General features: G+C 45.1%; 2 protein-coding genes across 8 annotated transcripts; both read right to left on the bottom strand.

The window, feature by feature from the left end:
- Window positions 1-1,166: 1,166 nt before the first annotated feature.
- PLCXD1 (phosphatidylinositol specific phospholipase C X domain containing 1) lies at window positions 1,167-68,526 on the bottom strand. 6 transcript variants are annotated; one of them, XM_066579559.1, is made up of 8 exons: window positions 68,406-68,423; window positions 68,213-68,299; window positions 59,967-60,097; window positions 55,362-55,498; window positions 52,787-52,912; window positions 49,917-50,072; window positions 48,201-48,381; window positions 1,167-1,466 (listed from the first exon to the last, which is right to left on the bottom strand). In XM_066579559.1, exons 2-8 carry the CDS (start codon window positions 68,215-68,217, stop codon window positions 1,204-1,206), a joined length of 999 nt encoding a protein of 332 aa, XP_066435656.1. In that variant the 5' UTR covers window positions 68,218-68,299; window positions 68,406-68,423; the 3' UTR covers window positions 1,167-1,203. The 6 variants fall into 6 exon arrangements, with proteins under 6 accessions (XP_066435656.1, XP_066435697.1, XP_066435647.1 ...); XM_066579600.1 differs by lacking the exon at window positions 1,167-1,466 and adding an exon at window positions 18,112-18,459; XM_066579550.1 differs by lacking the exon at window positions 1,167-1,466 and adding an exon at window positions 39,890-41,216.
- A 29,435-nt stretch (window positions 68,527-97,961) lies between these two features.
- On the bottom strand, window positions 97,962-112,513 carry LOC136579171 (regucalcin-like). Of its 2 annotated transcripts, none has more exons than XM_066579528.1 (7): window positions 112,380-112,513; window positions 112,104-112,270; window positions 111,059-111,241; window positions 109,325-109,540; window positions 107,086-107,217; window positions 102,117-102,268; window positions 97,962-98,162 (listed from the first exon to the last, which is right to left on the bottom strand). In XM_066579528.1, exons 2-7 carry the CDS (start codon window positions 112,264-112,266, stop codon window positions 98,112-98,114), a joined length of 897 nt encoding a protein of 298 aa, XP_066435625.1. In that variant the 5' UTR covers window positions 112,267-112,270; window positions 112,380-112,513; the 3' UTR covers window positions 97,962-98,111. The 2 variants fall into 2 exon arrangements, with proteins under 2 accessions (XP_066435625.1, XP_066435634.1); XM_066579537.1 differs by having other exon boundaries at window positions 112,334-112,490.
- Between the last annotated feature and the right edge of the window lie 9,383 nt (window positions 112,514-121,896).

Below are 121,896 nucleotides of genomic sequence, written 5' to 3'. Positions count from 1 at the left end.
GCTCCTATGGATGCCTCAGCTACAGTGGAAACATGTCAAATAAAAAAAACAAAAACATGTGAATGTCCCCCAGAGGTCTCATATGACGTCATGGGGGACATAGATAGTAAAAAGAATAGTTACATAAATAAAACAAAATTACGGAACAATATACTGTATATACTCAAGTATTAGCCGACCCAAGTATAAACCGAGTCAATAAGTTTTAGCACAAAATAATGGTAAAACTTATTGACTAGAGTACAAACTAGGTAAGAAAACCCCTGTAATACTCACCTCCCAGCCAGCGTCTGTGTCCCCGTCACAATGGTCTTCCCGGCGGTGCGGCAAGTGGCTTGAGAATTCTCCTCGCTGTCATCTCCCTGCTCGGCTTTGAATTCCCCCACCGTCAGCACTGTGATTGGATCGAGCGCCAGCAAATCACAGCTGAAGCTCAATAAACCAATGACAGCCATTCAGTGATGTCATTCACTGAATAGCTGTGAATGATCGAGCGCTGGCTATAATTGGCTGGCGCTCAGTCCAATCACAGCGCTGATGGCGGGGGAATTCAAAGCAGAGCAGGGAGATGACAACTGGGAAAATTCTCAAGCAGCACCTGCACCGCCAGGGAGACCATCATGCTGGGGACACAGACCCGGCTGGGAGGTGAGTATTGCAGGTTTTTTTTTTTTTACCTCACTCAAGTATAAGCCGAGGGGAGCTTTTTCAGCATAAAAAACTCGGCTTATACTTGAGTATATACAGTATAGATAAAAAAGAAAATAACCCAAAGCCGACGCCAACCAAAACCATCGCTACATGCGCCCTGTAATCAAAAACCATCCATATTATATATCAAATTGTCCAAAAAAAATGAGGAATTCGTTCCCATACTTTATTTTAGCGTAAATATACTAATTAAAAAATAAATAAATAACTAGAAATGTTAAAACAATAATTTTTTTTAGCTTTTTACCCTCAATAAAACTAAAAAACGGAAAAAAAAGTCAGTGAAAAAGATTAAAGAAAAAGAGAATCGCTCTATGTGTCACAGAAAAAAAATTCTGCAAAAATAACTTTGGTAGCTTAAGGTCTCGTTCTTAAGCTACAAAACAGCCTGGTCCTTAAGGGGTGAAATAGGTGTTATTGCTATTCACATTATGTAACAAATCTCAAAAGTGTATTTCTAGAAAGTTTTGGAGTACAAAGTAATACACTATTTCAAGTCTCTTTCAAAAGTGCATCAGATCTGTGCAACAGTTTCATGTTTAGCTTAATCACAGCTGAAACAAAGTGATCCGACCCAATCAGATCTTCTGCAATAATGTTGATGGCATCTTTGCTTCCTCCTGGATATTGCCTCTGTACCCACTCGTACAAAGATGGAAGTTTAGGTAAAGTTAGTCTTTTCATAGAACCAAATGGATGTTTTAGGATGTAAGACATGTTCTCCGTAAAATTAAGTCCAGCCACAAAAAATCCATCTATTAAAGAAAAAAAAGACATAAATTTTAGAATCTTGCTTTGCTCTAAGTAAGGGCAAGTTCAGTTGGCGGAATGCATTGGGGAGTTCCATCTTTAAAAACAGTCACAATCCACATCTTTCTGATGTGTTTTTTGGCACAAATTCAGCCCAGTCAATGGGTAACGTTTTTGACGTGGAAAAGCATGCATCAAGTGGTAACATGTCACTTCCTGACGCTGAAACACAATTTTCTGCGTACAAATTCTGCACACATTTTGCCTGTTGACAGACAAAACACAGTTTTTAGAGTCTGAATTCATGCTAAAGAAAACTGCGATAAATTCTACTGTCTGAACATAGACATATGGCTTTTGATACGGATATGTTCCACATAAAACATTGAGGCGCATGTATAAGCACCCTTACGCCAACAGCAGATTTGCAATAACGCCTTCACCATTGTGATTCCGCCCTTAAAATCCACATAGGAATCAGGGGCGTAACTAAAGGCTCAAGGGCCCAAGTGCAAAAATTCTGCTGCCCCACCACCCCCACCCGTCTCTATCTGTACCTATACCCAGAGGCGTAACTTGAGGATTTGGGGCCCCAATGCAAAATCTGTAACAGGGCCCCTCAACTATAATACTTTACTCATACTACTAGGCTCCCTATATGGAGAAGACAGGTCTAATTAGCCCCCTAAGGGTCCTGGGCTCAGGTGCAACTGCATCCCCTATAGTTACACCCCTGATAGGAACATATCCACATCAAAGTCTGCATATCTATTGTGGATTTTTTTGAACATTACATTTTTATTAAAATGCAGTTTTCCATGTACAAGTACAAAAATACTTTTATAACAGAAAATAAAATGCGTCTTTTACATATTCTTGAAACTTGACATACAAATACTTTTGTATTAGTCTTATTTTTTTTAAGCGAGGTTCATCTTGTGGATAGGAAAAGGGAAGGCTCGGGGAAGTGGGGGTGGAACCAGGAATGTTGTTCAAGAGAAGTACAAGACTGAGGGTATGGGGGAGGGGACCAGGATAAAAATAAAATCAAATAAAGATTCCCAACTTGGTTTCCTCTGTTTAGCTTGTACCATTTTAAGTTACTTTGCTTTGTTGTGGAGTAAGCTTGATATTTCAGTTTTCAAATTTTGCACATTTAGGAGTGTGACCCGCTGGTTACTTAGGGCCATTGTGGGAACAGGGCATTCCAACCTCTCCATAAGTCCTCATGGTTACTTAGTAGAGATGAGCGAGCACCAAAATGCTCAGGTGCTCGTTGCTCGAGTTGAACTCTTCGCGATGCTCGAGCGTTTGTTTCGAGTAACGAACCCCATTGAAGTCAATGGGCGACTCGAGCATTTTTGTATATTGCCGATGCTCGCTAAGGTTTTCATTTGTGCAAATCTACAAAACCTATGAAAGTGATGAAAACGACACAGATACGGATAGGGCAGGCGAGGGGCAACATGCTGGGCTGCATCTCAGGTTCCCAGGTCCCACTATTAAGCCACAATAGCGGCATGAGTGTGCCCCCCCCCTAACAATTTTTACTTCGGACAAACCCTCATTAGCAAGGCACACCTTACCTAAGCACCACACTACCTCCAACCAAGCACAAGCACTGCCTGCGGGACACACCGCTGCCTCTTCTCCTGGGTTACATGCTGCCCAACCCCCGCACGACCCTGCGTCCGCAGCACACACAAAAGTGTCCCTGCGCAGCCTTCAGCTGCCCTCATGCCACACGCTCAATTCATAGCCACACCACCCTCATGTCTATTTATAAGTGCGTCTGCCATGAGGAGGAATTGGAGGCACACAATGCAGAGGGTTGGCAGGGCCAGGTAGCGACCCTCTTTAAAAGGGGGGGGGGCGATAGCCCACAATGCTGTAGAGAATCAATGAGAAATTGACGTTCGATCTTCATTCCAGACTTGCACCGCGCTGACGACATAGGCCTCGGCCCACAGCTTCAGCAATCGTAGGCATGAAGCGGACTTTGATGCTAGTTCATCTGCGACGGGCTCATTAAATCAGTTAGCTTTCCTTTCACCGCTCCAATGACTGGATTAGCAGGAAAAAGCTCCACAGCCCCAACCTGGCGTACTTGCACTTCCCCCGGGACATAAGCCTCGGCCAACAGCTTCAGCAATCGTAGGCAGGAAGCGGACTTTCACTGCACCCAGGACATAGGCCTCTGCACAAACCCTCAGCAATCGCGGGCCTAGAGCGGACTCCAATGCTAGCGTAGCTGTGCACGGCTCATTAGCGTTGTATCGCTCCTCTTGTTTGTCCCAATGCAGTGCCCCGGATACCTGAGCTAACATGAGATAAAGTGCAAGTTGGCTTCAGCCAACACTGGATGCCCTAGTCAGGCTGGGATTTTTTTAATAGTCACAGGCAGGTACAACTGCGCTCTGGGAAGTCTGTGTGCACCCACAGCATGGGTGGCTCCCTGGAACCCACCGACGGTACATAAATAAATTCTACTGCAGTGCCCCGGATAGCTGAGCTAACGTCAGATAAAATACAGGTTGGCTTTGGCCCACACTGCATGCCCTAGTCAGTCTGGCCTTTTTTCATAGTCACAGGCAGGTACAACTCCGCTATGGGAAATCTGTGTGCACCCACAGCATGGGTGGCCCCCTGGAACCCACCGACGGTACATAAATAAATCCCATTGCAGCATTGCAGTCAATGGAAGCCGTCCGTCACGCTATCTTCCGCTGTAGCACAGCGGAAGATAGTATGAAACCGCTTCCCAGCCTACCGCCAGCCGCGTCATATGACGTGTCCGTCGCGTCATGTGACGCTGTGGGCGTGTCATATGACGCTCTATTGTGCATCCGTGCCGAAGCGTTGTGCGGGACATAGGATGCCGGATCCGCAGGTAAGTATTGGGGTCTCTGGGGAGCACTGTGACGGGCTCCGCCGCGGAATTCCGCGGCGGAGCCCGTCACAGCCGTGTGAAGCCGGCCTTATAATGATATTAATGATGAACCAGAATATGATCACATTATGGATGTTATATACTGAATTTGTTTTGTATTTCTGCATTATCTATTGTAATCATGTAATATTTCTTATACACTACTAGCCATGAATTCCACCAGAATATTCTAACCACATATATTATGTCAGCCGGGGGACTTCCAGAGGTTTTCTTAACCGGACTAATATTTCACTATTTGGAGTGATGCATGCAGAATAAATATGGAGGAAATTAGACCATTCTGTTGTAGAAATTTGCAGTAAATCCACAAAGTGCACCTGGCCTTAAAGAAAAGAACTAGCTGCTTCTTGTAGGTGACAATCCCATCAAGAACTGGGCTGGCCGCCCACTGATCTTGTCTTGAAACATCTACTTGGGTGACAACAGCCCATATTTCATGATTTGGAGAAAAACGTATAATTAAACCATTCACACGTCAGTTTTTTAAACTGTTTAAGGAACAAACAGTTTGGAAGCAGAGAGCCATTAATGGTGATAACACTGAACGGTTTCATAAGAATAAGCTATCGACACGTCTGGTTTTAGAAAAAATCATTTTTATTCAAGTAGTTAGCAGATGTTTAATGATTTTAATAGCTATTCTATCCTACAAATTCCCACCCCCTCCTTCCCTATTCCACAAACTCCGATCACCTCCCTCCCTATTCTACAAACCGCCACCACCTCCCTCCCAAATCCAAAAACCCTGCCCCTTCCCCATATACCCTCTCAAAATTAACTTTCGAATTATTTAATACTACATTTCCTATAATGCTAAATTTCTATAACATTGTTGTGTTCGGAATTGCCTGTTCAGCAACTGCACTACCACAGCCAGACTTTGCGCTGGCTACTCTGAGTAGCAGAGACTAGGGACCGCAGGTTTTCACCCTTTAAACCCTATACAGGGATCTGGACTTCGCTGCTACGAATCCCTAGGTTGCATCTCCAGAGTAGTCGCTGACTGGTGGAGTAAACAGGCAACAAAGAAAACAACAAGCCCTAGAGTCAGTACTGGGTAATCAGTATAGCTAGGCAACAAGCTAAATCTGAATCTACAAAGAAAATCGGGATCAGTGAGTAAAACTACTTGCTATGATTGTTGCTCAAGGGCACGAAGGGGGAGCACTATCATTAGGCCAATAAGTGAGTGCACCATTACTATTGGGGTCACTATTGTTTGTGCACTATTATTTTTGGGGACATTATTACCATTGGGGCCACTATTTCGGGGTACTATTGCTATTGGGGCCATTAAAGGGGGGCACTATTGCTATTCGGGCTATTAAGGGAGTGCACTATTGGTTTTAGGGTCAATAAGGGGGTGCATTATTGCTATTGGGGTCATTAAGGGGGCGCATTATTGCTAGTGGGGTCATTAAGGGGGCGCATTATTGTTATTGGGGCCATTAAGGAGGCGCTATATTGGTATTGGGACCATTAAGGAGGCGCATTATTGTTATTGGGGCCATTAAGGAGGCGCATTATTGCTATTGGGGCCATTAAGGGGGTGCACTATTGCTGTTAGGGCTATTAAGGGAGTGCACTCTTGCTATTGAGGCTATTAAAAGGGGCGCACTATTGCTATTGGGGCCATTAAGGGGGCGCACTATTGCTATTGGGGCCATTAAGAGAGCGCACTATTGCTATTGGGGCCATTAGAAGGGTACACTACTGCTTTTGGGGCCATTAAGGGGATGCACTATTGCTATATTTTGGAGACATTATTACCATTGGGGCCACTATTTAGGGTACGATTGCTATTGGGGCCATTAGGGAGGTGCACTATTGCTATTATGGCCATTAAGGGGGCATACTATTGTTATTGGGGCCATTAAATGGATACACTATTGGTATTGGGGCCATTAAAGGGATGCGCTCTTGCCATTGGGGCCATTAAGGGGGTGCACTATTACCATTGGGGCCATTAAGAGTATTGCTATTGGGGCTATAAAGGAGGCACACTATTGTTACTGGGGCCATTAAGGGGATGCACAATTCCTACTGGGGCAATTAAGGGGGTGCACTATTGCTATTCGGGCTATTAAGGGAGTGCACTATTGGTTTTAGGGTCAATAAGGGGGTGCATTATTGCTATTGGGGTCATTAAGGGGGCGCATTATAGCTAGTGAGGTCATTAAGGGGGCGCATTATTGTTATTGGGGCCATTAAGGAGGCGCTATATTGGTATTGGGACCATTAAGGAGGCGCATTATTGTTATTGGGGCCATTAAGGAGGCGCATTATTGCTATTGGGGCCATTAAGGGGGTGCACTATTGCTGTTAGGGCTATTAAGGGAGTGCACTCTTGCTATCGAGGCCATTAAAAGGGGCGCACTATTGCTATTGGGGCCATTAAGGGGGCGCACTATTGCTATTGGGGCCATTAAGAGAGCGCACTATTGCTATTGGGGCTATTAGGAGGGTGCACTACTGCTTTTGGGGCCATTAAGGGGATGCAGTATTGCTATATTTTGGAGACATTATTACCATTGGGGCCATATTTAGGGTACGATTGCTATTGGGGCCATTAGGGTGGTGCACTATTGCTATTATGGCCATTAAGGGGGCATACTATTGTTATTGGGGCCATAAAGTGGACACACTATTGGTATTGGGGCCATTAAAGGGATGCGCTCTTGCCATTGGGGCCATTAAGGGGGTGCACTATTACCATTGGGGCCATTAAGAGTATTGCTATTGGGGCTATTAAGGAGGCACACTATTGTTACTGGGGCCATTAAGGGGATGCACAATTCCTACTGGGGTAATTAAGGGGGCGCACTATTGCTATTGGGGCTATTAACGGGGCGCACTATTGCTTTTGGTGCCATTATGGGGGCACACTATTACTATTGGGGCGATTAGGGGCTAACCTGTTGGAAACGGAATACCCCTTTAAAACATTACCAAACGTAAAATATAAATGTTCCATACACTCCCTCCCTATTACACAAAACCCCACTACGTCCCACCCCCTCCCTCCGTATCACAAAAACCCTACCACCTCCCTCAGTACCCTACAAATCACCACCTCGCCCTTCCCTATACCAGAAACCCCCACCACCTCCCTCCCTAACCCACAAACCGCCTCCACGTCCCTCCCTAACTTAACTTTCGAATTATTTAATACCACATATTTCTATAATGCTAAATTCTTGTAACATTGTTGTGTTCGGAATTGCCTGTTCAGCAACTGCGCTACCACAGCCAGACTTGGCGCTGTCTACTCTGGGTAGCAGGAGCTAGGGACCACTGGTTTTCACCCTGCAACCCCTGTACAGAGATCTGGACTTCGCTACTACGATTTCCTAGGTTGCATCTACAGAGTAGTCGCTGACTGGTGGAGCAAACAGGCAACAAAGAAAACAACAAGCCCTGGAGTCAGTACTGGGTAATCAGTATAGCTAGGCAATGGGCCAAATCTGAATCAACAAACAGAATCAGGATCAGTGAGTAAAACTACTTGCTATGATTGTTGCTCAAGGGTAAGAAGGGGAAACACTATTACTATTGGGGATGCACTATTATTGAGGCCAATAAGTAAGTGCACCATTACTATTGGGGTCACTATTGTTGGTGCACTATTCTTTTGGAGACATTATTACCATTGGGGCCACTTTTTGGAGTAGTATTGCTATTGCGGCCATTAAGGGGGTGCACTATTGCTATTGGGGCTATTAAGGGAGTGCACTATTGGTTTTTGGGTCATTAAGGAGGCACACTATTGCTATTGGGGCCATTAAAGGGTGCACTATTGCTATTGGGGCAATTAAGAGGGCGCATTATTGCTATTGGGGTGATTAAGGGGCGCATTATTTTTATTGGGGCTATTAAGGAGGCACATTATTGCTATTGGGGCCATTTAGGAGGCGCATTATTGCTATTAGGGCCATTAAGAGGGCGCACTATTGCTATTGGGGCCAATTAAGGGAGTGCACTCTCACTATTGGGGCCATTAAGGAGGTGCACTATTGCTATTGGGGCCATTAAAGTGGCGCACTATTGCTTTTGGGGCTATTAAGGAGGCGCACTATTGCTATTGGGGCCATTAAGAGGGCCCACTATTGCTATTGGGGTCGTTAAGGGGGCGCATTATTGCTATTGGGGTAATTAAAGGGGCGCACAATTGCTATTTGGGCCATTGAGAGGGCTCACTGTTGCTATTGAGGCCCTTAAGGGATTGCACTCTTGCTTTTGGGGCCATTTATGGGGCGCACTATTGCTATTAAGAAGGTGCATTATTGCTATTGGGACATTTAGGGGTGCACTATTGCTATTGGGGACATTAAAGGTGTGCACTATTGATATTGGGGCCATTAAGGGGGCACACTATTGCTACTGGGGCCATTAAGAGGGCATACTATTGCTATTGGGGTTGTTAAGGAAGCGCACTTTTGCTATTGTGGCCATTAAGGGGCGCACTATTGCTATTGGGGCCCTTAAGGGGGTGCAGTATTGTTATTGGGTGCACTCTTGCTTTTGCGGTCATTAAGGGGGCGCACTATTGCTGTTGAGGCTATTAAGAAGGTGCACTATTGCTATTGGGACATTATGGGGGCGCACTATTGCTATTGGGGCCATTAAGGGGTACACTATTGCCATTGGGGCCATTAGGGAGGTGCACTGTTGCTATTGGGACCATAAAGGGGGCACACTATTGGTATTGGGGCCATTAAGGGGGCACACTATTGCTATTGGGGCCATTAAGGGGGCACACTATTGCTATTGGGGCCATTAAGGGGGTACACCATTACTGTTGGGGCTATTTAGGAGGTGCACTATTGCTGCTGGGGCCAAAGGTGGCAACCCTAACTACTAATGACTTATCCAGCAGGAAGTAGCGGCAGGATTACATCTTCATCTTTAAATCGAGCTCCATTTGTTGGCTGCTACGTTGTGGCTTCCAGGTGTTGTATGTTTCTGTAGCAAATGGAAGACCCCCTAAGAAGAAATGTAGAAATTTCATGAGAAAATATGCTGTTAGAGGATTCTGAATGCCTGATCTATGAAACACAACACACGAGCCGCCTGTATGCAGGTGACCCTTTATAGCCGGGGAAGGCCATAGATTGTAAGCTCTTCTGGGCAGGGATCTCTTGGTACTATTGTATTGTCCTTTTGTACAGCGCTGTGTAGTATGTTCGCACTTGATAATTACAGAATAATAGTAATTATATCGCCCCTTTGTGTTTCTCTTCTGTTCCCGCTGGTTTATGGGATTTGTACTAATCATTTGACGACTTATAAAACTGATCTCTCAGGCGCTTATCCATACTGACAATGGGAGATTTATGGCCTCATCTAAAGTAGGTTGTCTTTGTTGCCCATAACAACCAATCACAACGCAGCTTTCACTGATTACGCCGCAGTTTTATCTCTATTATATAGGGACATTTTTGCTATCTGCTGTGAGTCCCTACTGAGGACCCGTTACTGTGGCTGACGGAGGAGGCTGTTACTTAGATTATGTGTAATGTACGGCATTGCGGTCTGTAGTTGCCCCCATTATACAATGTACAGGGCAGGGTGGTCGTTACATACACAATCAGAATTGTATCATTCTCTCATATTTCTACTATTTCCAGATCTTTCAGTAATTTGCATTAATCACATTTTAGTTACTTCATATAATAAATCTCCTCGCCCTCCAGTTAGCGTGTTTTATTTTATTTTTCCAACTTCTGACTTATCGTCTCTCTGTTTACATTCAGGTCTACATACCCTCTCCCTCTAACTGACTGTACCAAAATGGCTGCTGCGACCATGGAAACAATGCCTGTACTGGCTCTCTGACTGTCCTCTGGATAGAGAACATTTTGTGGCGGGGTATGGCTGCCGTTAACTTTGATGGCCTAATTTATCAAATCTGTCCTTGTTGCTCGTAGTAACCAATCACAGCTCGGCTCTTATTCCTTATACTGCTGAGGTAAAATGAAAGCTGTGCTGTGATTGGTTGCTAGGGGCAACAAAGATTTCCGTGTACTCTTTGGAATGGGTGTAGCAAGGGGCTTCCATGGATGTACAGAGTGCCCCCAATATTGGATACCAGGAGGGGCACCAACAGACCCCAGCCGGGGTATTTACACCTGAGATGGGGCAGGGAATTAAATCTTTGGCCTTGGTGACAGAAATCCTAGCTACAGCTAGATGTTAGTATGACCTTCACTGCACCTTCATCTTGGCGGGAGTTCGTTCTTCATCTTCATATTTTATGGCAACAGATGACTGGCGGACGATCTGTTCTCCTCGGGTGGCAGATGGAAATGATGCGCAATGGAATCTTAACGGCTAGTAGAACACGCAGGAGGCGGGGCTTATCCATTGTGACAATGGGAGATTTATGACACGTTTTAAAAGAACAATTGTCTTTGTTGCCCCTAGCAACCAATCACAATGCAGCTGTCATTGCATATTCTGCTATTGACAACTGAAAGCTGCTTGTTCTTTCAGACGGTTTTCATAAATCTCAATAATGTTTTACAAGCAGATTTTGCTGCAGAATTCCTGTGTATTTGCTTAAGCCAAAATCCACAACAATTCTACGGGCATGCGGATTTGGGTGCAGGTTTTTTTGTCTCCTATGAAAGCACCCTCACATTGTAGAACAAGTCAGATTTGCCACTGATGAGTCTAGGAATGCTTGTCGACAATCTCTCTTGAAGCTGTAACTCTTGCCATATTATTTGTCATCCCAATGTCCCAAGCGGAGCGACACATGATTGCTGAAACTGCAATGGAGAAATATGTTACAATACTGTGGACACGAAAAAAATCAATGACTGCAATAACATTATTTTGTGTTTTAGTGCCAATTCACATGGCCGTATATTCAGGCCATGTGCTCTCCATGTATTCCATGGACTGCACACAATCCCATAACAGCTTATCAGGCTGCCCCAATTTTCACATAGACCAATGTAGTTACATGCTCTGTGTCTTGCTACAACCTGCACTGTATTCCCCTGGGATAATTTATCAATCATACCGTGTTTCCCCCAAAATAAGACCTACACTGAGAATAATCCCTGCCCTGATTTTTGGCAATTTTTTGGTGAGGATTCAAATACAAGCACTACCCCGTAAATAACCCTTCACAGAATAGACTTATAAAATAAAAAATCAATTATTATTTAATATCAGACAGCAGGAGTTTAGCTGGATAGAACTCTGAACCACTAGCTTTTCAATGTGGAACAGCATGTGTCAAGATGGCTTCTAAATTCTTGGATGAATGATGTATTTTTATGACAGGTTAGAGACTGAAGATTTGTCGGATCGATGCGTATTTATTAGAGATGAGCGAGTATACTCACTAAAGGCAATTGCTCGAGCGAGCATTGCCTTTAGCGAGTATCTCACCGCTTGATACTGAAGGTTCGGGTGCCGGTGCGGGGGAGCGGTGAGTAGCGGCAGTCAGCAGGAGGGAGCGAGGGGGAGAGAGAGATTTCCCCTCCGTTCCGCCCGCTCTCCCCCGCAGCTCCCTGCCCGCTGCCGGCACCCGAACCTTCAGTCTCGAGCGGGGAGATACTCGCTAAAGGCAATGCTCGCTCGATCAATTGCCTTTAGCGAGTATACTCGCTCATCTCTAGTATTTATCCAACCAACTCTGTAGTAAATAAGGCTCGGAACTGGACCCTAGCAAACTAATAGAAACATTTATACTCAAGCTCCAAGTCTAACGCCTCAGACTCTCAATAGCATTTAGTTAAGTCCACACAAATCAGTCTCACATGAGTACGAGACCGATAGAGTATAGATTAGACCATTATCTCCAGCTAGTACTGGTTTCCGGGAATAAAGATGTGTATTCTCCTAGGTGATACCAGTAAACAGTTCAGGATTAGTTGGTACTACTGTGTTTCCCCAATAATTAGACCTACCCCGGGGTAGGTGCCCCGAGGCTGTCGGGCTGCATTGGCAGCACCATGTATTTTCAGGTAAGGGGGAGCGATGTAGCTACTAAAATTAGCTGTGGATACCTACGGTGTGGATTTTGATGCTGGTTTATGCTTGTATGCAGAAATGCTGCAGAATTTGCTGCTGAATTTTCATGATTGTGCTATGGATAGTAAATCAATCAGTGTTGCAGATTTGAGAGTGGATTTCACCATTTGCAATGCAACACAGATGGATATGGATTTTGTAACTGCAGATTTGCGGTGGATTTTCCAATGCCTAAAATTTGCAGCAGATACAGCCTGTGTGCACATACTCTTGCACATACATATACACACTATAGGAGTGCAGTCCCGAAAGTGTCCAGTAGTACGGCACTTCAGTGCAGGCTGTTTGGAAAACTGTTCCCTGTCTAGTCTGATAAGACTGTGCAACAATTTTTTTTAAAGTTTTCGTCACAGAAAGTAATTGATATGTTTCTGTAAAATTAAAGCATGCTGATTACACTGGTAAAACTGAATAATAGCAGCAAGGCTCATTTTCTAGTTATTTAACCTCTTAGTAACCAAGCATTTTTCACGTAAAAAAAACCCCGTAATTCCGTTATTTATCCATCAACATAGCTGTATGAGGGCTTGTCTTTTGCGGGACGAGTTGTGTTTTTCAATGGCGCTATTTAATGTACCATGTAAGGTACTGAAAAACGTTTAAAAAATTCTAAGTGGAGTAAATAAAAAAATAAAAAATTCCGCCATCTTTCGGTGCATCTTGTTTCAATGGCCCACAAACTGCAACAAAAATGACATGATAACTTTATTCTATGGCTCAGTACAATTACTACAATACCAATTTTTTTTTGCTGCTATCTTCTGCGTGCAATAACTTTTAACATTTTTCCGTCCACATAGTTGTGCAAGGGCTCATTTCTTGCGAGATGTCCCGTGGTTTGCGTTAGTACCATCTTGGAATACATATGACTTTCTGATCACTTTTTATTGTATTTTTTCTTGGAGATAGATTGACCAAAAAAGCGCATTTCTGGCGTTCTTAATTTTTTTTAATGACGTTCATTGTGCGGGGTAAATAATGCATTACTTTAATAGATCGGACTTTTACGGACGCCGTGATACCAAACATGTATTTTTGTTTTATGACTTTGATTCTTTTATTTAGTCAAACCAATGGCCTGTAAAACACAGTTCATTAATTACAACTTACTGGTGGAGGATCCGCAGTGTTTCCACCACGTGGAACCATACCCTATATGTTACATAAACCTACCCTTATAGTGCTCAGTCAGCACGCGGTGTGTAACAGTGATTGTGAAATAATTGCGCAATCACTTTTATTATTCTTTTTATTAAGCAAGGTTTATGGCGAGCCACTGGATTAATTGTATAGGCAGATTTCCAAAAAATACAATACAATGGCAATTGGATTACATTATTCCCCATAATTGGAAAACCTTACGTGGCAGAAAAAAACGGATATCATATTTGAATTCAGCGCACTAAAGTTACTATAACCCGCCTATCTGCTTATCTGTGACAAAAATTGTGTTGCACAGTGTGATTAGTAAACTTGAAATGTGTGCACACATGCTGTAACAGTAGAAGAGGCAGAGATGGCCTTTGCACAGTGTCCGCAGATTTGTCAACCTGTGAATGAATAGGAGTATAATGTGAATACGGTCCATTTTCCATAGCTAGAAAAAATGTCTCAGCATCCCAGTTACTACAGAAGCTCAATAGCTAACAGGCAGTGGATTGCAGAAATGCTGGAAGGTAGACCCCCAGTGGCAGCCACTTCAGCCTTGCATTCACTGCCTTTCCACTGAGCCATCACAAAATGTTGGAACCAAGTATGACTCTTTTTTTTTTAATGCATGATAAGGAAAACTCAACCCAAAAAATGCAAAAAAATTTTTTGGGTTTTTGCAGAGACTTAGTAAGACATCTATTAATTTTTCATGCACAAAGGCTTCTGTAGCCTTTAAGCAATGACTTTTTTTCTGCTCACTCTGTGGAATGTTTGGCTTATAGTCTTTCTAGACAGATACTTCCATCTCTGTCGTGGATCTTTGGCGCTCCTTCGGCATTATCATTGATGTTGAATCTTTGATGTATGCCATAGTTGCCTGGTCTGTGAGTTTTTGTGGGCAGCCTTTTCTTGTCAGGTTCGTATTTGTGCCACATTGTTTCCATTTTGTTATAATGAATTTAATGGTGCTCCGTGGTATGTTCAAAGTTTGAGAGATGGTTTTTTTATAACCCAACCCCGATGTATACTCCTCCACAACTTTGTTTGTGACTTGGTCTACATGTTGCCTGCTTAGTGGTAACTTGGAGGGTGGCTTTTCAGAACAAGTGTATTTATGACATGTGACAGATCATACAACTTTTCGGTTTTTCTTTTCTAAACAGGTTTTTTCCCATTGTAACAATTTGGACTTTTAGGGACAGGTGTATTTATTCTGATGATATGTGACCGATCATGCTTAAGTCCTATTGATTTTTTTTTATGAGAGTTATCAAAACAGCAAAGAGCTTGCAGCTTGGCTATTTCCGTAATTCTGACCATGCCTGGCCACTGCATTAAGGAGGTTTTCAGGGACTCTTAATATTGATGAGCAATCCTTAAGATAAACCATAAATATCTGATTGGTGGGGGTTCGCTACTCGGCTGTTTACAGAGACCTCTTTGGTGCTCGACAAGGTTATTTTTTTCCCCTTGAGTATTTTTTTTGTATATATTCTTTATTTTTCACCTCTGAGTATTTTTTTAATAATATCAATTGTGGATTTTTTTTCCACCGGTCTAAATTTAAAAATGAAATGGCTCACATGGACCAACAGGGTGGTGGTTCTCGATATGTCATGGGATCATGTAATGTGCATGCTCGCCCCAAAGGGAACATGTATTCATAAACTGATCACATGTAACAACCCTTTCAGGACCAAGGGTAGGAGGGCCTATGCTGCAGTAGACATTCTAGGGTGAAATATCTTTTTGTTACATAATCTAACAATATGTTTTGTTTTTGTGGAACATTTTGGCCTTTCTTATAGATTTAAAAAAAGGAACCTCTATTTCTTCAATTCATCTTGAGTTTTATAGGCAAAATGGACACAATTTGGAAAAAATGCAGCTTTGGTTCTCTTCCCTTGTACACTAATGGAGTTGGTATAACAAATTATATTTACTACATAACGGACCAATTGAAATCAATGCGCTATATTTTTTGCCTTTTGCGTACGTTAATACGCCAGTCTGAATCCCCCCAATACAGTATTCTGCACTCATGCTCAGGTATAAACACTGTAGAGCCTGCGGCCCCTTCAGTCAGATGATCAGCGGGGACCCTGAGCACCTATCAATTTTACAAGGTTGAATAACCTGCCTCTTATGTGTTAGTAACACAGTATGTAAGGCCGAAAAAAAAGACGCATGCAGGGTTCATACAGGCTCTTAAAAAAAATCTCCAAGACATCTCCATGACAAAATCTTGATTTTCAAGGACACTCCTGGAACTCAGAATACAGTCAAAGGTTTATTGTTTTATATACAAAAATAAGACACACCCTGCTAAGTCAAGCTATAAGCTATTTCCGAGAGGTCGGTTGAGAACAAAACATCAATGCACTTTAAAATCTGAGATATTTTTCTTGTGTCTTTTTAGTTATGTTTATCCAAAACAATTTCTTTATTACGTCTTAAAGGGGTTGTCCCGCGCCGAAACGGGTTTTTTTTTTTTTCAACCCCCCCCCCCCCCGTTCGGCGCGAGACAACCCCGATGCAGGGACCTAAAGAAAGCTTACCGGAGCGCTTACCTTAATCCCCGCGCTCCGGTGACTTCTATACTTACCGGTGAAGATGGCCGCCGGAATCCTCTTCCTCCGTGGACCGCAGCTCTTCTGTGCGGTCCATTGCCGATTCCAGCCTCCTGATTGGCTGGAATCGGCACGTGACGGGGCGGAGCTACACGGAGCCGGCATTCTGCACGAGCGGCTCCATTGAAGAGAGCAGAAGACCAGGACTGCGCAAGCGCGGCTAATTTGGCCATCGGAGGGCGAAAATTAGTCGGCTCCATGGGAACGAGGACGCTAGCAACGGAGCAGGTAAGTAAAAAACTTTTTATAACTTCTGTATGGCTCATAATTAATGCACAATGTATATTACAAAGTGCATTATTATGGCCATACAGAAGTGTATAGACCCACTTGCTGCCGCGGGACAACCCCTTTAAGTACACTCTATACACACTTTGAAGCAGAGGGACACTTAAAAAAAAATATGTAAAGTTTAAGTGAACTGCTGGCAGAACAATAGTTCACTTAAACATTACAGAAGCTATACCCCCCCTATAGCAGAATTTAATTAAGCGAGTTTGCCAGCAGCTTTGTTTTTAAAAGACTTTATTCTCAGATAGAAAACTTGATTTACAAACTCAATGAGCGCTGTGTACTAAAAGGTGAAAGTGGAAGTGTAACTTCCACTATGGGAGTCAGGGAGTCACATGACGGCCAGGATTTCCTGCTATAGCAGAGCAGCAGGGTTGTACTATACCCTAACCAGCTCTGCCAGTGAATAATTTCACTACAGGGATCGTCTTCCCCTGTAACTGGGGCTCCTATGGATGCCTCAGCTACAGTGGAAACATGTCAAATAAAAAAAACAAAAACATGTGAATGTCCCCCAGAGGTCTCATATGATGTCATGGGGGACATAGATAGTAAAAAGAATAGTTACATAAATAAAACAAAATTACGGAACAATATACTGTATATACTCAAGTATTAGCCGACCCAAGTATAAACTGAGTCAATAAGTTTTACCACAAAATAATGGTAAAACTTATTGACTAGAGTATAAACTAGGTAAAAAAAAACCTGTAATACTCACCTCCCAGCCAGCGTCTGTGTCCCCGTCACAATGGTCTTCCCAGCGGTGCGGCAAGTGGCTTGAGAATTCTCCTCGCTGTCATCTCCCTGCTCGGCTTTGAATTCCCCCACCGTCAGTGCTGTGATTGGATCGAGCGCCAGCAAATCACAGCTGGAGCTCAATAAACCAATCACAGCCATTCAGTGATGTCATTCACTGAATAGCTGTGAATGATCGAGCGCTGGCTATAATTGGCTGGCGCTCAGTCCAATCACAGCACTGATGGCGGGGAAATTCAAAGCAGAGCAGGGAGATGACAACTGGGAGAATTTTCAAGCAGCTTGCTGCACCGCCAGGGAGACCATCATGCTGGGGACACAGACCCGGCTGGGAGGTGAGTATTGCAGGTTTTTTTTTTTTTTACCTCACTCAAGTATAAGCCGAGGGGGCCTTTTTCAGCATAAAAAATGTGCTAAAAAACTCGGCTTATACTTCAGTAAATACAGTATAGATAAAAAAGAAAATAACCCAAAGCCGACGCCAACCAAAACCGTCACTACATGCGCCCTGTAATCCAAAACCATCCATATTATATATCAAAACGTCCCCAAAAAATGAGGAATTCGTTCCCATACTTTATGTTAGCATAAATATACTAATTAAAAAATAAATAAATAACTAGAAATGTTAAAATAATCATTTTTTTTAGCTTTTTGCCCTCAATAAAACTAAAAACTAAAAAAAAGTCAGTGAAAAAGATTTAAAAAAAATAAAATCGCTCTATGTGTCACAGAAAAAAAAATTCTACAACAATAATTTTGGTAGCTTAAGGTCTCGTTCTTAAGCTACAAAACAGCCTGGCCCTTAAGGGGTAAAATAGGTGTTATTGCTATTTATACACATTATGTAACAAATCTCAAAAGTGTATTTCTAGAAAGTTTTGGAGTACAAAGTAATAAACTATTTCAAGTCTCTTTCAAAAGTGCATCAGATCTGTGCAACAGTTTCATGTTTAGCTTAATCACAGCTGAAACAAAGTCCTGGCCCAATCAGATCTTCTGCAACAATGTTGATGGCATCTCTGCTTCCTCCTGGATGTTGCCGCTGTACCCACTCGTACAAAGATGGAAGTTTAGGTAAAGTCAGTCTTTTCATAGAACCAAGTGGATGTTTTAGGATGTAAGACATGTTCTCCGTAAAATTAAGTCGAGCCACAAAAAATCCATCTATTAAAGAAAAAAAAGACATAAATTTTAGAATCTTGCTTTGCTCTAAGGGCAAGTTCAGTTGGCGGAATGCATTGGGGAATTCCATCTTTAAAAACAGTCACAATCCACATCTTTCTGATGTGTTTTTTGGCACAAATTCAGCCCAGTCAATGGGTAAAATCGGCATGCAGACTTTTGACGTGGAAAAGCATGCATCAAGTGGTAACATGTCACTTCCTGACGCTGAAACACAATTTTCTGCGTACAAATTCTGCACACATTTTGCCTGTTGACAGGGCTAAATCCACAACACAGTTTTTAGAGGCTGAATTCATGTAAAAAAAACTGCGATAAATTCTACTGTCTGAACATAGACATATGGCTTTTGATAAGGATATGTTCCACATGAAACATTGAGGCGCATGTATAAGCACCCTTACGCCAACAGCAGATTTGCAATATCGCCTTCACCATTGCGATTCCGCCCTTAAAGTCCACATAGGAATCAGGAGCGTAACTAAAGGCTCAAGGGCCCAAGTGCAAAAATTCTGCTGCCCCACCACCCCCACCAGTCTCTATCTGTATCTATACCCAGAGGCGTAACTTGAGGATTTGGGGCCCCAATGCAAAATCTGTAACAGGGCCCCTCAACTATAATGCTTTACTCATACTACTAGGCTCCCTATATGGAGAAGACAGGCCTAATTAGCCCCCTAAGGGTCCTGGGCTCAGGTGCAACCGCATCCCCTATAGTTACATCCCTGATAGGAACATATCCACATCAAAGGCTGCATATCTAATGTGGATTTTTTTTGAACATTACATTTTTATTAAAATGCAGTTTTCCATGTACAAGTACAAAAATACTTTTATAACAGAAAATAAAATGCGTCTTTTACATATTCTTGCAACTTGACATACAAATACTTTTGTATTAGTCTTATTTTTTTTAAGCGAGGTTCATCTTGTGGATAGGAAAAGGGAAGGCTTGGGGATACGTTTTGGGGGAAGTGGTGGTGGAACCAGGAATGTTGTTGGAGAAGTACAAGGCTGAGGGTATGGGGGAGGGGACCAGGATAAAAAAAAAAAAAATAAAGATTCCCAACTTGGTTTCCTCTGTTTAGCTTGTACCATTTTAAGTTACTTTGCTTTGTTGTGGAGTAAGCTTGATATTTCAGTTTTCAAATTTTGCACATTTAGGAGTGTGACCCGCTGGTAACTTAGGGCCATTGTGAGAACAGGGCATTACAACCTCTCCATGAGTCCTCATGGTTACTTAGTAGAGATGAGTGAGCACTAAAATGCTCGAGTGCTCGTTGCTGGTGTTGAGCTTTCCGCGATGCTCGAGCGTTCGTTTCGAGTAACGAACCCCATTGAAGTCAATGGGCGACTCGAGCATTTTTGTATATTGCTGATGCTCGCTAAGGTTTTCATTTGTGCAAATCTGCAAAACCTACGAAAGTGATGGAAACGACACAGATACAGATAGGGCAGGCGAGGGGCAACATGCAGGGCTGCATCTCATGTTCCCAGGTCCCACTATTAAGCCACAATAGCGGCAAGAGTGAGCCCCCCCCTTAACAATTTTTACTTTGGACAAACCCTCATTAGCAAGGCACACCTTAGCTAAGCACCACACTACCTCCAACCAAGCACAAGCACTGCCTGTGGGACACACTGCTGCCTCTTCTCCTGGGTTACATGCTGCACGACCCTGCGTCCGCAGCGCACACAAAAGTGTCCCTGCGCAGCCTTCAGCTGCCCTCATGCCACACGCTCACTTCATAGCCACACCACCCTCATGTCTATTTATAAGTGCGTTTGCCATGAGGAGGAATTGGAGGCACACACTGCAGAGGGTTGGCAGGGCCAGGTAGCGACCCTCTTTAAAATGGGCGGCGCGATAGCCCACAATGCTGTAGAGAATCGATGAGAAATTGACGTTCGATCTTCATTCCAATCCTGTGCCACCTCCGTCAGGAACTGCAAACGTGGGCATAGCTATGGGGAATCCATGTGCCCACACAGTATTCATTCTGTCTAGGTGTCGCATAGCTCAATCGACACCTCAAGGGAAAGCCATCTGAACTCTGCCCCCTACCCAAGTCAGTCAGTGTCTTTGTGCCAGACAGGTCAAACACCGCGATGGGAACTAAGTGTGCACCAACAGCATAGGTGGGTCCTAGGCAACCCAAGATATGAACAATAAATAAATCAGAGTGGCCAAACATGGCAGACTTGCCCCGCTCTGACGACATAGGCCTCGGCCCACAGCTTCAGCAATCGTAGGCATGAAGCGGACTTCGATGCTAGTTCATCTGCGACGGGCTCATTAAATCAGTTAGCTTTCCTTTCACCGCTCCAATGACTGGATTAGCAGGAAAAAGCTCCACAGCCCCAACCTGGCGTACTTGCACTTCCCCCGGCACATAGGCCTCGGCCAACAGCTTCAGCAATCGTAGGCAGGAAGCGGACTTTCACTGCACCCAGGACATAGTCCTCTGCACAAACCCTCAGCAATCGCGGGCCTAGAGCGGACTCCAATGCTAGCGTAGCTGTGAACGGCTCATTAGCGCGGTTTCGCTCCTCTGGTTTGTCCCAATGCAGTGCCCAGGATACCTGAGCTAACGTGAGATAAAATACTGGTTGGTTTCGGCCAACACTGCATGCCCTAGTCAGGCTGGTTTTTTTTTTAATAGTCACAGGCAGGTACAACTCCTCTCTGGAAAGTCTGTGTGCACCAACAGCATGGGTGGCTCCCTGGAACCCACCGACGGTACATAAATAAATTCTACTGCAGTGCCCCGGATAGCAGAGCTAACATCAGATAAAATACAGGTTGGCTTTGGCCCACACTGCATGCCCTAGTCCGTCTGGCCTTTTTTCATAGTCACAGGCAGGTACAACTCCGCTATGGGAAATCTGTGTGCACCCACAGCATGGGTGGCTCCCTGGAACCCACCGACGGTATATAAATAAATCCCATTGCAGCATTGCAGTCAGTGGAAGCCGTCCATCACGCTATCTTCCGCTGTAGCACAGCGGAAGATAGCGTGAAACTGTTTCCCCGCCTACCGCCAGCCGCGTCATATGACATGGCCGGCGCGTCATGTGACGCTGTGGGCGTGTCATATGACGCTCTATTGCGCATGCGTGCCGAAGCGCCGTGTGGGACGTAGGATGCCGGATCCGCAGGTAAGTATTGGGGTCTCTGGGGGGCGCTGTGACGGGCTCCGCCGCGGAATTCCGCGGTGGAGCCCGTCACGGCCGTGTGAAGCTGGCCTTATAATGATAATAATGATGAACCAGAATATGATCACATTATGGATGTTATATACTGAATTGTTTTGTATTTCTGCATTATCTATTGTAATCATGTAATATTTCTTATACACTACTAGCCATGAATTCCACCAGAATATTCTAACCACATATATTTCAGTATGTCAGCCGGGGGACTTCCAGAGGTTTTCTTAACCGGACTAACATTTCACTATTTGGAGTGATGCATGCAGAATAAATATGGAGGAAATTAGACCATTCTGTTGTAGAAATTTGCAGTAAATCCACAAAGTGTATCTGGCCCTAAAGAAAAGAACTAGCTGCTTCTTGTAGGTGACAATCCCATCAAGAACTGGGCTGGCCGCCTACTGATCTTGTCTTGAAACATCTACTTGAGTGACAACAGCCCATATTTCATGATTTGGAGAAAAACATATAATTAAACCATACACACGTCCCAATCAGAATTCAGCTACTCATTTTTTTAAACTGTTTAAGGAACAAACAGTTTAGAAGTAGAGAGCCATTAATGGTGATAACACTGAACGGTTTCATAAGAATAAGCTCTAGACACGTCTGGTTTTAGAAAAAATCATTTTTATTCAAGTAGTTAGCAGATGTTTAATGATTTTAATAGCTATTCTATCCTACAAATTCCCACCCCCTCCTTCCCTATTCCACAAACTCCCATCACCTCCCTCCCTATCCCACAAACCGCCAACCACCTCCCTCCCAAATCCAAAAACCCTGCCCCTTCCCCATATACCCTCTCAAAATTAACTTTTGAATTATTTAATACTACATTTCCTATAATGCTCAATTTCTGTAACATTGTTGTGTTCGGAATTGCCTGTTCAGCAACTGCACTACCACAGCCAGACTTTGCGCTGGCTACTCTGAGTAGCAGAGACTAGGGACCGCAGGTTTTCACCCTTTAACCCCTATACAGGGATCTGGACTTCGCTGCTACGAATCCCTAGGTTGCATCTCCAGAGTAGTCGCTGACTGGTGGAGTAAACAGGCAACAAAGAAAATAACAAACCCTAGAGTCAGTACTGGGTAATCAGTATAGCTAGGCAACAAGCCAAATCTGAATCTACAAAGAAAATCGGGATCAGTGAGTAAAACTACTTGCTATGATTGTTGCTCAAGGGCAAGAAGGGAGAGCACTATCATTAGGCCAATAAGTGAGTGCACCATTACTATTGGGGTCACTATTGTTTGTGCACTATTATTTTTGGAGACATTATTACCATTGGGGCGACTATTTCGGGGTACTATTGCTATTGGGGCCATTAAAGGGGTGCACTATTGCTATTCGGACTATTAAGGGAGTGCACTATTGGTTTTAGGGTCAATAAGGGGGTGCATTATTGCTATTGGGGTCATTAAGGGGACGCATTATTGCTAGTGGGGTCATTAAGGGGGCGCATTATTGTTATTGGGGCCATTAAGGAGGCGCTATATTGGTATTGGGACCATTAGGGAGGCGCATTATTGTTATTGGGGCCATTAAGGAGGCGCATTATTGCTATTGGGGCCATTAAGGGGGCGCACTATTGCTGTTAGGGCTATTAAGGGAGTGCACTCTTGCTATTGAGGCCATTAAAAGGGGCGCACTATTGCTATTGGGGCCATTAAGAGAGCGCACTATTTCTATTGGGGCCATTAGGAGGGTGCACTACTGCTTTTAGGGCCATTAAGGGGATGCACTATTGCTATATTTTGGAGACATTATTACCATTGGGGCCACTATTTAGGGTACGATTGCTATTGGGGCCATTAGGGAGGTGCACTATTGCTATTATGGCCATTAAGGGGGCATACTATTGTTATTGGGGCCATAAAGGGGACACACTATTGGTATTGGGGCCATTAAGGGGGTGCACTAATACCATTGGGGCTATTAAGAGTATTGCTATTGGGGCTATTAAGGAGGCACACTATTGTTACTGGGGCCATTAAGGAGATGCACAATTCCTACTGGGGCAATTAAGGGGGTGCACTATTATTATTCGGGCTATTAAGGGAGTGCACTATTGGTTTTAGGGTCAATAAGAGGGTGCATTATTGCTATTGGGGTCATTAAGGGGGCACATTATTGCTAGTGGGGTCATTAAGGAGGCGCATTATTGTTATTGGGGCCATTAAGGAGGCGCTATATTGGTATTTGGACCATTAAGGAGGCGCATTATTGTTACTGGGGCAATTAAGGAGGCGCATTATTGCTATTGGGGCCATTAAGGGGGTGCACTATTGCTGTTAGGGCTATTAAGGGAGTGCACTCTTGCTATTGAGGCTATGAAAAGGGGCGCACTATTGCTATTGGGGCCATTAAGGGGGCGCACTATTGCTATTGGGGCCATTAAGAGAGCGCACTATTTCTATTGGGGCCATTAGGAGGGTGCACTACTGCTTTTGGGGCCATTAAGGGGATGCACTATTGCTATATTTTGGAGACATTATTACCATTGGGGCCACTATTTAGGGTACGATTGCTATTGGGGCCATTAGGGAGGTGCACTATTGCTATTATGGCCATTAAGGGGGCATACTATTGTTATTGGGGCCATTAAATGGACACACTATTGGTATTGGGGCCATTAAAGGGGTGCGCTCTTGCCATTGGGGCCATTAAGGGGGTGCACTATTAACATTGGGGCCATTAAGAGTATTGCTATTGGGGCTATAAAGGAGGCACACTATTGTTACTGGGGCCATTAAGGGGATGCACAATTCCTACTGGGGCAATTAAGGGGGTGCACTATTGCTATTCGGGCTATTAAGGGAGTGCACTATTGGTTTTAGGGTCAATAAGGGGGTGCATTATTGCTATTGGGGTCATTAAGGGGGCGCATTATTGCTAGTGGGGTCATTAAGGGGGCGCATTATTGTTATTGGGGCCATTAAGGAGGCGCTATATTGGTATTGGGACCATTAAGGAGGCGCATTATTGTTATTGGGGCCATTAAGGAGGCGCATTATTGCTATTGGGGCCATTAAGGGGGTGCGCTATTGCTGTTAGGGCTATTAAGGGAGCGCACACTTGCTATCGAGGCCATTAAAAGGGGCGCACTATTGCTATTGGGGCCATTAAGGGGGCGCACTATTGCTATTGGGGCCATTAAGAGAGCGCACTATTGCTATTGGGGCCATTAGGAGGGTGCACTACAGCTTTTGGGGACATTAAGAGGGTGCACTATTGCTATATTTTGGAGACATTATTACCATTGGGGCCACTATTTAGGGTACGATTGCTATTGGGGCCATTAGGGAGGTGCACTATTGCTATTATGGCCATTAAGGGGGCATACTATTGTTATTGGGGCCATAAAGTGGACACACTATTGGTATTGGGGCCATTAAAGGGATGCGCTCTTGCCATTGGGGCCATTAAGGGGGTGCACTATTACCATTGGGGCCATTAATAGTATTGCTATTGGGGCTATTAAGGAGGCACACTATTGTTACTGGGGCCATTAAGGGGATGCACAATTCCTACTGGGGTAATTAAGGTCGCGCACTATTGCTATTGGGGCTATTAACGGGGCGCACTATTGCTTTTGGTGCCATTATGGGGGCACACTATTACTATTGGGGTGATTAGGGGCTAACCTGTTGGAACCGGAATACCCCTTTAAAACATTACCAAACGTAAAATATAAATGTTCCATACACTCCCTCCCTATTCCACAAAACCCCACTACGTCCCACCCCCTCCCTCCCTATCACAAAAACCCTACCACCTCCCTCAGTACCCTACAAATCACCACCACGCCCTTCCCTATACCAGAAACCCCCACCACCTCCCTACCTAACCCACAAACCGCCTCCACGTCCCTCCCTAACTTAACTTTCAAATTATTTAATACCACATATTTCTATAATGCTAAATTTCTGTAACATTGTTGTGTTCGGAATTGCCTGTTCAGCAACTGCGCTACCACAGCCAGACTTGGCGCTGGCTACTCTGGGTAGCAGGAGCTAGGGACCACTGGTTTTCACCCTGTAACCGCTATACAGAGATCTGGACTTCGCTACTACGATTTCCTAGGTTGCATCTCCAGAGTAGTCGCTGACTGGTGGAGCAAATAGGCAACAAAGAAAACAACAAGCCCTGGAGTCAGTACTGGGTAATCAGTATAGCTAGGCAATGGGCCAAATCTGAATCAACAAACAGAATCAGGATCAGTGAGTAAAACTACTTGCTATGATTGTTGCTCAAGGGTAAGAAGGGGAAACACTATTACTATTGGGGATGCACTATTATTGAGGCCAATAAGTAAGTGCACCATTACTATTGGGGTCACTATTGTTGGTGCACTATTTTTTTGGAGACATTATTACCATTGGGGCCACTTTTTGGAGTAGTATTGCTATTGCGGCCATTAAGGGGGTGCACTATTGCTATTGGGGCTATTAAGGGAGTGCACTATTGGTTTTTGGGTCATTAAGGAGGCACACTATTGCTATTGGGACCATTAAAGGGTGCACTATTGCTATTGGGGCAATTAAGAGGGCGCACTATTGCTATTGGGGTGATTAAGGGGCGCATTATTTTTATTGGGGCTATTAAGGAGGCACATTATTGCTATTGGGGCCATTTAGGAGGCGCATTATTGCTATTAGGGCCATTAAGAGGGCGCACTATTGCTATTGGGGCCAATTAAGGGAGTGCACTCTCACTATTGGGGCCATTAAGGAGGTGCACTATTGCTATTCGGCCATTAAGGTGGCACACTATTGCTTTTGGGGCTATTAAGGAGGCGCACTATTGCTATTGGGGCCATTAAGAGGGCCCACTATTGCTATTGGGGTCGTTAAGGGGGCGCATTATTGCTATTGGAGTCATAAAGGGGGTGCAATATTGCTATTGGGGTACTTAAAGGGGCGCACAATTGCTATTGGGGCCATTAAGAGGGCTCACTATTGCTATTGAGGCCCTTAAGGGATTGCACTCTTGCTTTTGGGGCCATTTATGGGGCGCACTATTGCTATTAAGAAGGTGCATTATTGCTATTGGGACACTTAGGGGTGCACTATTGCTATTGGGGACAATAAAGGTGTGCACTATTGATATTGGGGGCCATTAAGGGGGCACACTATTGCTACTGGGGCCATTAAGAGGGCATACTATTGCTATTGGGGTCGTTAAGGAAGCGCACTTTTGCTATTGTGGCCATTAAGGGGCGCACTATTGCTATTGGGGCCCTTAAGGGGGTGCATTATTGTTATTGGGTGCACTCTTGCTTTTGCGGTCATTAAGGTGGCGCACTATTGCTGTTGAGGCTATTAAGAAGGTGCACTATTGCTATTGGGACATTATGGGGGCGCACTATTGCTATTGGGGCCATTAAGGGGTACACTATTGCCATTGGGGCCATTAGGGAGGTGCACTGTTGCTATTGGGACCATAAAGGGGGCACACTATTGGTATTGGGGCCATTAAGGGGGCACACTATTGCTATTGGGGCCATTAAGGGGGCACACTATTGCTATTGGGGCCATTAAGGGGGTACACCATTGCTGTTGGGGCTATTTAGGAGGTGCACTATTGCTGCTGGGGCCAAAGGTGGCAACCCTAACTACTAATGACTTATCCAGCAGGAAGTAGCGGCAGGATTACATCTTCATCTTCAAATCGAGCTTCATTTGTTGGCTGCTACGTTGTGGCTTCCAGGTGTTGTATGTTTCTGTAGCAAATGGAAGACCCCCTAAGAAGAAATGTAGAAATTTCATGAGAAAATACCCCAATACAAATATGCTGTTAGAGGATTCTGAATGCCTGATCTATGAAACACAACATACGAGCCGCCTGTATGCAGGTGACCCTTTATAGCCGGGGCAGGCCATAGATTGTAAGCTCTTCTGGGCAGGGATCTCTTGGTACTATTGTATTGTCCTTTTGTACAGCGCTGTGTAGTATGTTCGCACTTGATAATTACAGAATAATAGTAATTATATCGCCCCTTTGTGTTTCTCTTCTGTTCCTGCTGGTTTATGGGATTTGTACTAATCATTTGACGACTTATAAAACTGATCTCTCAGGCGCTTATCCATACTGACAATGGGAGATTTATGGCCTCATCTAAAGTAGGTTGTCTTTGTTGCCCATAACAACCAATCACAGCGCAGCTTTCACTGATTACACTGCAGTTCTATCTCTATTATATAGGGACGGTTCTCCTATCTGCTGTGAGTCCCTACTGAGGACCCGTTACTGCGGCTGATGGAGGAGGCTGTTACTTAGATTATGTGTAATGTACGGCATTGCGGTCTGTAGTTGCCCCCATTATACAATGTACAGGGCAGGGTGGTCGTTACATAGACAATCAGAATTGTATCATTCTCTCATATTTCTACTATTTCCAGATCTTTCAGTAATTTGCATTAATCACATTTTAGTTACTTCATATAATAAATCTCCTCGCCCTCCAGTTAGCGTGTTTTATTTTATTTTTCCAACTTCTGACTTATCGTCTCTCTGTTTACATTCAGGTCTACATCCCCTCTCCCTCTAACTGACTGTACCAAAATGGCTGCTGCGACCATGGAAACAATGCCTATACTGGCTCTCTGACTGTCCTCTGGATAGAGAACATTTTGTGGCGGGGTATGGCTGCCGTTAACTTTGATGGCCTAATTTATCAAATCTGTCCTTGTTGCTCGTAGTAACCAATCACAGCTCGGCTCTTTTTCCTTATACTGCTAAGGTAAAATGAAAGCTGTGCTGTGATTGGTTGCTAGGGGCAACAAAGATTTCCGTGTACTCTTTAGAATGAGTGTAGCAAGGGGCTTCCATGGATGTACAGAGTGCCCCCAATATTGGATACCAGGAGGGGCACCAACAGACCCCAGCCGGGGTATTTACACCTGAGATGGGACAGGGAATTAAATCTTTGGCCTTGGTGACAGAAATCCTAGCTACAGCTACATGTTAGTATGACCTTCACTGCACCTTCATCTTGGCGGGAGTTCGTTCTTCATCTTCATATTTTACGGCAACAGATGACTGGCGAACGATCTGTTCTCCTTGGGTGGCAGATGGAAATGATGCGCAATGGAATCTTAACGGCTGGTAGAACACGCAGGAGGCGGGGCTTATCCATTGTGACAATGGGAGATTTATGACACGTTTTAAAAAAACAATTGTCTTTGTTGCCCCTAGCAACCAATCACAATGCAGCTGTCATTGCATCTTATGCTATTGAAAACCGAAAGCTGCTTGTTCTTTCAGATGGTTTTCATAAATCTCAATAATGTTTTACAAGCAGATTTTGCTGCAGAATTCCTGTGTATTTGCTTAAAGGGGTTGTCCCGCGAAAGCAAGTGGGGTTATATACTTCTGTATGGCCATATTAATGCACTTTGTAATGTACATTGTGCATTAATTATGAGCCATACAGAAGTTATTCACTTACCTGTTTCGTTGCTGGCGTCCTCGTCTCCATGGTGCCGTCTAATTTCAGCGTCTAATTGCCCGATTAGACGCGCTTGCGCAGTCCGGTCTTCTTTCTTCTGAATGGGACCGCTCGTGCCGGAGAGTGGCTCCTCGTAGCTCCGCCCCGTCACGTGTGCCGATTCCAGCCAATCAGGAGGCTGGAATCGGCAATGGAACGCACAGAGCCCACGGTGCACCATGGGAGAAGACCCGCGGTGCATCGTGGGTGAAGATCCCGGCGGCCATCTTACTAAGGTAAGTAAGAAGTCGCAGCAGCGCCGGGATTCGGGTAAGTACCGGACGGTTTGTTTTTTTTACCCCTGTATCGGGTTTGTCTCGCGCCGAACGGGGGGCCTATTGAATAAAAAAAAAACTCGTTTCGGCGCGGGACAACCCCTTTAAGCCAAAATCCACAACAATTCTACAGGCATGCGGATTTTGCTGCAGGTTTTTTTGTCTCCTATGAAAGCACCCTCACATTGTAGAACTAGTCAGATTTGCCACTGATGAGTCTAGGAATGCTTGTCAACAATCTCTCTTGAAGCTGTAACTCTTGCCATATTATTTGTCATCCCAATATCCCAAGCGGAGTGACACATAATTGCAGAAACTGCAATGGAGAAATACGTTACAATACCGTGGACACGAAAAAGTCAATGACTGCAATAACTTTATTTTGTGTTTTAGTGCCAATTCACATGGCCGTATATTCAGGCCATGTGCTCTCCATGTATTCCATGGACTGCACACAATCCCATAACAGCTTATGAGGCTGCCCCAATTTTCACATAGACCAATGTAGTTACATGCTCTGTGTCTTGCTACAACCTGCACTGTATTCCCCTGGGATAATTTATCAATCATACCATGTTTCCCCCAAAGTAAGACCTACACCGAAAATAAGCCCTGCCCTGATTTGTGGCTATTTTTTGGTGAGGATTCAAATACAAGCACTACCCCGTAAATAACCCTTCACAGAATAGACTTATAAAATAAAAGATCAATTTTTATTTAATATCAGACAGCAGGAGTTTAGCTGGATAGAACTCTGAACCACTAGCTTTTCAATGTGGAACAGCATCTGTCAAGATGGCTTCTAAATTCTTGGATGAATGATGTATTTTTATGACAGGTTAGAGACTGAAGATTTGTCGGATCGATGCGTATTTATTAGAGATGAGCGAGTATACTCGCTAAAGGCAATTGCTCGCTCGATCATAGCGAGCATTGCCTTTAGTGAGCATCTCCCCGCTTGATACTGAAGGTTCGGGTGGCGGCGCGGGGGAGCGGTGAGTAGCGGCAGTCAGCAGGAGGGAGCGAGGGGGAGAGAGGGAGAGAGAAATTTCCCCTCCGTTCCGCCCCGCTCTCCCCCTCAACTCCCTGCCCGCTGCCGGCACCCGAACCTTCAGTCTCGAGCGGGGAGATACTCGCTAAAGGCAATGCTCGCTCGATCAATTGCCTTTAGCGAGTATACTCGCTCATCTCTAGTATTTATCCAAGCAACTCTGTAGTAAATAAGGCTCGGAACTGGACCCTAGCAAACTAATAGAAACATTTATACTCAAGCTCCAAGTCTAACGCCTCAGACTCTCAATAGCATTTAGTTAAGTCCACACAAATCAGTCTCTCATGAGTACGAGACCGATAGAGTATAGATTAGACCATTATCTCCAGCTAGTACTGGTTTCCGTGAATAAAGATGTGTATTCTCCTAGGTGATACCAGTAAACAGTTCAGGACTAGTTGGTACTACCGTGTTTCCCCAATAATTAGACCTACCCCGGGGTAGGTGCCCCGAGGCTGTCGGGCTGCATTACCAGCGCCATGTATTTTCAGGTGAGGGGGAGCGATGTAGCTACTAAAATTAGCTGTGGATACCTACGGTGTGGATTTTGATGCTGGTTTATGCTTGTATGCAGAAATGCTGCAGAATTTGCTGCTGAATTTTCATGATTGTGCTATGGATAGTAAATCAATCAGTGTTGCAGATTTGAGAGTGGATTTCACCATTTGCAATGCAACACAGATGGATATGGATTTTGTAACTGCAGATTTGCGGTGGATTTTCCAATGCCTAAAATCTGCAGCAGATACAGCCTGTGTGCACATACTCTTGCACATACATATACACACTATAGGAGTGCAGTCCAGAAAGTGTCCAGTAGTACGGCACTTGAGTGCAGGCTGTTTGGGAAACTGTTCCCTGTCTAGTCTGATAAGACTGTGCAACAATTTTTTTTAAGTTTTCGTCACAGAAAGTAATGTTGATATGTTAAAATTAAAGCATGCTGATTACACTGGTAAAAGTGAATAATAGCAGCAAGGCTCATTTTCTAGTTATTTAATCTCTTAGTAATAGAGATGAGCGAGTATACTCGGTAAAGGCAAATGCTCGAGCGAGCATTGCCTTTATCGAGTACCTGCCCGCTCGAGATGAAATGTTCGGGTGCCGGCGCGGGGGAGCGGTGAGTAGCGGCAGTCAGCAGGAGGGAGCGGGGGGGAGAGAGGGAGGGAGAGATCTCCCCTCCGTTCCGCCCCGCTCTCCCCCGCAGCTCCCTGCCCGCTGCTGGCACCCGAACATTTCATCTCGAGCGGGCAGGTACTCGGTAAAGGCAATGCTCGCTCGAGCATTTGCCTTTACCAAGTATACTCGCTCATCTCTATTTAGTAACCAAGCATTTTTCGCGTAAAAAAAAAAAACGTAACTCCATTAATTATCCATCAACATAGCTGTATGAGGGCTTGTCTTTTGCGGGACTCAAAAATGGCGCTATTTAATGTACCATGTAATGTACTGAAAAACGTTTAAAAAAATGCTAAGTGGAGTAAATAAAAAAATAAAAAATTCCGCCACCTTTCGGTGCATCTTGTTTCTATGGCCCACAAACTGCAACAAATATGACATGATAACTTTATTCTATGGCTCAGTACAATTACTACAATACCAAATTATTATTATTTCTTTGCTGCCAATAACTTTTCAAATTTTTCCGTCCACATAGTTGTGCAAGGGCTCATTTCTTGCGAGATGTCCCGTAGTTTGCGTTAGTACCATCTTGGAATACATATGACTTTCTGATCACTTTTTATTGTATTTTTTCTTGGAGATAGATTGACCAAAAAAGCGCATTTCTGGCGTTCTTAATTTTTTTTAAAGACGTTCATTGTGCGGGGTAAATAATGCATTACTTTAATAGATCGGACTTTTACGGACACAGTGATACCAAACATGTATTTTTGTTTTATGATTTTGATTCTTTTATTTAGTCTAACCAATGGCCTGTAAAACACAGTTCATTAATTACAACTTACTGGTGGAGGATTCGCAGTGTTTCCACCACGTGGAACCATACCCTATATGTTACATAAACCTACCCTTATAGTGCTCAGTCAGCACGCGGTGTGTAACAGTGATTGTGAAATAATTGCGCAATGACTTTTATTATTCTTTTTATTAAGCAAGGTTTATGGAGAGCCACTGGATTAATTGTATAGGCAGATTTCCCAAAAATACAATACAATGGCAATTGGATTACATTATTCCCCATAATTGGAAAACCTTACGTGGCAGAAAAAAACGGATATCATATTTGAATTCAGTGCACTAAAGTTACTATAACCCGCCTATCTGCTTATCTGTGACAAAAATTGTGTTCCACGGTGTGATTAGTAAACTTGAAATGTGTGCACACATGCTGTAACAGTAGAAGAGGCAGAGATGGCCTTTGCACAGTGTCCGCAGATTTGTCAACCTGTGAATGAATAGGAGTATAATGTGAATACGGTCCATTTTCCATAGCTAGAAAAAATGTCTCAGCATCCCAGTTACTACAGAAGCTCAATAGCTAACAGGCAGTGGATTGCAGAAATGCTGGAAGGAAGACCCCCAGTGGCAGCCACTTTAGCCTTGCATTCACTGCCTTTCCACTGAGCTATCACAAAATGTTGGAACCAAGTATGACTCTTTTTTTTTAATGCATGATAAGGAAAACTCAACCCAAAAAATGCAATAATTTTCTTTGTTTTAGCAGAGACTTAGTAAGACATCTATTAATTTTTCATGCACAAAGGCTTCTGTAGCCTTTAAGCAATGGCTTTTCTTTCTTCTCACTCTGTGGAGTGTATGGCTTATAGTCTTTCTAGACAGATACTTCCATCTCTGTCGTGGATCTTTGGCGCTCCTTCGGCATTATCATTGATGTTGAATCTTTGATGTATGCCATAGTTGCCTGGTCTGTGAGTTTTTGTGGGCAGCCTTTTCTTGTCAGGTTTGTATTTGTGCCACATTGTTTCCATTTTGTTATAATGGATTTAATTGTGCTCCGTGGTATGTTCAAAGTTTGAGAGATGGTTTTTTTTTATAACCCAACCCCGATGTATACTCCTCTACAACTTTGTTTGTGACTTGGTCTACATGTTGCCTGCTTAGTGGTAACTCGGGGGGTGGCTTTTCAGAACAAGTGTATTTATGACATGTGACAGATCATACAACTTTTCAGTTTTTCTTTTCTAAACAGGTTTTTTTCCATCGTAACAATTTGGACTTTTAGGGACAGGTGTATTTATTCTGATGATATGTGACCGATCATGCTTAAGTTCTATTGATTTTTTTTATGGGAGTTATCAAAACAGCGAAGAGCTTGCAACTTGGCTATTTCCGTAATTCTGACCATGCCTGGCAACTGCATTAAGGAGGTTTTCAGGGACTCTTAATATTGATGAGCAATCCTTAGGATAAGCCATAAATATATGATTGGTGGGGGTCTGCTACTCGGCTGTTTACAGAGACCTCTTTGGTGCTTGACAAGCTCCGCGGCCTCTTCATTGCATAACAGGCAGAGCTCTGTAGATTTCATAGTGGAAGTACAGTGATCCCTCGCTATATTGCGGTTCAATGATTGCGGCTTCAGTGCATCGCGGATTTTAGATAGACCATATATAATTCTATTTTTGCAGAGTTTTCCGCTATATTGTGGAATTTTGCGGTACATACAGGAAACACAGTACACCACTAGCGCTTGCCAACACGAGATTGTACACGGCACACTCTTGGCTAATGGAATGTGTTCTGTATCGGGTGCCGATTGGCTCACTGACCGTAGCATCAGTCTGTTTGTTCACTTTTGCGATTGTGTGGCAGGTCACCCGACAGATTGATTTGTGTAAATATAACGCCGCTACTACGCTGACTTGCATGAATCGCGGCGGTCTCTGGAACGTAACCCCCGCAATAGACGAGGGATCACTGTATAGCAGCTTAGCCATTTAATTGGACTGAGCTGCTCTTGGGCCATGTGACGAATAAACATATCACAGGCATGAGAAAAGGCTGTAGCGTTCAACAATCAGCTCTTCAATCAGCTGATCGGGTTAAGTAGCAGACCCCCACCAATCGGATATTGAAGACCTATACTAAGGATAGGCTATTAATATTAGAGTCCAAGAAAACCCCTAGGGTTTTTTGTGGGTCCCACTTCTGAAACTCGCACATATCAAGCACTTTTAGCATATCCTGTGTGTATTTCATAAAAGTTGATATGTGAATATCTATTTCAGTTACATAAATAAATGTGCCCCCAAAGGGGTCAATAGTAGAGATGAACGAGCACACTCTGTAAGGTCAGTTACTCGAGCGAGCCTCACTCATCTCGAGTAGCTGCCTTCTCCTCCGAGCGTGCTCAGGGGGGGCAGCGTGGAGAGTGAGAGAGATCACTCTCCCTCCCTACCCCCCCTTCCCCACCAAGCACGCTCGGAGGAGGAGGAAGTTACTCGAGATGCACGAGGTTTGCTCGAGTAACTAACCTTACCGAGTGTGCTCGCTCATCTCTAGTCAATAGCCTTTAAGGCTTATGGTTAGGGTTGTCGCAAATACTCTTGAAAGTCAAAGATCCTGGACTAACCATTATTCTCTTTTCTCCGTATAGTTTGATGGATCAGTCTGAGCTAAGGCCTTCCTAAATTAATTTTCATTTTGCCATAAATGACTTTAAATGCATGGTTTGTGGTAACATTTTACATGGTCTGTAAAGGCTAATTCCTTTAGAAATAAGTTTTCACTTGTAAATAAAAGCCCTTTGGTTTTCTCCTCCCAGTTTGTTAAATGATTATTTTTTTCCCTTGAGTATTTTTTTAATATCAATTGGGGATTTTTTTTTCACAGGTCTAAACTTAAAAATGAAATGGCTCACATGGACCAACAGGGTGGTGGTTCTCGATATGTCATGGGATCAGGTAATGTGCATGCTCGCCCCAAAGGGAACATGAATTTATAAACTGATCACATGTAACAACCCTTTCAGGACCAAGGGTAGGAGGGCCCATGCTGTACTATACATCCTAGGGTGGAATATCTTTTTACTACATAATCTAACAATATGTTTTGTGGAACATTTTGGCCTTTCTTATAGAATAAAAAAAAGGAAACTATCTCTTCAATTCATCTTGAGTTTTATAGGCAAAATGGACACAATCTGGAAAAAATGCAACTTTGGTTCTCTTTCCTTGTACACTAATGGAGTTGGTATAACAAATTATATTTACCACATAAAAAATCCACTAATTCTCCAGCAAATAAAGATACCAATTACATACACTAAAGGCCCATTTAGACACAATTATCGCTCAAAATTCATTCAAATGCCATCTTTTGAGCGATAATCGTTGTGTGTAACTACACTTACATCGTGCAGTTTTCGTTACTCCGTCGCTGATCATCGTCTTTCAGCGTGCTGAAAGACGACGATGAGCCTTATCAGGGATTCACAGCAGGATACAGCTGATACTATTGTTTCAGCTGTATCCCGCTCTCTGATAACAGGCTGGGCTGGACCGCTCTGTTCTCTTTATACCCACAACAGAGCGCGCGGCTGTATAACAGCCGGGCGTTCCGCGCAGAAAACATCTGGATGCAGAAGACAAGTGGGGACACCCCGCTTGTCTTCTGGAGCCTCCGCTGCCAGCGCAAGGTGATCACTCATCTTGCTCTGTAAATGACACAACGATCGCTCAAAAGTCCCTTGAGCGACATCTTTTAAGCGATTATCGTTGTGTCTAAATGGGCCTTTAGTGTTGACTAATGCTGCATTTTATACACAGGTCAAAGACCTCCATTACCTATCTCTACACAGCTAAAATTTGCAACCAACTACTTTAACATTAAAACCCTTTTACACACAAAGATACGACTGTATCTTTGGGATGTATTGAGGGATGTATTTGCATAAAGTGTTAGTGTCAATTAACACTATCATCTTTTGCATGTAAAAGGGCCTCCATGAGTTGTTTGCTGAGCCCAGTGTGTGTTTAAACACACACCCAGCTGTGTAAACAGCTGCTGATCTCTCTAGACCCAAGCCCTGACATCCCTATAGGGGCGAGACAAGAGACCTTCTTGAGCCGGTGGGCCCAGGTCTGCGGGAGTACTTGGATCCCCAAGATCCTAGAACAAGGATACGAAATAGCTAACATCTTGCCCAAAGGAAAATCTAATACCGTTAGGCTCAGCCAACCAGATGAAACACCTCCAGCAAGGAGTGCGCGAATTGCTAAGGATATGGGCAGTGATCCAGATTTCCTGAAAACAAAGATCACGGGGCCCATATCTGATTTTAAAAAAACATGCAGGAAATCGCATGTGATAATAAATCTAAGACCGTCGAACACCCACATAAGATACAGAAAATTCAAAATAGAATCAGCACATTGTGTATCCTGTATGCATTTGCGCACCCTACAGACTTCTGTGAGGACTTTTGGTCCACACAATAGTAGAGCATGCTATTTTTTTCATGTGTGCAAACCCCCCCCCCCCAAAAAAAACGGAGATGAGAACGGGCCAATTGAAATCAATTGGTTATATTTAGAGATGAGCGAGCCTACTCAGCCACGCCCCTTTTTCGCCCGAGTACCGCGATTTTCGAGTACTTCCGTACTCGGGCGAAAAGATTCGGGGGGCCCCGTGGGTGAGTGGGGGGTTGCAGCGGGGAATGGGGGGAGAGGGAGAGAGAGAGGGCTCCCCCGTTCCCCACTGCTACCCCCCGCGCCGCCACGCCTCCCCCCGCCCCCCGAATCTTTTCACCCGAGTACTGAAGTACTCGAAAATCGCTTTGCTCGATCGAGTAATTACTCGAAACGAGTAGGTTCGCTCAACTCTAGTTATATTCTCTGCCTATTGCGCACATTAATACGCCAGTGTGCATCCCCCCAATACAGTATTCTGCAATCATGCTCAGGTATAAACACTATAGAGCCTGTGGCCCCTTCAGTCAGATGATCAGCGGGTACCATAAGCACCTATCAATTTTCCATGACAAAATCTTGATTTTCAAGGACACTCCTGGAACTCAAAATACAGTCAAAGGTTTATTGTTATTTTTTATTGCTTTATATACAAAAATAAAACACACATTCTGCTAAGTCAAGCTATTTCCAGGTAATTATTTTTTTTTTTTTTAGAAAAATCCCCAACACTGAGCGGCCGGTTGAGAACAAAACTTCAATGCACTTAAAAATCTCAATGCAAAATATTTCAGATTTTAGTGTGTTTTTAGTTCTGTTTATCCAAAAACTCTCTTTAAAAACTTATTATTAAGTCTTAGGTACACTGTATATACACTTTTACAGGGGACAGTTAAAAAAAAATCTGTAATGTTTTGTGAACTATTGTTCTGCCAATAGTTATCCTAAACATTACGGAATCTATACCATCACAGAAATTGGCCGTTACTGAGCGAGGAGTGCATATAGATGCATCCTCTCACCATGCAGGTAGCTGACTACCAAATGGAGGAGCGAACAACCCCTGTGCAGGACACCGATAAGACAGCCACTCACACTGCCTCCTGATAATGAGGAGGGTGGATGCTTGGTGTATACTCCCCCACATAGTGGATACAGGGTGCCAGACCATTCTGATATATGTAGTTCACCTTGCAGACTAGCAACCTATTAATGACGCCATGATAATTCGGCGGGTTGCCCTGCATTTCCAACAGTGAACCACATTGGTACTGCCATCCTATATGTGGGAGTATACACCAAGCAGCCACCCCCCTCATTATCTAGAGGCAGTGTGAGTGGCTATCTTATCGGTGTCCTGCACAGGTGTTATTGGCTCCTCCATTTGGTAGTCAGCTACCTGCATGGTGAGAGGTTGCATCTATATGCACTCCTTATTCAGTAAGTAACGGCCATTTTTCTGTGATTGTTTTTAATTTTTTATTTCCCCTTCTGTGATGCATTTATATTAGTGTAGGGACCCACTACAACGCAAGGAACCGTGAAGTGGTTAGTGGGCTCATGTCTCTTGGCCAACATTCAACCAATGCCTTGCATTTATTATCTATCATTCACATGCAGTGTGGCATTGAGACTCCAGGGGGAGCCCAGGGTGGCAGTACCAATGGGGTTCACTGATGGAAATGCAGGACAAACTGCCGAATTATCATGGCGTCATTAATAGGTTGCTGGTCTGCATGGTGAACTACATATATCAGAATGGTCTGGCACCCTGTATCCACTATGTGTGGGAGTGTACACCAAGCATCCACCCTCCTCATTATCAGGAGGCAGTGTGAGTGGGTGTTTCATCGGTGCCCTCACAGGTGTTATTGGCTCCTCCATTTGGTAGTCAGCTACCTGCATGGTGAGAGGTTGCATCTATATGCACTCCTCACTCAATAAGTAACGGCCATTTTCTGTGATTGTTTTTAATTTTTTATTTTTTATTTCCCCTTCTGTGATGCATTTACGGAATCTATATCACCACTATAACAGAATTAAATTAAGCAACTTTGCCAGAAGTAATTTTGTTTTTAACAGACTTTACTCTCAGATAGAAAACTTGATCGACAAACTCAATGAGCACTGTGTACTAAAAGGCAAAAGTGGAAGTGTAACTTCCCCTATGGAAACAGGAGGGTCACATGACTGCCGGGGTTCCCTGCTGCAGCAGAGCTGCAGGGTCGTATTATATCCTAACCAGCTCAGCCAGTGACTAATGTCACTGCAGGGATTGTTTTCCCCTGTTACTGGGGCTCCTATGGATGCCTCAGCTACAGTGAAAAAATGTCAAATTAAAAAAACAATCCAAAAAAAACCACATGTGAATGTCCCCCGGAGGTCTTATATGACTTCATGGGGGACATAGATAGTAAACAGAATAGTTACATAAATAAATAAAACAAAATTACAGAATAAAAACAACATACCATATATACTCAAGTATAAGCCGACCCGAGTATTACCACAAAAAAAATGCTAAAACGTATTGACTCGAGTGTAAGCCTAGCTATACTCCAGTATATACACTAGGTAAAAAAAAACCCTCAATACTCACCTCCCAGCCGGCGTCTGTGTCCCCGACACGATTGTCTCCCCAGCGGTGCGGCAAGCTGCTTGAGAACTCTCCCCACTGTCATCTCCCTGCTCGGCTTTGAATTCCTCCGCTGTCAGTGATGTGAGTGGATCGGACACCAGCCAATCACAGCTGGCGCTCGATAAACCAATCACAGCCATTCAGTAATGTCATTCACAGAATGGCTGTGAATGATCGAGCACCGGCTGTGATTGGCTGGTGCTCGATCCAATCACAGCCCTTACTTACAGAGTGCTGACAGCGGGGGAATTCAAAGCCGAGCGGGAGAATTCTCAAGCAGCTTGCAGCACCGCCGGGGAGACCATCGCACTGGGTACACAGACGCTGGCTGGGAGGAGAGTATTGCGAGGTTTTTTTTTTAACCTCACTCAAATATAAGTCATGGGGGGCTTTTTCAGCATAAAAAAAATGTGCTGAAAAACTCGGTAGTATACATAAAAAAAGAAAATAACCCAAAGCCAGACGCCAACGAAAACAGTTGCTACATGCGCCCTGTCATCCAAAACCATACATATTATATATCAAAACATCCGAAACAAATGAAATGTTTAAAAAATTATTTTCTTTTTTAGCTTTTGAGCCCCAATAAAACAAAAAAAAAAATGAAAAAGTGTCAGCGAAAAAGAGATTTAAACAAAAAAAAATTGTCCTAAATGTCACGGAAAAAAAATGCAGCAAAAATAATTTTGGTAGCTAAAGGAAAAACAAAAGAGGTAAAACCACATGGGTAAAATCCCTAAAAAGCGTCTAGTCTTTAAGCTATAAAACAACCTGGTCCTTAAAGGGGTTGTCTCGTGAAATCAAGTGGGGTTCAGCACTTCTGTATGGCCATATTAATGCACTTTGTAATATACATCGTGCATTAATTATGAGCCATACAGAAGTTATTCACCTACCTGCTCCGTTGCTAGCGTCCCCGTGTCCATGGATCCGTCTAAATTTGCTGTCTTCTGGCGTTTTTAGACGCGCTTGCGCAGTCCGGTCTTCTCCCTGGTGAACAGGGCCGCTCGTGCCGGAGAGCTGGTCCTCGTAGCTCCGCCCCGTCACGTGTGCCGATTCCAGCCAATCAGGAGGCTGGAATCGGCAATGGACCGCACAGAGCCCACGGTGCACCATGGGAGAAGACCCGCGGTGTATCGTGGGTGAAGATCCCGGCGGCCATCTTGGTAAAGGAAAAAAGAAGTCGCCGCAGCGCGGGGATTCGGGTAAGTAATAAACTTTTTTTTTTTAACCCATCCCTTGGGTTTGTCTCGCGCCAAACGGGGGGCGTATTGAATAAAAAAAAAACCCTGTTTCGGCGTGAGACAACCCCTTTAGGGGCGTTAAAATAGGTGTTATTGCTATTTATACACATTATGTAACAAATCCCAAAAGTGTATTTCTAGAAAGTTTGAGTACAAAGTAATACACTATTTCAAGTCTCTTTCAAAAGTGCATCAGATCTGTGCAACAGTTTCATGTTTAGCTTAATTACAGCTGAAACAAAGTGATCCGACCCAATCAGATCTTCTGCAATAATGTTGATGGCATCTCTGCTTCCTCCTGGATGTTGCCGCTGTACCCACTCGTACAAAGATGGAAGTTTAGGTAAAGTCAGTCTTTTCATAGAACTAAATGGATGTTTTAGGATGTAAGACATGTTCTCCGTAAAATTAAGTCCAGCCGCAAAAAATCCATCTATTAAACAAAAAAAAAAAAGACAAATTTGAGAATCTTGCTTTGCTCTAAGGGCAAGTTCAGTTGGCGGAATGCATGGGGGAATGCCATCTCTAAAAACAATCACAATCCACATCTTTCTGATGTGTTTTTTGGCACAAATTCAGCCCAGTCAATGGGCAAAAATCGGCATGCAGAATTTCGACGTGGAAAAGCATGCATCAAGTGGTAACATGTCACTTCCTGACGCTGAAACACAATTTTCTGCGTACAAATTCTGCACACATTTTGCCTGTTGACAGGGCTAAATCCACAACAAAGTTTTTAGAGGCTGAATTCAGCGATGAATTCTACTGTCTGAACATAGACATATGGCTTTTGATACGGATATGTTCCACATAAAACATTGAGGCGCATGTATAAGCACCCTTACGCCAACAGCAGATTTGCAATATCGCCTTCACCATTGCGATTCCGCCCTTAAAATCCACATAGGAATCAGGGGCGTAACTAAAGGCTCAGGAGCCCAAGTGCAAAAATTCTGCTGCCCCACCACCCCCACCCGTCTCTATCTGTATCTATACCCAGAGGCATAACTTGAAGATTTGGGGGCCCAAAGCAAAATCTGTAACAGGGCCCCTCAACTATAATGCTTTACTCATACTACTAGGCTCCCTATATGGAGAAGACAGGCCTAATTAGGCCCCTAAGGGTCCAGGGCCCATGTGCAACCTTATCCCCTATAGTTACACCCCTGATAGGAACATATCCACATCAAAGGCTGCATATCTAATGTGGATTTTTTTTTGAACATTAAATTTTTATTAAAATGCAGTTTTCCATGTACAAATACAAAAATACTTTTATAACAAAAGAAAATGCGTCTTTTACATATTCCTGCAACTTGATATACAAATACATTTGTATTAGTCTTAATATTTCTTTTAAGAGAGGTTCATCTCGTGGATAGGAAAAGGGAAGGCTTGGGGATACGTTTTGGGGGAAGTTGGGGTGGAACTAGGAATGTTGTTGGAGAAGTACAAGGCTGAGGGTATGGGGGAGGGGACCAGCATACAAAAAAATAATAATAAAAGAATCTCAACTTGGTTTCCTCTGTTTAGCTTGTACCATTTTAAGTTACTTTGCTTTGTTGTGGAGTAAGCTTGATATTTCAGTTTTCAAATTTTGCAAGTTTAGGAATGTGACCCGCTGGTAACTTAGGGCCATTGTGGGAACAGGGCATCCCAACCTCTCCATGAGTCCTCATGGTTACTTAGGCCTAATGCACACTGCCGGATTTCCACCGCGTAATACGCGGCGGAAATCTGCGGCCTTTCACTGCAGCTTTTAGGTTTTATTGAACCTAATAGCTCAATGTACTCAATGGAATTCCGCAGCATGAAATTACCCGCAGCATGTCCTATTTGCTGCGGGTATACGTGCGGACAGCTTTCATTGTAGTCAATGGAAGCAGCCCGTCACGCTATACTTACCCTGAAGTATAGCGTGAATACGTGCCACGCCCACCGTGTCATATAACACTGCCAGCGCTGTACTGCGCATGCGCGCCGGAGCATCATGCGGGACTTCGGGCAGCGGATCCGGAGGAAAGTATGGGGTCTTTGGGGGTAGGGGGCGCAGTGACGGACTCCGCTCTGGTATTCCGGAGCCCGTCACGGATGTGTGCCTTAGACTTTTTTATTGCAAACATGTTTTCATATGATCTATGCAGCAATATTGTTTGTTAATATTTGGTTGGTAGGGGGGGGGGGGGGGGAGAAATCTCTCGATTTCCAATTTCTTGGTATTAGAAGCTTGACTGTCAGCAGGATGTGTGTAACCATCCTTCTAAACTCACTGGGAATCCTCTCTATGCCAATGAGTAGAATAGCTAGCTCAGGGCAGGGAGAGATCACTACTCCTGCTAATTTGTTTATTTTTTAAAAAGACCTCCTGCCACAGGGAGCGCAGTCTCCTAAAGCTCCAAAATATATGGAACATGGTACCCTGGCCTCCGCATATTCTCTTGTTTGAGTTTTTCACTTTGGCCTTCTGCATAAGATCAGAGATATTCGTCACTCCCCTCTTCCTCCAACTATCAACCGAAAGGCAGTCCGAGAAAAGTTCAAGGACCTCAACTGGTACCAGAACCTCGAAATCTGCAGCAAGTGCACCCATGCTTAGACTGAAGATTAATAGTTAGGCATTTTAGCATTTGGAAGAGGGGTGGGGGGCCAAGGACGCTGCTAATATAAGATTTCTAATGTTTCTACCTTTTATTGAATGCTGTTCTAACGATGGCCAACTAATTCTGTCAGTTAGGTAGAATCTAATGTGGATTTTGATGCAAAAATCACAATCCGTGTTGAATATGTGAAAGCAGCCTTATAGACCTTAATATATAGTGATCTTTTGCTAGTCATTCATGTTAAAAACAATTAAAAATGGTTATTTATGAGTCACCGAGTCCAATGTGAAAATAAAACAAGTTTGCAAACAATCTTAATTAAAATCTATTGTTGGCTGATCGTAAAGTTGATCACTTGTAGTACAATTCTTAGCTTTTCATAAAAAGCGCAGGATTCTATTTTTTATGCATGTTATATGTATTTTTGTATGTGTGTTTAACCCCTTAGTGACAAACCCTGTTTGCGCCTTAGTGACGGAGCCAAATTTTGGAAATCTGACATGCGTCGTTCAACGTAGCATAACTCCGTAAAGGCTTTACATATCCAAGTGATTCTGACATTGTTTTTTCGCCACATGTTGTACTTCATTTTGGTTGTAAAAAGAGACCGATATAATTTGTGTATATTTATTAAAAGTACCAATATTGGAAAAATTTTGAAAAAATTGTCATTTTTTCAAATTTTCAACTGTAATCTCAAATATGTCCAAACATACTGTACAAATTTTTGATAAGATATATATTTCAATCTGTTTACTTTATTCTGAATGCACACTTGAAAAACTTGTGTTTTTTTTAACCATTTAGATGACGTACAAATTTAACATTAATTTTCAGCATTTTGAGGAACACTTTGTTTTCCTGCACCAAGCCAAGTTTGCAAAGGCTCGAGTGTCAGAATAATAGATACCCCCCCCAAATGACCCCATTTTAAAAACTACACCCATTAATGTATTCACTGAGGGGTGTCATGAGTATTTTGACAATACCAGTTTTTTTTCAGGAATTAATTCAATTTAGAGGAGAAAAAATAAAATTTCATAGTTTTGCAAATATGTCATTTTAAAGACATATTTTTTTCCTATATTGCCCATGAAAATGAGGATTTACAACCCAAAATGGATACCCCGTTTCTCCCGTGTTCAGAAACATACCCATTGTGGCCCTAATCTTATGTCTGGATGCACAACGGGACCCAAAATGAAAGGAGTAGTCGGTGTCCTTCAGAACATAAAATTTTGCTTGAAGGCGTTTTAGACCCATAGCACTTTTGTAGAGCTCTTGAGCGGCCAAAACCAAAGAGAACCCCCACAAGTGACCCCATTTTGAAAACTAGACCCCTTAACGAATTTATCTAGGGGTGTACTGCCCATTTTGACCCCACAGTTTTTGAATGAATTCAAGCAAAGCAGTAGGAAAAAAATGTGATTTTCGTTTTTTTGGCAATTCTGTCGTTTTAAAAACTGCTTTTTTGGTACAGCACACACATGAATGAAGCCTTGCACCCCAAAATGGATACCCCTGTTTGTCCCATGTTCAGAGACATACCCATTGTGGCCCTAATCTTTTGTCTGGATGCACAACGGGGCCCAAAATGAAAGAAGTAGTCGGTGGCTTTCAGAACAGAAATTTAGCATGAAGGTGATTTAGGCCCCATTGCCCACTTGTAGAGCTCTTGAGCGGCCAAAACGACAGAACCCCAACAAATGACCCCATTTTGAAAACTAGACCCCTTAACGAATTAATCTAGGGGTGTACTGTGTATTTTTACCCTACAATTTTTGAATAAATCTAAGCAAAGCAGTAGGAAAAAAAATTACAATTTTCATTTTTTTGGCATTTGTATCAATTTAAAAACAGTTTTTTTTGTACAGCACACATAGGGATGAAGACTTTCACCCCAAAATGGATACCCGTTTGTCCCGTGTTCAGAACCATACCCCTTGTGGCCCTAATCTACTTAAAGGACACATGGCTAGGCCTATAATGGAAGGAGCACCCGTTGGATTTCAGGGTACAACGGAAAAAATTCCAGGCCCCATTGCCCACTTGTAGAGCCATTGAGCATCCAAAACGATAAAGAACCCCCACAAATGACCCCATTTTGAAAACTAGACCCCTTAATGAATTCATCTAGGGGTGTACTGCATTTTTTGACCCCACAGTTTTTGAATAAATCTAAGCAAAGCAGAAGGAAAAAAATTACGTTTTTCATTTTTTTGTCAATTTAAAAACTGGGTTTTTTGTACAGTTTACATAGGAATGAAGACCTTCACCCCAAAATGGATACCCCCTTTTGTCCCGTGTTCAAAAACATACCCATTGTGGCCCTAATCTACTTATAGGACACATGGTTAGGCCTGTAATGCAGGGAACACCCGTTGGATTTCAGGGCAGAACTGAATAAATTCAAGGCCCCATTGTTCATTTGTACGGAATAAAAATTGACTCCCTAAAAATCCCCCGCCCCTCCCCCACACACTCCGCGCCCTTTTCGGCATTCCCCAAATCTTAGATAAAAGTAATAATGTGAACTGTGTGGTATTTCCGAAGACAGGGGTAATTACGGAGGCTGGTTGGGATGGGCCCATGGGGCAATAAAACAGTGTATCCCCCCTCCTCTCATGCTTTTTGGGGTCATTTCTTGACCTCAGTGGTGGGTACAGGGTGTAAAAAGTGGTGCTCTGTGAGTCTCCGTAAGCTTGATGAGGTGCGGCGGTCTCGCACAGAAGACGCTCAACAAGCTGCTCCTGGAACTGCAGTAAGGCGAGTGTTCCCGGGGCTTCTTGTAAATTGCATATTACAGGTAGCGGTCTGAATAACGCCGGGCTCACACGGCCGTAGGTGGAATCCGCTTGCGGAGGCCCGCAGCGGATCCCAGCTGTGAGCCCGGCTGTGTCCCTGCGAACGGCCACCTATTGTACTGCGCATAACTGCGTACTCACACGGGCGGTCATTCGCAGTATTTTTTTTTAATTTGTGTTTCCCGTACAGTCGCTTAGCGATGACCCGGGTTCCCGCAGCCCGTATACAATGTAGTTGCATATGTGCTGCGGGTATATCCGTGACCATGGAGCACAATGGGCTCTATGTTGCGGATATCCGCGGTAAAATAGAACCTGCTGCGTTCTCTTTTCTGCGAGTGGATTACGCAATTCCGACCTGCTAATGTGAGCGGAATTGTGTAATCCAATGTGCTTCATCTGCGTATTACCGCGGATCAGACGCATGCGGAATCCGTAATTCCTATCCGGTCATGTGAGACCGGCCTCAGGTAGATCGCTACCTTTTTATCACGTGACCGGGGACCGCTCAACGAGCCCACCCGTCACTGCTCCAGGCTCTCGGCGACCGTTAGTCGCTGGGAGCAAGGAGATTTTAAATTTCCTGTGCTCCCCGACTCCTGCGCATGTGTTCGCTGTTTTGCCGGCGGTCGCATGTGCAGAATCCGGGTAAGTTCACGGAGGAAGATCGCGTCGGGGTGCAAATACGGAGGCCTCCGGTAAAAAGTTTCATCTCCTCTCACCGATCGCATCGGTGAGGGGAGATGAAGCTTCACCTTTTTTTTTCTTTTACGTGATCGCCATTATCCATTGGATAACGACGAACACGTGACGAGGAACTGCTCACCGCGGCCCCCGTGAAATCTCCAGGCTCTCGGCTAAGTTTTGTAGCCAGGAGCAGGGAGATTTTAAATTATCCTGGCAATCCACGGCTTTTGCGCGTGCGTCTGCCATTTTGGCGACGGGCGCGTGCGCAGAAGCTGGGGTAAGGTCCGCGGATAAATCCGCGGGCCTTAGGTACGTCATTTCATCCTCCCTCACGGATATGATCCGTGGGGGGAGATGAAACGCAAGCTTTTTTAACTTTTTAAAACTTTGTTTTTTTACTTTTACACTTTTTTTTTTCACTTTTTACACTTTTTTTTAAACTTTACATGATCACTGTCATCCATTGGATAACAGTGATCATGTCCCCGGTATAATCTCTCTGTTCCTGGCTACACATGGCAGCCAAGAGCAGAGGGATTTTAAATTTCCTGGGGCTCGAGCCCGTCTGTGCACGCGCCCGATGTCAATCATCGGGTGCGCATGCGCAGATGGGGATTCGGGTCCCGGGACATCGGGGAGGACTTAGGTGAGTATTTTCACCTCCCCTCATGGATCCGATCCATGAGGGGAGGTGAAACTGACTTTTTAAAAAAACTTTTTCGTGATCGCCGCTATCCAATGGTTAGCGGTGATCGCGTGCCCGGGGACCGCTCACCGCGGTCCCCGGTAACACCTCCTGGTTCCCGGCTACCTTCAGGAGCCAGGAGATTTCAAATTTGCCGGGGGCTCCCAAACTTCTACGCATGCGGCTGACGTCATCGCCTGGCGCGCATGCGCAGAAGACCGCCGGCGGGTCCGGGAGGACCCGATCTCCGGGGGACACCGCCGACAAGCCAGGTAAGAATTTTCAGCTGCTCTGATGGATCCGATCATCCTGGGATGACAGCTCCATGCTGTCGGCTACCTGCGGGCACCGACAGCATGGAGCTGTCACATCCTCAGGCCAGTGGGCATTAATCCAAAGAGGATGCATAAAACTACGTCCTCTAGGATTAAAGCCCACTTACTGAGGACGTAGTTTCCCGATGGGGCAGTCGTTAAGGGGTTAATGTTAAGAGGAAATCCACATCACTGTTTAAAAGGTGCATATTTGAGGTTGGTGTGGTGTGTGTGTGTGTGTGTGTGTGTGTGTGTGTGTGTGTGTGTACACAAGATTATTATAGAAGCATAACACAAAGGCAATCAGTCTGAAAATGAACTAGTTACCCGGCCGTCCAATATGTTTTTTCATCTCCAAGAAGTGAAGCAAGGAACGCGTCTTAGTTGTGTTTGCCCACCAGTATGGAATAGATGGCCACAGATATTCAAACATCAGTGCTAAAGGGTCATCGTAACACACAATAAGTTGATAGTTTTGCTTCCACAAGTTCCTCAATGTTGGCTGTTCCTGAAAATAGTGAGTAAATTTTGTAAAAAGTATTTGTAACATAACTTTGATGTTACTTTCAGCTTAAAACAGATTAACATTAAACTGACACATGATGAGCTTTTGTACTACAGGATGTAGAAGGCCTCCCTCACACAGGCGTTTTTCTAGAGCATTTAGCGCTGCGCTAAACACTGTACAAGGCTCCCATTCATTTCAATGGGGCTTTTGGCAGTGACCCCGGGGAATGAGGGGGCAAAGTATAAGGCCAGCGACAAACAAACAGGATGGAATTCACATGTGGGAGCCTGCAGCAGAATCCAGCCAGGACCCTGGTCAGCTAGCTTGCGTACCCGTTTTCTTCTGTATTGTGGATGACCGCGGCGGTCATGCATAGTACAGAATTTTTTACTTTTTTTTTTTAATCTTTGTTTTTCCTGCACCGTCGCTAGACAATGACACGAGTACCCACGACCTACACAGTGTCAATTGCGGATGGGCCGTGGGTCGGACAGCTTCCATCGACTTCAATGGAAGCCATCATTGCGGACACAGCACAAAAGTAGAACACGCTGAAACTTTATTTCCGCTCATGGAAATCGCAAATTGCTGTCTGCTTGTGTGAGCGGATATGCGAATGTTCTATTCTTTATTTAAAATGAAATTTCATGGACTAAACCACAGAGACACTTTATTGGGAAGGGGTCAACACTTCGATCACATTACCACATATGATTAGATGATTCCCATCACAAAGTTATTATGAAGACAACAGAGCATCCTCCATATCTGTACAATTATGGATTGCAGCTTATTTAGGAAAATATATAGGTTAAGGGTAATCACATTTTTTCTCCCAGCAGGTAGAGATGGTACTACCTCTAGCTGGTCATGTGACGCTGTGCTGATCCATGAAGGGATGGATTAGCACTTAGAGGAAGAGAAAGCAGATGGAAATCTAAAAATCTAGATGGTGTTTAATAGGTATCAGACAGAAGACTGCACTGCATGGAAGTGAGTGTAATATACGTAGGAGACATCCAGAGGGCGACAAGAAGTCAGATGAGGGGGGTAGTGATGAAAAAAATGTGTTCTCGCTAGAGTGCTTCTTGAAAGAAGCCATGAATTTAAATGTTATCCATTTAACACAGGTTTCATAAAAAGCTCATGATGTATGTTAAACGGATACTATACCAGGACATGTCACCCATAGACTACGAGGGTAGCCTCAAAACACAAACAAACCAGAATCTGTCTGAACGAGAAAATGCTGTCTGCTGTGCTCCTTAATCCAGAAATCAAAACACAACAAAAAAAAAAACAGCATCACCAACGGATAGCAGTCAAGCAGAGGCCAAAGAGGCCTGATATATATGACAGAAGCCTTCTTAAACATCAAATAGAGCACAAAAAACAGTGTGCAAGTACCCTGATTTTGGATGGGAAAAAAGACGCTATTCTTCCCCACTTTACTGCAAAAATTCTGCAAGGCAGAGTGAAGTAAAGCCCCCTAGTAAAGAAAACATACAAGTATATGATTAGTTTGATGTTCATACATGCTTGGGGCATAACTTGGGTCCAAATATCTTGTGTATGCAGTTAATTAAGCACATATGATGCTCTGGGGACATGGACTGCAGGTTGTCACATCCTAGAATCAGGATCTCTCGAGGATTCTGCTGTAACCAGTCAGCTATCTCATGCAGCGTTTCCTAGAAAAAGAAAATCGTATAATTGCTTAGTTTATAACACTCAGTTTATTTTTTTCTCATTTTAAAGTCAAGTAAGCTACACAAATTGATAGAAATGCCACACACAGGCTTCAGAGAGTACCACAAGGTTTTATCAAACTACTAACGACAACTTGTTAGTCAGTATGCGAATGATGTCATCACTCCGCCCCCTGGTGATGTCATCGAAGGTCCTACAACATAAAAAAACACAGAGCCTGACCAACAGAAGAACAACACAGTTAGGCTGCCTGTCCACGGGCGTTGGGGTATCCGCCGCCCGAGAGCAGGAGCCGGTGTGCTGTGATTTGCCGGTCGCGAGCGGAGAATCGCTATGATTCTCCACCCATGGACAAGAGGGCTGCGCTTTACATAGCAGCTATGGAAAGCATGCACTGCGTTCCCTGCGGCCGGATTATCGCTACAGGGAATGCAATGCAATAACGCCTGTGGACAGGCAGCCTTAAGGCTCTTGAAAAGGGGAAGAGAAAAATAACACAAAAAGAATATAACCAAGTCGTTATTATCTCAGACAGAACTCAGCAGTCCTGACATAAGACACCAACCTTTCCCCACCACAGATTTCTGGTGAGCTAAAGGACCTGTGGTGACTACACTGCTGTGGGAGGAGCCAGGCTGTGTTTGTCTTGTGAGGGAATCAAGATACATTTAGTAGAGCTGTGTGTGAGGTGTGGGAATCATAATGGATGTACCATGTAGCAGAGCTGTGCACATTGGGCCACCAGAAACACTAGAACTATAATTTCCTAATAATTACTGGTTGTCCTTAAAGACACACATGTGCATTGTACACATTTATGAAAATTGGTGTGCCAGAGACTGTTATGCCAGTCAACCCCTGTCCGTAATTCTCAACAAAGCTATATATGACTTTCTACATATTAACTCTTGCCCACTTTCTCTGACAACTCAATGCCATCATAAATATGGTGTTTATGACTTTTCCCCCCTTCTTTAAATAAATTATATCAGAGAAGTGTCAAGAATTTGGAAAATGTATCAGGTGAAGTTGAGGCCAGTTTTCTAGCATGTTTTTGTCTCTCTCCAATTTAAAATAAAACAAAGTTTTTTGCAAGTGGAGGCTGCCAAGAGGCCTACAGCAAGATTAATGGAGCTGCAGGAATTTCTGGCAAGTACTGGTTGTGTAGTGCATGTGACATTCTTCATGTGTCTGGACTGTTTGGGGCTGTTTTCTGTTTGCTAGAACTTGGGCTTCAGTCAAGGTGGAGGGAATTATTAACAGTTCCAAATATCAGTCCATTTTGGCATAAAACCTTCAGGCTTCTGCTAAAAAGCTGAAGATTAAGTGGAATTTCACCTTTCAGCACAAGAATGACACAAAGTACACCTCCAAAGCATCAAAAAATGGCTTCACCAGAAAAAGATCAAAGTTTTGGAATAGCCCAGCCAGAGCCCAGACCTGAATCCAATTGAAGATCTGTGGGTTGACCTGAAGAGGGCACTACACACGAGATGCCCTCACAATCTTACAAATCTGGAGCAGTTTTGCAAGGAAGAGTGGGCAAAGATTGCCAAGTCAAGATGCGCCATGCTTATAGACACCGACCCCCCAAAAAACTGAATGCTGGCATAAAGTCAAAGGGTACATCCACAAAGTATTAGTTTTAGGATGTGCAAATTTATGCAACCACATTAGTGTAGTTTTTTTCCCAAAAAAATGATTTCACTTTGTTTTTCAGTGGCATTGTACAGATATCGGGTCACATTGAAGTTGGAAATAAATCTGAAATGATTTCACTGTCAGATTTTTTTTAACATGACAAAAACATAGAAATTTTAACAGAAGTGTTTAGACTTTTTATATCCGTTGTATCTATCTATAGATACAGCTGTTACCTTTCATTATATTCCTCCATGTGATATGAGATGACTGCTGAACATTCCCTCTACAGAACACAAGTGTCAGACTATTATGGCTAAAATCCCATTTACATGTAAAGATAAGCAATTGTTTTGCATAAACCGCTAATGGATACTAATAACCTTATCACAGCTTATCACCTTCATTTACATTTACATGAGCCTCCTGGACCTGTATGCATAGAACAGTAGTTATTCAGCTCCTTTGTTCTGCAGTGGGGCTGCAAGCTGAATACAATGTAATCAGCGCTCCCCTGGAGAATACAGCGCCATGGACAGCAAATGCGGTCTGTGTTATCTTCTCTTAAGCTGAACAATGGATTTTATGCTCACCTAAAAATCATCGTTCAGCCGAAAAGTAAGGCCGCTTGCAGACGGGCGGGTCGGATCCGGCAGCGAGGATTCTCGCCGCCGGATCCGACCCGAGCGCCTGCAGGGACCATGCGTACTCACCCGCGCCCGCCGGCTCTGGCTGTTTGATGTGCCGGCTTGCCGCGCAGTCGCAGACCGGAGCCGGCGGCGGGTGAGTGACATTTCTGTGCGCGGCTCTGCGAGCCCCGCACAGAAATAGAGCATGCCGCAATTTGTTTGCCGTCTGCAGGCGGCCTAAAAGATGGGAGCATTTACACACAATGATTATTGCTCAAACAATAGCTTTTTAGCGATTATTGCGTGTAAATGAGCCTTAAGTGGTCAGTGTAACAACTGCTGCATTAAAAAAAAAATCATTTAAAAAAAATGCCAATAACAAATATTCTTTAAAAAGAATCATGAGTACCTGCAGTTTGTCTTACCTCTACAGTTTTCGATGTATAGAGCCCATGTACAAAGTAGAGGTCTGAGTAAGCATCAGGCCTGTGAGATATTCTAAGATCCAGGTATCTAATTCCAGCGTTCAGCTGCTCAGTAACACTTAAAGTCTGTCAAGGACAAGGAAAAATATCAGGGGCATAGCTAAAGGTTCATGGGCCCTAGGATCAAAACTTCATCTTGCCCAATCCCCCCCCCCCCCCCCCCCCCCCCAACACAACCTCCCTTCAGGCTGTAAGCTCATTCATAACTGTCCACTGCATAGCTTGTTCTCCTAAAGGGGTTGTAGCAACATCTCAAGTCATCTTATCTCTACAGAATAGGAGAGAAGTTTATTATCGGCGGGGGTCCAACCACTAAGTCCCTCACCAACACCGAAAACAGGGGTCCCGATGGTCCTTGCATGAATGGAGTGGAGAACATGCATGCAACACATCACCGCTCCATTTGCAACATGAAAAGGAGTTTGCAGCTCAGGGAGCAGGCCCTTTCTGGGGCAGATGTGGGATTGATGGTATAATGGTAGTGCAGATGATCAGCCAGCTAGCTGGGTGACATTTAGGAGGGGTAGAAGGAAGATATCAGACGAAGGCTAGTCCTGAACTGGTACACCCCAACAAGTTTGCAAAGTTGGCAGGTGAGGGGGATGCCATTGTAGGGTTAGCAGTGCTGCACCAAGACACACACTCTGATCACCAGGGGGAATGTCTGCTCCAGTAAGAAGAGGAATAGAAGTGTAGGGCAGGCTACGCAGGTCCTGTTAGTGGAATTATTAAAGGGACAGACAGGGATATTTGCCACAAAGACAGGGATAGTTCAATGGTATATAGTCTTCCTGGCGCTCGAGTACAGAAGTACTAGAATACATAACCATAGCAATCATAGTTATGGTTTAAGTCCACTACAGGAACATAAAAAATAATGAAGAAAAAAAATGAATAAAAATGTGTTAAAAAAAAACAAACTTAAAAATAAGCGTAAAAAAAATGTGCGCACTTTCCCGTGTGTGTGTGTGTATATGTATGTATGTATGTATGTATGTATGTATGTATGTATGTATGTATGTATGTATGTATGTATGTATGTATATATAATAAAAAATAAATAAATAAATTAAATAAAATTGACCATGAAATTTTTTATTTTGTTCATTTTGCCTCCCAATAAATCAATAAATGATAAAAAAAACCTTGGTACCCCAAAATGGTATAAATTAAAACTACAGCTCGTCATGCAAAAAATAGCCCTCACAGACTTTGAATGCAACGATGTTAAGAAAAAAAAAATTTTTTGTGCAAAAATGTAAACTTAAAATAACTTTGATATCATCGTAATCGTACCAACATGCAGAAAAAAAGTGTATCTAGCCATTTATGCTGCATGATTAATGTTGTAAAAAAAAAACAAAAAAAATGAATTGATGTATTCTCTCACTGCCTTAAGAGGAAAAATAAATATAAATATATATATGAAAACTTACAATACACTATATGTACCAATAAAAACAGTTTGCCAGTTTACTGTGTCCTTAAGGGGTTAGTAAATAACACAGGAATAATTGTAGAAGGTGATGAGGAGAAAGCAAATCTATTAAAAAGTTTTTTTTCCAGTGTATTCAGAAATGCAAAGTCATAAAATAAATTCTTCACTAAAAGTCACTAGTTTAACCAAGAAGACTTGCAGAGCCACTTCAAACAGATTAAAATAGACAAATTAGCAGGTCTCAATGGCCTACACCCCCAGGGTTCTAAGAGAATCCATGTGATAGACCATGGTTTCTTATATTTAAGGACTCTATAGTGATGAAGTCTGTTCCACTAGATTGGTGCATAACCAATGCGGTGACAATATTTGAAAAAAGGGGTCAAAAAGTGAACCTGGAAACTACTTCTATTGTGGGTAAAATATTTGAAGGGCTTCTAAGAGATGCTATCCTAGAGTACCTGAATGAAAATAACTAACTCCATATCAGCAAGAGTTCATTACTGTCAAACCAATCTGATCACCTTCTACAATACCCAGAGAAATTACCAAAATTGGTGTTTATTCAGTTTAGAAAAAAAAAAAAAGGACACATTGAGAGGCGACCTAATAACTATGTCAATACAGAAATCTCTCCCTTTAACTACTTATACCAAGGACTGTGACAAGGAAGGGAAGGGTGTGTGTGTATGTGGGGGGGGGGGGGGGGGGGGGGACCTTTATGTCTAGAGGAAAGTTTCTAAAACAACTAAAAAGGGGGTTATTTACTGTAAGAGCAGTGAGACTATAGAACTCTGCCTGAGAACGTGGTGATGGCAAATTCAATAAAAGGGTTTAAGAAGGGCCTAGATGTCTTTCTTAAGTGTTACAGTATTATAGGTTATAATCACTAGTTACGGTACTTCATAAGGGTTTATTGACAGACAGAGTGAGGAAGGAATTGTTTTCCTTAAATGATGAAAATTAGCTTGCATGTCATTGGTTTTTTTTGCCTTCCTCTGGATCAACACTGGAAAGTAATAGGCTGGACATATGTGATTTTTAAGCCTAACATACTATGGAAAAACATTAACATACCTGAGTGGTACTCCATCTTAGCATAATGGTGCGTGTGATAACAGGCACATATTTCTCAAAAAAGAGAAGCAGCTTAGGAGAGGTAGGATCAACTGGGGATAGTCGGTCTAAGCAATAAGTCATGGTATCATGACTCCCTGAGGAGGAGAAAAACAAAATAGCGATCAAGAATCACATTATGAAATGGCTCCATACCAATTTCTATTACTATAAATATGACTTACTATAGATTCATTTGCAACATTTAAAGGGAAACTCACTAGATTTTGACCTTTTAAACCCACTATGCCCATTAAACAGTAATGTAATGGGCATTAACACAGTTACTTTAACCATCCTGTGGCAAGCATGTAAAATCAATAGTTATATTTTCTCGCACTGCGTTATTAGTGATCGGTCCAGTCAGCGTTTTTAACTAATTGACCAACAGGCCAGAAAATACTCAAAATTCTTTAATCAAATGATGGAGAAAAGCCAGGAAAGGACCATTACCTGCCAGATAGACCAAGGTATAATTCGCCAGTTAAATGCTGCGTTTTATCATATGCTCATGTGAGCCCGCCCTTAACGTGCCTCTAGGCCTGTGATGGCGACCCTTTGACACACGTGTCAGCACTGACACGCGTGGCCATAGTCTCCGACACGTGGCCGCTGTCGGCCGTTCACCCCGTTGGTGACTACCAGCAGGGGCCGCCGCGGCTCCCCTGCTGGTATTCACTAACCAGCGCTGATCCCGGCGCACACTGTGATGTCAATGTGCAGCCAGGATCCTCCTCCCCCCATCCCCCAACGTCTCCTACCCGTTGGTTCCGCGGGTGCGTCCGGGTGAGAAGGCGTCCTGCAACACACTGATGTCACAGTGTGCACCAGAGATCATCGCTGCTGGAGGGCGCGGAGGAGCGGAGCTTTCAGGACATGGATGGGGTGAGTACGCGGGTCTCGGAGTCCGCTGTCGCTGCTGACTGTCGCTGCTGGGGGGGGGGGGGGGGGGCGCTGTCGGGTGCTGTCACTGCTTGGGGCTGCTGTGGGGGGGCACTGTCACTGCTGGGGGTCATCATTACTAAGATGAGTGAGGGGGAGGCTGGGAGAGGCGAGGGCCTGTGCTACGGGTGTTTTCGGTTTACTAAATACAGTTATATATTACAATTATACTTTTTTGTTATTTAAACTATAAATATCGCGAATTTATGGATTTTTTCTTGAAGTGACACCACCCGAGTCATGCTCGTTTTTTTGGCGAATTTTGGCACACCGAGATCAAAAAGTTGCCCATCACTGCTCTAGTTCATAGTACAAAGGAGCTGATAAGCAAAGTTTATTCTTAACTGCACCCTAATACGGGGAATATAGGGGAATATAGAATAGTTGTGTCAAAAGGCGATTCTGGCACCAACTTATGAAACTGTAGGACAGATGAATAAAATAATTATTTTACAATTCAAAGGAGAAATTGTAGAGTACCTGTCGGTGGATAGTGTTATGGACACTGAACAAGTCACCTCATACCCTGTAGAGGTCCTTAATTTTTTTTTTTTTTTTAAACAAATCTTTATTTGTAACTGGGGAAAGGGAATGTGGGAGAAAATGGTTACATTATTTCCTCTGTAACAATTATGTCAATTAATTAAAAAGTGTCAATTAATAAAACAGTAAGAAATAAGAGCTTTTGCCAGCTTAAATACATCTTCTATAGAACTTACAAGTATAACAATTAGTATCTTCTTCCAGCTGGGCAAATTAATTCTTAAACTTTCAATCCGTTCGGAAGAATGGAAATTATAAAACAGCGTATCTTCATCAAAAATTATCATCAATAATTTATCAACAACTATGTACATAGTGTTGTTGCTACCGTTTTGCCCGGAGTTACTGTAACCTGGGTGGGAGGCAGGTCCTTAACTTTTTGGGATGGTCAGGAGTGCCCTCTCATAAGGTGAGGTTAAACGTTGGTGTTCCGGTCCTATTAATACGTAATCCTGAAGCGCCAAAACTGTGCAACGGCACATGATTACAAATTACAAACTTGGGGCAAAATATTGTAAGAGCCGTAATTTTGACTGGAATAGCAAAAGGAGAAAGTGTTTTAGTTCCGCGCATTCCGATAATACGGAAGGATTTGCCTTTTCAATACAAAAGGCTGCAATTCCCTTTAAAAACAGAGTTTGCGATGACGATCAATAAGACTCAAGGGCAAACACTTATGGTAGCAGGTGTACATTTCGAAAAAACAATTTTTTCACTGGCAACACTATGTGGTGTGCTAACATGTTTCCAGCCCACAAAACCTTTATATCCTAGCAAAAGATGACAAGTCCAAAACCGTAGTGTACAGAACTGTGCTGACACAGTAGATTGCAGTTACATTCCTTTCACTATTTCAACTTTCTACGTTTCAATATAGAGCAGAACACAGATTAGATGAAAAAAAAAATACAAATTCCACATAAACAAAGTCACAGTTAAAAAAGCTAGATCTGATATAAATGTGTTTATGAATTCCCTGTAATGTGGTTGTAAATGAGAACTCCACACTAAAGTATAAGAATATTGTTCATTCTAGTCCTCAGATTGCTTATAGCACAATTACAGTTAGGTCGATAAACGTACATGGTGTCTGCGGCCCCACAGCTGGGGGGGAGATAAGATAAAAGTGTCCGTTTTGGAACCAAATGTAGGTCACGCTCTTTCTGCCTGCAGCTTTGGGATTTGTTGCAATTTTCTACATAGAAGCAATTATAATACATTTTCTGCTGTCTCATTTTGTCCCAATACAACCTTTTAGGGTTTAGACAATAGATATAAAACACACATTTTGATACCTGAAAAGTTAGACCTATTCTTGAGGTGCAGATTCCCAAATATAGAACCAGTTTTGACTCATTTGTTCTAGTTTTGGAGATATAACATAGGCACATTACATGTTGCTCCACCGGTTGTTCCTCACATTTCAGAATCTTTATTTATATTATATAAATATGACAAAATGAATATTAGGGCTTATGCACACAACAGCGTCTTCACCGAATATCACGCGTGCGTTGCAAAGTCAATGGACTTTCATTGTTCCATACACACCGGCGTGTGAGCACTGCGTATCAATATACTAGAGAAATAAATCGCAGCATGCTCTATTTCTCTGCGTACGTACAGGGAATTTTTTTTAAATTACACTGCGCATGTCTGTGGGCATACCCAGAGCCATAATCAGCCCATACACAGTCCTAAAAAAATAAAGCACCTAAAAAATGATTGCAATATCAAGTAGACCTATGGGAAACGTTAATTATTAACTATGTTTTGGTGTTTGAGTATCTGTCTTAGGCTGGTTTCACACGGCCGAGAAACTCGTATAAGTTTTTTGCGTCGTGACTCACAAAACTCACGAATTTGAACTTCATACACACAAGCAATGTTTTCATTGACTGCGATGCGGCGAGGAAAAGAAATTGTGGCATGTTCTATATTTTCGCGTTTCTCAGAACGCGTAGCCCATTGATTTCAGTGGGACCTGTAATACATCGCAGGGATCTCGCATGCTGGGCGATGGGCACTCGATGGGAGGTGTCTATTTGAAATCAATCAGAAACACTTCCGATCCGCTATCGTACGTGAAACTCGAGCGAGAGGCTTATATTTACAGAAGGAATGCAAGTAAAAAGCAAGTTGAGAAGTGCAATATTGGGCTGCGTTTCTCAGACTGATACCGTACTTGCCCATGTGTAGGTAGTATAGATGAGCGAGTATACTCGCTAAAGGCAATTACTCGAGCGAGCATTGACTTTAGCGAGTATCTCCCCTGCTCGAGACTGCAGGTTCGGGTGCCGGCAGCGGGGGAGCCTTGAGTAGCGGCTGTCAGCAGGAGGGAGCAGAGGGGAGAGAGGGAGAGAGAGATCTCCCCTCCGTTCCGCCCCGCTCTCCCCCTGCAGTCTCGAGCGGGCAGGTACTCGCTAAAGTCAATGCTCGCTCGAGTAATTGCCTTTAGCGAGTATACCGCTCATCTCTAGTAGGTAGCCTTACAAAAAGAAACACTCAAAGTTTGAAAATTGCTAATTTTTCCAGATTTGTCTGTAAATTTGGATTTTTCCTGTTAATAAAGAAAAGATTTATTGATGAACATTTACCACCAACAAACTACAATATGTCAAAGAAAAAGAAAAAATAAACACAATCTCAGAATCGCACCAATAAGTAAAAGCATTTTAAAGTTATTACCACAAAGTCACAGATGTCAGATCTGAAAAATAAGGCTTGGTCCTTAAGACCAAGATAGGCAATGTCCGTAAGGCAAATCTCACACAGACAAGCCTGATATCACTCTCTCACACATGTGATGTCCCCACGGATGTGAGGCATATTTGTGCTAAAAGCCCCTCCCAGCACTTCAGTACAGTTGTGAGCTTCCGTTTGCTTTCTTGTTTTATTTTTTTATTAAATCAATGGAGAAAAAAAAAAAAAAAAAAATCAGATGTAGAAGAGACGGAAGCCCTGACGAAGCCCTAACAGCCTTAGCATAACATGAAACTAACCAAGATCCCTGTAATAAGGGGCCAACCAACACTATTAACACTAAGGCAATACCGAGACCTATGATCCCCAAAACAGTACCTGGAATTGATAGTTTACTCAGAGGAACATCCCACAATTCTTCACACAGATGGGACATCCATTGTTGGTAGCCAGTCGCCCGGTTGTCACATTTCTGTAGAACGTCTCCCATATTGTGGCTGTGCGAGCTCCTGAGATTGTAGGGAAATGGTCATTAGTCTATGATAAACACTTCCAAGTAAAAAAAAAAAAAAAATGGTGCAACAATCTGACATGTTTCAGGCTGTCACAGCAGCTCTTGCGCCTTGTGGTTTGCGACTTTTGGTTTCTGTACTGCGGATAACTACAGCCGCTCACCATTGGTCATGCGCAGTAGTTTTTTTCTTCAATATTCGGATTTTCCGCACCATCGCTTAGTGATGACATGGGTACATTGCGTATGGACTTCAATGGAACGCATTAGTCATCCCATTAGGGAAGGTGACACCATCAAAAATTACTTAATAGATAAATATACTGGATTTTTCAGTTGAAAACCAGCATCCCCTTTGGTGTATATAAGAGATTGGATCTGAGTTTACACTGGGATTTTAAAAAAAATGAAAAAAAAAAAGGGAAAAAATAATTTTTCTTCATATTTTACCTAAAAATAACTACAGTAAAACCTCTACTAGCATTGACATCTACTAAGGCTGATTTGCGGCATGTTCTATATTCTGTGGATTTACGCCGCGGAAGGTCTCTATTGATATAGCATTAATGGAGACCGCAGAAATCCACGATCACTAGCAGGCACTTTTTTGTTTTTAATCGTGGTACTTCCGCGGCATAAATCCACTGGCATATCCTGCGTCACCTGTGGGCATAAGTCATTAAATGTGGTTTGGTGCGTTTTTTGGAATGTCTAGAACCAATTAATTGGATTTACATTGATTTCTATGGAAATAATTACCTCGAGTAGCAACGATTTCAGGTCAAGCCGATGGCTTCCGGACGGATTACCAATGTTAGTAGAGGTTTTAGTGTAATAGGTTATAGTCTAAGGGCGACAGAATTCGCGTGTGCAAAGTTTGCACATGCTGTACACAGAATAAAACCCATTGATATTAATGGGCTCAATCACACTTCCCTTTTTTTTGCCAGGCGCATTTTGCATGTGTGAGAAAACAAAAGTAGAACCCGCTATCTCTCACTGCGCACAGATGAACAGCGCCCAACGATTATTTTTTTTTGGTCTGCGTGAAAGATCTGATCCACGATTTATTACTACCATTCTTCCACCGCATGCGCTCACACTGCAGGATTATCAGGCAAGCCGCTTTTCAAACTCCTGCTCTCCTGCAGATCGGACGGTGTCCGTTGACTTTGATGGAAGCCAGACGTGCGGCAACCACAGTGAAATGGAGCATGCTGAGATTTTTTTCTGGCCCAAAAGGTCCGCAAATCACATCCATATGCTTTATTTCATTTGCGCACTCCCATGCTTTCCTATGGGCGGCTTGATATGCGCAAGCCCCGTGCAGATTTCGCAAATCAAACTCGCCTGTGGACATTCGGCCTAATATGCAGTGAAAACATGGTGGCGGACGTGCACCCTTACTCTGAGCAGAGGCACAGGGGAAGAGGGGGCCGGGGGCGCTCCACGGACACTTGTGAGCGGAGGGGGGGGGGGGCGCTCCACGGACACTCCTGAGCGGAGGGGGGGGCGCGCTCCACGGACACTCCTGAGCGGAGGGGGGGGCGCGCTCCACGGACACTCCTGAGCGGAGGGGGGGGGCGCGCTCCACGGACACTCCTGAGCGGAGGGGGGGGCGCGCTCCACGGACACTCCTGAGCGGAGGGGGGGGGCGCGCTCCACGGACACTCCTGAGCGGAGGGGGGGGGCGCGCTCCACGGACACTCCTGAGCGGAGGGGGGGGGCGCGCTCCACGGACACTCCTGAGCGGAGGGGGGGGGCGCGCTCCACGGACACTCCTGAGCGGAGGGGGGGGGCGCGCTCCACGGACACTCCTGAGCGGAGGGGGGGGCGCGCTCCACGGACACTCCTGAGCGGAGGGGGGGGCGCGCTCCACGGACACTCCTGAGCGGAGGGGGGGGGCGCGCTCCACGGACACTCCTGAGCGGAGGGGGGGGGCGCGCTCCACGGACACTCCTGAGCGGAGGGGGGGCGCGCTCCACGGACACTCCTGAGCGGAGGGGGGGCGCGCTCCACGGACACTCCTGAGCGGAGGAGGGGGCGCTCCACGGACACTCCTGAGCGGAGGAGGGGGCGCTCCACGGACACTCCTGAGCGGAGGAGGGGGCGCTCCACGGACACTCCTGAGCGGAGGAGGGGGCGCTCCACGGACACTCCTGAGCGGAGGAGGGGGCGCTCCACGGACACTCCTGAGCGGAGGAGGGGGCGCTCCACGGACACTCCTGAGCGGAGGAGGGGGCGCTCCACGGACACTCCTGAGCGGAGGAGGGGGCGCTCCACGGACACTCCTGAGCGGAGGAGGGGGCGCTCCACGGACACTCCTGAGCGGAGGAGGGGGCGCTCCACGGACACTCCTGAGCGGAGGAGGGGGCGCTCCACGGACACTCCTGAGCGGAGGAGGGGGCGCTCCACGGACACTCCTGAGCGGAGGAGGGGGCGCTCCACGGACACTCCTGAGCGGAGGAGGGGGCGCTCCACGGACACTCCTGAGCGGAGGAGGGGGCGCTCCACGGACACTCCTGAGCGGAGGAGGGGGCGCTCCACGGACACTCCTGAGCGGAGGAGGGGGCGCTCCACGGACACTCCTGAGCGGAGGAGGGGGCGCTCCACGGACACTCCTGAGCGGAGGGGGCGCTCCACGGACACTCCTGAGAGGAGGCGCGGGGGGGGGGGGGGGGGGGCGGCGGGAAGCGCCCCACAGACACTCTGAGCCTCCACTAGAGGCGCTCTACAGATGCTGCATTCACGGAGCAGTGCTACACCCGGGGGCCATTCACACACTCAGGTTTCCAGAAGTATTCCAGCAGAGCGTCCACTACCATCCTTCAGACATGCCAGAGAGGAGGGTGGCTGCGGTAAGCCCTTGCTGTAGACCAGCACCTGCCCCGGGACTACCGCACAGACACAACCGGAGACTGTGCATAAGACTCTACAAGTTCCTCTTCCAGTCCTCCTGCTAGAAGGTGCAGCATGGCGGGTGGCGCCCACGGGTACTGTAACTGCCACAGAACAGCTCAAGGGAGACCCACGAGCGCCGCGGTCCCCGACGGCCAGGTGAGACCCAGCCTGCGCTGTGGAAACATACCGGAGCCGTCAGCCATCCTCACAGCAGAACCCAGGAAGCCCCAGGAACCGCCCACTGCAGCCTCCATAGGTCGGCGTGTCAGTCCCCGCACCACTGAGGTAGTCCTACAATACGTGACGCCTACTGCCGGTAGAAGGTATCCATGTGATCCCCCCCTAAAAACTGAATAATGGATCATTCCGGTAGTCTGTTTGTTTTGCAGCAATACAAGACGGACCGCTGCACTGCGTCTCCGAAGGGGTGGAGAGAAGCCAGCCCGAAACAGTGAATGTAAACTGTGGGAGATCTATCAGCTGGGTGCATGGGAAATATGTCGCATAGTAAACCTGCTGCATGTTAGACCGCTCTGGCCAAGGTTTTCGAAGAGATATCAGAGAAATTCCAGGGTGGGGGGATAAATGCGGCAAGTGTACTCAAAATCTATTTTCATGCCGCAATCCGTTTATATGACACCCCAACCTTCAGCATTTGAATGGCAAATACATGGGACCCCCCTTTAGTGCACCCTATAATAAATACAGACCACACACAATGGGGATTTATCATGGCGCAAGTGGTGAAAAAAAGACACAATTTTGGACACAAGGCTTATGGGCGTGAAAAAGTCTTTTTTGTTTGTTTGTTTTTTTCTTTTAAATCCGGAGCAGGCATCCGCCTCTGGATTTGGCAGCAAAGACCACCCATAGCCTACTATTGAAAACTGCTTTTTCGGGCACACAAGTGGAAATCAATTGAGATTTTTTTCCACTCGCGAAGGAGAAATCGCAGTTCTGTTTTTGGAAGGGTTTCGCGCAGATGGCTTCCATTGAAGTCAATAGAAGCCGTCCAACCCGCGGCCCTTCTGCAATAAACATTGTGGAAAGGTTGCGGATTCTGCGTCATCACTAGTTGATGAAGCGGGAAAAGCAAAAAAACTTTACTGCGCATGGCTCTCGCTGAGCCGTGCGGACCATGGCAGTACAGAAAACAAGAAAAGACAGGTATGCCCAAATGCCAGCCGGGCACAAGGTCGGATTCCGCTGCGGGTTCCTGTATACGGAATCCAACCTGGTCGTGTGCAGCCAGCCCTATGCCACTCACACCAGTTTAACCCCTTAGTGACCGCCGATACGCCTTTTTACGGCTTGTATTGACAGTCTATGTATAAAGAGAGATCAAGCGGCGATATTTCTTCATACATCCTGGGCACTGACTTTTTCTTACAGCTGACACCCAGCTGCAACAGCTGCGATCAGCCACGCGGCTCTGCAAAGCTGTTAGCCTTTGTTAACGTTCAGGGGTCCCGTACGGCCCTCCACAATGTGATCGCGGGGAGCCGTGTTGGTGTTATGGCAGCTGGGAGCCTTCTGAAAGGTCTCAGGGCTGTCATGGCTATGCCCATGGGGTGGCTTGATGGACTGCCTGCCTGCCTCCATCATACTGTTGGAGCGATCAAAGTATTGCAAGTTGTTGTTCCCTGTGGGGACTTTAAAAAAAAACGTAAAAGTAAGAACAATAAAGTTCTTTATTAATTTTTTTTTTTTTTTAAAGTGATAAAAGTAAAAAAAAAAAAACTTTTTGCCATGTTTGTAATAAGAGAATCTGAATAATAAAACAAAAATACATGTTTGTTATCGCTGCATCCGTTATATTCAGTTCTATCAAGTTAACGCATAATTTATCCCGCACAGTGAGCGTCATCAGAAAAAAAAATAAAGAACGCCAGAAATGCTTTTTTTTTGGTCACCCTGTATCTAAGAAAAAATGCAATAAAAAGCAATCAACGCAAACTACAGAACGTCCAGCAAAAAATGAGCCTTCGCACAACTATGTTGACATAAAAGTAAAAAAAATCTATTGCGTGCAGAAGATGGTGGCAAGAAAAAAGAATTAAAAAAATTAAATATCTTTGAAAACAACTACAAGTAGTACAGCAAAAAAAACCCTATATTTCGCCTATGTGCGTGAAAAAAAAACACTGCTCGCATGAGTGGAAAACGCGTGAACGGTCAAAGTTTGCGGATGAAACTTTGCCCGTTCACTGGAGCAGCTGCTCCATGAAGGTCCCCTTATCACTGTCACAGTGTTCAGTGATGATGGGACTGCAGCGGGGACGAAAGAACCCCCTGTCATAGCTGTAGCAGAGGAGTGCAATGCCATCCCATTGCTTTCAATGGGGCCGGCGCTGTTGCTGCCCCATTGAAAGCAAGGGGATGAAGGCAACCCCTCCAGCGATGGTTTTCAGGGAAGGGCTTGAATTATAAGCCCTTCCCTGAAAATCATCCGTGGCTGTAGAAAAAAATAAAAAGAAACATCAACTCACCCAGAAGCGCTGCCCGTCCCCAGCAGTCTTCTTCTTTATTCTGGTGGCTAGGGATTGAAAAATCCTCCCCTCCAGAAAGCGTTGCCTCTGATTGGCTGAGCGCTGTGACCAATCAGAGGCAGCGTTCAGCTGTTATTTAATTGCTGAGTGCTGTCTCTGATTGGTCACAGCGCTCAGCCAATCAGAGGCAGCGCTTTTTCTGGAGGCGAGGATTTTTCAGTCCCCGGCCACCAGAATACAGAAGAAGAATGCTGGGGACTGTGAGAAGAGTCGGACAGCGCTTCTAGGTGAGTTAACTTTTTTTTTTCTACAGCTAGGGATGATTTTAAGGGAAGGGCTTATATTTCAAACCCTTCCCTGAAAATCACTGCTGCAGGGGTTGCCTTCATCCCATTACATTAAATGGGGCGGCAGCAGCGCCGGCCCCATTGAAAGCAATGGGATGGCATCGCGCTCCTCTTTTACAGCTGTGGCGGAGGAGCGCAGCTTCTTCTTATGTTTTCAATGGGGTCGGCGCAGCTGCCACCAGCTTAAGTGACAAGAAACTGAAGCTCCCGGATGTGACAGCATCCAGGGGTTTCACATCCAAGGAATCCCCTGCTGCAGCTGTCACAGCCACAGCAGGGAATAGCGATCCGCTCCCATTGTTTTCAATGGGGCGACAGTAGCACCAGCCCCATTGAAAGCAATGGGATGGCATCACGCTCCTTTGCCACAGCTGTGACAGCTGTGATAGGGGGATTCTTTTGTCCCTCGCTGCAGTCCCATCATCACTGAACACTGTGACAGTGCTGTTAAAGTGTTTAGTGATGAGGGAACTCCCCGTGGGGATTGATGGAACCCTCGGAGAGTCCCCTCATCCCCGCTGGGATGAATGAGTTAACAGCGGGACATCTAAAAGGTGCTTCTGGCCAGAAGCACCTTTTAAAGGGGTTGTCCCGCGCCGAAACGTTTTTTGTTTTTTTTCAATAGGCCCCCCGTTCGGCGCGAGACAAACCCAATGCATGTGTTAAAAAAAAAAAAGTTTAGTACTTACCCGAATCCCCGCGCTGCGGCGACTTCTTCCTTACCTTAGCAAGATGACCGCCGGGATCTTCACCCACGATGCACCGCGGGTCTTCTCCCATGGTGCACCGTGGGCTCTGTGCGGTCCATTGCCGATTCCAGCCTCCTGATTGGCTGGAATCGGCACACGTGACGGGGCGGAGCTACGAGGACCAGCTCTCCGGCACGAGCGGCCCCATTCACCAGGGAGAAGACCGGACTGCGCAAGCGCGTCTAATCGGGCGATTAGACGCTGAAATTAGATGGCACCATGGAGACGAGGACACCAGCAACGGAACAGGTAAGTGAATAACTTCTGTATGTCTCATATTTAATGCACGATGTACATTACAAAGTGCATTAATATGGCCATACAGAAGTGTATAACCCCACTTGCTTTCGCGGGACAACCCCTTTAAGTGTCCTCCCATAGGCAGCGGGGGAATCTGTTCTGTGAGCACGAGTTTACATTAACTTCTGCTCCCATAGCAGTCATTGGAAACTCCTGCAAAACTCACAACATCTTTTTTTAGGTGTGCGCTGTTTTGCGCTTCAAATTTCACGCATATGAACGCTTCTATAGGAACCCACTGGTTCTTTTAGAAGTGTGCATTATGCGTCCGCAAAACACACGCTTGTGTGAATGAGGCCTAAACATGGAATTTGTTTTAGAAATGTATTCTGCTTAGCAAATAGACCTCCTTATCATCTGTTTTACTTTATTTGATCTTCTATACATATATTTAACTATGTAAACCTTAAAGGGGTTTTCCACGTTGAATACTACTGATGACCTATCCTTTCATAACAGTTCCTGGCGAAAAACTGGCGAGACTCACCCCAAATTTTATAGCACTAGTTCTTCTGTGTTTAGCAATACCCCTATTGTAGCCCCAATCTATTTACTGGACACATGGCTAGGCTTATAATGGAGGGAAGACCCATTGGATTTCACGGCACAACTGAATAAATTCCAGGGCCAATTGCTCACTTGTGCAGAAAAAAAAGTACCTCCCTAAAAAGAATCCCCACCCCCACGGACCCGATTCATTTGGAGAGATGAAACTTCAACTTTATTTAACTTTTTTAAAACTTTTATGCAATCGCCGTTATCCAATAGATTGTGGAACTGGGGTCCGCACACTGCAGTCCCCCAATGACAGGTCCAGGCTCTCGGCTATCCCCAGCAGTCGAGATACGGGAGCTTTCACGTGCACAGACCCTGGGGCTAAAGGTCCCCTGTCCCCAGGCGTTGCGGTATCCCGCGGAGAATCTCAGCCACGGGAGCCGCTGGCCAGGAGTAGGAGCAGGAACCGGCAGACGGTTATATGACAGATAGGCTAACCGTGGAGAATTGCCGTCCGCGAGCTGAGAAACGCAAAGATTCTCTGCTCGTGGACATGGAGCCGGCACTCAGCTTCAGCCGGCGTGATTCGCCGTCGATTTACCGCCGGCAAAGTCACTGCCGTGGCCTCACTCTACAGGGCCAGCGTGTTTTTATGGCCCTGTAGAATAAAGCCCCGGGGTTGGGGAATTTGACAGCTCGCAGCTCACGGCTGCTATGGTGTGCAGTCCCCAGTCACGCGATCACCAATAGCCAATGCATAACGGCAATCGCATAAAATTTTTTTAAAAGTTAAAGTTTTACCGGATCCGTCAGGGGAGATGAAACTACTCACGTCATGCTTCTTCAATGTCCCACGATGATCTGGTCCTGCAAGGACCTGTCGCTGGCTTCTATGGATAGGTCATCAGTAGTGTTCTCCCTGGAAAATCCCTTTAATTAATGTCCTCTTAAGTAATTTTCTGCCTCACCCCATTTAGGAACAATAACTATTATAGACAATAACTTAAGAAAATGCTTCTACGCACCTCCTACTCCCAGCACCTACAGTACACGCCGCACTGATCCCTGGCTGCTAGGACAGCGTCTTCAAGCTGACAGATTCCCTTTAAATAATAACTTGAGAAATAGTTCCCCACAGAGTAGTAAAACATGCCTAAACAGCACTCCTGCATTTCACAATGAGTCAGGAGTTTTTGACATCCTGTCATAGAGCATGATGTTGTTCTCCATTTCGTTCTTCCTTCTTGTGAGAGTTTAGAGGAACCCTCGTCATCCCTAGACCTTTTAAAGAGAAGATACTCAAGTATTATGGATCATCATCTGGAATGTAATCTGGGTTCCTCTGTAAGGCTGCTCTCACACATGCATTACCAAAACACCACGTTCAAAACCGAAGCGTTTTACCGTGATTTTGTGTGGCGTTTTTAAACGCATTCTACTGGGTGACGAGGTGCAGTAAAAAGGACTTAAACAGTCTATTTTCCTGGTTTAAGAGGTGCTTGATATTTAAGATGACTGTCCTCCCCAGAATACTATACATCCTCCAGGCCCTACCCATTCACATACCTAGATTATTTTTCAGACATCTTTCCTCCCTGCTCACAAAGTTTGTCTGGGTTGACATGCCCACCCGAATAGCTCGTAACATCCTGGCTAGACCTAAGGAGATGGGCGGTCTGGGCCTACCAGACCTTCTGGCTTACCACCATGCCTCCCATCTTCTGCGCGTGGTAGATTAGCATAGACATATTGACTCCAAACAGTGGATTGCATTGGAACAGAAGTTCTCTGCAATACCTCTGACGGCTCTGCCTTGGCTGCAGAGAGACATTCCCCTGGAGGCCAGCTCTGACCCAACAATAGGCCCCACTCTCAGGGTTCTTCCTTGAGTCTTTCCAAAACCAGGAATCTAACCTATGCCTTCGCCTCTATTTCCCAATTTGGGAAACCCAGCATTTCCACCTAGTCTAGAAAGTGGAGCATTTCAACTATGGTTCCATAGCGGTAGATATAGAGCATCACAGTTTCTCTCAGAAAGACAGTGGCTACCATCAGAGGCATTGGAACATATTTTAGAACCCACTCCGCTGACCTACTGGCAAATCCACCAAATCAGACTCTCACTACCTCCCGTATCGAGATTCTCTCGAGCGCAGACTCCCTTTGAGCAACTATGCAGTGTGTCTGGTCCTTCCTGTCACACCTTATCAAGCATATATAACATACTAACTACACACTTAGAGCCACCAACCCCATCGTACATTCATGCATGGAAAAGAGATCTTTTGCTAGCATTTACAGCTGAACAGTTAACTAAAATCTACATGCTTACACATAAATCCTCCATCTCCAGTAAGATTCAAGAAACTGGATTCAAACTTCTCTCGCACTGGTATAGGGTGCCCTCCTGTCTTCACAAAATGATGCCATCTGTTTCCCCTCTCTGTTGGAGATGCGATACAGAACTGGGAACCATACTTCATATATTCTGGGACTGCCTGGTGTTGTCGAGCTTTTTGTCTGAGGTGTAGCGTATTGCCTCAAAATTGACGGATTTTGCCCTCCCAAAATCACCTGCACTTTTTCTCCTGCACCTCAGGTGCTATGTGGTAAGGCATCTGATTAACGCTGCAAGGGCTTGCATCCCAAAGCTATGGCAACATACATCACCTCTCTCGATCTCAATGTGGTTCCACATGATGCGCGAGACAATGGAGATGGAGGACCTCACGGCATCCATTAAAGATTCACAGGAAAAGTTCACCAATCACAGCCAGCGCTTCCAGGAGGCGGGGATTTTTGAATCCCTGGCCAGAAGAGGAGAAGATTACTGCCGGGTACCCGGGGAGAAGATGCGGCCAGGCTGACAGCGCGGGACAGGTGATGTATGTGTTTTATTTTTGTTGTTGTTTTTTTCTTGCAGCCAGGGCTTAGATTAGGGCTTTGACAGTAGGATTTTCTACTGTCAAAGTTGCATCGCGCCTCACGAAAATCACAATGCAACAGAGAGGAAGGCTCCATAGGGAAACATGGACTACAAAACCTCACGAGTCGCGTGCATATAGCGGGACCCATGAGGTTTTTGTGTCGTTTTGTAGCATGCTACAAAACATCGCATGTGTGAAGTAGCCCATATGAAAGCATGGGCTTCTCATACATGAGATTTATAACATTGTAGCAACCCTACAAAATCGAGCGACTTTGTCGCTCGTGTGAACTACGCCTAGGTGGCAGGTGAGGCCAGTGAATCCTTCTTTGTACTGTGGGGGGGAGGGGGGGGAGGGAGTCTGGTGACTGGCCAATGTATGGGAGCCTCCACTAATATGGCCCAATGAGATGAATCACATTACTCTTGTAGATGCTGTAGTTTAACCCCTTAAGAATACGGCCTATTTTGGCGTTAAGCACGCAATGATTTTGGGGGGATTTTCATCTCCACTTTTCAAAAGCCATATCTTTTTTTTTCCGTGGACAAAGCTTTGTAAGGGCTTGTTTTTTTTTATTGCATAACGAGCTATAGTTTTTATGGGTACCATTTGGGGTTGCATATGTCTTTTTTTTTATCAATTTTATTGCTTTTTTGGGGAGGCAAAATGAAAAAAAGAAGCATTTTGCCTCAGTTTTTTGGTAGAAGGGGAGATGTTAATAAAAGAAGCGGAATGGCTCTTTAGGATCGACTGTATGTATCCAGGTGGCTTGAACGAGATTTTCTGATTCAATTGTTTCATATAAAATACCCTCCCAGTACCGATGTGATTTGTCTATCCCTTGAGGAGAATTGTTTTTTACAGAGAGATTTGGCAGATTGGATGCAAGAGTATGTATTTACGGACGACTCTTCGATGAGTACTACTCCACCTTAACATTTCTGTAGCAGAAGTATAGGCAGACCCCTGTAACATTTTTTAAAGATACAGCTCGCTGTTGCTTAATTTGTAACAGAGCCTGTTACATTATAAATTATAAGCAGAGCCTTTTGGGCCGCAGAAAAATGGCAGTTCAGCGTGATGACATGATGTTTCAGGAGGAGGAGTAGGAGTAATAATATCCGAGAGTGATTGATAAATCTAATTCCCCCTTTTTTTTCCGGTGATAGAGAATGCTTTTTTCTCCGGTTGCAGCGAAAAGAATCATTAGGTTCCGCTGCTCTCCGCCAGTGGAGAAGAGAGGCCTGGGGATATCCAGCCTTTGTTCATCTTTATGAGTGTAAGCATGTCGACACTGGCAGTTGACAGGCGGGTACGCTTATCCGTGATGATTCCCCCAGCTGCACTAAACACCCTCTCTGACAAGATGCTAGCGGCAGGGCAGTCCAGCACTTCAAGGGCGTACAGCGCAAGTTCGTGCCACCTGTCCAGCTTTGACACCCAATAGTTGTATAGAGCAGAGGCATCATGGAGGACGGTGGTACGATCGGCTATGTACTCCCTCACCTTCTTTTTACAGTGCTCCCTCGGACTCAGCCTTGACTGGAGAGTGGTGACACAGTCTTGCTGGGGAGCCATAAAGCTGGCAAAGGCCTTGGAGAGTGTTCCGCTGGACATGCTGCTTAATGCCCACGCCTCCCCTGCTACTTGGCCCCCAGAACTGCGTCTTCTGCCACTAGCGCTGTCAGATGGGAACTTTAGCATCACTTTTTCCACCAGGGCCCTGTGGTATTGCATGCCTTTCCTCTTCGGGAATGAGAGTGGAAAGGTTCTCCCTATACCATGGGTCGAGAAGGGTGTACACCCAGTAATCTGTGTTGGCCACAATGCATATAACGCGAGGGTCACGAGAAAGGCAGCCTAACATGAAGTCAGCCATGTGTGCCAGGGTACCAGTACGCAACACATCACTGTCCTCACTAGGAAGATGACTTTCAGGATCCTCCTCCTCCTCTACAGCCCATACACACTGAACAGATGAGAGGCAAGCAGCATGGGTACCTTCTGCAGTGTGGCCAGCTGTCTCTTCCCCCTCCCCCTCCTCCTCCCCCTCGTCCAAAACGCGCTAACATATAGACATGAGTTCTGGCTGTCAAGTGACATACTGTCATCTCCCGTCTCCTGTTCCAACCACAAAGCGTCAGCCTTTATGCTTTGCAGCAAACTTCTCTGCAGGCAAAGCAGCAGAATGGTAAAGCTAATGCTTGCCGCATTGCCGCTCCTCATCTGGGTAGACTCCTCAAAGTTTCTGAGGACCTGGCAGATATCTGCCATCCATGCCCACTCCTCAGTAAAGAATTGCGGAGGCTGACTACCACTACGCCGCAAATCTTACAGCTGGTATTCTACTATTGCTCTACGCTGCTCGTACAGCCTGGCCAACATGTGCAGTGCAGAATTCCAGCGTGTGGGCATGCTCCACAGCAGTCGGTACTCTGGCAGCTGAAACCGACGTTGCAGGGTCCTCAGAGTGGCAGCGTCCGTGGTGGACTTGCGGAAATGTGCGCAGATGCGGTGCACCTTGCCGAGCAGGTCAGACAAGTGGGGGTAGTTTTTCAGCAACCGCTAAACCACCAGATTGAAGACGTGGGCCAGGCATGGCACGTGTGTGAGGCTGCCGAGCTGCTGAGCCGCCACCAGGTTATGGCCGTTGTCACTCACAACCATGCCCGGTTGGAGGCTCAGCGGCGAAAGCCGGAGTTTGGTCTGCTCTGTCAGACCCTGCAACAGCTCGGGGGCCATGTGCCTCTTGTCACCTAAGCTGATTAGTTTCAGCACGGCTTGCTGACGCTTGCCCACCACTGTGCTGCCGCGCCGCGTGCTACCGACTGCTGGCGACGTGCTCACACTTCTTAATTGAGAGGTAGAGGTGGCGGAGGAGGAGGGAGAGGGTTTGGAGGAGGTGGCATAAAATGCCGCAGATACCAGCACCGAGGTAAGACCCGTTATTCTGGGTGTGGGTAGGACGTGAGCGATCCCAGGCTCTGACTCGGTCCCAGCCTCCACCAAATTCACCCAATGTGCCGTAAGGGAGATATAGTGGCCCTGCCCCCCAGTACTTGTCCATGTGTCCGTGGTTAAGTGGACCTTCCCTGTAACCACGTTGGTGAGGGCACGATTTATGTTGCGGGAGACGTGCTGGTGTAGGGCTGGGACGGCACACCGGGACAAATAGTGGCGACTGGGGACCGAGTAGCGCAGGACCGCTGCCACCATCATGTTTTTGAAAGCCTCCGTTTCCACAAGCCTGTACGGCAGCATCTCCAGGCTGATTAATTTTGCAATGTGCACGTTTAAAACTTGTGCGTGCGGGTGGGTGGCGGCGTATTTGTGCTTTTGCTCCAACACTTGTGTTAGCAACAGCTGAACGCTGCGCTGAGAGACATTGCTGGATGGAGTGGAGGACGGTGGAGGTGAGGGTGTGGTTGCAGGCCGGGAGGGGCTCGTGCCTGTGTCCTGGGAGGGGAATTGGATCTGTGTGGCAGGTTGGGGCACAGGGGAAGAGGCAGTGGTGTGACCCGGAGGTGGGGAATAGCCTTCGTCCCACCTTGTGGGGTGCTTGGCCATCATATGCCTGCGCATGCTGGTGGTGGTGAGGCTGGCAGTGGTGGCTCCCCGGCTGATCTTGGTGTGACACAGGTTGCACACCACTGTTCATCGGTCGTCCGCGCTCTCACTAAAAAACATCCACACCTTTGAACACCTAGCCCTCTGCACGGAGGCTTGCCGCGAGGGGGTGCTTTGGGAAACAGTTGGGGGATTCTTTGCTCTGGCCTTGCCTCTTCCCCTGGCCACCCCACTGCCTCTTCCAACCTGTCTTGCTGCTGCACTTGCCTCCCCCTCTGAAGCCCTGTCCTCAGTAGCCTTAGCAAACCAGGTGGGGTCAGTCACCTCATCGTCAAACTGCTCTTCCTCCAAATCCTCTGTGCGCTCCTCCCTCAGACTTACTGCCCTTACTACTACCTCACTGACAGACTACTGTGTCTCATCATCATCCTCACGCACAAAACGCTCTTGAGACAGTTGCCGGAAGTCCCCAGACTCATCACCCGGACTCCGTGAATTTTCCAAAGGTTGGGCATCGATCACGACAAACTCCTCAAGTGAGAGAGGAACTAGTTGTTCCTACTCATGGCAGGGACCCGAGAACAGTTCCTGGGAGTCTGCCTGCTCATCAGAATATGTCATTTTCATGGAGTGAGGAGGATGGGAGGAAGGAGGAGCAGCAGCCAAAGGATTCAGAGTTACAGTCCCTATGCCGGGAGTAGTGGACTGCGTAGAAGACTGGGTGGTCGATACATTGCTGGATGCATTTTCTGCCATCTACGACAGGACCTGCTCACACTGCTCTGTTTGTAATAAAGGTCTACCACGTGGACCCGCAAATTGTGATATGAAGCTGGGGACCCCAGAAACTTGCCTCTCTCCTAATCCCGCAGCAGCCGGCTGTGATTCACCACAACCAGGAACTCGGCCTGTGCCCACACCCTCACTTGGACGTCCACGTCCACATCCTCGACCCTTACCCCTACTCCTCATCATGGCGGATCAAGAATAGAGCGGGGCCCAAATAAATTATCCCACTGTACAGCACTGACAACTGTGGCTTAATTCACTGCACACAGAGACTTGTAGATAGCGGAGGCTCTATGCTGTGACTTGAAAAAATTAACCCACTGTCTTGCGCTGATACCTAGGGGTAATTTACCACTCGAAGAGACTTGTAGAAAGAGAGAGGCTGTATGGAGTGGGAGAAGACTCTAAAGCCAGTGGATAGTGCTGGTAACTGCGGCTATCTCAACCCCACCAATGAAAGCGTATTGTGAGACGCACAGCGGCAGAGCTGAAATACTTTGCAGTGGCCCAGGTAATATTACAGTAGTGTTTAGCGGTGAGACCTCTGTCTAATGCACTGCAGACACAGAACGGTATAACTGAAGTCGTTCGCAGCAGGCTAGGAATTATTTGAGTGCAGTTTCACGGTGAGAGCTGGTTGTACGGCACTGCAGCTTGAGAAAACTATTACTGAAAGGCTGGGAGCAGGTCTAGATGCGTAATACAAAAATGGATGCACTACAACTCCCAGCCAGCCACAAGTATAATGCACACGGTCCGTTGTAGCCCTACGAAGGAACTTTGGTTTTTTTTCACGGAGGATCCGGACTGTATAGTGTATATGACTTTCCCTATAGAAGTGGCTCTGCCCCAACATTCTGTTATGCACTGCAGACACAGAATGGTATAAATGAAGTCGTTCGCAGCAGGCTAGGAAATATTTGAGTGCAGTTTCACGGTGAGAGCTGGTTGTACGGCACTGCAGCCTGAAAAAACTATTAGTGAAAGGCTGAGAACAGGCCTGGATGCGTAATACAAAAATGGATGCACTACAACTCTCAGCCAGCCACAAGTATAATGCACACGGTCAGATGTAGCCCTAAGAAGGACCGTTGGGGTTCTTGAAGACAGGATCCTACTCTAACACTTTCCCTATATCACTAGCACCTCTTTCGCTAACTCTCTGCCAGCGTGTGTCTGAGGCGAGCCGCGGGTGGGACCACTTTAAGTACTCGGAAGTCACCTGATCTCGCCAGCCACTCACTGCTGTGGGGTGGGATAGGGCTGGCACGTCACAGCAGAAAGTGGTAATGCCTTCCCCGCATGTCTATTGGCTAGAAAATGGCGCTAAACATGTGGGGAAGGAAATGCAATTGATTCGAGTACCGCTTGGTGTTCGTCTCGAGTAACGAGCATCTCGAGTACCCTAATACTCGAACGAGCATCCAGCTCGGACGAGTGTGCTCGCTCATCTCTAATGTTGATCAATAAACAGTGACAATTACCTATGGAATTCATGTGTGCCTGTATGATTATATTATAGAAGCTGCTTGATCATGATCTAAAAACTGTTAATATAGCACTGGCTGTCATTACAGCTGTACTAGCATTCAACAAAAGCTGCTGCCGCGGCCCTTGTCTGCTGAATTGGGATGAAAAACCTATGCTTAATAAAACTCTCTGGATAGTCACATGATCGGGAACCCGAGGTAGCACCCATATGATTGACATCACCATGGCAATGTTTGCGTTTAGGCGGGTCAGCGACTAGTCATGTGATATCCTGGTCATAATGCGACTCATGTAGTCACGTCATTACGTTGTTCTGGTTGAAGCGGAGAACCTGGTTACTTCAGCTCTTCTGGGTTAGCAAGGGAGTGTTACCTTAGCAATGCTCGGCAGTTTGGTGTGGAGGAGCCGGTCATTCCACCTCTTCCGGGTCAGCAAGGAAGCATTACCGTAGCAACGCTCACATACAAAGATCTCTCTCACAAAAGACTTCTGGTTGAAGACACTTTTCAGCCAAATAGAGTTCCAGATAGAAATATTGAGCCATTGGACTCCATCCTGGGTGTTTGCCCAATATTTTTTAGTCTATTACTGGCACTATTGAATACAGTTAGTGATGGTTTGTGAAGGTTCCTGCGGAGTCGGTTGTGCGTGAGAAATGTGTCAAACGATAAAACCACAAAACTAACAATCCTATGTCTGACCATTTGTCAGAGCTAGGAATAAGCTTCAATAAGAATATTTTTTGCTCTTTGGTTGAGTAGACACCACTACTGAAGAACACATTACCCAGTATCTGTAAATTTGGAATAAGGTTTGATTCAGGACAATGCGGTTTGTACTATCCAAATTTTAGAAAAGGGCTGCCTAGAAAGACAGCCAGTTGCTCAGGTGTATTTAAAGAGACAGGAGCACGATATGTGTAATTGATTTCTACAAGATACCCTATACAGAAAGAAAAAAAAAAAATCAATAACGTTTATAGGATATGGGTGGAGATTTTTAATATTCAAATATATTTATGTTTGTTCGTCCTTGAAGCTTTCTACCTTTTTATATAAGTGAATAATAAATGCTAAGTTTTAAGGAGTCAGTGCAGTGAAGGTAATTTTTTGACTATTTTTTTTCCTCTGCTATGGTAAAAAATTCAAATACGCAGTGCATCTACAATTATATTTGCGGATGCACTGCAGATCGTCCACACCCATTGACTTCTATTAAGCCGATCTGCATGGAATCCACACTGAAATGGAGCATGCTGTCATTTGTTTTCTGCACCAAACAGTCCGCATATCAAATCCGCATGCTTAAATTCAGTTGCGGATGCCAATACATCCCTATGGGCACTTTAAATTGCGGCTCTTCCGTGCAGGTGACCCGTGCGGATTCCGCAAATTAAATCCACCTGAGGAGATTTGGCCTAAGGTGGTAGTGGGACCCCTTACCTACTGGACCCCTGTACCGTTACACATGCTGTATGTTGTGCTCTGTCTCAATTTACAGGTTACTAGTGAACACATTTCCAGATCGGTAACCTACTATACAAAATTGGCTGCTATCTGCACCTTTCTTCATCCTCACATCTGTGCAGGTTTGTTCGCATTGTCCCCTGAGAAGCATTCCACCAGAATATTCTAACCACTTATATTTTGTCAGCCGGGGGGTTTTCTTAACCGGACTAACATTTCACTATTTGGAGTGATGCATACAGAATAAATATAGAGGAAATTAGACCATTCTGTTATAGAAATTTGCAGTAAATTCATAAAGTGCATTTGGCCTAAAAGAGAAGAACTAGCTGCTTCTTGTAGGTGACAATCCCATCAAGAACTAGGCTGGCCGCCTACTGATCTTGTCTTGAAACATCTACTTGGGTGACAACAGCCCATATTCCATGAAATGGAGAAAAACGTATAATTAAACCATACACACGTCCCAATCAGAATCCAGCTACTCATTTTTTTAACTTTTTAAGGAACAAACCGTTTGGAAGCAGAGAGCCATTAATGGTGATAACACTGAACGGTTTCATAAAAATAAGCTATAGACACGTCTGGTTTTAGAAAAAATCATTTTTATTCAAGTAGTTAGCAGATGTTTAATGATTTTAATAGCTATTCTAGCTAAAAGCATTAAAGGGTTCCAACAAGTTTTCTATCTATGGAATAGAGGATAACTAGCTAATTCGTGGCGGTCCGACCACTGGGACGCCCACGGATCACAAGAACGAGGGCCCGGTCGGTACCCGAATAAAGGAAGCGCAGGTTGGGCAGTGCAGGAAGTGCAGGTGGGGCAGGAACACTGCACTCTATTCATTTCAATGAGAGTGCTTGGCTCGGAAATCTTTGGCAATCATTGAAATGAATGGAGCACATTTCGCTTGCCTGGGCTTCCTGCACTGCCCAACCTGGGCTTCCCTTATTTGAGGATCGACCGGGCCCCTGTTCTTTTTAATCAGTTGGGGTCCCAGCGGTCAGACCACTCCTCGTTCAGCTGGTTATCGTTTATCCCATAGATGGGGGTTAACCTGTTGGAACCGATATACCCTTTTAAAACATTACCAAATTTAAAATATAAATATCCCATAAACCCCCACTACCTCCCACCACCTCCCTCCCTTTCCCACAAACCCCCACCACCTCCCTTCCTTTCCCACAAACCCCCACCACCTCCCTTCCTTTCCCACAAACCCCCACCACCTCCCTCCCTTTCCCACAAACTCCCACCACCTCCCTCTCTATCCTACAAATCCCACCTCTCTCCTCATATACCCTCTCAGACTTATCTTCTAATTATTAATTACCACATTTCCTATAATGCTAAATTCTTGTTACATTGTTGTGTTTGGAATTGCTTGTTCAGCAACTGCACTACCACAGCCAGACTTGGTGCTGGCTACTCTAGGTAGCAGAGGCTAGGGTCCGCAGGTTTTCACCCTTTAACCCCTGTACAGGGATCTGGACTTCGCTGCTACGAATCCCTAGGTTGCATCTCCAGAGTAGTCGCTGACTGGTGGAGCAAACAGGCAACAAAGAAAGCAACAAGCCCTGGAGTCAGTACTGGGTAATTAGTATAGCTAGGCAATAGGTCAAATCCGAACCAATAAATAGAATCAGGATCAGTGAGTAAAACTACTTGCTATGATTGTTGCTTAAGGGCATGAAGGGGGAGCACTATTACTATTGGGGATGCACTATTATTCAGGCCAATAAGTCAGTGCACCATTATTATTGGGGTCACTATTGTTGGTGCACTATTATTTTTGAAGACATTATTACCATTGGGGCCACTATTTGGGGTAGTATTGCTATTGGAGCTATTAAGGGGGTGCACTATTACCATTCGGGCCATTAAGGGTGCACACTATTGCTATTGGGGTCATTAAGGAGGCACACTATTGCTATTGGGGTCATTAAGGAGGCGCACGTTTGCTATTGGGGCCCTTTAAAGGGTGCACTATTGCTATTGGGGCCATTAAGAGGGAGCACTATTGCTATTAGGGTCATTAAGGGGGCGCATTATTGTTATTGGGGCCGTTAAAGGGGTTGTCCCGCGCCGAAACGGGTTTTTTTTTTTTTCAACCCCCCCCCCCCCCGTTCGGCGCGAGACAACCCCGATGCAGGGAAGTAAAGAAAGATTACCGGAGCGCTTACCTTAATCCCCGCGCTCCGGTGACTTCAATACTTACCGCTGAAGATGGCCGCCGGGATCCTCTGTCTTCGTGGACCGCAGCTCTTCTGTGCGGTCCACTGCCGATTCCAGCCTCCTGATTGGCTGGAATCGGCACGTGACGGGGCGGAGCTACACGGAGCCGCTCTCTGGCACGAGCGGCTCCATAGAAGACTGCTGAAGACCCGGACTGCGCAAGCGCGGCTAATTTGGCCATCGGAGGCCAAAAATTAGTCGGCACCATGGAGACGAGGACGCTAGCAACGGAGCAGGTAAGTAAAAAACTTTTTATAACTTCTGTATGGCTCATAATTAATGCACAATGTATATTACAAAGTGCATTATTATGGCCATACAGAAGTGTATAGACCCACTTGCTGCCTCGGGACAACCCCTTTAAGGAGGCACATTATTGCTATTGGGGTCATTAAGGAGGCGCACTATTGCTATTAGGGGCTATTAAGGGGGCGCACTATTGCTATTGGGGCCATTAAGGAGGTGCACTATTGCTATTGTGGCCATTAAGGGGGCTCACTATTGCTATTGGGACCATTAAAGGGGGCCACTATTGCCATTGGGGCTATTAAGGCGTTGCACTATTGCTATTAGGGCCATTATCGGGGTGCATAATTGCTATTGGGGCCATTAGGGGGACGCATTATTGCTATTGGGGCCATCAAGAGGGCAAACTATTGCTATTGGGGCCATTAAGGGGGTGTACTATTGCTATTGGGGACAATAAGGAGGCACACTATTGCTATATTTTGGAGACATTATTACCATTGAAGCCATTATTTGGGGTACTATTGCTATTAGGGCCATTAGGGTGTGCACTATTACTACTAGGGCCATTAAGGGGGCACACTTTTTCTATTGGGGCTATTGAGGGGGAACACTATTGTTATTGGGGCCATTACGGGGGTGCGCTATTGCTATTGGGAGCATTAAGCGTGCACACTATTGCAATTGAGGACATTAAGGGGGCACACTATTGCTATTGGGGCCATTAAGGGGGGCGCACTATTGGTAATTGGGCTATTAAGGAGGCACACTATTGCGGCCATTAAGGGGATGCACAATTGCTATTGGGTCAATTATGGGGGTGCACTATTGCTATTGGGGCTATTAAGGGGGCACACTATTGCTATTGGGGCAATTAAGGGGCAAACTATTGCTATTGGGGCCATTAAGGAGGCGCACTATTGTTATTAGGGCCATTAAGAAGGTGCACTATTGCGGCCATTAAGGGGATGCACTATTGTTATTTGGGCAATTAAGGGGGCGCACTATTGCCATTGGGGCAGTAAAGGGGCACACTACTGCTATTATGACCATTAAAGGGGTTTTCCATGAAAATTTTATTGATGAACGTTCCTCAGGATACGTCATCAATAGTTGATTGGCCCAGGGTCCGTCACTCAGGAGCCCAACCAAACGGCTGTGTGGGTACAAGCTTTCAGCGCTGACCTCCTTGTAGTGGCCGACGCTTGTAACAGCAGGTACAGCTCTCATTGATTTCATTGGGAGCCGTGCCTGCACTAACAAGTGCTGGCCACTACATGAGAAGTCAGTGCAGAGCCGACCTCTGTTATTGTGGTGCTGACAGCTTGCGCCCACACAGCAGATTGGTTGGTGTCCCGAGCCGCGGACACCAACAGATCAATTATTGATGACCTATCATGAAGATAGCTCATCAATAGTATTTCCACAGAAAACCCCTTTAAGGAGGCACACTATTGCTATTGGGGCCATTAAGGGGGCGTGCTATTGCTATTTGGGCCATTAAGGAGGCGCACTATTGCTATTTGGGCCATTAGGGAGGAGCACTATTGCTATTGGGGCCATTAAGGGAGGCGCATTACTGCTATTGGAGCGATTAGGAACTAACCTGTTGAAACCGGAATACCCCTTTAAAACATTACCAAGCATAAAATATAAATGTCCCATACACTCCCTCCCTCCCTGTTCCACAAAACCCCACTACCTCTCACCACCTCCCTCCCTATCACAAAACCACTACCCTCAGTACCCCACAAATCAGCACCACCCCCTTCCCTATCCCAGAAACCCCCACCACCTCCCTCCCTAACCAAGATATCACCACCACCCCTTTCCCTATCCCACAAACTCCCACCACCTCCCTCCCTAACCCAAAAACCTTGTCCCTCCCCCATATACCCTCTCGAACTTAACTTTCGAATTATTTAATACCACATTTCCTATAATGCTAAATTCCTGTAACATTGTTGTGTTCGGAATTGCCCGTTGAGCAATTGCACTACGACAGCCAGACTTGGCGCTGGCTACTCTGAGTAGCAGAGGCTAGGTCCGCAGGTTTTCACCCTTTAACCCCTGTACAGGGATCTGGACTTCGCTGCTACGAATCCCTAGGTTGCATCTCCAGAGTAGTCGCTGACTGGTGGAGCAAACGGGCAACAAAGAAAGCAACAAGCCCTGGAGTCAGTACTGGGTAATCAGTATAGATAGGCAACAGGCCAAATCTGAATCAACAAACAGAATCAGGATCAGTGAGTAAAACTACTTCCTATGATTGTTGCTCAAGGGCACAAAGGGGGAGCACTATTACTATTGGGGATGCACTATTATTGAGGCTAATAAGTGCGTGCACCATTATTATTCAGGTCACTATTGTTGGTGCACTATTATTTTTGGAGACATTGCCATTGGGGCCACTATTTGGGGTAATATTGCTATTGGGGCTATTAAGGGGGTGCACTATTGCTATTGGGACTATGAAGGGAGTGTTCTATTGGTTTTGGGGTCATTAAGGGGGTGCACTATTGCTATTAGGGCCAATAAGGTTGCGCACTATTGCTATTGGGATCATTAAAGAGTGCACATATTGCTATTCGGGCCATTAAGAGGGTGCACGATTGCTATTGTGGCCATTAAGGGGGCTCACTATTGCTATTGGGACCATTAAAGGGGGCCACTATTGCCATTGGGGCTATTAAGGCGTTGCACTATTGCTATTAGGGCCATTATCGGGGTGCATAATTGCTATTGGGGCCATTTGGGGGACGCATTATTGCTATTGGGGCCATCAGGAGGGCAAACTATTGCTATTGGGGCCATTAAGGGGGTGTACTATTGCTATTGGGGACAATAAGGAGGCACACTATTGCTATATTTTGGAGACATTATTACCATTGAAGCCATTATTTGGGGTACTATTGCTATTAGGGCCATTAGGGTGTGCACTATTACTACTAGGGCCATTAAGGGGGCACACTTTTTCTATTGGGGCTATTGAGGGGGCACACTATTGTTATTGGGGCCATTACGGGGGTGCGCTATTGCTATTGGGAGCATTAAGCGTGCACACTATTGCAATTGGGGCCATTAAAGGGGCGCACTATTGCTATTGGGGCCATTAAGGGGGGCGCACTATTGGTAATTGGGCTATTAAGGAGGCACATTATTGCGGCCATTAAGGGGATACACAATTGCTATTGGGTCAATTATGGGGGTGCACTATTGCTATTGGGGCTATTAAGGGGGCACACTATTGCAATTGGGGCAATTAAGGGGCACACTATTGCTATTGGGGCCATTAAGGAGGCGCACTATTGTTATTAGGGCCATTAAGAAGGTGCACTATTGCGGCCATTAAGGGGATGCACTATTGTTATTTGGGCAATTAAGGGGGTGCACTATTGCCATTGGGGCAGTAAAGGGGCACACTACTGCTATTATGACCATTAAAGGGGTTTTCCATGAAAATTTTATTGATGAACGTTCCTCAGGATGCGTCATCAATAGTTGATTGGCCCAGGGTCCGTCACTCAGGAGCCCAACCAAACGGCTGTGTAGGTACAAGCTTTCAGCGCTGACCTCCTTGTAGTGGCCGACGCTTGTAACAGCAGGTACAGCTCTCATTGATTTCATTGGGAGCCGTGCCTGCACTAACAAGTGCTGGCCACTACATGAGAAGTCAGTGCAGAGGCTTCTGCTCCGACCTCTGTTATAGTGGTGCTGACAGCTTGCGCCCACACAGCAGATTGGTTGGTGTCCCGAGCCGCGGACACCAACCGATCAATTATTGATGACCTTTAATGAAGATAGCTCATCAATAGTATTTCCACAGAAAACCCCTTTAAGGAGGCACACTATTGCTATTGGGGCCATTAAGGGGGCGTGCTATTGCTATTTGGGCCATTAAGGAGGCGCACTATTGCTATTTGGGCCATTAGGGAGGAGCACTACTGCTATTGGGGCCATTAAGGGAGGCGCATTACTGCTATTGGAGCGATTAGGAACTAACCTGTTGAAACCGGAATACCCCTTTAAAACATTACCAAGCATAAAATATAAATGTCCCATACACTCCCTCCCTCCCTGTTCCACAAAACCCCACTACCTCTCACCACCTCCCTCCCTATCACAAAACCACTACCCTCAGTACCCCACAAATCAGCACCACCCCCTTCCCTATCCCAGAAACCCCCACCACCTCCCTCCCTAACCAAGATATCACCACCACCCCTTTCCCTATCCCACAAACTCCCACCACCTCCCTCCCTAACCCAAAAACCTTGTCCCTCCCCCATATACCCTCTCGAACTTAACTTTCGAATTATTTAATACCACATTTCCTATAATGCTAAATTCCTGTAACATTGTTGTGTTCGGAATTGCCTGTTGAGCAATTGCACTACCACAGCCAGACTTGGCGCTGGCTACTCTGGGTAGCAGAGGCTAGGGTCCGCAGGTTTTCACCCTTTAACCCCTGTACAGGGATCTGGACTTCGCTGCTACGAATCCCTAGGTTGCATCTCCAGAGTAGTCGCTGACTGGTGGAGCAAACGGGCAACAAAGAAAGCAACAAGCCCTGGAGTCAGTACTGGGTAATCAGTATAGATAGGCAACAGGCCAAATCTGAATCAACAAACAGAATCAGGATCAGTGAGTAAAACTACTTCCTATGATTGTTGCTCAAGGGCACAAAGGGGGAGCACTATTACTATTGGGGATGCACTATTATTGAGGCTAATAAGTGCGTGCACCATAATTATTCAGGTCACTATTGTTGGTGCACTATTATTTTTGGAGACATTGCCATTGGGGCCACTATTTGGGGTAATATTGCTATTGGGGCTATTAAGGGGGTGCACTATTGCTATTGGGACTATGAAGGGAGTGTTCTATTGGTTTTGGGGTCATTAAGGGGGTGCACTATTGCTATTAGGGCCAATAAGGTTGCGCACTATTGCTATTGGGATCATTAAAGAGTGCACATATTGCTATTCGGGCCATTAAGAGGGTGCACGATTGCTATTGTGGCCATTAAGGGGGCTCACTATTGCTATTGGGACCATTAAAGGGGGCCACTATTGCCATTGGGGCTATTAAGGCGTTGCACTATTGCTATTAGGGCCATTATCGGGGTGCATAATTGCTATTGGGGCCATTTGGGGGACGCATTATTGCTATTGGGGCCATCAGGAGGGCAAACTATTGCTATTGGGGCCATTAAGGGGGTGTACTATTGCTATTGGGGACAATAAGGAGGCACACTATTGCTATATTTTGGAGACATTATTACCATTGAAGCCATTATTTGGGGTACTATTGCTATTAGGGCCATTAGGGTGTGCACTATTACTACTAGGGCCATTAAGGGGGCACACTTTTTCTATTGGGGCTATTGAGGGGGCACACTATTGTTATTGGGGCCATTACGGGGGTGCGCTATTGCTATTGGGAGCATTAAGCGTGCACACTATTGCAATTGGGGCCATTAAAGGGGCGCACTATTGCTATTGGGGCCATTAAGGGGGGCGCACTATTGGTAATTGGGCTATTAAGGAGGCACATTATTGCGGCCATTAAGGGGATACACAATTGCTATTGGGTCAATTATGGGGGTGCACTATTGCTATTGGGGCTATTAAGGGGGCACACTATTGCAATTGGGGCAATTAAGGGGCACACTATTGCTATTGGGGCCATTAAGGAGGCGCACTATTGTTATTAGGGCCATTAAGAAGGTGCACTATTGTGGCCATTAAGGGGATGCACTATTGTTATTTGGGCAATTAAGGGGGCGCACTATTGCCATTGGGGCAGTAAAGGGGCACACTACTGCTATTATGACCATTAAAGGGGTTTTCCATGAAAATTTTATTGATGAACGTTCCTCAGGATACGTCATCAATAGTTGATTGGCCCAGGGTCCGTCACTCAGGAGCCCAACCAAACGGCTGTGTGGGTACAAGCTTTCAGCGCTGACCTCCTTGTAGTGGCCGACGCTTGTAACAGCAGGTACAGCTCTCATTGATTTCATTGGGAGCCGTGCCTGCACTAACAAGTGCTGGCCACTACATGAGAAGTCAGTGCAGAGGCTTCTGCTCCGACCTCTGTTATAGTGGTGCTGACAGCTTGCGCCCACACAGCAGATTGGTTGGTGTCCCGAGCCGCGGACACCAACCGATCAATTATTGATGACCTTTAATGAAGATAGCTCATCAATAGTATTTCCACAGAAAACCCCTTTAAGGAGGCACACTATTGCTATTGGGGCCATTAAGGGGGCGTGCTATTGCTATTTGGGCCATTAAGGAGGCGCACTATTGCTATTTGGGCCATTAGGGAGGAGCACTACTGCTATTGGGGCCATTAAGGGAGGCGCATTACTGCTATTGGAGCGATTAGGAACTAACCTGTTGAAACCGGAATACCCCTTTAAAACATTACCAAGCATAAAATATAAATGTCCCATACACTCCCTCCCTCCCTGTTCCACAAAACCCCACTACCTCTCACCACCTCCCTCCCTATCACAAAACCACTACCCTCAGTACCCCACAAATCAGCACCACCCCCTTCCCTATCCCAGAAACCCCCACCACCTCCCTCCCTAACCAAGATATCACCACCACCCCTTTCCCTATCCCACAAACTCCCACCACCTCCCTCCCTAACCCAAAAACCTTGTCCCTCCCCCATATACCCTCTCGAACTTAACTTTCGAATTATTTAATACCACATTTCCTATAATGCTAAATTCCTGTAACATTGTTGTGTTCGGAATTGCCTGTTGAGCAATTGCACTACCACAGCCAGACTTGGCGCTGGCTACTCTGGGTAGCAGAGGCTAGGGTCCGCAGGTTTTCACCCTTTAACCCCTGTACAGGGATCTGGACTTCGCTGCTACGAATCCCTAGGTTGCATCTCCAGAGTAGTCGCTGACTGGTGGAGCAAACGGGCAACAAAGAAAGCAACAAGCCCTGGAGTCAGTACTGGGTAATCAGTATAGATAGGCAACAGGCCAAATCTGAATCAACAAACAGAATCAGGATCAGTGAGTAAAACTACTTCCTATGATTGTTGCTCAAGGGCACAAAGGGGGAGCACTATTACTATTGGGGATGCACTATTATTGAGGCTAATAAGTGCGTGCACCATAATTATTCAGGTCACTATTGTTGGTGCACTATTATTTTTGGAGACATTGCCATTGGGGCCACTATTTGGGGTAATATTGCTATTGGGGCTATTAAGGGGGTGCACTATTGCTATTGGGACTATGAAGGGAGTGTTCTATTGGTTTTGGGGTCATTAAGGGGGTGCACTATTGCTATTAGGGCCAATAAGGTTGCGCACTATTGCTATTGGGATCATTAAAGAGTGCACATATTGCTATTGGGGTCATTAAGAGGGTGCACGATTGCTATTGGGGTCATTAAGGGGGCGCATTATTGCTAGTGGGGCCATTAAGGAGTCACATTATTGCTATTGGGGCCATTAAGAGGGCGCACTATTGCTATTAAGAGGGTGTACTATTGCTATTGGGGCCATTAAGGGAGTGCACTCTTGCTATTGGGGCCATTAAGGGGGTGCACTATTGCTATTGGGGACATTAAGGGGGCGCACTATTGGTATTTGGGCCATTAAGAAGCGCGCTATTGCTATTGGGGCGATTAAGAGGGTGCACTATTGCTATTGGGGTCATTAAGGGGGCGCATTATTGCTAGCGGGGGCCATTAAGGAGTCACATTATTGCTATTGGGGCCATTAAGGAGTTAAGGAGTCACATTATTGCTATTGAGGCCATTAAGAGGGTGCACTATTGCTATTAGGACCATTAAGGGAGTGCACTCTTGCTATTGGGACCATTAAGGGGGTGCACTATTGCTATTGGGGACATTAAGGGGGTGCACTATTGGTATTTGGGCCATTAAGGGGGCGCACTATTGCTTTTGGGGCCATAAAGAGGGCACACTATTGCTATTGGGGCCATTAGGGAGGCACACTGTTGCTATTGGGACCATTAAGGGGGCACACTATTGGTATTGGGGCCATTAAGGTGGCGCAGTATTGCTATTGCGGCTATTAAGGGGGCACACTATTGCTATTGGGGCTATTTAGGAGGTGCACTATTGCTGCTGGGGCCAAAGGTGGCAACCCTAACTACTAATGACTTATCCAGCAGGAAGTAGCGGCAGGATTACATCTTCATCTTCAAATTGAGCTCCATTTGTCGGTGATATGTTGTTGCTTCCAGGTGTTGTATGTTTCTGTAGCATATGGAAGACCCCCTAAGAAGAAATGTAGAAATTTCATGAGAAAATATCCTAATAAAAATATGCTGTTAGAGAATTCAGAATGCCTGATCTATGAAATACAACATACGAGCCGACTGTATGCAGGTGACCCTTTATAGCCGGGGCAGGCCATAGAGTGTAAGCTCTTCTGGGCAGGGATCTCTTGGTACTACTGTATTGTCCTTTTGTACAGCGCTGTGTAGTATTTTCGCACTTGATAATCATGGAATAATAGTAATTATATCGCCCCTTTATATTTCTCCTCTGTTACCGCTGGTTTATGGGATTTGTACTAAACTGAACTGATCTCCCAGGCGCTTATCCATACTGACAATGGGGATTTATGGCCTCATCTAAAGTCAGTTGTCTTTGTTGCCCATAGCAACTAATCACGACGCAGCTTTCACTGATTACACTGCAGTTCTATCTCTATTATATAGGGACATTTTTGCTATATACTGTGAGTCCCTACTGAGGATCCGTACGGTGCAGGGTGGTCGTTACATACACAATCAGAATTGTATTATTCTCTCATATTTCTACTATTTCCAGAGCTTTCAGTAATTTGCATTAAAGGGGTTGTCCCGCGCCGAAACGGGTTTTTTTTTTTTTCAACCCCCCCCCCGTTCGGCGCGAGACAACCCCGATGCAGGGAGGTAAAGAAAGCTCACCGGAGCGCTTACCTGAATCCCCGCGCTCCGGTGACTTCTCTACTCACCGCTGAAGATGGCCTCTTCCTCCGTGGACCGCAGCTCTTCTGTGCGGTCCACTGCCGATTCCAGCCTCCTGATTGGCTGGAATCGGCACGTGACGGGGCGGAGCTACACGGAGCTACACGGAGCCCCATAGAAGACTGCAGAAGACCCGGACTGCGCAAGCGCGGCTAATTTGGCCATCGGAGGGCGAAAATTAGTCGGCACCATGGAGACGAGGACGCCAGCAACGGAACAGGTAAGTATAAAACTTTTTATAACTTCTGCATGGCTCATAATTAATGCACAATGTACATTACAAAGTGCATTATTATGGCCATGCAGAAGTGTACAGACCCACTTGCTGCCTCGGGACAACCCCTTTAATCATATTTTATTTACTTCATATAATAAATCTCCTCGCCCTCCAGTTAGCGTGTTTCATTTTATGTTCCATCTTTTTCTAACTTCTGACTTATCGTCTCTCTGTTTACATTCAGGTCTACATGCCTGACTGTACCAAAATGGCTGCTACGACCATGGCAACCGTGGTAACAATGCCTGTACTGACTCTCTGACTGTCCTCTGGATAGAGAACATTTTGGGGCGGGGTATGGCTGCCGTTAACTTTGATGGCCTAATTTATCAAATCTGTCCTTGTTTCTCATAGTAACCAATCACAGCTCAGCTCTTACTGCTGAGCTAAAATGAAAGCTCTGCTGTGATTGGTTGCTAGGGGCAACAAAGATTTCCGTGTACTCTTTGGAATGGGTGTAGCAAGGGGCTTCCATGGATGTACAGAGTGCCCCCAATATTGGATGCCAGGAGGGGCACCAACAGAGCCCAGCCGGGGTATTTACACCTGAGATGGGGCAGGGAATTAAATCTTTGCCCTTCATGACAGAAATCCTAGCTACAGCTACATGTTAGTATGACCTTCACTGCACCTTCATCTTGGCGGGAGTTCGTTCTTCATCTTCATATTTTATGGCAACAGATGACTGGCGGACGATCTGTTCTCCTCGGGTGGCAGATGGAAATGATGCGCAATGGAATCTCAACGGCTAGTAGAACACGCAGGAGGCGGGGCTTATCCATTGTGACAATGGGAGATTTATGACACGTTTTAAAAGAACAATTGTCTTTGTTGCCCCTAGCAACCAATCACAATGCAGCTGTCATTGCATATTCTGCTATTGAAAACTGACAACTGCTTGTTCTTTCAGACGGTTTTCATAAATCTCAATAATGTTTTACAAGCGGATTTTGCCGCAGAATTCCTGTGTATTTGCTTAAGCCAAAATCCACAACAATTCTACGGGCATGCGGATTTGGGTGCAGGTTTTTGTCTCCTATGAAAGCGCCCTCACATTGTAGAACCAGTCAGATTTGCCACTGATGAGTCCAGGAATGCTTGTCGACAATCTCTCTTGAAGCTGTAACTCTTGCCATATTATTTGTCATCCCAATATCCCAAGCGGAGCGACACATGATTGCAGAAACTGCAATGGAGAAATATGTTACTATACTGTGGACACGAAAAGATCAATGACTGCAATAACATTATTTTGTGTTTTAGTGCCAATTCACATGGCCGTATATTCAGGCCATGTGCTCTCCATGTATTCCATGGACTGCGCACAATCCCATAACAGCTTATCAGGCTGCTACATTTTTCACATAGACTGATGTAGTTACATGCTCTGTGTCTTGCTACAACCTGCACTGTATTCTCCTGGGATAATCTATCAATCATACCGTGTTTCCCCAAAATGAGACCTACACTGAAAATAAGCCCTACCCTGATTTGGGCCATTTTTGGGGAGGATTCAAATACAAGCACTACCCCAAAAATAATTCCTCAAAGAATAGACATCAAATAGAAGATCAATTTGTATTTATTATTTGATTAAAAAACGACCAACGGCTGACGTACTGACATACAAAAACATATAACGTCTGAGAGGACCCTGATAATGTACAATGGGTACCTCTCAGCTAGGAGGTTCAGAAAAAAAGAGAAGTGTAACAAGAAAGCTGTCCATATAAATAGCGGACAGCTAATGGTGTTACACTCTTGATTATGATTGGCGACACACAGAAATTGCTATCTTTATGACTTCTATGTGGATTGGGTTCACTAAGGGACACAATCATCATAATAGATGTATTAAATTGCTCCAATCAAACTCCAGTTACACAATCAAAGTGACTTAATATTGTCCCTTAGCATGTTAGATTCTATAGTCATAGGACGATTCCATACAAGAGGACATTGTCACACATAAAGGGTGACTTAATTTTGTCCTTCAGGATATTAGACACTTTTTTACCATAACCCCTTAACGACCGGGCCATAGTGTTTTTACGTCCTGGAGCTGCAGGGCGTGTATGGAGGGAGGTAGCGCCGCTATCTCCCTCCATACAGAGCGGGCGTCAGCTGTTTATTACAGCTGACACCCGCGGGCAATAGTCGCGCTCGGCCGTTCGGCAGCGGCATTAAAATCCCCCGAACGCTGTTTGGGGGTCCCGCACGGCCCCCCCGCGGTGAGATCGGGGGATCCGTGCAGGTGTCATGGCAGCCGGGGGCCTAATGATTGGCCCCAGGGCTGCCTTAGCAGACTGCCTATTAAGCCATCCACACAGGGTGGCTTGATAGACTGCCTGTAAAAAAGCATTACGTCATACTGCAGGAGCGATCAAAGCATCGCATGTTAAAGTCCCCCAGGGGGACTTCAAAGTAAAGTAAAAAAAAAGATCAATAAAGTTTTTTAAATTGTAAAAAAAAAAAAGTTATAAAAGTTTAAATCACCCCCCTTTTGCCATATCTATTATTAAAAAATCTAAATCATAAAATAAAAATATGTATTTGATATCGCCGTGTCCGTAAAAGTCCGATCTATCAAAGTAGTGCATTATTTTTTCTGCATGGTGAACGTCGTCCGAAAAAAAAAATTAAGAACGCCAGAAATGCATTTTTTTAGTTACCCTGTCTCCCAGAAAAAACGCAATAAAAAGCGATCAAAAAGTTGTATGTATTCCAAATTGATACTATCGGAAACTACAGGACATCCCGCAAAAAATGAGCCCTTGCTCAACTATGTCGACGGACAAATAAAAAAGTTATCGCGCGCACAAAATGACCGCAGAAAATAATTGAAAAAAATTTAATATCTTAAAAAAAAAATACAAGTACTACAGCAAAAACAATACTATATAAGTTTGGTATCGTAGTAATCGTACTGACCCATAGAATAAAAATATCAGGTCGTTTTTGTTGCAGTTTGTGCGTTGTAGAAACAGGACGCACCGAAAGATGGTGGAATGTCGTTTTTTTTTTTATTTCTCTCCGCTAAGAATTTTTAAAAAGTTTTTCAGTACATTATATGGCACAATAAATAGTGCCATTGAAAAATACAACTCGTCCCGCAAAAAACAAGCCCTCATACAGCGACTTTGATGGATAAATAAAGGAGCTACGATTTTTTAAAAGGGAGTAGGAAAAAACAAAAATGGAAAAAAGCAAAAAAGCCTGGTCACTAAGGGGTAAAGGCAGCTCAATTCTGTCCTTGAAGGAATTAGAAAAGTTTACTATGTATCATAGAGCGTCTTTAACAGTTCATCAGGAACCAATGTTCTATATTATTCAATGTAGGACAACATTCAGAGGAGTTTAGCTGGATACAACTATGAACCACTAGGTTTTCAATGTGGAACAGTATCTGTCAGGATGGCTTCTAAATTCTTGGATGAATTATGTATTTTTATGACAGGTTAGAGACTGAAGATTTGTTGGATCGATGCGTATTTATCCAACCAACTCTGTAGTAAATAAGGCTGAGAACTGGACCCTAGCAAAATAATAGAGATATTTACACTCAAGCTCCAAGTCTGACGCTTCAGACTCTTCAGACTCTCAATAGTATTTAGTTAAGGAGACTAAGTCCATCCAAATCAGTCTGTCATGAGTAGGAGACCGATGGAGTATAGATTAGTCTTTTATCTCTAGCTAGTACTTGTTCCTGGGAATAAAGATGTGTATTCACTTAGGTGATACCGGTAAGCAGTAAGTGTGGGATTATAATTAGAGATGAGCGAGCGTACTCGGAAAAGCACTACTCGCTCAAGTAATTTGCTTTATCCGAGTATCGCTGTGCTCGTCCCTGAAGATTCGGGTGCCGCTGCGGCTGACAGGTGAGTCGCAGCGGGGGGCAGGGGAGAGAGGGAGAGAAAGATCTCCCCGCTCTCCCCTGCAGCTCCCCGCTCCGTGCCAGCACCCGAATCTTCAGACCCGAGCACAGCGATACTCGGATACAGCAAATTACTCGAGCGAGTAGTGCTTTTCCGAGTACGCTCGCTCATCTCTAATTATAATCCTTTCTGTGATTTGCACAGAAACCAGCATCGCTAACTGAATAGGGGCGAAGAGGGCTGGGGATCGTTCTGACCACCTACCGCCATTTACAGTAAGCAGGCAGTCGTTCAGTCGGTGCATCCATTTACACTGAACAATAATCATTTAAGTTCTCTCTGGATAACAGGAATTCGAACAATAAGATTCCGGGTAAAAGCACCTTAAACTGAAGACAAAGTGGTAATGTTCCTTTTTTTCACGGCTTTCCAAAAGCCAGGCAGCTGGGCGGAAAATAGAAAAGCCGAATCCCCAGCGCAGGTGTAAAACCACCTGAGGGGAATAACATTGTGTTCCAGTGGCTAACGCAGTACCAATGTGTTTTTTTCTCTGCATATCTACAAGATTTTTTTTTCTCTTAGCTACGGATGATTTTCGGGGTAGGGCTTATATTTCAATTCCCCCCCCCCCCCCCCGAAAATCATTGCTGCGGGGGTTGCCTTCATCCCATTCCTTTCAGCAGCGCTAGCCCCGTGTGACAACTGTAGCAGGGGGTTATTTCATCCCTGCGGGGAGTCCCGTCATCACTGAACACTCTGACAGCGCTGCCACAGTGTTCAGTGATGAGGGGACCTTCGTGGAGCAGCTGCGCTTCCCCAAGCACAGCTGCTCCAGTGAACGGGCAAATTTTCATGCGCTGCGCATATGAAACTTTGCCCATTCACGTATTTTCTGCTTATACGAGCAGCACATTTTTTCGCCCACCCAGGCGCATAAAAAGACGCGCTCGTCTGACCTCAGCTTAATGATCAGGCAGGAACATTCACTTGCCTGATCATTGGCTTGTGTGAAGGTGCTGCCAATATATTTTATATACACAATTTCTGAATTGTATTTTTCATCCTTTCACCCCCCAAAAAAACTGAAAACTGTTTAAAAAAGTCACATAGCACCAGTCAAAACTATAGTTTACTCTGCAAAAAAAGAGAAGCCTTCATACAGCACTAGGTTTAAGGTTTCGATATACGGCAACAAAAAGCACTTTTTAAAATTTTTTAAAATGTTTTTTTATTTTTTAGTAGTAGTAAAACAAAAGACAGAAAAAAATATGAACCTGGTATCCATGTAATTGCATTGAGATGCAGAATAAGGCCGCCTGCAGACGAGCGGGTCGGATCCGGCAGCGAGAATTCTCGCCGCGTGATCCGACCCGAGCGCCTGCAGGCGCGAGCGCGTACTCACCCGCGCCTGGCGGCCCCGGCTCTTTCATGTGCCGGCTGCCGCGCAGCCGGCGCATGCGCAGACCGGAGCCGGTGGCCGGGTGAGTGCGTGCCCCGCAGAAAATTAGAACATGCCGCGGTTTGTTTGCCGCGCGAGATTTCGCGCGGCCAAACCGCGGCCGTCTGCATAGGAGTGCGTATTTTAATGCACTCCTATGCAAACTTTCAGCGGCGGAAATCCCGCGGGAAATCCCGCAGCGGGATTTCCGCTCGTCTGCAGGCGGCCTAAGGCCTCATGTCCATGGGCAAAATATGATTTAAGATCCGCAGCGGATCTCCCGCATGCGGATCCGCATCCCATAGGGATGCATTGACCACCCGCGGGTAGATAAATACCCGCGGATGGTCAATAAAAGGCATTTAAAAAAAAATGGAGCATGAAAAAATCTGGACCATGCTCCATTTTCGTGCGGGTCTCCCGCGGGGACGGCTCCCGCGGGCTTCTATTGAAGCCTATGGAAGCCATCCGGATTCGCGGGAGACCTAAAATAGGAATTTAAAAGTATTTACCCATCCGGAGCGGACCGGGAAGGTCTTCTCTTCCTCACGGCCGCATCTCCCTTGCTTCGGCTCGGCGGATGTGCCAGGCGCATGCGCGCGGCACGTCGAAGACGTGCCGGCGACGTGCCGGCGACGTGCCGCCGGCGTGAGGAGTTCATCCGCCGGCCGAAAAAGAAGATCCGGCCGTGAGGAAGAGCACAGCTGCGCCGCCCGCTACGGATAGGTAAATTCTTATAAATTCTTATTTTCAGCGCTCATGTCCGCGGGGCAGGAGGGACCCGCTGCAGATTCTCCATGGAGAATCTGCAGCGGATCTGATTTTCCCCGTGGACATGAGGCCTAAGTGATTCTTTTTTCCTGCACCATGCATATCATAAAATCAAAACCACAAACAAATAATAATCCTGATTTTTTTGTTTTTCACCCCACTTGAACATTATATATTTTATGGTACATTAAATTGTGCCACTAAAAAAATACAACTTGTTCTGCAAAAAATAAATTATCATTCAGTTATGTCAACGGAAAAATAGAGATGTTAGGTTGTGCTGCTGGGATCTGTTTTTCTATGAGGTCCCAGCAGCACAGCTTCACAGGTGTGTAATAATTGAACTGGCTGAGTGTGGAGTTTCTCCAGCCAGCCAATCCCCCTGGTCTGCTGCACATAAATACCAGCTCCTTCGATTAGAGGATGGTTGTCATTTAATTATTCTGTCTTTTCCCACTAAGAGCTAGGTGTTATACATGTTTAGTCTAAAGGGTTTCTCCCATCTTCCCTGAGGTCGGACTGGACACCTGTAGTCCGTATCTGCATCTTATGCAGATTCTCTCCTTCCCTTTGACAGGTGGGGTCTTCAGATGTCTGATGTATTGTGTGTGGTCAGGTGGGTGATGCCTGACACTGTTCTCCTTATGTCAGTTCGGTGTCTGACTCTTGCCTCTTGGTGTGAGGACACCTAGACCAGCTATTAATTACTATCTGTATGGATTAGAGTTCTCAGTGGGGTTCCTGTTCTGTGTTATTGGTGTGAACAGCAAAATGTTCTGGTTGTCTGAGACAGTGGCCAGACATTAGGTGTGAATAGTCCTGCTCTGTGTATAGGTGTGAACAGTGACATAGTATGTTAGGCTGAATGAAGACAATGTTCATCTAGTTCAGCCTGTTTCAACCTCCTTGTTGATCCAGAGGAAGGCAAAAAAAAACCAAGAGGCAGAAGCCAATTAGCCCTTTCGGGGGAAAAAAAATCCTTCCCGACTCCATAATGGCAGTCAGACTAATCCCTGGATCAACCTCTGATAGTACCTACCTGTCTGTAAGGCCCAGATCAACAGCCCGCTGGTCACCTAATGTTTATATCCTGTAATATCCTTCCGCTCTAGAAAGACATCTACTCCCCCCTTGAATTTCTCTATGGATTTTGCCATCACCACGTCCTCAGGCAGAGAGTTCCACAATCTCACTGCTCTTACAGTAACGAACCCCCTTCTGTATTGGTGATGAAATCTGCTCTCTTCTAGACGTAGAGTATGCCCTCGTTACCGACGCAGTCCTGGGTATAAACAGATCATGGGAGATATCCTTGTATTGTCCCCTAATGTATTTATACGTAGTTATTTGATAGCTCCTTAGCCGTCTTTTTTCCAGGGTCTATATTCCCAATTTTGATAGCCTCTTTGGGTATTCCAGTCCCTTCATTCCATGTATTAATTTAGTTGCCCTTCTTTGAACCCCCTCAAGCACTGCAACATATTTCCTGAGCACCGGTGTCCAAAACTGTGCGCAGTATTCCATGTGGGGCCTGACAAGTGCCTTATATAGTGGAAGAATAGTGTTATCGTCCCTCGCCCCTATACCTCTTTTAATGCAGCCCAAGACCTTATTTGCTTTTGCAGCAGCTGACTGGCAATGGTTTCTCCACTTAAATCTACAATCCACTAGTACCCCCAGGTCTGTGTCTATATCACTTTTCCCTAGCAGCACCCTATTTAGTCTATATTGGTGACATCCGTTTTTCCTGCCCATGTGCATAACCTTACATTTATCAACATTTAACTTCATTTGCCATATTTTGTGCACCTCTACAGGTACCTAATCAGGGGTAGCCAGGTCCAAGGTGAAGACCATGGGACTGTCCTTGTAGGGACGCCTACTCTTAGCCAGGGGTGCCTGAGTTCCCCTGATTAGTAAGGGACAAGTTTTCTTCTATCTTTGCCTGGGTTGGTGCTTTCTCACTTGCAAATACTGTGAGTGTTGTTGCAGTCATGTTAGGACACCGTCTTGTGTCCATACAGAGGTGTTGTGCGCCTGGCGGACATAACAAGAAAGCTATAGATCTTAAAAATCAGAGATGAAAAAAATTAAACATGAAAAATGTAAGACCTTCAAGAAGTTAATACTACATGGCTTATTTCCATATTTACTATTCATAAAGGTGGAAATCTGTGCACATAGAAACAATCACTATATCAATATATATACACAATATATATCAAACGGGAACTCAATTAAAAGGTAAAAACTGTGCGTTCATTTCTAAACTAAAAATGTAACTGATACTATTTAGTATTAATATTAATAGCATATCATTGTTAAATCCAGAATGCCCTTCATGAATTTCCTAGTACAAAACCTGTATAGTTGTTACTGTAATAACAATGGGCTAATTATCTTTCACCTTCAAAGGACGTTTGGAGAGCATACGTGATTTCAAATGTTGGCACCTGCATTAGGAAATACTCTGCACACGACATTAGTTCTTAATCCTGGTCTATGAAAGCTTTATTAAGGAAGTAATGTAGTGACACTGCAAGTGCAAACTGTAAAACATGGATTTTCTTCCACTGCGCTGTTTAACCACAAAATTATTCTTGGAGAAAGGTTGGTAGAAGTGTTACTCTGTTTAACCAGCAAATGCAGTTGGTGGTATTCCTTTCACACCAAGTCCAGTTATCTGTAACACAATGAAAATGTTGTTCATTACATTACAACTACACCATTACAGAAAAATCCTGTCCAAAAAATATCAGAATTTATCTACATCTTCCCCAAAATCAGTACATTAGTCTGTTCACACAACTGAGTGGCATGAAGGATATGCCTTCAATTGGATCCTGATGAATACCGTTCGCTACCACTGAAAAAAAAATTAGGTCTTGTCAAGTTTCCATCAGGGCTCTGTGTTTTTCTAAATAAAAAAAAAACTCTCACCAAAAAATACAAATATAAAGAGAGCACATTGAGCATGTTATATGAATCATGTCTAGACCAGGGACTGGGGGGTGAGGGCAAAAAGAGAAACAGTGGGGTAGACCATTTAGATAGTAACCTGGGACCAAGAAATGGGAATGGAGGTCGAGTAGGGGGTGGGGTTAGAACTGACAGAACAGCTAATACTACCATTAGTTTCACAATGAATATAAAGAACAACACCAACTGTATAAATTGTATGGCAACGAATGCAAGAAGTCTTTTATCGGTAGAGTGGGTGAGATCGAAGCGAGAATGTCTGATGAAAGTTACGATATAGTTGGAATAACAGAAACATGGCTTGATGATAAGTGCGATTGGGCTGTGAATTTACAGGGCTATAATCTCTTCAGAAGTGACCGTGGAATACAGAAAGGGGGAGGGGTATGTCTGTGTGTTAAATGGTACTTAATGCCGAGGCTATAAGAAGATATAGGTGCAGGAGATGAACATGTGGAATATCTGCGGGTAGTAATACAGGAAGAAAAAAAATAACAAAATCCTGATAGGGGTTTTCTATAAGCCACCAAAAATAACAGAAGAAACTAAAAATGTATTATTAAGACAAACAGAAGAGGTGTCAAACCGCAATTAGGTAATTATTATGCTGGAATTTAGTTATCCGGATATAATATGAAAAGACGAAACCTGCAAATCTCACAAGGGTGATATGTTCTTGAGAACAAATGAAGATAACTACCTTATCCAACTTGTGCGGGAGATAACTAGAGGGGGGGCCACTCTGGACTTCTTATTAACTAACAAACCAGACAGACTCTTGGAGGTGCAGGTGCAGGGACACTGGAAATTAATTATATTGTGGTCACTATTTCCTAGCTGTCATTAAATAAGAACCCTTATCAGTAGAGATGAGCGAGCATACTCGATAAGGCAAACTACTCGAGCGAGTAGTGCCTTATTCGAGTACCTACCCGCTCATCTCTAAAGATTTGGGTGCCGTCAGGGGGCGGGGAGCGGCGGGAAGAGCCGGGCAGAACGGAGGGGAGATCTGTCTCTCCCTCTCTCCCCCCCCCCGCTCCCCCCTGCTCACCGCCGCAACTCACCTCTCACCCGCGCCGCCACCCGAATCTTTAGAGACGAGCGGGCAGGTACTTGAATAAGGCACTACTTGCTGGAGTAGTTTGCCTTATCGAGTATGCTTGCTCATCTCTACTTATCAGGGTTCGACCAAAAAACTAAACTTTAGTAAAGAAAAATTTGATCAGCTCAGAACTGATCAAACATGGACATCCTCATAAATAACAGTACAGACGGAGAAGTTTAAAAACATCCAAACTACCTAATGTGAGCAGTTCATATCCTTTTAAAATAAAAGAACTACAAGTAGAAGGAAACCAATGTGGTTGGACAAGACTGTAAGGGGCAATAAACGAAAATAAGAAAGAGTTTAAACTACTAAAACAAGAAGGCAACATCAAAAAATCATGCAGGGAAAAAAACAAATCATGTAACGAAAAGATCAAAATTGCTAAGGAGGAGGCACAAAGACTGATTGCCAAAGAGAGCAAAGATAACCCTAAACTATTCTTCAATTATAAAAACAGTAAAAGGATTTGCACTGAAAGCACTGGCCCATTAACAAATAATGCAGGAGAAATCATAAAAGACGATGGGGGGGAAGGCAAATCTATTAAATAGTTTTTTTCAAGTGTATTCACAAATGAAAAAGAAATGTCACATGAGATGCAAGTGAAAAAAAGCAAACTCCACGCTAAATACTACATGGCTAACACATGGCGGTGGTGGAATACACACAAGGGTTCTAGGGTAACTAAGTGACATGATAGCTAGACCGCTATTTTTTATATTTATGCACACTATTGAGACCGGGGTTGTTCCACTGGATTTGTGCATTGCCAATGTGGTTCCAATATACAAAAATGGGTCTAAAAGAGAACCTGGTAACTACAGGCCAGTAAGTCTCACTTCAATAATTGGAGAAATATTTGAGGGGTTTATGAGACACGCCATCCTTAAATACCTCATGGAAAACAATGGCTCAACTCCTCATCAGCATGGGTTCATGAGGGGTTGATCATGTCAGACCAATTCAATCAGCTTCCTGGGAGTATCTATTGATATACCTGGATTTCTCTAAAGCATTTGACAGTGTGCCGCTTAATAGGTTGATGTAAAAATGAAAAAAAACTTGGACTGGGCGAAAACATGTGTATCTGGGTAAAGAACAGGCTCAGAGATAGAAATCACAGAGTAGTAATAAATGGTTCATACTCTGATTGTGACACCGTTGTTAGTGGGGTGCCACAGGGTTCAGTATTAGGCTCCATTCTGTTCAATACATTTATCAATAACCTGATAGAAGGACTACACAGTAAAATATCAATATTTGCAGATGATACAAAATTATACAAGATAATTAATACAACGGAGGACAATGTACGGCTACAAACGGACCTGGATAAACTAGGTGCATTGGTAAGAAAAATAGCAAATGAAGTGCACTATTGATAAATGTAAGGTTATGCACATGGGCAGGAGAAACGGATGTCACCAATACACACTAAATGGGGTACTGCTAGGGAAAAGTGAGATGGAAAAAGACCTAGGGGTACTTGTGGACTGTAGACTTAACTGGAGCAATCAATGCCAGTCAGCTGCTGCAAAAGCTAATAAAGTCTTGGGGTGCATTAAAAGAGGTACAGGGTCGAGAACATTATTCTTCCACTATATAAGGCACTTGTCAGGCCCCATAGAAACATAGAATGGTAGGGTACAATTCTGTCATTGTGTATTTTTATGTTTGTGCTCACTGTATAGGATAAATGGCCTTTTTTTCTTTTAGCTCTCTCTATGCTAAAAATGGGAAAGTTTGTTTTTTAAATTATATAATACTCCAGTATTACAGTGTATTAAGTATTGCTTGTCAGAATTATGCTGATAGGCATCTTATTAGGCAGGGTCTAACAGGGGTACAGAAGTTGGAAAATAAGGGCCATTGTTAGGCCCCCAAGCTTCCTTAGCAACCTATCACGATCTAATGAAAGTATCATGGGAAGAGTGATGGGGTGACAGAGGCAGCCCCCTTATTCTTATTATTTTCTTATTGCCTGAGATCTGTTTTACCATTTTACAGTAACCATTTCTTTGCTAAGGATTCTTTTAAAACCAAAGTAAGAAAAGACACAAAAAATGTTTCTCGTCTTGGTTCGGAAAGGAAACACAAGAATTACATATCAGATTGGCTCAGTGAAAAAGTCTCCCAGTTGCTCATAGTAAGCATATTTTTTCTGAAACAAGAAAACTATTTGGTACCATAGTAGCCAGTAGAGCAAACTCTTATGGCTCTAATAATCCTGTGGATGTGATACTTTTAATCATTAGCTGTTTTTTCAGATATTTAGTTATAACATGCCTAATGAGAAAACCCAAGTAGTCTCAAAAGCTTGTGTTAGTAACATCATGTATTTTGTTTAGCTATTAAAAGGTATCAAATCAACAAGACTATGTTTTCTCTTACTGAAAGCAATATTTTATCTAGTACAGTTTTGAAAATCCTAGCTGAACTGACTGCTTCCAATGGCCATAAGGGCTCTTCTGCAATGAGGCAGTTTGCATACATGAGACCCAATGTGTATCGAGACTGAACTGATCCAAGTATGGAAAGGCAATAAATTACCTTGTAGATTCCCCCAGACTGGGGCCCTGCACTCCAGGCTTCATCCATACCATCACAGGCTGTCGTGACATACAGTTCTGAATAATCCTTTCCTCCAAAGCCACATGAAGTTGTCTTATCCACTGGTAGCTTCACAGTCTGGATCACCGTCCCTACAAAACATATAAGTAGTTTTATATCCATTATACTATCAAATGGTCTTACAAGTTCATTGTACCCAAGAATACAAATTGTACTGAAGGAGGCAGAGTTTCAGCACCAGTTGTACGAGTAATTTCTTTTAGGAACATAGTCAATGTGATATACTGTGTATGCATGAGGTATATGTAGCACGTTAAAGCACTCCGCAAGGGACCCCCTCACCGAAGGGATGAAAGGTTTCAATAATGACTTATGAAAAGCCCTATGAACCCTCCATGTAGCTGGCAAATCGAGTTCATAAGCAAGTGGACTTACTACACGCGTGATGACAAAGGCACCCACGTAACGCGGCGTCAGTTTTAAAGACGAAACCTTCAATTTGAGATTTTTAGAAGACAAATATACCTTCTGTCCCATCCTGTAAAGTTCAGATACTGACAGACTCCTCCCACTACGCAACTGCATACAAGCCCCCGTTGCTTCCAGGTTCTTCTGTACTTCTTTCCATACCCCCTGCAGCGTATCTGTGGCGACATCAGCTGCAGGACAGGCAGACGAAGTAGAAATAGCTGTAAGGAAGCGAGGATGCTGATCATATACGCAAAGGAATGGAGATACCCCAGTGGAAGAACAAGTACGGTTGTTTAGTGCACACTCTGCCAATAGCAGGAATTCTGCCCACTGATGAGCCTTTTCCCTAGCAAATAACCGTAAATATTGCACTAAATCCTGGTTCTTCCGCTCAGTCTGACCACTAGTTTGCAGGTGGAATGCTGACGAGAAGTAAAGCGACATTCCCGGGTTTCTACAGAAGACTCGTCAAAATTGCGCCACAAACTGAAAACTACGATCAGATACAATGTTCTCGGGAACCCCATGTAAATGAATGACTTCTTTTACAAAAATCTTGGAAAATTCTATCACAGGAGGTAGCTTCTTTAACGCCACGAAATGTGCCATCTTTGAGAGTGGCAGTACCAATGTGGTTCACTGATGGATATGCAGGGCAACCCGCCAAATTATCATGGCGTCATTAATAGGTTGCTGGTCTGCATGGTGAACTACATATATCAGAATGGTCTGGCACCCTGTATCCACTATGTGTGGGAGTGCACACCAAGCATCCACCCCCCTCATTATCAAGAGGCAGTGTGAGTGGTTGTTTTATCGGTGTCCTGCACAGGTGTTGTTTGCTCCTCCATTTGGTAGTCAGCTACGTGCATGGTGAGAGGAGGATGCATCTATATGCACTCCTCAATCAGTAAGTAACGGCCGTTTTCTGTGATTGTTTTTGATCTTTGAGAAATGGTCTACAACATCTAGGATAGTGGTGAAATTCTGAGACTCAAGTAGATCGGTGATAAAATCTACCGATAAATGCGACCACGGACGAGAAGGCACTGGTAACGGTCTCAGAGGCCCCTCCGGCCGCCGCCGACTTTCTGTGTGCACAGACAGAGTATCCCTTAACAAAGTCGCGGATCTCCCAAGACATGCCTGGCCACCAGTAGTGTCTAGTACAAAGATCCAGAGTCTCCTGAACCCCCGGATGACCTGCGAAAACAAATGCGTGAGACTCTTCAATGACTCTGAGACGCAAGGTGTCTGGCATAAACCATTTGCCCTCCGGCACCCCCGAGGGAGTGTCCTGCTGACAATTTTGTAGATGAGGAACAAGATCAGATTCTACAGCTGCCACCACCACCCCAAGTGCCAAGATATTCTCGGGAACCACTGCATCAACCTTCTGGCGAACCGAAACTCTGTGAGAGGGTGTCTGCCTTCACGTTCTTCTCCCCTGAAATATATGTAACGACGAGGTTAAACTTGGTGAAAAATAATGCCCACCTGGCCTGACGAGCTGTGATTCTCTTATCATTGGCGAAATATACCAAGTTTTTATGAACAGTATACACAGTAATGGGATGCCTTGCTCCCTCAAGATGGTGACACCACTCTTCTAGAGACAACTTAATCGCCAATAACTCACGATTACCTACGTAGTAGTTACGTTCCGCGGACTGAATTTCCGCGAGAAGAACGCATATGGACTATACCCAGGCCTCCCGCTGACTTCCTGAGACAATACAGCCCCCACCCCCACCTCAGACGCATCAACCTCAATGAAGAACGGTCGCCGCGCATCAGGCTGTACTAGCACTGGGGCAGCAGTAAACGCCCTTTTGAGACAACTAAAAGCCTCTAGGGCCTCTGGTGACCATCTTACCAAGTCGGCACCCTTCTTGGTAAGATCAGTCAGGGGTTGAGCAATAACAGAATAATTCTTAATGAATTTACAGTAAAAATTTGCGAAACCTAAAAACCGCTGGAGAGCTTTCAGGTTATCTGGTCTGACCCATTGGGAGATTGCTGCCACTTTATCAGACTCCATTTGAATCTCCGTGGGTGAAATCACATAACCAAGGAAAGACACTTGTTTAGAACCAAAAATGTATTTCGCCAACTTGACAAAAAGTTGGTAGTCACGCGAACGGGTCAGAACAAGCCTCAGGAGCCGCACATGTGAATCTCAGTCTGGGGAGTACACCAGAATGTCATCGAGATATATGACCAAAAATACCCCCAGGAAGTCGTGGAAGACCACATTCATAAATCCCTGGAACACAGCGGGGTATTACAAAGTCCAGCACCACTCCGCCCAGGCACTTGCGCCCCCGGCAGCCGGACAACAAGGCGGGGGGACGCGCTCCGACTGCAGGACCCCGCTCACCGCCGCCCCGGGAGGACCATCAACCGTCACATGGTAACAGTTACAGGCATCAGGGTTCTCCGTTTGAATTGTTTTTATGTTTCAAATCAAATAAAATCTGATATACATACACATACACATACATATATATACACACACATGTCTACAGGTTATTCCACTTTGTTGCTGTACGTCTTGTTTTGCCCATTTGATGCGGATCTGAACTTCCAGACTAGTCCTTGTACATGGGATTGACACGTGTAGAGGGGCAGTGAGCGGAACATACAAATTTTGATATTTATAGACCAATAGTAGTTTTCATTTTTTTTAAAAATCTTCTCTAGTTCTGTGCTGCACCTTTTGTTGCCGATATCAAGGCTTGCTGTGGGTGCAATTACCATGCAAAAAACTACAATTCCCATGATTCCTCTCTCCTCTTACAAAAAAGCAGATTTACCAATCGATTTACTACACTATTTTGTCCTCCAGAAATTAAAGGAAATCATGTAAAATAGAGAGCAAAATTTGGCAAATTTCAGTTATATAAGACTGGTTTTACATTTGCATTAGAGGTTCAGTCGCAGATCCAGCTCACAATGCATGCAGCAAACTTTTTCTTCCATCCAAAAGCTAAACACCTCAGCGCAAACCGAATGGACTCCATTATAGTCATCCTGAGACTGAGCCATTCGACTGCGGGCATTCCCCTTTCCCGCTCCCCAGTGATGTTTTCATTGACAGGGAGGATATCATCTCTAAATCAGTGTTTGGATATCGGCACATACTTAACATACATAACACTCCTTATTGTAATATGAGTATAAAGGTCAGCGCCTAGATATATGAACCTAAATGATGAATTAGGGTGAACTCACCTGGTGCTGAGCGGGACCCCCCCAAAGGTAGGTACCTGCTTGCACCAGAGATCCTGGCAGGCTCAACAGTAGTGTCTTGTAGGTCCTCCAACTATCCTCATGGCGAGGCGAGCAGCAGGCAGAGGTACCCCATATTGGACTCACCAAATAGGGGAAATAAACTAAAGTAATGGAAGAAAAATCTCCTTCTGCGCTTGTGTTGTGGTCCTTTAGAATGGTTAACGGGAAGTAGTTTTCATGGAATACAATGCTATGTTCCAACTGATCATTTATTTTAAAAAATCCAGTGTTACAACAAGTAACAAGTAAGGTACAATAAAGCGCAACGCGTTTCGGCCTTTAACTGATGCCCTTATCAAAGAGTCAAATAATACATTTATATAAGAAACATACTTCATATGGATCTGGCAGTTTCCCTGGCACCAGACGTTTGCCGGCATTGTTCTGACGTCATCAATGCACGCTCGTTTGATCTTGTGTTTGCCAGGTTCGGGGGGCGCATGCACGCTCATCCCTGGAGCGCGTCTATGCTACAGATAACGGCCACCGGCCTTACAAATCCACATGAGGTATGTTTCTTATATAAATGCACTATTTGACTACTTAGTTATGCTTGATAAGAGCATCAGTTAGACACCGAAACGCGTTGCACTTTATTGTACCTTACTTGTTGTAACATTGAATTTTATTAAATAAATGAACAGTTGGAACCTAGCATTGTGTTCCATGAAAACTACTTCCCGTTAACCATTCTAAAGGACTACAACACGAGCGCAGAAGGAGATTTTTCTTCCTTAGGGCGCCTGCACACGAGCGGAAATTCCGCAGCGGGATTTCTCGCGGGATTTCCGCTGCTGGAAGCCTGCATAGGATTGTGTTAACAAACGCAATCTTATGCAGACAGCCGTGGTTTGGCCGCGCGAAATCTCGCGCAGCATGTTCTGTCACTCACCCGCCATCGGCTCCGGTCTGCGCATGCGCAAGCCGGCACATCAAACAGCCGGAGCCACGGGCGAGTACGCGCTGGTCCCTGCAGGCGCTCGGGTCGGGTCCCGCGGTGAGAATCCTCGCCGCCGGATCCGACACGCCCGTCTGCAGGCGGCCTTACTGTAAATTATTCTACAGATTAGATGTCAACTTTGTTTCCTGTGGCTCTTATTAGTATACTACATACATGTATAGTAAATCATGCAATAAAAATATTCAAAAAAACCTAAAACAAAGAACTTTTTAAGCATCCTACCAGCCTGCGGATCAATACGGATCACCCGTCCTCCATTATAGCAAGCAACCCAAAGTTTCCCCTCTGCATCTATGCACATGCCATCAGGAACCCCTTCATCCTCCTGTAACTTGTACACGTGACGGCGGTTGGCTGCGGAGAGAAGCAGTTATTGTAATTTTCACTAGCTAGCTCTAGCCCTGCATAGAAATACATAATTGTAAGTTTTATCTTGATCAAAATTATAATATTCTTGTTAATCTTATTCACTATTCAAGAGAGAAAATAATCAGTCTCTCTGATCGACAGCAACTGTGGATCTCGTTCTGTAGAGATCTGGCGTCTCCTAGTCAGCTGACCATGACTTGACCTACTTTTCATAATGCTTGCTGTCAGTCTATGCAAAATCATCTGTATTAAAAACTGTATAGTTGGTTAATCCCAATGGATTAAAAGTTTGCTGTAAAGAGTTATTTTAAGGCGACTTCCATGTGGGCAATTTTGACAGTGCTACAAATCGCATGTATGTAGAGCCCATGCCTTCCTATGGGTTCTTCCACATGAGCAATGTTTTGTAGCCTGCGACATTGCAAGACTAAAAAATCGTGGCATGCTCTATACAGCCGCGATTTGCGATTTTTATTTATTTTTCGGTAGCCCATGTTTCCCTATGGAACCTTTCTATGTGTTGCATTGTATCGCATGAAAACACAGTTGTCATGCCATGCAACTTTTACAATAGGAAATCCTACTGTAAAAGCCGTAAAATGAGCCCTAACTGCATAAAGAAAAAAAGGAATACATCACCTCTCCGAAGCCGTCATCTCCACTCGCGTTTTCCCTGAAGCTCCCCGGCAGTTGCTTGAAGTTCTCCTGCACAGTTTACTGGTCGAGGCTTTGAAAATCCTCGGCTCAAGGAAGATCTGCTTCTGATTGGTGCCCGAGTGCGCAGATCAGCCAATCAGAGCCAGCGCTTGGGGAACCAATCACAGCCATTCCTGGAGGCGGGGATTTTCAAAGTCCAGACCAGGAAAGGCTGCAGGAGAACTTCAAGCAACTGCCAGGGAGCTTCAGGGGAGAGGACAGCGCCGGAGAGGTGATGTATTCTTTTTTTTTTTTTTATTTTTTATGCAGCTAGGGCTTATTTTCAGGGTAGGACTTATATTTCAAGCCCCCGCTCCGAAAATCCTTGCACGTGCTGCTATAAAGTCGTGTGACTTTGTAATCACACAAAACTGCGTTATCGCCAAGAGAAAAGGCATAGATATCACACACAAAACGCAATATCGCACCCATATAGAAGCAACCTAAAGTGAAAGACCACTACATTTTAGTATGGCATGTCTTATTTTACAAAAAATATATTTTGTATTTATCCATAACTTCCCATTAAGATCTGGTGGGCTACTATTTCTCTGCAGCTGACATAAGGAGACTTATAGGCCATGCAATGCTCCCCTGGGAAATAAAGTATGCAAAAGGGAGATTGTATAATGTCTTTGTAATGCTACATATTGAAAAGTAACAAAGGAAAATCAATACCCCTCCAAACCCACATCAAAGGCTTCTCAGCCAGCAAACCAAAACTCTGCTCTGCAGTGATGAGGAAAAAGAACCCCCCAAAACCACTTTCTTAGAAGGAATTTTTTGGGGAGAATAATCTAGTTTGGCCTATATCCTTATAGAGCCTGATTATCAAGCAAGAACACTTGCCTGGATGGTCGTCGGCCCTTTTATACAGCCCAATGATCAGCTGACATATCAGCAAATACTTATCCATTGCATATATATATATATATATATATATATATTGACTTCCTATCTTATCCTGTCTAAATAAGGAGATATGCAGCTGGCCAGTGATAATGGTACGGGGACAAACACAACAATTTGTCCTCATGCTGCAGATAATTTCCCTGTGTACACAAGTGGAACGAGCACTGACTGGCATACTAATTGTTGGTCAGCGCTCATTGGCATGGACTGAATAGCTGCCCATGTAAAATAACCAAGGTCATGTAGCAAAGCCCGTTAGAAAGCTGAACATTGACATAGGGAAGCTATTGTACCCTCCAATAGGTGGTACTACAGCGACATTATACCAGCTACCATTAGTATTCACATTCAGAGTTATACTAGCTTGTTTTCTTGACAAAATTACATGGAATCCATGTCTTTGTATTTCCACAGATTTACAAAAACAATATGAACTCATACAATGCTATGTATATACTATAATCTAAAAATACTACTTACTTACATGTTTTTCCTGTTTTCACATCATAATCCAATGCATCAACTCTAAACGTGAGGCTGTCAATGTAGTACATGGTTTTGTGATCCAAAGACCAGTCTAAGCCATTCGAGACATCCACCATGTCAAAATGCTTCACCACAGAGTGGTCTTCGTACAAAGTGAATAATGAACCCTGGTTCCTCCCCACAGCTGGTGGACGAAACTCCTGGGCCATGGTACCTGCAAGAAGACTTGTTAAGTTAACTTTCTCGAATGTTTTGGGTCACATAGAGAAAAAAACGGAGGAAAAAAAAGATGGTTGGTAAAGGAAATGGTAGTCTTTTTTATTTACACTAGTTTTCATAAATTACATTTACTTAATTGTAATTAATAACTACACAATTGTTTATAACATGACCTGTTCTATGCATTTGATTTAATAAACAGTAGATTCAATGAGATATCGAAACATTACAATGACAACCATGAACCTCTCTCCATTAGGCCGCACTCACAGGATTGTGACATATAGCATATTCTGTGCATGTGTTTTGTGTGCGGAATACGCTGTACCATTCTCCCATAGGCAGCAATGTTGCCACTCACACAACTTGCGTGAAATACAGATGCAACAAAAATCGCAGCATCTTCTATCTTGGTACGTATTACATGCGCATACGTGCCAAGATAGTAAGTGGCAATGAGCAGCACGTTGCCAGTATGCAATGTCATCGCGCACTGAATGTGTGGTGCACACGTACCTCTCGCAGCTTGTACACTGCAAGATACAGTTGTGTGAGCCCGACATAAGGCTGTATTTAGACAGCCATGTGCAAGTTACACTAGAGGTGGTCCGTGTGATAGAATGCTCTTCTGAATAGCTTGAATGGGTCCAAGTTCTGTCCAAGTTTACTCTGTTCCAAAGTCAGACAGAACTGTGAATGATATCACCCATGTGAATTAGGCCATAGAGACCAGAGCCGCTAAGTAAGAGCAGCTCCCATTTAGGAGAAGTTGGCCAGTCCACGTATTACCTGATTACACACTCATCATGGCTGCATTTTTCCCCGCTAATATTAACTGATTGGCAATACCTGGCTTTTAGAACTCATGCCAATCAGCTGATCATCGGGTGAAATTTTTATTCTCTTGTTGAGGAGTTGTCGTAGTGAGACAACCCTTTCAGGGTGGTTTCACGCACAATGTTTTTTCCTTAAACCAAAATACGTTGCAGCTAGATGCCAGCTGTAAGTCAGTAGTGAAATATGAAATGCACTACAAGCCGTTAATATTTTTTCATATGTAGTTTTTTTTTACGTCAGTGACATCCCGCAGGCTGTAGGTTTGATGTGTTTTCTGATGTTTTTGCATGAGTTTCTCTATAGAAAAAAAAAACCACGTAAAAAGTTGTGTGAATTAAAGAAAACACCACCCACAAAACACCACAACTAAATACAGTGCAATATTACTGAATGGGGTTTTAACAAACACCAATCACTAACAGTGGAAAAGGCCGCTGCAGGTAAGTCAGGTTGCGGATTTTCAAATTCAGAGCATGCTGTATTTGTTGTGGAAAGTTCAGTGCGGATTTCATTCATTTCAATGTAACAAGTGAAACCTGCGGCTAAATCCACACTAAAAAATGCTACTTTTATTACTGATTGTGGGGTAGAATTTTACGGCAAATGCACAGCGGATATTTTTTGCTGTTTTTTAAGCTTGTCTTAAGCTGGTATTGGTAATTAAATTCCACCACACCTGCACAGAATCTCCCCGCTGGATCCACTTTTCCATCATTAAAACGATTATTGGGCTTATCTTCATCAACCCGAGCAAGGGGGGTTACTGACTTGTCTTCCCAATTTAGGGCTGCAAATGTAGTGCCTGCGGCAACTGCATAGCTACCAGACTTCCGAAGGGCAACAGAGCCGACTGGTTCTTCTACAGTGGAGGCAAAAGAAGTTGAGATGTTCATGAAAGAATCTTTGTAAAATTACTTTTATTCAACTTCTTCTATTTGTTGAAAATTAGAATTCCATCCAATTTAACCTAAAGGAAGCTAAGAAAAATGTAACTTCTTGATAAACAACCAGTATACATGCGTAGATCTCTGTATGACCATTCTGGAATCAACTCCAATATGGCATATAACAATGAGGAAAAGTAAATCAACCAAGTTAAAAGGAATCTTATCTGTATACAGTAGATCCCTTTTTTAGGCTGTACTTACACAGGCAAGCGTGATATCAGTGAGAAAAACTCTGCTTATATGGTGCTTGTACAGAAATGTGATTTTTTTTTCCACTGTGAGTGTGATGTCATTTGTGAGAAAACGCATTGCTTCACTGAACATGTGATTTTCACATGCTTGAAAATCGCATGTTTCAATAGGAAAAAATGTAAAACTGCATCGCACTTGGATTCAAAATTGCATGTACATGCCAGTGTAATGTGATTTTTGACTTCTGGTAAACAGAATAATAGGCGATTCTCAGACTGGAATAGCCCAAAAATGGAATATGCATCAGCTTTTCTGTATCATATCATCACTGAGAGGAAAAACGTCTGTGTAAATTAATCCATTGTAAACAATGGGTTAATATGTTGCATATGTTCTGTGCACTGCGCGAACGCACAGAACTCGTGCGATTTTTCTTGCCCTCAAGAGTCTGGCCGAACCTTCAGTTGGAATGGAATGAATGATATAACATAGCATCTATTTATTAATAATAATACACATATGTAGAGGTTCAAGGAACTGCTAGATAAAACTTTTTGGGTAAAAAAAAAGTGTGAAATTTACCTAGAGATACAGACTGTATCTTGTTACTGTTGGGGTTCCAGCGACAGACCTTCTGTCCTGTAATATCAACATATACTAACATGCCTTCCCGCTCATCCCAGACCGGTGACTCTCCAATGCGGTACCTCTCAGTGATAACACATTCAATCTTGATGGAAGACATGGCCCTGTAATAATGGAGATATTAAGCACATATACACCACTTATATTAGAGGAGGTACAAAACATACCAGGCTTTTCTGCAGGTTTTACTTGTCTCAAAACTGTTCCACTTACGGGATCCAGATTTTTGGTTCTCAGAAATCAGAAAGATGTTTTTTTTAAAACTTAAAACTGTGATTAAACGAGATCCTTCCAACAAGTAGGAGGTTTCCCTCTAGAAGTTCATTTCCTGCAACGCTCGAGCTGAGAGTTCAAAGAATTTGTTTGCTCAGCATACAAAAGCAGCAGCTGTCCAAGTAGGCCACCTGTTGGAGCAATTGGGCATTTCACCGAAACAGACATGTATTACATACTAAATGTGGGGAAAATAATGTTCTCATTTAATAAGTGCATTTTGTAAAGTCAAAACATTTACTGTATTTTCTCTAGGTCAGTGATGGCGAACGTTTTAAAGCCCAAGTGTCCAAACTGCAACCCAAAACCCACATATTTATGGCTTATCGCGACGTATGATTTTACCCTCGTCATTCTAAAAAGGACAGGGCCACTACGAAATAGACAGCGTGCAGATTTTGACTGCTTTTTGGATGTGGAAATACTGAAGAATGTTCTCAGTGGAAATATCTGTCGAAAATTCTGCTGCATTCCCGCATCCAAAAAGCAGTCAAAATCTGCACCCTGTCTATTTAGAGTCAGCCCTGCCCATTTCTGCCATATGTAAACATACCCCAGCGGTAATAGTGATCCCTCCCCAGCGGCCCCCAACGATAATAGTGACCCCCCAGCGGTCCAAGCCTTAAGGCCGCCTGCACACGGGCGGAAATCCCGCGGCGGTATTTCCCGCGGGATTTCCGCCACTGAAAGTTTGCATAGGAGTGCATTACAATACGCACTCCTATGCAGACGGCCGCGGTTTGGCCGCGCGAAATCTCGCACGGCAAACAAACCGCGGCATGTCCTATTTTTGTGCGGGGCACGCACTCACCCGGCCGCCGGCTCCGGTCTGTGCATGCGCCGGCTACGCGGCAGCCGGCACATGAAAGAGCCGGGGCCGCCAGGCGAGGGTGAGTACGCGCTCGTCCCTGCAGGCTCTCGGGTCGGGTCCCGTGGCGAGAATTCTCGCTGCCGGATCCGACCCGCTCGTGTGCAGGCGGCCTAAGTGTCCCCCCCCCCCCACAGCGGCCTCCAGCATGACACCGACGTCCCACAGCGGCCCCCAGTATGACAACAACTTCCCACAGCGGACCCTAGTATGACAGAGACATCGCACAGCGGCCCCCAGTATGACAGCGACATCCCACAGCAGCCCCCAGTATGACAGCAACATCCTACAGCGGCCCCCAGTATACAGCAACATCCCACAGCGGCCCCCAGTATTATAGCGACATCCCACAGCACACCCCAGTATGATAGCGACCTCCCACAGCGGCCCCCAGTATGACAGCGACATCCCACAGCGTACCCCAGTATGATAGCAACATCCCACAGCGTACCCCAGTATGACAATGACATCCCACAGCGGCCCCCAGTATGACAGTGACATCCCACAGCGTACCCCAGTATGACAGTGACATCCCACAGTGTACCCCATTATGATAGCGACATCCCACATCAGCCCCCAGTATGATAGCGACATCCCACAGTGGCCCCCTGTATGACAGCGACATCCCACAGCGGCCCCCAGTATGACAGCGACATCCCACAGCAGCCCCCAGTATGACAGCGACATCCCACAGTGTACCCCAGTATGATAGCAACATCCCACAGCACACCCCAGTATGATAGAGACATCCCACAGCGGCCCCCAGTACGATAGCGACATCCCACAGCGGCCCCCAGCATGATAGCGACATCCCACAGAGGCCCCCTGTATGACAGTGACATCCCACAGCGGCCTCCAGTATGACAGCGACATCCCACAGCGGCCCCCAGAATGATAGCGACATCCCACAGCGGCACCCAGTATGACAGCGACATCCCACAGCGGCCCCTAGTATGACAGCAATATCCCACAGCGGCCCCTAGTATGATAGCGACATCCCACAGCGTACCGCAGTAGTGATAGCGACATCCCACAGCGTACCCGAGTATGACAGCGACATCCCACAGCATACTCCAGTAGTGATAGCGACATCCCACAGCGTACCCCAGTGTAATAGTGACACCCCACAGTAGCTCCCAGTGTAATAGTGACACCCCACAGCATACCCCAACATAATAGCGACATCCCACAGCATACCCCAGTAGTGATAGCGACACCCCACAGCGTACCCCAGTGTAATAGTGACACCCCACAGCGGCTCCCAGTGTAATAGTGACACCCCACAGCATACCCCATTATAATAGTGACATCCCACAGCGGCCCCAGCGTAATAGTGACATCCCACAGCGGTCCCCGGCGTAATAGTGACACCCCACAGTGGCCCACAAAATAATAGTGACACCCCACAGCGGCCCCCTGTATCATAGTGAAATCCCCCGTCCGCCTTCCCCGAGTCCCATATACTTACCCACTCCTCCTCTGCTTGGCATTGCTGCTGGCACTGATTCCGATGCACACTGACGTCAGTGTGTTGCCAGATGCCTCCTCCCCCTGCTCTCGTGAAACCAAGTAGTAGGAGACGACGGGGGAGGGGTGGGGAGGATCACGGTTGCACACTGACGTCACAGTGTGCGCCAAGATCATCGCTGCTAGCAGTGCAGCTGAGTGAATGCCTGCAGGGGAGCAGCGGCCCCTGCCAGTATTCACAAGTGGTGACTGGGCGATGGTGGCGCGTGCCAGCAGGGAGGGCCCTGTGTGCTGCCTCTGGCACGCATGCCATAGGTTCACCCACACTGTCCTAGGTGATACTGGGAAGCAGTAAGCATGGCATTAATTTATAATCCTTCCTGTGATTTACACAGAAATTAGCATCGCTAACTGAAAAGGGCAAAGAGGGCCGGAGATCGTTCTGACCCACCTACCTCCATTCACAGTAAGCAGGCAGTCGTTCAGTCGGTGCATCTATTTACACTGAACAATCATTCAGATTCTCACTGGATAACAGGAATCTGAACTATACTGTTGCGGGTAAAAGCATCTTAAATTGAAGACAAAGTGGTAATATTCCTTTTCCAGCTAGGTGGAAAGCAGAGAAGTGGAATCCCCAGCGCAGATGTGAAACAACCTGAGGGGAATAACATTGTGTTCCAGTGGCTAACACGGTACTAACACAAATCTTTTTTTCTCTGCATATCTACCATATTTTTTTTGGTTCCTCTTAGCTAGGGATGATTTTCAGGGTAGGGCTTATATTTCAATTACCCACCCTCTCCCCCCGAAAATCTTCATTGCGGAGGTTGCCTTCATCCTATTGCTGTCAATGGGGCAGCAGCAGCGTCGGCCCAATTGAAAGCAATGGGGTAGCATCGTGCTCCTCTGCCACAGCTGTGACAGCTGTGGCAGGGGATTCTTTCATCCCCACAGGGAGTTCCGTCATCACTGAACATTGTGACAGCGCTGCCACAGTGTTCAGTGATGAGGGGACCTTTGTGGAACAGCTGCGCTACCCCAAGCACGGCTGCTCCAGTGAATGGGCAAAGTTTCATGAGCTGCATATATGAAAATTTGCCAGCTCACGCATTTTTACCTTAAACGAGCAGCACATTTTTTCTGCACACTTAGGCATAAAAAAAAACGAGCTCGTCTGACCTCAGCCTAATGATCAGGCAGGAACATTCACTTGCCTGATCATTGGTTTGTGTGAAGGTGCTGCCAATATATTTTATATACACAATTTCAAAATTGTATTTTTCATCCTTTCAACACCCCCAAAAAAACTGAAAACTGCTTAAAACTGTTTATAAAAGTCACATGTAGCCAAAAATAGCACCAGTCAAAACTATAGTTTACTCTGCAGAAAAAGAGAAGCCTTCATACAGCACTAGGTTTTAGGTTTCGATATCCATAGCAACAAAAAGCACGTTTTAATTTTTTCAAAGGTTTTTTTTTTATTTTTTAGAAGTAGTAAAACAAAAGAGAGAAAAAATATATGAACCCAGTATCCTTGTAATTGCATTGATCCGCAGAGTAAGCGATTCTTTTTTCCTGCAGTATACATACCATAAAATCAAAACCCAAAACAAATAATAATCCTAATTTTTTTGTTTTTCACCCCACTTGAACATTATATATTTTATGTTACATTAAATTGTGCCACTAAAAAAATAAATAAATTATCATACAGTTATGTCAACAGAAAAATAGAGATGTTAGGTTGTGCTGCTGGGATCTGTTTTTCTATGAGTTCCCAGCAGCACAGCTTCACAGGTGTGGGGTAATTGAACTGGCTGTGTGTGTAGTTTCTCCAGCCAGCCAATCCCCCTGGTCTGCTGCACATAAATTCCAGCTCCTTTGCTTAGAGGATTATCATGTATTCATTCTGTCTTTTCCCACTAAGAGCTGGTTGTTATGCATGTTTAGTCTGAAGGGCTTCTCCCATCTTCCCTGAGGACGGTCTGGACACCTGTAGTCCCCATCTGCATCTTATGCAGACCTCTCCTCCTTTTCCCTTTGACAGGTGCGGTCTCCAGATGTCTGATGTCTTGTGTGTGGTCAGGTGGGTGATGCCTAACACTGTTCCCTTTATGTCAGTTCAGTGTCTGACTCTTTCCTCTTGGTGTGAGGACACTTGGACTAGCCATTAATTACTGCCTGTATGCATTAGAGCTCTGAGTGGGGTTCCTGTTCTGTGTTATTGGTGTGAACAGCAAAATGTTCTGGTTGTCTGAGCCGGTGGCCAGACATTAGGTGTGAATAGTCCTGCTCTGTGTATAGGTGTGAACAGTGACATGTTTTGTGCATCTCTCCAGGTACCAAATCAGGGATAGCCAGGTCCGAGGTGAAGACCATGGTACTGTCATGCGGCAGATGTTTTCTTTATCCCTGTAGGGAATAAAGAGTTACCTGCTGCACCTGTCACAGATGTGGCAGATGCAGCAAAGGAATTCTAAATCTCTGCGGGGATTAAAGAATTTCCTACCGCAGCTGTCACAGATGACAGCTGCGGTAGCAGATCTAGCTTCCGTCACCCAGTAATTGTTTTTCAGGGAAGAGCTTTAAGTATAAGCCCTTCCCTAAAAAACAAGGCAAAGTAGTTAAAAAAAAAACAAAAAAACACCACATACTCACCTTTCTTCAGTTGCCGGAGCTCAGCCGCGTCCTCTCAGAGCTGTCCCTGACTCTGTAATGCAGTTCTTTCAGCAGGCGGGGATTTAAAATCCCCGCCTGCAGAAAGAGCTGCTTGTGATTGGCTGAGGTGCTCAGCCACTCACAGACAGCTCGCGCTGAATGAATGACAGACGAGAGCTGCCTGTGATTGGCTGAGCACCTCAGCCAATCACAAGCAGCTCCTTCAGCAGGCGGGTATTTTAAATCTCCGTCTGCTGAAAGAAGTGCATTACAGAGCCAGGAACAGCGCTGAGAGGACGCTGCTGAGCCCTGGCAGCTGAAGGAAGGTGAGTATTTTTTTAATATTCTTAAGACCACTTTTCCTTGTTTTTCAGGAAAGTGCTTATATTTAAAGCCCTTCCCTGAAAAACAATTACAGGATGCCAGCAGCTAGATCCCCTACCATAGCTGTCAATCTTTATTCCCCGCAGGAGTAGAAGAATTCCTTTGCTGCATCTGTCACAGATGTGGCAGGTGCAGCATGGAATTCTTTTTCCTTGTGGGGATGAAGGAAACATCTGCTGCATGTGGCAGATGCGTTCTTAATCCCCGCGGGGGACACGGCAGCGGTGGACAGGTAAGTATCTTTTTTTTTCACACTAAAATTCTTGTTTTTCAAGAAAGGACTTATATGTAAAGCCCTTCCCTGAAAAACAATTCAGGGGTGACGGCAGACCATTGCCTTCAATTGCACGGACCTTCATACATGCGTGTTTTTTGCGCGTACATAGGTGCGCACCTATGTATGCACCTATGTACGCAAAAAACACGCTCGTGTGAAGCCACCTCAAACAGTGTAAACTGTGCGTTCATTTCTAAACTAAAAAGGTAACTGATACTATTTAGTATTAATATTAATTGCATATCATTGTTAAATCAAGAAATACCCTTCATGCCCTTTAGTACTAAATCTGTATAGATGTTACTGTAATAACAATGGGCTATGTATCTTTCACATTCAAAGGACATTCGGAGAACATTCGTGATTCCATATGTTGGCACCTAGTTTTGGAAATATTCTGCACACAACATTAGTTCGTAGGGTGCGTTCACATGAGCGTGTTTTTGTGCGTACTTAGGTGTGAACATACGTCCGCACCTAGGTACAAGCAAAAACACGTGTGAACACAGCTGCGTGCTTGTTGTCAATGGAGCCGCGGCTGCTGACGGCTGTTCCATTGAAAACAATGCTCTGCCGGCCCTCTGCATTCTTTTCCAGGGAAGGGCTTTACATATAAGCCCTTCCCTGAAAAAGAAACATTTTTGTGCAAAAAATAAAAAAATGTAAAATAACGTACCTCTCTGCCGCTGCCGTGACCCCCGCGGGCATGAGGAACACATCTGCCGCATGCGGCAGATGTTTCCTTTACCACCGCTAGTTAAAAGCATTCCCTGCTGCTACATCTGCTACATCTGTGGCAGATGCAGCACAGGGATTTCTTCAATTCTCAACCGCAGCTGTCACACATGACAGCTGCGGTAGAGAATCCTGCTGCCAGCATCCTGTCAATGGCTTTTCAGGGAAGGGCTTCATAAGCCCTTCCCTGAAAAGCCATTAAAAAAAGTGTATTAGAAAAAACAATACTCACCTCCCTTCAGCTGCCGGGGCTCAGCCGCGACTTCTGGTGCTGTCCTCGGCTCTGTAGTTCTGAGCTATCAGCAGCCGGGGATTTAAAATCCCCACCTGCTGGTAGCTCTGCTTGGGATTGGCTGCAGCTGTCCCCGACTCTGTAGTTCTAAGCTATCAGCAGCTGGGGATTTAAAATTCCCGCTTGCTGGTAGCTCTGATTGTGATTGGCTGAGCAGCCCTCCCACCCACTCCACTGCAGCCCTCCCACCCACCTTCCTCACTGTCGCCCTGTGATTTCCGCAGGGGAATCCGCTGTTCGTCACAGCCAGAACCTAAGAGCCCGAGCAGGGGGAGGCAGCCCTGCAGCCAATTAAAAACTGGGGGCATGGCCAGGCTGTCAAGCAGCCTGTATTTTGTCACCACCCACACTTCCGGTAGTGACAAGATACAATAATACCCATCTCCTGCACCTACATCTTCTCGTAGCCTCAGCATTAAGTACGATTTAACATACAGACATACCTTTCCCCCTTTCTAGATTATAGCTTTGTAAATTCACTGCCCAATCGCACTTATAATCAAGCCATGTTTCCGTTATTCCCACTATATCGTAATTTTTATTAGACATTCTCGCTTCCAGCTCACCCAGTTTACTGATCAGACTTCTTGCATTCGTTGCTATACAATTTATACGGTTGTTCTTTATATTCATTGTACTACTAATGGTACTATTAGCTGTTCTGTCAGTTCTAACTGTACTAACCCCACCCTCTACTCCAGGGGTCCCCAACCACCGGCCGCGGACCGGGGGCCAGGCCGTTGGGTGTTTAGCGCCGGTCCGCGGCACTGCCGGGAACTTTTGCTCTAAACACAAGGCCCGCGGGACGAATCCGGCCCGCTGCCTTGTGCTATGTGGCCCCGGGGCGTACCGCCGCCGCAGACCACTGAAGCGATTACCAGCGGGGTTGCTGCAGCTCCCCGCTGGTAATTGCGCTGATCCCGGCGGACATTGACTTCTGTGCAGCCAGGATTCTCCTCCCCGAGTCCCCTGCTCATTAGTTCCGCAGGAAAGGGCCCCGGGGAGTAAGCGTTCCGGGCTGCACACTGACGTCAGGGCAAGCAGACAGAGAGCAACAGCAAGGAGGAGGTAAGTATATGGGTTGGGGGGCTGCCTATTACTGGAGGGGCTGCATATTATGGTGGGGCTGCCTATTACGGGGGGCTGCCTATTACTGGGGGGGGGGGTACTTATTACAGGGGAAGGGGCTGCTTATTACTGGGGGGGCTGGTTATTACTGGGGGGGCTGCCTATTACTGGGGGGGATCTGCTTATTACTGGTGGGATTGCTTACTGGGGGGGCTGCTTATTACTGGGGGGGGGGGGCTACTTATTACAGGGGAAGGGGCTGCTTATTACTGGGGGGCTGCCTATTACTGGGGGGCTGCCTATTACTGGGGGGGAGTGGGGGCTACTTCTTACAGGGGAAGGGGCTGCTTATTACTGGGGGGGGCTGCCTATTACTGGGGGGGACCTGCTTATTACTGGGGGGATTGCTTACTGGGGGGGGCTGCTTATTACTGGGTGGGGGGGGGGCTACTTATTACAGGGGAAGGTGCTGCTTATTACTGGGGGGTGGGGCACTGCCTATTACTGGGGGGGGGGGCGCTGCTTATTACTGGGGGGGACCTGCTTATTACGGGGGAACTGCTTATTACAGGGGGGGGGGGCTGCATATTACTGGGGGGGTGCTTATTACTGGGGGCGGGGGCTACTTATTTCAGGGGGAGGGGCTGCTAATTACTGAGAGGTGGGGGCTGTCTATTACTGAGGGGTGGGGGCTGTCTATTACTGGGGGGGGGGGAGATAAATTATATGCTGCCCTATGTGTGTGCTGGGGGGGGGGGGGATAGATTATATACAGCCCTATGTGTGTACTGCCAGGACATTCTAAATGTCATAATTAAATAAGAATGCACTAAACTCCAACTCCCTCCATAGCTCCGCCCCATATAACCAAAGCCCCGCCCCTGCCCCGCCCAACCCTGCCGGGCCTTGTAAAAATGGTCTTGCTTGAAGCCGGTCCCTGGTGCCAAAAAGGTTGGGGACCACTGCTCTACTCGACCCCAATTCCCATGACTTGGTCCCAGGCCAGTATCCACACTATCTACCCCCCTGTTTCTTTTTTACCCTCCCCCACAGTCACTACTCTTGACATGATTCATATAATATACTCAATAATACCCAGGATATGAACATGTGAAATCTCTGTAGGTAGAAATACAGGGAGAAAAAAATAACAAACTCCTAATGGGGCTTTCTATAAGCCACCAGAAATAACTGAAAATTTATTATTAAGACAAATAGAAGAGGTATCGAACCGCAATGAAGTAATTATTATGGGGGACTTTAATTATCCAGATATAATATGGGAAGACGAATGCTTCAAATCTTACAAGGGTGATAAGTTCTTGAGAACAATTAAGGATAACTACTAGAGATGAGCGAGCACCAAAATGCTTGGGTGCTCGTTACTCGAGACAAACTTTTCGCGATGCTCGAGGTTTCGTTTCGAGTAACGAACCCCATTGAAGTCAATGGGCGACCCGAGCATTTTTGTATATCGCCGATGCTTGCTAAGGTTTTCATTTGTGAAAATCTGGGCAATTCAAGAAAGTGATGGAAACGACACAGAAATGGATAGGGCAGGCGAGGGGCTACATGTTGGGCTGCATCTCAAGTTCCCAGGTCCCACTATTAAGCCACAATAGCGGCAAGAGTGGGCCCCCCCCCTCCCAACAATTTTTACTAAAGCACCACACTACCTCCAACAAAGCACAATCACTGCCTGCAT

The sequence above is a fragment of the Eleutherodactylus coqui genome, chromosome 1, assembly GCF_035609145.1.
Source record: "Eleutherodactylus coqui strain aEleCoq1 chromosome 1, aEleCoq1.hap1, whole genome shotgun sequence".
Classification (NCBI taxonomy): domain Eukaryota; kingdom Metazoa; phylum Chordata; class Amphibia; order Anura; family Eleutherodactylidae; genus Eleutherodactylus; species Eleutherodactylus coqui.
Note: the sequence above shows the minus strand (reverse complement) of the source record. Positions and strands in the feature narration are given on the sequence as shown.

Coding starts and splice junctions, on each gene's coding strand:
- PLCXD1 (XM_066579559.1), bottom strand. Junction 55,499..59,966: donor GAGTAAACTATCAATTCCAG/GTACTGTTTTGG, acceptor TCTCCTCCTCAG/GGAGTCATGATACCATGACT. Junction 48,382..49,916: donor CCAAGTTATGCCCCAAGCAT/GTATGAACATCA, acceptor CACTATTTTCAG/GAACAGCCAACATTGAGGAA.
- LOC136579171 (XM_066579528.1), bottom strand. CDS start 112,266: ATGTCTTCCATCAAGATTGAATGTGTTATCACTGAGAGGTACCGCATT. Junction 102,269..107,085: donor CCGTATTGATCCGCAGGCTG/GTAGGATGCTTA, acceptor TATGTTTTGTAG/GGACGGTGATCCAGACTGTG. Junction 98,163..102,116: donor AGTCTGGGGGAATCTACAAG/GTAATTTATTGC, acceptor ATTGTGTTACAG/ATAACTGGACTTGGTGTGAA.